This window comes from Abrus precatorius, unplaced genomic scaffold (genome assembly GCF_003935025.1).
Source record: "Abrus precatorius isolate BTA unplaced genomic scaffold, Abrus_2018 Scaffold7, whole genome shotgun sequence".
NCBI lineage: Eukaryota > Viridiplantae > Streptophyta > Magnoliopsida > Fabales > Fabaceae > Abrus > Abrus precatorius.
Genome location: NW_020874417.1, coordinates 33,762,668 through 33,864,019, shown reverse-complemented (window position 1 = coordinate 33,864,019; position 101,352 = coordinate 33,762,668). Strand labels below are relative to the sequence as shown.

Below are 101,352 nucleotides of genomic sequence, written 5' to 3'. Positions count from 1 at the left end.
AATTATATTTTATAAATAATCTATTTTCTGAATTCAAATTACTTTTTTTTGTAATTGTGTTTCTTTACTTAAAAACAAATTTTCACTTTAAAGAAAATAAAATATCAAGTTGAATTTGTTATAAATTTATTTTATGTGAAAATGCAAAAAAAAAAGAATAATATTTTATAAATAATCCATTCTCTCAATTCAAATTAATTTTTAAATATATATATATATATATATAAATGAATTTTCACTTTAAAGAAAATAAAATATTAAGTTAAATTTTTTATAAATTTCTTTAATATGAAAATAAAAAAAATATTTGATAAATAATTCATTCCTTTAATTCAAATTAATTTTTTACTTGTTTCTCTTTATTATAAAATAAAAAAAATTATTATATTTTTTAATAAAGTATCAAGACAAGTTCCTTTTTTAAATATATTTCTTTAATACAAAAATATAAAAAAAAAGAAATAACATTTTCATAAATAATTCATTCTTTATTTAAAAAAATATAAAATTAAAACCATTTAAAAATTGTAAAAATCAGAAATAAAACTAAAAAGTAATGATAAATTTCAAAATAATAAAAAATATTATTTATTTTTTTAGAGTAAAATAAATATTTTTAAATTTAAAATAATTTTTACACAATTAAACAGAAGATAACTATTTTAATAAATAAACATTGTAAGATTATACGACTCCCAAATCTAAATTTAGTTTTAAAAAATATTTTTATTAAAAAAATTTATAATATATTTTTTAATAAATTTTAGTTGCCACTTTCTATCATCAGGTTTTTTTTTTAAACTGATTATAATTATTTTTTCTGCATTTTCTTTTTCTACAAGATCGTTGCTCCGTTGTGACTCCAATTGCAACAAATGTAATATTGCGGGATGTGCAAATAGTGTTATGAGTTATGTGCAAATGTATCATTTCACAGGAAAATTTAATTCGCTTGCCAACTATAAAATACTCTTTACGTTTGTCATTTATTTTGGTTGGATGAACTATTCTGGAGGTCGCGTAGCATATTATTAATAATTGTTTTAACAGCTGCAAGTCTTCTTTTAGGGGCAGGTTAAAAATATGGCACAGACTAGCACTTAATCATCTGATTTGACAAATTTTTACAAGTGTATTCTTTGCTTCTCTGTCATGATCAAACCTTTACAATGTGTTTAGATAAAGTAATTCAAAATTATTATATGATATATATTTGGATGGTTAAAAAAAAATTAAAATATTATAAAACTTTAACTAAATAATTCTTTTGTCAAATAAAAATAATTTTAAATGACGTGTTAAAAGATGATTTATAGATCTCTCTGTTATACTTAATTTTTTGTATTTATAGTTTATAAATCCTTTCATATATAACTTTCACTTCAAATTTTTTTATTGTTAATTTTATATTTTATAGTTTTTTTAAAATTCTTCGTTCCACACACAATATTACAGTCAACAAAGCATTTTTCAAATTCGGACTTCGAATGCAATTGAAGTCCCTGCATGTGCATCTCTATACACAAGTGGATGGTCCAAAGTGACATTCTTGTAATTCACATTAAAACCAATGATTTGGGGATAAAAAATCAATGAGACAGTAAAAAATCCCTGATCCTGCTCTTTGTTAAGCAGGGAAAGGGAGTGGAATGTAGAAACCTGGCACATAGTACCTTCAATTCACGTGTAAAACGCAAAGGAATGTGATTCCATTTAAAATCAAATTTGGACTAATTTGAATTCAATTAATTGAAGGCCTCATTAGCTCCAATATATGCTAACATGTGGAGTGTTTTTCAGGTCTCACAATTCAGTAAATCACATGGAAACACAAAAGAATAACTTCCCGAAACCTTAGAGTCGTTTCCATTCTTCCTGTAAGGACGAACAGAACGTGAGAATGTGCTTCCCACACCTTTGACTTTCATATATCTCCAACTTAGAAGAGATTGTATCTATTATGAAATGAATATTGTGTGGGTAACGAAGGAGCAAGAGGCTGTTTGACTTTAAATTGCATTATGTTACTTGTGGGTTGCCCTTGATTTGTCCATGTGCTTTCCAAATTAAGCACAATTTATGCTATTGGACCCTTCTTGCCTTGATTTTTCATGAAAAAACATCACAATAAGTTCTTTCTGTTCCCCTGAAATAATGGAGACAATCTTTTGAGATCTATAAATTCCTTTTCACGTTGGTTGCTGAGGTCAAAAAAATAACAAAAGATGCACCCCTTTTCTGATATTTTTTAATTATACTGTTTTAATCAAAGTTTTCAGCAGGATCCCCCAAACAAGGAAAGAATATTATTGAAAAGAAAGACTTCGGTAACGAGGGGCTGAATTTTGTGTTGTAAGAAAGAACCAAACCAAATGAAAAGATGTTTGTGCGGAATGATGCCAGGTGCGCATGTCTTTTTCTCTTAGGTACCATAAAGAAACCTCCTAACGTGAAAAACCTGGATTCTTGTTGGATCAACATGATTATGAAAAGATGCAGTATCGTTTCAAGATAGGGAGAGACAAATGAAGAGAATTATTTTACTTTTTACTTTTTAGGGAGTGATCATTCTTGTCGTTCTCCTCATTATTATTGCTCTTATATAACCAAAAATATTATTAATTTAATTAATAAAAAGGTATTTAAATTAAAATAATTTAAAATTAGAATAATAAATATTTTAAAGTGATAACAGATACAGACTTTTTCTGAGAAATTTATAGGAAAAAAAAAAAAAACTTTGGCCTGCTAATTGATTCTATCAAACTCACCCCTTTTGGGTGATTTTATTCACCCTTTTGTTAAATTTCAAAATGTTGAGAGATTCATGCATTTGTAGAAAGGGAATTTATTACATAAGAAAAACAGTCATGAAAGATTATTCTACATCGATTATCAAGTTCTTTTTTTTCATTAATTTAGGAATATATTTAGTATATGAAATATTTTAATACTCTTAGAAAAAAATGACATGAAAATAATTTTTTATATTTAGCAAAAGGAAATAAAAAATTAAATATTAAAGATACGTAAAAATGTTAAATTATAAATAAGTGATGATAAAACTCTTTCATGGTAATTAACTGAAGAGGTATTTAACTTTTTCATAGTAATTAACTACAAACATAATATTCCTAGAAAAGTTGAAGAATAACTATAATATTTTATAAAATTTTCCAAAATTCCTATTTCTAAAATTATCGTTCTTAAAAATGATGTAGCTAAGAATGAAATGTTTCTTTACCAAACATCGCATAATAGATAAAACTCAGATTGCTCAAGTTAAATTCAAAAGAAAATAAAGAAAAGAAAAACAGATCACATAACAAAATATCAAAATCTTTAGGATATGATCTAAAATATGCTATAGGCTTAATTAAGGTTTCAAATTTTGATCCGCATAATCAGCACTGTGCTGGAATACACCAACAAGCGTTATTCAAATTCTCAGGTATACCATTTTCAATAACATGTTTCTAAAGAAAATGAAGAATACTCATCGATTGTCAAAATCTTGGCTCCAAATTGTGAAATGAAGGTGCGTCATAATTCCCATGAATATACTTTTCTAGATATAGGACACGTTACTGGGTATCTATCTGCCTAGCTCTAGCCTCCTTTCAAGGCAAAAAACAACATCTTTTTTGCTTTATATGACTTGATTTCACTCTATATGATCTTCTTGCATGCATTATTGTTCTATGAAGGCAAGCTAAGCTATAGAATCCCAAAAGAAGTGCCTATATATAAACGTGGTATTCTTGTATTGATCCCAGTGATGGTTATGTCTGAAAGTTGTCAGATCCTTGTTTTGGTCCTCTCTTTAATTTTATCACATTGCAAGTTTTTCAGCTTTGTTTCTTTCTTGTGGAAAACATATTTGGGCTATATTCTCCAACTCTCCAAGTCACTAATGAAATCTGAAAGCAAGAAAAGGGACATATTTGGGGTGGTCCAATTGCTTGTACGTGGAAGGACCAAAATCACTCAGATAAATCAAAGATTTGTGAGTACAATACTATATATCCACAATAGAAAGAAAGGATTTGTATTAGTAGTAAGTCATGTGTGTATATAATGCATGCGTGTATCTTTCTACTAAAGAGAATAAGTATTGTAAGTGCACCGTCACACTCACAGCTGCGAGCTTATCCCCTTTGTTAGTGAAAGATAGAGACCTTATGCATTTATGCCAGACAAACTTAAAAAGGATCCTTTTCTTTTGGAGCAAAACCTTTTTTTGGTTCTTTGAAATAAAGATGAACACTAATAATAATGAATTTATGATACTCGTATTCTTGTTGGGTGTTTTTATCAAGTTATACAGACTAATCCTTGCATTAATATACCGTTAAGGAAAATATTGTAAATTAGCAACTTAAATTTTAAAGGATAAAAATTACACATTGTTCTTTAAGTTTTATTGTTCTTGTTTATTAATTAAATTTTAATTTTAATAAACTTTTTTATTTAGTTTTATCACATATGATTGAGATAAAACTTAAATTTTAATTAGTATATAACAACAATTGCTATTAAGTTTTGTCCAAATTTAAACTACAAGTGATTTAGTGTTTTAACTTTTTAAAAAAAGTATATTTTAATTTTAAAATTTTTAATATTGATAAAATATTTTTTGTTAAACTTTTCATTAAATTTTGACCGACATGATCACGTGATTAATTTATTTTTAAAATTGTAATTAAAAATGTAAATTAGCACTTTAAAATTCGAGTCATGTGCAATTTAGTCTTTAATCTTTAAAAATTATGTATTTTAATTCTTAATATTTCAAAAGTGTACAAGATAATTTATTCATTAATTTTTTCTATTAAAAATTTATAAATTCCATGATAAGGATCTATATTATTTTATTTTAAAACTGTCCATATTATTCAGACTTTTATTTTTTCTTTTTATTCATTCTTTTTCTATTTATTTTCATCCAAAATCTCTTATATATTCCAATACTTTTTTTTATCACACATTAATATCTTTCTTTTTATGCTCTAATAAAATCCCATGTCAACTATAAATGTAATTAAATGAAAATTTATAAAAGTTAAAGTAATATATATTTAACAAGTTAGTTTTTATAATTGAGTTAGACTTAAGTTTAAATTTTTAAAAATATTAAAGTTTATTATATATACGACATTAAGCCACCTATAATTAAAAACAAAATGACTCTTTGTATCAAAAAAACAAAATGACTCTAAGAATTTTTTTTTCGGTGTAATTAACTTGACCCTTTAGATTTTTTAGCCTAATCTATTTCACCCTGCAACTTTTTACCTTTTTAGCCTAATCTATCTCAAAATTTAAGAAACTCAGTCAGCTTTCTTGTTACTTTTACGAGAGAAACCTACCCCTTTTCCTCAAGAATTTTTTTAATTAGGCATATAAATTTTATTTTTATATAAAATGTCTAATCTTAAAATTTCTTTAAAAAACGATACTTTTGCTTGTCTTATTCATTAAAAGACAATGACATGAAAAATAAAAGTACTGTAATTTGTAATATTTTATAAGATTACAAAAAATCCACATTGAATAAATTATGATATATATATATATATAAATTCACACAAGAAATCATGTGCGGATAAAAACATAGATCATGCATTCTCAAATAATACAGGTCGCATGTGATTTTTCACTTTCTTAAGTGGATATATTAATTCGGGAGGAACATGATGTTATACATAGCCAATTAACGACTGATCATTAGTTCTCTTCTCCATTTATGTCCCCTTTGAGTGGGTGCACTGTGCTTGTGGGTGGATGTGGCGGTCTAAACTAAGAATGCTTATGTAACAAAGGTTGTTCCTTTTGTTGGGTGACGCCATGACAGGTTAGACCCACCAAGAATGGGGAAAGGATATAGTTTCCAAACTCCAATCTTTCTTCTCCTTTCCATGAAATTAATCAAAGCGCCACCCATTCCTTTTGTTGATTCATTAATCTTTGTGTTGTTCAACTACATAACACATTTTTGTTTCATTTAAATATAGAGAATGGAAGTGCATTTTCCATTCAAAAGTTGCATAATATAAACTCACTGAATTGTCCATTTGTGGCAAAGCTCATCCATGCTTGCTAGAACAAACCAATAAATGGAAAAAAAAAAATAAGACAAAAAAATGTGGAAAAGTTTGAATTAGTTGCCTACATGAATTTTTTTAACTTTTTAATCATCTTTTCGTTTAGTGCCCAATTAGGTGTTATTTCACAATTGGCTTTCTAGGAAGTGTTTCTTTTGCTCACAAATGAAAGCGAAAGGCTTTTCATATGCTTAACAAACAAGAAAACCCTGTTTCTTTTGCAAAGAGGTCATGAACTCCACTTCCACTCCGATGTGCATTCAGTTGGCGAATAACAATGTTTTTAAATCTCATTTTCTATATCTTTCTCTTTTATATGTATATATATATCACATCATTTATCACATATTATAGTATATTTCTCTTTTCTTCTTGATGCTCTTTCTTACATCCATATAATGCTCTTTTAGGAGGTGTCAAAATATCATCATCTCTTGTCACACGGGACAATATTAATAGTTGATATTTCACGTTGAGGATTAGATCAAATTCGATGACTTCGTGGATTGCATAGACTTCGATACTTTTTTGGGAAAAAAGAAACAATTTGAATCCAAGCTAACAGATTCTGAAGCCCACAAATTATCTTTATTTTGCGTTTGGTTTTAATCAATGGCATCAGCAGTTTTAGAGCTTTACCTGATATCAAAGTACGTTTAAGATTGCTAAAAATTCAAAGTTAATGTGACATGTTGTTAGATTTCGTAATGTATATTTATGATATAAAGAGAGATTTCGACGTGTGTGTGATCTGAGCCATATATAATAACTTTCGTTAAAATAAAATTTATAGTTTAATAAAAATCTACCATTGGATTAGAATTGCTGTGGACTTTAATATGTTTTATAATAAAAAACAAACACTTAATTTATATTTCTATCGGGTTCACAAGTATGACTTATTCCTATAATAGCTCCCTTAATTTTATACTCAATTCCTTCTATGAAGGTCCTCTTTATATAAAATTATCAAATTGACAATTTCTCCACTATTTTTAGGAAATTAATTAATTAAAACATATTAAATCCTCTTATTTTCAAAATACATTAATCAAAATATTAAATTTTATCATAAATTAAAAAATCTAAAGTTTTACCTCTCTTCAAGACATTGATATCATGTTTTACAACTTTTTTAAAAAAGTGATTGCTAAATTTAAGAGTGTATTGAATATTTTCTATAAATTATACTAAAATATTAAAAAATATTTATATATTTTTTAAATACATTACAAATTATATCACTAAAATCAACAGTTATAATTATTTTATATATATAAGAGCATAGAATGCTCTCTTATTTTTTAGAGTACTGTAAAATTTATCTTTTTAAAATTAACCTTTGAATGTTTTTAATGATTTCTTATTTCAATTTTTCCTAAACTCTGTATTCATTTAAGCAAAAATTAAATACTTGGAAGTTTTATATGGAGAAAAATAAATAAAATTATATATTATTTCTAATAAAAAATTACAATTATCCAAAAAAAAAAAAGCGAGTATACTAATTCAGTAATTCTAGACGTGCAGCTGGCTTTAATTGAATAGGCATATATGCATTAAAAAGTTTAAATAAGACGAAAAAAATATTAATAATGCACTTTTATTATAACATTAATTTAAATTTTATTACATAAAAATTTGATTTGTAAAAATAAAAAAGTGAAATCTATATGATTTAATTTAATAAAACTTATATAAATTTATGCTGTTAACATTTTTTAAAAAAAGTTATTTATGCTTAAGTATAATTATAAATAGTTTTTTATTGTAAAAAAAATTAAGAAAAATAAATGGTGTCCCATTCTAAAAGGAGAAAAGTCAATAAATTTTGAAAACATTTGCAGAAAATGTATATTTATTTTAAGACTTACATTTATTTTTTATTCTAAAAAGATGAATAAAAATTTAAACATACGACCTATGATTAGATACCCACTTATTAGTAGTTGGAAAGCTGTAATGCATTGCCGACACATTTAGTAACATTTGGTTTGGGTCATGAACTGCATCATATATTTTGATGAAAATAAAAAACATACTTTTATGATGGAGAGACAATATAGCAGTACCTTGGGACCTTTGTTGGGTTTAACATGTTACTGCTCTTCATGTAATGGGGCTAACATGTTACTTTGCACATGAAAGGAGAGTACGGAGGTTTGAGCATTGCCTAAACTACAGTTTACAGGTACAAGACAAGAGGTCTCTGCATAATGTGAGTAAATGGGAGCATGCGACCCACCTCCAAGACACTGTCACCCCCACATCATCAATCACATTTTTACTTTTCGGGAAAAGGCATCAAGTTTGAGTTTTAACTTGGAAATTTGAGTCTATATATTTAAAGAGATATATGGTCCTTTGATTTATAAATAAATAAAATTGACTTTAAGTTGTCAAATATGATTAAGATATGATATCTAATTCATAAAAAAAAAGTGAGAATTTTTAAATTTTAAACTAAACAAACCAATAAAAAACAAAGAGAAAAAAAGTAATAAATGTATATGATATGATATTACAGAAAAAAATAAAAAGAGATAAAAAATATTAACAATATTTAGATATTTATAAATCAAATTTGTTTGACTTTTGAAATATTTAAAATTTCATAGTTTTTTATTAGTTCTTAAATTATGGTTGGGTTGATGTATGCAAAACTTTTTTGGTTTATTATTATAGCACGTAGTTTGCTCCTTTGACTTTTTATTATTTTTATTATTTCATCATTGTACCAAAGAAAACTATGGTTGATTTTTTTAATCATTTTTTCGTTTAGTTATTCTTTATTTATTGATACACTCACAGTGTTAGTGTACCATCATTTTAATTTTTCATTTGTGCAATACCTATATTGTTTATTAAAATATTAATTTCATGTATAGTTTAAATTTTGAGAAAATAAATAAATGATATAATAATGATAAAATATTGGATTAATACTTTAATTTCAGTTTAATTTTAAAATATTAAATATGATTTTAATATTATTAATCACTTATAATGTTTCATTTTTATTATTGATTTAACTTATCATTTATGCTATCTATTAATTAGAATTAATATCATAATTGTTAACATTTATAAAAAGTATATATTAACTAATACTGAGTAAGACCAAGTGAGTGAAATAAAGATTTTACTGATAATTGATACATTATATGCATGAAAAGCAATATTAGCCCATCTTAATTTATTAGTTCGAAAGAGAAGAATCAATTAGTCAAATAGTCATAGTCTGAATAATGATTAAAAAAAAAGGTGCTTATCTATTATGTGCCCATTTTCCATTATTTTTCGTTTACGTGGATACAAGAAAATAGAAAACTCCACTTAGTGCACAGAACATATTAGTAATTTACACAGGATAATTTTTTATACCAACCATGAATTTGGGATTAAAATACAAACATGTCTTAACTGTGTAATTGAATTATTTGTTAGAGATAAATTATCTTAACAATGAATTATACTTATAATTTACTGCATTACAATTGAGTATATGGAATTAATTTTATGTTTAGATATGTTAGGTACAAATTGATTTTAAAATGATATATTTTAGTCGGATTATATAAAATAAATATTTTTTAAAGTTAAATCATAAAGATTTAAATTATTTAAAATTGTTGATTTTGTATTTAATTATCAGAGATATAATAGAAAAATTAAAATAAACTAAATTCAAGTTGATTATTTTTAATCATAAATTTAAAATTTTTATTTATGTTAAGAAAATATTTTTTTGTAAGAAAGACATTTAAAAATTATAAGCTGACTTTTTATGGCTTTTGTTATATGAAATATCAAAATATGAAATTTTGAAAAAATATTACAAGAATATAAAAAATCTTAAAAAATTAATAATGTTTTAGGTAAAAAACTATTATTATTAATTTTTGGTGTTTTATTATTTTTTTAAAATTATCATTTACAATTTAAAATTTTTAATATTTTTTAAAAAAATCGTCATTTGACCTTTTCTGTATTTTATAATTTTTGATTATTTTATCTGTATTCTCTGTGTCTGTATTATTGACGATTTTTAAATCTTATATTTAATAATTTTTTAAAAATTTCATATTTTTACATATATTATTTATAAATACCATATAAAATTTTAAAAACCTTTGAAAACATTACCAAATATACATTGAATTCAGGTATTGGCATACATAATGTCACAGTACAAGTGGGCAACAGAGGACAACTAGCCCAAAGATGAAACAGAGGATTGGTTTAGATTGTGTTTCAGAGTAACATATTTGGTGGTCCCTCAGATTGGTACGTCACAGATATACGAATCCTTTTTGCGGGTATGTCACAGTGTACAGTGTGTTGGATTCCCCATTTCTGGATAGTTTATGGTTTACTTTTGTGTTATATCTCAAAAGGGATAAGATCTAGTTCAGCACACACACACCCTTGACCAATTCCTTTTTGGTGTAAAAAGGTTTAATACCAAGAAGCCGTACTAACTGCACAAGTGCACTCTGCACTGCGTCATGTATCGATTTTTGTTAGATCAGTGCCATCGACTTAACCAACCCTGCCCAAAACCGATTACCCTTACCCTGTGAGCGTTTTCATGTTCAACTATTCAACCTTTTTTTTAACCAAAGGCTTCATGCATTTGCTTAATAGATGTACGTTGTGACCACCAAAATCTTCAATGTTAGAAGTTCAAAACAAGAAAAGGGAAAAGTGTACACACACAAATGAGCAAAGAAAAAAGTTTTTTGTTTCAGTGTGCACTTATTATTCTCTCAAAAGTGCCATGTATTATTGCATTTTCCCAAAAAGATTTGATTGGATTATAGTGTGAGTTCAATTATGTCGATTTTGAAATTAAAAAAAATCTTATTTTTCTTCAAAACGGAAAGCCATGCGTTACTTAAGTGGTAAGAAACTAAGAAATTGCTATATAAAATGGATAACCCGATGGAAACAGTTTAGTTAGTTGAGTTAGTTGCTTGAGAGTTTATGAACTAACCCATACTAAGTTTGGATTAAGTTAGATATTATTATGGTTATTATTTTAAAATTATATGCCTATTTTCTTTAAAATATTAAGTTTATAGACAAACGAATAAGTTTAAACTTAATAACTTATTTAAAGATGCGTTTGTTGATATATATATAAAAAGATCTATTATAAGGTACAGTTTTAAATAGTTTGTAAATCATATCAGACTCTTAATAAGATGGATAAGTTAGAAAATAAAGATAGACAATCTCAAGTTCAGCAATTAAGTCAAACACAAGTCTATCATTCCCTAAATTAATTATGAAATGTTCTTAAAATAAATTGAATGAAATATTAACAAGGAATTCCAAGTTTAGGTCCTTTTATATCTAATTACGTTAAAACTTGGAAAGAGTTTTGTTGCCTTTATTTTCTCCTATTTGATTTGATCTAAATTAATCAAACACCGACGGTTCTGAAAAGAATGAATTGAAGTATAATTATCTTACTACCAAATGCTTGGGAAAAGTTGCTTGTTTGGCAATTATTTGATAGCACTTGTCGATTAATGTTAATTAATATATGTACACAACCACACCCTAAACAAGTATGTCATTATTCCTTAGTCAAGTTTTTCTTCATTTAGTTGAATGAGTGTAATAAAAGAGAATTATATATATATATATATATTTGCTGTTATTACAATCATCTAAGTATCAAAGAAAAGGATTTTTTTTAAATATAATCTAGTAGTTTTTTTAGAGTACTATTATTACTTGATCGCATGTGTCCTTTTTTAAAATTTCTTTTATTTTTTCGTTTTCTATTGGATTGGATTTTGTATCTTCATAAATCATTTAGATCTTCCAATAAATTTGTGAAAAATATAACAATCTTTCACTCATATAAAAACATATAAAGTTACAATATCATTAATTTGTGTAGTATTTAGAATGGTTTTAGTAATTAAGAACTAAAAAAAGTCATTTACTTATTATCATAATTCAAACATGTTGCCTCTGTTAAAATGTCCAACCACTGCGGCCGGTCAGCATCTCTGTAGTTTTGACTCAACAGAAGATTACATTATGGCAACAAAATATTAGTCACACATTTTAACACTTTTGGTATATTTTTGTAAGAAATTTAGATTTGACTAACTTTCAGAAGCTAATTCAAAAGAAGAGAATTATTTTAACTCAATAAATTGATTCTATTCTTAACTAATATGGAATCTTTTAATACACTTTTTTACATTTAAAATTAAACATTTAGTATGTAAAATTTGCAGAAATAAATATCAACATAGGTAAAATCTTTGTAGAACTGAATATTTGCATCGATAGAACTTAATAAAAATAAATATTTATGGATAGTCTAATATTTAAATTGTACACACTTTAATATTATGTTAAAAAATTTAGGTCTAACTTGTTAAAAATTATTTATGTAAATTTTAGAATTTTTTAAAATATATTTTACTGTTGAATAAATTCAGGTATAAAATCTCACATATTTAACAAATACCATACATACATACATATATATATATATATATATATATATATATATATATATATATAATAACTTTTTTAAATGCTTTGAAAAGTAAAAACAAAACTAAATTACAGAAATCGAGAGCAAGAAAGCTAGTCCATTGAAGTATATTTGGTTCAAAGGGTCTAGCCTCAGTACGATGGTAACTTTGGGTCTATTTTTTTTTTTTTTCTCTATTTGGCATTTTGTCTCTTTTAATAAGATTCCCTGATACATTGACATTCAAACCCACCCTGCACCAACTTCTATCATTTTCACCGTCTTGTTTTTCTACTACCTATGACAAGTTAACCACCCTTGTCTTATCTCCTTGCATATAGGCTTATGTCAAATTCTTAGAATCAACTCAATATATGAAAAAATTAACCTGGGTTAACCAAGGGCATTCAAAACGTGCCTTATCAAATCAATTAAAATCCAAGACTATTACACATCCGAGTTTCAGCGTGTTACTGTGTCTCTGCGCGTGTTAGAGTGTGCGTGTCTCAGAAACAGAGTAACGATAATAACTACCGACCAGAGCCATAGTTTATGGAAAAACACAAGGAATTCATTATGCAACATAAAATACGAAAAAAAAAAAACATAAAAGGAAGGAACAAAAAGGGAAATTGAGAAAAGGACAAATGTAAAAAATTTATTAATAGAGATGCAAAAATCTCATGGTCGTAGTTAACTTTAGGAAGTAGCCACCCAACGTGGCTCACTCCAATTTAACAACAATTCATTATTTTCATGCTTACCACCTTCTTTGCACCTTCTTAGCCTCTCGTACTTTTCCTTAATAACGTCACTCACCTCACACTCACATCCGCATGCAACATCTCCTTCTTCCTCTGTTTCCTGCTCTGTTTTCTCCTCTGTTTCTTGCAATATGTCATTTTCTTGTTCGTCGCCTTCTTCTTCCTCTTCTTCAAAATATTGTGCTTGTCCATTCATTTCATTTTCAAATTCTTCTTCTAACCCGTCATTGGTTGTTGGTTCGTTTTCTCTTGCGTCATCATCTTCTTGCTGGTCAAAACTTGGAGCGTGATTTGTCAAAAAGCAGAGGCGGAGGCGGCCATGGCTCCTCTCAGCTTGAAAGCACGAGGAAGTGAGTGGGACCTTGGTGACCTGAATCACTAGCCGTCCATCTTCACGGTGGGGCCTTACACGGAGAGATTCTGATCCTCTTATCGTTGTCAAAGGAGGTGGAAAATTCTGGGTTTTCGCTTTCTTAGCTGCGAAAGGTTGACGAAATTGGCTCTGTTCCCTTGTCTCCGAATTTCCGCCAGCACAGTTCGGTGAAGAGAGCATGTCAATGCCGTTTTCAGCAATGTGAGTGCCACTCTCGTTCCCTAGATTCTCCGTGCACAGTTCAAGGCTCTCTGAACTGAGGAGCAACGAGGAACGCTTCTGTTGAGGGTGCACGTAGGTGGTTTCTTTGTGCGATGGTTCTTTGGTGCTTTGTGAGACGTTGGAAAGTGCTTCCAAAAAGATCCCACAACCCATGTTGGGGTTGGAGGGTATGGACTTTTCCTTGTCTTGGAACTCGTTTTCTTCATCATGGGGTTTAATATTTGAATCCCAAAAGTAAGACTTTAAGGCCAAATCAATGGATTGAGAAGGAGATGGTTTTGAGGAAGGTAACCTTAGCCTAAGTGTTCTTGACTCGACGAGTTGAGACGCAAGGTGTGACTGCAATTCGTGACACACAATTGCAGCCATAATTAAAGAAAGTTGAAACGGAAACAAACTTGGAGGCTGGGGAAAGGGTGTTATGTTTGTGTTTGTAAGGAGTGAAGAGAAGCACCACGAAAAGATACGAGTAACAAAGAGAGGGAGAGAATGAAAGAGTTGGTAGTGGACAATGGCATGAGAAGAAGTGAGGGAGGTGGGAATGAATTTGTAGTACCCCAAAAGTGCTGAGTAGGGAAGGGGGGGAGGAGTGCTTTTGTACCACTTGAAAATATTCAATTCTTTCCCACCACACAACACAAAAAAAGGTGAACTAAATTAAATTAAAAATAAACTGAATTTTCAAAAATAAGAAAAACGAGGTGTACGGCAAGTAAAAGCTAGAAGATCTCCTCTCCCTGTTGGTAGTAGAGTATTTTTGTTTCTCATTTGATGTCACAAGATATATAATAATTTTCTATGGAAATTCCCATATTTCCTTTTTCATAATCTTTAGGATGCACAAATTTGGAGTTGTAAGCATGTCCTCAAGGGACCTGATCACTTCAGCAACACCTCTGTAGAAAATCCAAGTGGAAATCAACGAAAAATGGGAGAGACATGACGGTTTTATTTGGCTGCAAAACAACCTGCTTTTACCATTCCTTTCCAAAAGAAAGCCAGCAAAAGGCCAAGCACAATTGGATTCTCACATATATTTGCTTGAAAGTGATATCTTGTGAACAGTTGTTTTTTATGGCAATCCATAGAGTTTTGTCTAGGGTTGTAATACCATGTAGGGTCAATATTAAGGCTGATTTGTATTTTATTCAAAGAAAGTAAAAAATAAAAAAATAAAAAAAATAAAAAAAATAAAAAAAATAAAAAAAATAAAAAATAAAGTGAAACACCAGCATACACACAGCCTTTGAAAACAAAAAAAAAAAAAAACCAGTAACTGATTAATTATTTTTATTCTTTATAAACTAAAAATAAAATTTTAGACATATGTGATTTTCAGACATTTAAATGAAAGGAGAATAATTTATATGAACACTCATGATCCTAAATTTTAAGTTTTATTGATTCTGAAGTTTATATTAACTCTTCTTCCTCGTTTCCTTTCTTTTTACTTATCTTTCAAATTTCTTTTTTTTTTCTCTCTTTTCAAACTTTCAAAACGAAAAAAATAAAAATCTTACCGATTTACAGTAAAAAATTTACATTTCACTAAAATGGGGTGTTTGGTACATGGTGGGAAGACTGCCTGCTACGTGCACCAATGATTGTGTTTTGGGAAAATCTGGAGCCATAAAAACAGGATCCCATGGCTTTATTTTCTGCCTAAGGTTTGAAAATCTGGGATGTACACAACACATAGTCCTACGCGGCATGACATGTTCTGTCTATGATGGTGAAAATAATTCAAACCCCTTCATCATAGCTCTCCCCCAACATGCTTTGAATGCAAGTTTAGTGCCATTCACATCGATTTGTTTTTCAATTTTCATCGTTTATGATCAATATTAATATTTTCTAAAATGCATGTATTTTAGAAGAGTTGTATTTTAAAAAATAAAAAAAGAGTCAAACTTTAATTCGAAATTCAACTTTCAAAAGATAAGGGAGTTGCAGTTGTCAACCTTTAAAATATATATATATAATAGTTTGGTGCTTGTATAATCCGAAAATTTTCAAAACAAGTCCAGGTTCTGTCTTTGAAAATTGTTTGAGCATATGGATGAATAAATAATCTCTGCATTTTTGTTATGTTTAAGGTGATCTGCTTTTTTCTTCAAATAAAATAATAAAAGATTACGTCGTGTTATTGTTATTTTTTTAGTTAATTTAGATGCATTTAGTTTTAAGATTCTACCCGCAATACTAAGTTTTACGTAATCTAAAATAAATTTATTCAGTTTCTACCACTTAGTAATTATTGAACAATTAATCATTTATTAGCTTGTTAAGCTTTCTTTTTACTGAGTTAGCATTCCTCTGTGTATATATATACACAGGTGATCATCCCAGAACTCTTTAAAAAACTGTAATACTGAATTATTGGATAATGTATTAATATTTTATTTGAGATTGAATATCAAATCTAAGACTGAGCGTAAATTGTAATTTTATTATTCAATATTATAAATATAATAAATATAAATTATTTTTTATTATCTCATATCTATAATTTTTTTTGTTTGTGTTTAATTTAGGATTGAATCATGATAAAATCGTTTTATATACGTCTTGAGTACAATATTCTTTTCTCAGAATTATTATTATTAGTATTATTATGATGATGATTGTGTGTCTTTGTGACTGCAAGAAAAAGATTGTGTAAGGCCAGCTTTAATCAAGCAACGATATAGTTTTTATGTGTAAAATATGAAAAATGATTCAATTTTTTTTGGTTTAAATTATATCTGTTTTGAATGTATTCAAAATAGGAAAGTGAAGGGCAGAAAAATAATGTCATTAATTTTTTTTTAAATGGAGAAATATTTACGTGAAACGTAGTCAAAGCTTTCTCTCATTATGTAAACAGAAAATTAAAAAGGAAAAGAAATTTTTGTGTAAAAAATAAATTTACCGATCTACTTACTAATTATAATATTAAAAATATAAAATTAGTTAATATATTACATATTCTTTAAATTTATTTATTTATTTTCATTCATTATGACATAATAGTGAAATAAAGTTTCATCTTTATTTATTTTTATGATGATTTAAAATACATTTCCTGTAAATTATTATAACATACAATAAAGTTATATTATCTTCATTTACAACATACGATAAAGTTAAAATATCTGGAGATATTTATTAATAAATCATAATTAACTATATAAATAAATTTGGATATAGTATTCAATATAAAAATTTAAAAATTACTGAATTGTGAGTTGTTATTATTTATATATTGTTTTATTTTTATTTTTATTTAGTGTAAAATCTATTCATTTGTATAAATTAAAAGTTTAATACACCTTTAATCTATTTATTATAATTAATGTATGATTTTTATTTTTCAATAAATTTAATTTATGATTTTTTTATTGTTACAAATAAGTTTTTTTTTAGTTAAAACTATTAAATTCTTAGTTTTTACTCAAAAAATTTTCGTAAATTAAATTTATCAAATAATTTTAAACTTTCTTTTGCATAAAAATCACTAAATAATATTAAATTTCACCTAAAATAAAAATCTCAAAACTTTCTCGATATTAAACTCCAACATCATATCCTTCAAGCTACACTTTAAAATTTTAACAATTTTTTAAACTAAAATTGACTTCTAAATTTTTAAATAATATATAAAAACATAAAATCTATCATAAATTTCCTAATTATTTAAATAAAATATTAATCAAAATGTTAAATTTATTAGTTTTATAAAAATAAGTTTAACTTGCTTAAATAAACTTAAGAGGATAAATCACATACAGTCTATATCATTATAATTCAACCTAAAATAATTCCTTTTCTGTGTGTATATTTATAACTGCCATGCATTATGTGGGTGTAGAGGGAGAGCTAATGGACTAATTTGGCTCGAATATGAAAAGGCAAAAGAAAAACAGAAGAAGAAGATGAAAAAGCTCAGTATTACTGTTGCCAATCCATAAAGAATAGGCAGAAAAATTGAAGAGTGATGGTGTCGTGGGGAAGATATGGGTCAAAAACTGACAACCATAATAGGACATTAGAATAATCTAAATAAGAATTAAGAATTGAGTTTAATTATTGAGTCCATGACAGCTCTAACCTTTGCATCCTATTCCCAGAAAGAAAACGCAATTATAGTTTTTTTTTTTAGCTTTCCATTTAGAGTTAGTACTTGGGTTTCCCTATGAAACGGTGATGGGTTTGCATGTTACCATAATATGGTCGCATTTGGTATCAAACACCTAGTCACAACTAAGCAATATGTACGATTTCAGAGAAAATTAAATAACAAAAGGTGTGTACTGAATTAACATAAGTTATTTGGAAAGGCAAAATTACTATTTGAAGTTGTGTGGATTTTTAAATGAAAAGTCTTCCTGAAGACCGAAAAAGAAAAATAAAGAGTCTTCCTAATTTTGAGTTAAAGTATATATGAGGTTAGCTCAAGTACACTTCCTTGCTACAAGACTATCTTTATCGAGGGACTACATAACTTATTTTTCAACTTAAGGAACGGTTTCTTGTAGAATTTTATCAATAGAATATGAGTTGGTAAAATACACAGGCAATCAGAAAATTTATTATAAAAATATAATTTATATTATTAATTAACTTTAAAAAATATATTTAATTAATAAATTATAATTTAAGTAAAATTTACTAGGATGATAACATGTTTTTATACTATTATCTAATTACAGATGATTATATTAGTGAAAATAATTAATTTTTATAATAATCATTTTAAAGTTATATTTGTTATATATTCTAATTAATTGATAATGTAAAAAAAATTGATAATAAGTCAAAATTATATTAGTAAATTATTTAATATTTAATATTTAATTCTTAAAATAATCATCAAGTTAACTTTATGATATAAAAACATATTACTTATATATATATATATATATATATATATATAAAGGTATTTAAAATATTTAAAAAATTATCTTTCCCTTGTATAAAATTTTAAATAAAAATCAATTTATATTATGTTTAAATAAATGTATAATACTTTTTTATATCATAGTAAAAATTGTAATTATTATATTATAAATAAATAACTTATTATTTTATATTTATATGTATGATACTTGCATAATATATATTATAATTAAAGAAGAAAGAAGTAGAGGACAAAATTAAGTCAAAATTAATATTCAACTTTGCAATTGAAAGTTGGAGATAAAAACTTGCTTTTATATATACTGTATATATATACATGAACCTTTTAAGTTTCGAAAGTTGAGTTTACACCAGTTAAATCTAACTAAAGTGACAGATATTCCACCAGAACGTTTTTAATTCTACTACTTCCCAGTATGTATTGAAAGAACGTTATATAAACTGAACTAACATACGTTGATTCGTTACTGGAGAATCTCTAAATACAAGCATCAGCATCTTTATATACCAGCACCCCAATTTGATTTGCTTACAGTGCACTAATTGTCAGCTTTATTGCCATGCATAGTATGAAACACCGCGAATCATAAACGCGTAAACCAACCTAAAAGCTCACTAACCATTTGTATTCTGACCATGATGTTTTGATACCAAAACTTATAATTAAATTATTTTAATTTGTACAATTTTTTTTACAAATTAAAGAGAGAAAAAAGAAAAAATAAGATAAATGAATGATAGAATAGAGAGAGATTGAATAAAAATAGTTATAAAAAGTGTTAATTATAAGAATTTGTTACAAAATATTATAGTTAAAAAACAAAAAGGAAAAAGAGGGTTAAATTTCGTATCTCAGTGCAATTTGGGTCTCTTTGTTTTTCCTGTTAAAGGCTCAAACCATAGACAGGCAGCTAGGTATGACAACTTGATTAGAGAGAGAAAGTATGATATTTGCATCAGAATCCATATGTAAATGCATGTTCTTTAATCTTGTTTTTTGTAATGGAGAATCTTTAACAAAGTACGTCATGTCCTTTTGGACTTAATTAAGATTTAAGTGAAGCCTAAGGTTGGCTATACTTTCAAATTGTTTCACCATAAATCTATCATCTTTAATAATAGGAGCTTTATTGGGAATGCAAGAGAATCCATGAGTACATCGCTTCACTTAAACAAGCAAGGAAACAAAGGCCAAAATTTTTCCCCTACCTACCTTTTTGACCATGTGTGAGTGTCACCTTTACAATAATTATAGTTTGTTTAAGTCTACACCTTTTCAACTTAACAAGATAGTGAGATTGCTACGTAAACCATGCAAACATGTCAACCAACTAATGGCCATTGATCAAATTGCTAATTGCATGTGTACATCGAGCCCTTGAAACAGGTTTATAAATATCATAATTAAAGATCATGTATCTTTACAGAGTGACTAAGCACTGCACAACAGCTAGTATTCAGTTTTAATTAGCTTTGTGTCAACTAGCACACATGTATCATTAATTAGTACATGTTACTTCTACTATAGTGTTAAATATATTTATTAGAATCTTGGTATATATATGTTCAATCGTTAGGAGTTCCTGCATTTGAGCTTACAAGTGGGGCACAAAACGACGGTAATAAAGAAGAGAAGCATATATAAATATCAGCCAAATATTCTATTTTGCAAGAGTTCATCTAGTTTGCCACACCCGTGCAACAGTAACTGTTTGTTTTATTAATTCTTGGGATTAGTTGGAATTGATGTTTATATATTGAAGGAAATTCTAGTGATTACACAATGTGAAGTCTCCTCTCTCTTTCTCTCATGAATATTTGTCCAATAAATCTTGTATGAAAGATAAACCATTCCCAATACTGCCATGCGTATATACAAGTTAAGAAGAACACGGGAAATTGCAATGACAACAATCATCAGCATCTGCAAATTAAAATTTTAAGCTATAATATTGAGTAGTATGATATCACATTACACATTTTTTTTAAAAAGGCACTCAACGAGTTAAACTTAGGAGTTAAGTACGAGCCAAACACTTTGCCACGAGTTCAGATCACCTAGTAACGTCTTAAAAGTTGGTGCGATATAGGACGGTTCTCTAGTTCAATGTACGTATGGAATACTAAGGTGTAGTTACGTTGAAAAGCTTATCTCCCAATTTCCAAGGAATATTTGTGCTATGTTGCAAGTTGGCTATATAGCAGCTTTACATGCATTTTTGATGACACAACACAATTCACATACCTGCCTTGCCTTTCATCCTTAGACATTAGCATAATTCGAATAACCATTACTTTTTTTTTTGTCACAAAAGCAGCTATTTGCTTTGATCAATACAGCATCTTTCCTGAAGTTTCGCATCTGGTCGCTAAGAGGAGATTTATATATGTTTATATTTTGAATTTACGTGGGTGATGATATATTGGCACTTTTTAAAGGGTGTTGTTGTTTGGGTGCAAGTAAAAGAGAGATAAAAATAATATATATATGATACGTGATGCGATACAGAAATTTTTTTTAAAAAATGGTAAGAAAAAAAAAGCTATGAAAATTATATCATTGAACTTATAAATTATTAAATTATATTTCAATTGTTTAAAATTAAAAAATACATATAATTTTTTAAAATAATTATATTACCACCAATCAGGATGAATTTATATTGTCCCTTATAGAAATAGCTGTCTCATAAGGTTTTTCATTTTTTATAATGTGTATTATTTATATAAATTATTCCCAAAAGTTTGATAATATTATTTTAATGTCACTCAATTAATTCAATATTTGCTCCTAGTATTTATTTTGTAAAATTATTATAATCATCCAAATTGCTTCAATGTTTGACTTTAAATGTTTGTTCCCCAGTAATTTAAATTTTTTAATTTTTCCCTATTATTAATTAATTTTTAACTATTCATGAATAATTATATAATTTATTTTTATAAAATATACACTTCGATGCAAACACATACATGTATAAATATAGGAAATAATTCAGACGAAAACACTTAAATATTGTGAGATCGAATAAAATTAATAAGAGAAAAAGTTTAAATTTTATTTAAATAATTAAGATTAAAAACAATAAACGTAACTTTTTTAAGCGTGACTACAACTTTAACGTTGATAATTTATATTTATAGTCTAAATTTAATGTTTTTTCAATTTATAAAGTTGTTGATACAATATATATATATATATATATATATATATATATATATATATTTCAACGTGCTGATACAGTTGCCTTGCCGCGAAACCAATGGTTTGGATTTTGGATCTATTCTGAAAAAGCCACGGAAGGAGAGAAAAGGAAAAGTTGAACTATTTGAGTGAATCTAATTCGGTGGGTCTTTCTTTAGGTAGAGGGAGAACCCTAAGTCGCCCTTCATTTTGTATCAGTGGATGACATACAGTTATATCAATACCGCACTTGTGCCAATATTGTTCTGAAATATTTTTACACTTTTCTCTCTTTTCTTGTCATGTTTCTTTTTATTACATAAAATATTGTAAGAACAAAATTCATATCAATACCAAATTGAATAGGATTACGTATCCATACCTAATTTGGGCACTCGAAACCTATACTGCTTTTTATATCGTTAAGTTATTTTCAAAGCTTTCATGTCATCAAGTAATTACATTTACATTATGGAAGTCAAATCTCACATTTTTGGTGCATCTAGAGAAGAATTTTCAAAAAGTTAGTGAAAATAGTCTATGATTTATATATATATATATATATATATATATATATATATATATATATATATATTTTAATAATCTACTTTATATTATTTATCAAAATAAACTATTTTTATGTTAATAAATTTTACGAACAAATTTATGATATAAATTTCTTGTGCTGAGTTAAATTGCTACCTAAATGCACGTATACATATACAATCGTAAATAATATTTTCAAAGGTCTGGCGTAATATTCTTAGATGCTTACTATTGAACTTAAACAATATTATGTATAATAATCAAAGGTTGAAGTTTTCTTATATATTTTCTTTTTTTTAAATTATCTGCATTTTAAAATAATTAAAAAAAGTTAATAACACTGATTAGTATGACGAAATAATTTTTGAATAAGGGAATAAAAGGTATACTCTAACCAATTTATAAAGGTTCCAGAAAAAGAATGAATCAAAATTGACTTGAACAATACAAAAGACTCGTATAACAGTTAAAAAGGGAAATACAAGTCTCCTTGTTTTGACTAAGAATCAATTCCTAGATTTCCCCTTAATCAAGTCAAGAAAATGTAGAAAATCACAATATTCCACACCACCCAAACACATCATACAGAACTCAAATAGAAAAAGGATAAGTGTAAACTTTAAATTAAATTTATTTTATAAAAGCAATTTCAAATCATGTAAATTATATTTAAAGATTAAATACTTAAAGAATTTCACTTAAATTTTGTTAAATTACTTGTCGGTATGAAGATGATATTAATGAGGCATCTTGATTTGTGTCCTTCACACTTATATTTCCTTTTTTTTTTATATATTTTCTTAGTTTAACAGTGACCACATCAATTCCTTTAGAGTCTAAAAAGAAAAGGAAAACACTAAAAAGCAAATGCTCATCAATATAATGCTCAAGGGAATTGATGAAGTCATGAAGTACTTAATTCATATATTGTTGATGAAAATGACTATGCAAACTATCTTCAAGAATATGTAGTTTGATGTAAGCGCTATTCTGAATCCAATAAGTCACAATCTCATAAGCAACAAAATCAGCCGACTCACACATAGATATATACTTGTGAACATTGCTTATATTAATACATCATCCATGCTGCTACTTTTTTCAATTAGGAAAATAAAGTTAGAAAGTGAAAAATACGTTACATTATGTGTTTTCCTTACTTATTAATAAAAAAGATGGTGTAAAAATTTAGATGGATGCTTATGTATCCAATAAAATAAAATAAGAAACTTTCAAAAAAGAAAAAAATAATGTTAATCTACTTCGTGTGTGACGTGAATTAACGTAGCAATCAACCTTAATTAGGAACTGGGCTGACTAGGACAACAATTTAACAACTGTCACAATGAATCAATAAATACTTAATGTTCTGCACAAGTATGTGCAAGCATTGGACATAGCTAAGCATTCATTTTTCTGATATTTAATGTTGATGGAAGTATAAAAAATTAGTAAACATGTTGATGGATTACGTATGTTTACATTTTTTGTAGACATTTAGATTGTTTATATGTTGATGGATTGCTAATCTGAATGCTTTGAATTCAAAGCGTATAATAATATTGGTTATATTGGATTGTTGAGGCAACACCAGACTTAATGATGAATAGTAAAAACGATTAGGATAGCAATAAAAGTGGTGGTGTTGATAATAGTACAAGGTGATGGGTGATGGCAGCAACTAAATGTTTTCTCGAACGTAAAAGTAACTTTAAAGTAATGCGAGTTATATGTGTTTAAAAAAGCATAAATTTTTAACTAAAACACATAAATTATAATTTATTATATTAATTCAAATGTAATATTAAAAAAATACATTATAAAATTGTCAAACATGTTTACTTAAATTTTAAATTACATTTACATGCATTCTTAAATTTGAGTTTAAAAACTTTTAACATCCTTTAAACATGCCCTATGATAATGTGGGAGTTTAACTTATGTTGACTTGTGAGTGTCCAAAAATTTGCAGTTTGGTTAGTTAATTTCTATACAAATTAATTTTCAATGCAAACATGGCCTATAGAAATTTAGATTAATAAAAAGACATTAAAATTATTATAATTTTACTTAATTTATTTTATTAATTTTGAAAATGTAAAGGGAAGAGCAATGGCGTCTACCAATGAAGAAAATAAAGATATATAAGACTTTTTTATACAAGAAGAGACCAAATCATAAAAAGCTAAGGGGTTTTTTTTTTTTTTCTAAAATATATTTATAAATTACTCCCGAGATGCTAATTTAATTAAAAACAAGCAATTAATAAATAATGTCAATACAACTTGTGTACGTGCTTGGAATTAAGTTAATGCTATAAAATAACAATGTACTTATAACATTTTGGTTTAATTTTTTTCAACTATTAATTTTATTTTTCAATATTAAATTTTGTTTACTGAATATGACTAGGCCTATTTAGTATTTGGGTTTAAGATTTGTTTGGTTTGAGAGAAGACAAGTCCCACCAAACAATAAATACATGTCCAAAAGCCCAGAAACTTTTGACCCAATAAAAAGCCCGTAACTAAACAACCAGTTTACTATAAGTTGACCCAAAAAAAAAAAATCAGGTACATGACACTAATTAAGAAATAAAAAAAATTATAAAAATATCATTAAATATACATCTACCATACTTTTTTTTATGTATTTTTAATTAACTGTTAATTCATTACCTAGTCCTTAATAACTAAGACAAATAAAATAAAATAAAATATGAAATGGAACATCTAAAAAAATAATATCTCAAATATCGGCAATGGCATCCGCAGTGATTCTTGGATCTCACATGCACACACATGCTTGCTGGCATTAGTTTGGTACAGAAACTAACTTTATGTAAAATGGATTTTTATCAATAACTCGTTATAAAATTTGTCATCTTAAATTTGAAAGTAATTGAACTTTTAATCATTATTATTTGTCGAAGAAACTTTATCCATACAACTTGCTATTGTACATCTATATTGTTATCTGAATAGGAAACAATGTTATCAAGAAAATAAATATATTCACATAAAAATTCTCCAGAATAATTATAATTTTACAACCAACCAATAACCGTAATCCTAAAATCAGATATTTTTTAAAATATAAACTGTAGAGTGCAATGTTGTCCGTACAAAAGATATTATTGTAAAGTTCCTCAAAGTTAAATCATCAATTCAAATGAAAAGAAAGATATTTATGTTATTAGTATGATTTATTCAATAATCATTTGTATTTTTATAACAAATAGATTAAAATAAATTAAAGAATTTATTTTAATATTTTCATAAAACTTATTAATTATAAATTAAAAGAACACATAAAAATTAAACATTATTTTTATAAATTTAAATAAACTCTATGTTCCAAATACAATTAATAATGCATTTGCACTGCATGGTAATAAGATAAAAAAAAATTAGAGTGTAAACGAATAGTAAATTTCGATGTAATAATAATAATATCAGTATCAGAGGAAAAATGAAAAGAAAACAAAATGAAGGAACAAAGAAAAACTAAAAAACAGAGACCGAGGCCATTTCAAAACGAGGTTGGCGAAAAGGGAAACTCAATCAGTGTAGAGAGAGAGAGAGAGAGAGAGAGAACGAAGAAGAAGATGGCGATGGAAGAGAGCATGCTGACTCTCTTTCTTCTCCTTATGCTTCTTCTTGTCATCATTCTTATCTTCTTTGCCTGCAAACCATGGCGCTTCTTTTTCGCTTCCCCTTCCCACTCCTCCATCAAGGTTCTCTTCTAACCCCATTGAATTTTTTCAATCAATTTTCATTTTTTTCCATTCCCTTCGATAACTGAGTATTCATTCCTTACACTTTATGGGCAATCAATAATGCTCTCTTAGTTATCACTAACTTATCGAAGTAATCTTTGTCACCACCGCAATGGCGTAGGGAAACAAAACATTTTAAAATTATTTATTTAAAAATAGAATCAGTACCAATTTTATTAAAACTGGAAACAGATTAAAAATTTCTTTTAAAAAAGAAGCGATTTGTCTCCGGTTGTGATCTTGGTGACAATCATTCTAAACGTGTTTTGTTCTAGGGTCTAGAATTAGGAGCCAATTGTTGATTTCAATTTTGGTTTCTGTGAAGTATTGTCAAGATTTTGTTGTGTTGTCATTTGTCAGTGACTTGCACGTGTTCTTGTAGTTATGTATTTGAAGGAACCAAATTATCTCTGTTCTGGTATATGATCAATGTAAGATGGTTCGATTCGCTTCTCTGTTTAAAGATTGTCTTAAACAGCTAAATTCATGTCCTTAACCTGTTACAGTTTTTCAAATCTTGTGCTTTTCCTTTCAAGAATTTGACATACGTCTCACCTACATGCATTGTGTGGGCTAAACATTGCTGGCCATTGGAGTACTCCTTTACATCATTTAAGTAGTCCAAAGATTTTTGTGTTACTTTCAAGAATAGTATTCTATGCCTGCTGAATTTGTTATGAATTATGATATGTCAACTGAGATTAGGTTCTTGACCCTCATGAATCCTGCTTTTGTAGGATGGTGAGCTGGAGAGGCCCCTTGTTGCGGAAGATATAAATGTGTCACATAATCAGAGTGCTGAATTGCCTCGACATTATGATATTGAGGGTGCCAGCTACCCGAATGAAAGTAATCTGCACTTGCCTCCAACCCATGGACTTGTTAATAAGCAAAGGCTTCCTGCTGTGCCTTTTTCTTCTAATGTGTCTCAAGGTACTCTGATCCTCTTTCAACATTGCTGTTTCCTCCTATTAGAATATGCTGCCTGGCAAATTTGTAATATTGTTTTGTAACTATTTCCCGGTGATATTTTGGTTTCAGATGTAATTTGTGATCCTTCAGAAGATGTTTCTGTTGGTCAAACACTTAAGCTGTCCCCAGCCCAGTTAGCAGAAATTCAAAAGCATACTAGAGAAAGCATTGAAAATGATAGACTGCAAGACATTGTGCAAAGTGATATCTTAGATCAAAGTACTTTCTTAACTCTTTTCATTAAGTGTTTTTTACTCTGTATGTGCATTGGCTAAATGTATGAAACATGTCATCATATCCTCCTGTTAGAAGTACAGGATGTTGCCTCACCCTGGAAGTTATCGATGGTCCTTCTCGGGGACTTCATTGTTCTGTACAGTCAACAAATCCTTCTGATCTACCATTGACCTTGGGAAGAGTTCCTCCAAGTGATTTGTTGATAAAAGATTCAGAAGTGTCAGGAAAGCATGCTCAAATAAAGTGGAATTTGGACGTAAACCTCTTTCTATTCTTAGAGACTTCCATTTGGAGTTTTCAAGATAAGTGCTATACAATAATTATTTTTAAATTGAATTTTCAGAAAATGAAATGGGAGTTGGTAGATATGGGTAGCCTAAATGGAACACTTTTGAATTCTCGGCCAATCAACCATGAAGACACTGAAAGCAGGCATTGGGGTGATCCAATGGATCTTACTAATGGGGATATCATAACACTTGGAACAACATCAAGAGTAATTGTAAGTATTATGCTTAAATGTCTTTGAAAATTGATTCCTTATTTTAATGTTTTGATTATTGTTGATGCAAAGCTTATCTCTGAATGCATGGTTTGGCTGTTTGACTATCTGTAGGTTGAATTGTCATTGGTAATAATAACTAATTTGTTTTCTGCTCTTCTCCACTATCTAAAGAATATTTTTCTATTTGTTATGTCATTTTAACTTAGAAAGATTTTGTTTAGAAATGTATTTGAATGCCAATAAATACCTGTCCTTTGTCCTGAAATCAGATGTGGGAGGACAACTTACTTTTACAAAACAGAATCTCTGTTTACATTTAGATATATTGATTAGAAGTCTTACTTTCATGTTTAGAAAATGATTTCAACTATGTTGATTTGAAAATGTAGCTTTTATCCTTTCAATTTCCTACCCTGATCTAGAAATGATTTGTTTGGTCAAAAAATTGTTCTCTATGAGTTTTCACGGAAGTCTCTGTTGTTGGTGTAAATTTTAATTGTCCATTTATTTTATGTGTTTGGCTCTATATTGTTAACATCTGCTCAGGGATGCTTGGAATGAAAATGCTACTGTGGTAAACAAAATTTATTGCAATGATTAAATTTTGTCATGCTTCTTTTTAAACATACCTATATAATCTTCTGTAATTATAATCTATGGCAGGTTCATATTACTCCACAAAATCAGCAGCACATTCCCTTTGGAGTGGGTATGGCATCAGATCCCATGGCTTTGCATCGAGGCCGAAAAAAATTGACTATGGAAGATGTTTGCTATTATCAATGGCCTCTACCTGCGCTGAATCAGGTTTGGGACTCATTCCTAGTGCTTTTTCAATCAAGATTTCTTGTATTGTTTTATTTTGCACTTTTCAGAGGGACCTGATGTAACCCACCTATGTTCCTGATTTTCATGCAGTTTGGACTGTTTGGCATTTGTGATGGGCATGGTGGAGATGGGGCTGCCAAGGCTGCTAGCAAGTTAGTATTTTCTGCCTGAGGTCTGCAATGTTTGTTGTCTGCTGTTTTTCTAGAAAAATTTATATTTTGATTCATGTCAAGTGTATTGCTACTTGCAAAGAAAAACATGGGCCTGTAAAAGGAAAAATTTCTGAAAATTATTTCTATTCTAAATTCTGTTATTGTTGCACTTTTTCGGGCAAAAGCTAGCCTCGGCTACTTTATTTACTTATCCATGATCATTGCAGTTTTTAACCTGTGAAACATTGCTATATTTTTAAATCCTTTTTTCAGACTTTTTCCAGATATAATTGCCAGTATATTATCAAATTCATTAATGCAAGAGAAGGTTTTATCACTCCGTGATGCTTCAGATATTCTTCGAGATGCATTTTCTCAAACAGAAGCATCCATGAATCACCATTATGAGGTATTATTTGTTCCCCGTTGACTGTGTTTACACTATTTTTGCCTTTGTGGATTGCTTTACCGCTTACCTTTTGGTTTAAAAATTTAACGATAAGGACTTTACAGGGATGCACAGCAACAGTGCTTCTGGTGTGGGCTGATGATGATGGAAATTTTTTTGCACAATGTGCAAATGTTGGAGATTCCACCTGTATTATAAGGTTTGTTTTTTTAATCAACTATAATGCTTGAGAATTGCCATGGCATGTTTGAGTTTTGGATCTGGCCATCAGATAAAAAATAATGTGGTTAATAATGGCTTATGGTATTTAACTTTTCTCATTGTGTTTAGATTCATGAATTATAGTTATGGATAATATTTTTGAAGAATGGTTCTGGAATTGTCGAGGTGGATGGCTGAGAAATTTGGTGAATGAAGACAGTGTTAGACTCTTCTAGTGGCATGGTGTTCTGTAATTTTGTCTAGTTTTTGCAGCATTTTGCAGATCAACTTGTATGCTTCAATTATACTAATACTTGTCTCGTACTCTAGTTATACATGGGTGATTATTATTGTAGCTATTGACTTCAATGTGGTTTATGGGGTTTTATTTGCTAGTGGACTGGAATTCTTCTGACTATACTTTAATGCCCTTTTGAAACTCATAAAAATTGATTTTTGGTAGTGTTGATGAGAAGCAAATCATGATGACAGAAGATCATAAATTAACAAATGATTCAGAAAGACTCAGAATTGAAAAGACAGGTGAACCGTTGAAAGATGGGGAAACACGTCTATATGGTATGAAGGATAAAAAACTTCCTGTCATTCAACAAAAGAATAACCACTTTCGGATTTACAACATTGACTTGGCAATTGCCAATTCTGATTCTCACACTGATGATGCAGGTATAAATCTTGCAAGGATGCTTGGGGACAAATTCCTGAAACAGCAGGATCCACGGTTCAGTTCAGAGCCTTTTATCAGTGAAGTTGTGCATATTGATCAAGCAAGCAGGGCCTTTGCCATTCTAGCTAGGTAATTTTGTTTACATTGTGTGCTTTTATAGTTTTTCGTAGCAAAATATACCTTCTGGATACCATTGTACTGTCTTGGGATACTTCTCCTTCTACAATACTTGATCAATTAACCGACTTTGTGTTGCCAAATTCAAACCACGGTGCTTTATTCCCCAAATAATTCAGTCTCCGGCATATATATATATATTAGAATTTTATGGTGATCATTTTCATTTTGCTTTGGACCATGTTGAATATTGCTGAGTTTAACATCTGCTGCTAATTCACAGTGACGGATTATGGGATGTTGTCTGTGTGAAGAAGGCAATTCAGCTTGTGCTTCAGGTCTTGTTCAAAATGATTGTTTCTAGTTTAATTTTCTTTGTTCTGTTTATCACCAACTTATTCTAACACTTGGCTTTCTGAACTGCGTAGATGAGAGAGGGATACTCCAATGATAGAGAGAATTTGGCAGAAAAGATTGCCAATTGCTTATTGAATGAGGCTAAAACACTCAGAACGAAAGACAATACCTCTGTAATCTTCTTGGATTTCGATTCCTTGGCCAGATAGATTCTCTAGTGAAGTTGAATCTTAGTATGACTAAGGAATAGGCTTACAGCAATGTTAATACAGAAATTTTGTTCCCTGAAAGGTTTTACTATTTCTTATGTACTGCTATTAGTTAATTGCTACACTGGAATACATTGATATGGGTGCAGGTATAAGAAACATTGGACTCAAAAGATAAATATAATTTTCATAATCATTTTCAATGAAATTCCATGAAGAGTACACAGGATTTGAAGGGGTGAAGTAGCTGTTTCATTTGGTTATATTAACAAAACTAAATTTTGCATGGATTAGGTTATGCTTTTATTTTGGGTCCATAAAATTAGTGTACTTGAATGATATCGGTTTATTACTATATCCAAAGAGTATTTGAATTTTGATAGCATAATTCGAGAAATATATTCGGCACAAATCCATGAAGCGTCAACAATGGTACTCATTCGTGAAAGGAATTGTCCTTGTTTAACCATTTTTTAATTGTAAAAAAGCCAAAAGGGTAATTAATGTATATTTATAACAGAAAATGAGTAATTGATAACAATTAATAAACATTTTAAATAACCATCCTAATATGAAATAATGATGATAAATTATATACCTCTGTATTTAAACATTATATATATATATATATATATATATATAGGCAAAAATTAAGCTAATTTCAAGAATATTTTTTTTACGATAATTGATTTGCTTAATAAATATTTTTTTATAAATATTGAATTTTGTTAATATAATATAGAATTAAATTATTTTTAAACAAATTAAATTTGAAAAAAATCATATAAATATAAAATTAATGAACAATTTACCGGACAACTTTACTTTTAACGTATATGTGCTTTTAAAACATTTAATTTTTCTAAAATTTGATAAGTATAATTAACACGAATATATAATTTTATTCAAGTATATAAAAAAATATAAGTATTAAAATTATTCTGTTTAATAATTTTTATAAGTATTAAAATTTATTAATTTAATTATTAAATTAAATTTTATTCTTCATAGATCAAAACTATTAAAATTATGTAAATTAAAAATTAATCAACGAATCATTGAATATTTTTAACATGTATGAAGATATATTTATTTTACTATTTGATAAAAATTTGTTTAAAATAATATAATTTCTGGATTTTTATATCTTTTATAGAGTTTGATAATAAGAATACCTAATCAAAATAGCAGTTAAGTTCCCGAATTATACAATAAATATGATAAAATTTTGATTTATAAATACTAAAATAGTGTCAATTTTTATTTAATATTTTTTATTTTTCTATTATTGTATCACATAATTTTTTTAATATACATTTTTATCTCACTCTAAGTGTAAACAGCCTTTGAGTGTTTAAATAATAATTTTTATATAATTACTTTCAAATATATATATTTTTATATTTTTGTGAAATTTTTGTTGTAGTTCATAATTTTTTTCAAATTCAATATTTTTTGTACTTAGCGATGATGTGGTCTAATAAACAAAATAACACATGACAACTTTCTAATTAACATGCTATTATTAAGGATAAAAATATTAACATTAAAAAAAAATGAGAGATTGAAATAAAAAATTACATAAATCATATAATATTTTAAATTCAATAAAGATAACGTTTTTGAGATATTACTTTATATATAAAATTCTTTTTAATGTCTTTTTAAATTATAAAAACATGAAGACTAAAAATATATTTAAATATAATTATTAAATAAAGATTTAGAGCAGTCATGACAAAAAGTAAAAAATTAAGCAAAAGAAAAAAAGTGCCAACTTGTGATGTAAAAAGTGAACAGAGGCTTAGGAGCTCCGAAAACCCTCCAACACCATCGAAGGCAAGGGAAGGCCCAGCCATAGAAATGGCGAAGAAGAATAAGAAGCAGACAGCAGATGCAGAGGCCGAACCACATCTGAACGTCGACAATGGCCACAGTGATGATTCTCACAGTAAGAAGAAGCTTAAGAAGAAGAAGAAGAAGAAAAAGAAGATACCCACAGTCACCATAGCGGTGCCTGCTTCTATCATTGACAACGTTCCAACTCTCGAGCTCGCTACACGGGTACCTTTCCCTTCTTCTTTATCATAACTGGGAATCACCAAAGTTTCGATCACCCTAAACACTTTTTATTATTATTAAAAAAGAGAACTTTGTTCAATTCAAGAGGTCATTCATTTTTCCATTTTCTCATTGCCTTCTCATTCTGAATGTTCTTTTTTGTTTTGGTTATTTTCCATTTTCAGTTGGCTGGTCAAATTGCTCGTGCTGCAACTATTTTTCGAATCAACGAGGTTGCTAATGTTCTGTGCTGTTTACAGTTTCACATGTTGCTTTTATTATTATTATTATTATTATTATTGCTGTTAACTTTTTGCTGATATAGGATGATTGTTATTTGTTTACATAGGTGGTTGTGTTTGACAATAAAAGTGACCCTGATAAAGATTCCATGCTGGATAATTCAGATGATGAAAGTGGTGGTGCTTTTCTCATGCGAATCTTGCAGTATCTTGAGACACCTCAGTATTTGAGGAAAGCTCTCTTCCCAATGCATAACAGCCTAAGATTTGTGGTTGGACCAATTCGCTAACATGCTTCTTTCCTTGCATTTCTGAAGTGTATTAGTTTTGTTGACCGTTAATCCATGCTTAACTTTAGTTATTTATGTTGTACTTTGCAGGGCCTGTTGCCACCCCTTGATGCTCCCCACCATTTGCGCAAACATGAGTGGGGTCCGTATCGAGAAGGTATGTCTTTGCATGCCGGTATGATTTCTAACTGCGTTTTATTTTCTCATGGATATCGGTAATAATTCTGTAACCTACTGTTCTCCATTCTTAACTTGAAATTATGCTTTTCATGAGAGTAATTGGAAGATATTGAAGGGTTTGAAATATATGGTTCCTGCAGGGATTGGTTGTGCTTCTTTAATTTGAGCCACACATAGCGTTCAAGCTATGTTGTAATTTTGGGATTGCAAAGTACATATTAAACTTATAGGAAATTTGTATACTGAACAGCCATACGGTTATGTATGCTTAATGCACTGAATGCCAGGCAATGAAGGACTAATGGGGAAAAAAATAAAACGCAATAGAGACAAGAATACTGAGGTAAATGAGCAGACTTTCAAGAAAGAAAAGATTAGCCATGAATTTACTTGGAAGATAGTTGTAATAGGATGCCTAATAAAGGAGAATATGAAAGAACTTATCTAGAAGGTGGTTTGCTTGTGTGAGAAGTGAGGCTCGGGTTGAGAAAGTTTAGTTGGAAGGGATAGACAAAGACCTAAGAAAACTTTAGAAGAAATCATTAAAAAAGACCTTACTCTAAACAATTTTACTGAATGTTTGGTTATTGATGGAGTCCAATGTTGTCAATTAATCCATTACTTGACCCCTTGGGGTGGGATAATGCTTGGTTATTGTTGGTTCTCCCTAATAGATATTTTGATGGTTGGTGATCTTTTTTGTATTGGTTGCCTTTTGTAAGACTTTAAGAAGACATCTTATCCACTTTATTGAATTTCTTTTTTTTCTTTTTTTAAATAATAAAAAAAGAATTTTTAAAGTGGAAACATTTTTAACATTAATCTTGTTGTTTATGCTCCATTGTTACTCTGGCAAGGTTTTGATATATTGCAATAACTGCATAGGTGTCACAATAAAAGAAAGAGACACGAACTCTGGGCCAACATTGGTTGATGTTGGTTTAGCTAAGGTATGCATTCACATGTCATAGATTTCTTTATATATATAATGCATTTCATTCATGTTTGCCATGAAGTTGTTTAGATATGGGAATCTGACAGCATTTTCCTGTTTACCATCACATCATTTCCTGTTTCTTTTGCATTTTCCTTTCCTTTTCTTCCATTTTATTTTGCAAGTTGTAATGTTTGTTGATTGTTAATTACATTTTATAGATTAAATCACTTGTGACTAGTTTCTATCGAATTAATATATGGCTATTAAGTAGGATTCAGTTTGTTTGTTTATGATCTGATTCAGTAAACAACATATGCAGCATGTTATAGTTGACCAAATGCTTGAACCTGGAATAAGAGTCACTGTGGCAATGGGTGCCAACCGCAATTTGGATTCTGGTAATTAATTGATCTTTGCTTGTCTGTTTTAGTTAGTTCTGCTTAAGATGCTTCATGGTCTTTGCTTGATGTAAATTGTACCATACAATATTAGCTATTAACAGTATAATAGTTGATTGTGTGAACTTTCCTGTTGTCCTGATTGTCATAATGTCGTTCCCTAGCCTCCGCAAGATATTGCCCCTCTCATGTGAGTGAACTTACCACTGTTCTTATCAATTCTTTTTCATCCCTTGTGCTAACACACTGGTAGAGTTTGATAGATGTGTTAGAATGAGAAGGAACAGAAATCTGGGTCCAAATTTACAGTTGGTATGTCTAAAATACTTCATGTGCATGCTGTACATAGTTTCCCTGCATTGCTAAGATAAGTTATTTAATTATTGTGATTTATTAATCGAAAAGGAACATTGCTCATTGATTAAATATCAAGCTATTAATCAAGACATTACATATAGGAAAAGAAAATACTAAGGAAGTGTGACCATGCATTATTAAAAGATTAGTGCCAAATACATTCATTCAACATCTTGGATATATGAATTAAGCTGATTTGCGGCTCTGTACTTCATCTAGATTTACCACGCCAGGTTGTCTCATCATCTAAGCCTAGGGAAGAAGGAGCATATTGGGGATATCAAGTGCGTTATGCACATAATATGAGCTCAGTATTTAAGGATTGTGCATACAAGGTATCTTCCCACCTCCCAATCACACAAATCTGCCTTGCGATATCCATATTCTAATATTCCTTGTTCCACCCTAACTATACTGATGAGCCCTTTTTTCCATTTATGACAGGGTGGCTATGATTTTATAATCGGTACCTCTGAGCACGGTCAGAATATTAAGTCATCTGATCTTGAAATACCTTCTTTCAGGTACTCTTGTTATAACATCAGGTGCAAAACAATTAATGTTAAATTGCTTGGGTCCTGCTTTAAATCTTTCTTTAGGTTGCTGCTCTAAGTGAAGAGTTTATTCTTCTAATTTGTTTTCTTTTTAGTTATTTATATATTTCTAAAACAATTAATGTCTACATGGGGAAGGATTACAGACTTTGGCTTGCTCCTCAATAGTACACATGACAATAAAGGTATTGCAAGTCAATGTCTCAATGGCAGTGGTCAACCACTTTGTTTCTTCTGTAAAATTTCCTTGAAACAGGAATCTGGAGTCTGGACCAATATGGACCAGGAAATGCAATTCAGTGTGTATTGGGAATGGGTTCTTTGCTATGTTATGAAAATGGTTTCTTATTATCATAAATGTGGTTGATGTATGAAGGATTTCCATGTTTAGGCTTTCTTTTCTCTTTTCTCTGTAACTTCTTACTTATGTTGAGCTTCACTGGTTGGCTAAATTTGAAATATGGTTTAAAATAATTATGTTGTGATGATGCAAGATATTTTCACTTGACTTGATTTATTAATTGTTTGTTTCACTAAATTGATAGACATCTATTAATTGCCTTTGGTGGACTGGCTGGGTTGGAAGAGAGCATTGAAGAAGATGATAACTTGAAGGTATTGCATTGTTCAATTAATTATTCATATATGTGATTGTTATTGTGACACTAATGCCAATCAGAGATTCCATAAATTTGCCAGAAACTCTCGGTACACGTCTTTTCCTGTTACGTTTCTGTTTGATTTACTAATTATTTAGAAGATATTGACTATTGAATAATGTTGGATATCCTCATAATGTATGTACTCTTTTAGAGCTTACATAAGACAAAGGAAGAACTATGATGTACTGAACATAAATTTTCTTGCTGCTTCACTCCCTAAAAAAATGCAGGGAAAAAATGCACAGGATGTATTTAATTTATATTTAAATACATGTCCACACCAGGGGAGCCGAACAATTCGAACAGAGGTAATATCTGCTTAATCTTTTCTAGTCAATTTATGTATATTAAGTCACTACTAATTTTTCATCTTTTTGAATAGGAAGCTATTTTTATCTCTCTTCAGTACTTCCAAGAACCAATCAGCCGAGCAATGCAGGGTTGAACATTGTTGAAGTCTTTAAAATTCTATTGTTAGGACATTGATTCTCCAAATGATGGCTGAAACTGTGACACAGGCTGAATCAGATACTGTCCCTCTGCCTCATCCCAAACTGGGCATTTTGTGGCAGGATTTTTCTCCCAGACTCTTTGAAATTGTAATACCTTGGGTGTAAAACGTTATAAAACTTGCAAATAGAGTAGTGTTCCATCTATACATGTAATTGAGAAATGGAAATTGCTATTGAATCAGATGGAATAGATGTTAACGTTATGACGATTGTGTCAAGCTTAACGATCACTCTGAGCGATTAGTTTCAACTGAACATCGAGTAGTGTCATTGTGACATTAGGCTAACAAGTCTAGTATTATAAGCATTTTTGGCCCAAAAACTGGGGTCCACCTGTTTATTTTTCTAAAAGAACAAATATTTTAATTAAAAATGTTTAAAAATTTTAATGATTAAATAAGCTATAAAACTGCAAGTGCAGTGTAATTTTAAAAAATAAATAAAAAGTACCTAGCAAAGTTGTTTCCTCTTAAAATAACTTGATTAAATAAGCTATATCCCCATTTCTATTTGTTATGTGCTTAGAAAGGCTGGCTCACCTAATCTAAGATCAAGTTAATTTGAATAATTGCACCTGTTCATTTTTAGCAATGCTGAACCTAAAATTTTTCATCTATTCTTTGCGAATGACATAATTTTAATTGCCAAAGCTGATGTTCAAAATATTTAGATTATAAATTGTGTCCTACATAACTTTTGTTCTGCCTCTAGGCCTGCTATTAATAGAAACAAGTCTTCTGTTTATTTTTCAAAAAATTGTAACTTTGTAGTTAAACAACACATTGATCTCATTCTTGGAATTAAGTCCTCTCTCTACTTTGATAAGTACCTAAGTATCCCTGTTAGTCATGTTAAGCTTTTTAGAGAAGAATTTTCCTTTATAATTAATAAAATTAGAAAAAAAAACTTTCAATCTAGAAAATGAATTCTTTATTCATGGTTGGAAAGATTACTCTTGCCCACACCTCTATTATAAATATTCCTAAGTATTTCATGCAAACAATAAGAATCCCTAAATCTATATATGCAGAAATTAATACTATTTGTAAGAGATTCATTTGGGGATCTTTGAATAATAAAAAAATGCTATCTTATAGGTTGGGAACAAATCTATAAACCTAAGAGTGATGGGGTCTAGGGTTTATAGACATTAATATGGTAAATCAAGCATTCACAATGAAACTTTGCTGGCAATTAATTACATTCCCAAATGATCTTTAGGCTAAAACCTTGAGTAGTAAATACAAATTCTCATTAGAGAAAAGTCCTCATCTTTAGCCTAATAAAAAAGCTTCCCCTCTTTTAGAAGGGTATAGGTTAAGTCTGAGATTGTTTTTCCAAAGGTTTGGGATGGGTTCTATGGGATTAGGGATGACAATGGGTAGGTATGGGTAGGGTACTATAGTACATATCTTCATACTCCGCGTTTTAAAAAAATACCCGTACCCGACCCCATACCCGCGTGGGTATGAACATTAATCCTTGTATCCGTATCCTCTGGGTACCCACATACCCATCTTATACTCGTTACCTGCGCTTGTTTGAGAAAAAAATATTTATAAAGAAAAATATGTTTATATAACTTCACATAAGTAGCATAATAATACAAAAATTTAATATGTAGTTGCCGAACAAGGTACAAACATAGATAAAAAAATAAATATTCAAAGATCATAAATGTTAAATGTATCTTAATATAATAATTTTCTAAACAATAATTTTTAGAAACAATAAGCGAAATTAAATACACAAGTTATTTGTCAGTGATAACCCTATCTTGTGTGAGATTTGATCGATTGGCAATGTCAGAGCGACAACGAAATAAATCTGTACGATCGTTGTTCCTTCGTGTGGGATTACTTGGTGACTGCATTGATAACTAACTCTAATGAATAACATTTAATAGTTGTTTGGTTTTAATGAGACAGACATTGAGAATGAGAATAGAGTTAGAATAGAAAAATTCAATAGTAACAATAAAAAATGGATATATAAAATATCATTTTTAACTTTTAAATTTGAAATTGTAAGAAAAATAATAGATTTAATTAAAATAATATAATATAATATAAATATATATATATACTAGTATTTTTAACTCATATACTATACGAACGTAATTTATCAAAAATATAAATTTTTGAAAAATTATTTTAATAAATTAAATATTTATAATGTATATAAATTTTAAAAGAAAGATTTTGAATAAAAGATAAATGGTCGCAATAAAATTTTATAATAAAGAAATATACATGTATATTAAAAAAATTATACTTTTTTATTTGAAAAAAAATTAACAAATAAAAATTAACAATAATTTTTTATATTTATATCTTTTCAAAAACTTTTTTGAACGTGAATAAATAGTAAGAATAATATTATTTAGATTCAATAAATTATAGTTGTGTTTGTAATACATATGTTGCATAGAAAAATATTATTTTAAATTAAAATATAAAAAATAAAATTTAAATATTATTAATAAATAATAAATTTACGGTAACAGTAGGTGATTGTAAAATTTATAAAATATTTATAATATATTTATTATTTATCATTCACTTTATGATTTAAACATCAATATGATTTTATTAACAAAAATATTAGTGTGAAAAATATTTTATGTGTGTCATATATAAATAATATTTTTAAAAAGTCAATCTCATATTAACTATATAATAATTAAATTGTATTAGCCTAATTAAATGATATAAAATAGTAAATAAGTTTTTCTATTAAAGATATAAACCAAAATAAATTTTTTGATTTACTTTATTATTAAATATATTTTTATATTAATTTTATATAACTTCACATAAGTAATATAATAATACAAAAGTTCAATGCGTAATTGTAGAATAAAGTTCAAGCATATATATATATATATATATATATATGTGTGTGTGTGTGTGGGGGGGGGTATGGGGCGAGGTGGGTACTTAGATACCCATACCTACACCTGTCTCCATTAAAATTTGCGAGTTTTACCCACACTCATACCCATACTTATATAGCGGGTAAATACTCTACCTATTGTGGATAAATTTTGCGGGTGCCCATCGAGTATTTTACCCATTGCCATCCCTATAGGGGATGACTAGACAGTTAGATTTTGGAAAGATAGTTGGTTGTCTAATAGCCTTTATCCAGCTTTACTACTCAATCTATTCCTATGGAAGAGGTCAATGATCAAGTGGCCCTTTTTATCAGAATTTGGGATTGGAACAAGATTAGAATCCTACTTCCAAGACATATTTGTGATCTCATTGATCATATTCACCCTCTTGCCTTTGATAGTGGTCATGATCAGGTTTATTGAAAATTAGCCAGTAATAAAACATTTTCAGTTAAATTTGCGTGTAGCTTAGTTTCTAATATCTATCATAACAATGTTGTGCATACCAAGATTTTTAATTAGGTTTGGGATTGAAAAAGTCCCATTAGGATTTCTACCTTTTTATGGAATTTGCTTATGAAAGGCTCCTAACTAATGAGAAAAAGTCCCACGTAAAATGACTACTTCCCCTTTATGCTCTAGATGCATGGAGACTCCTAAAATTCTAATTTATGTTCTTAGAGATTGCTAGGTAGCTAACAATATTTGGAACCAGATTCTGATCCTGACAAGTGGTTTCAATTTTTCAACCTTGATTTATCTAGTTGGCTGAGTTTTAATCTATCCAAACAAAATTTTCCTTTGTATCCTAATTGGGATTTAGTTTTTTGGGTGGTGACCTAGAACCTTTGAAAAAATAGGAATTGTTGTATTTTTCAAAATAACTCTTTTAATAATGAGGAGCTGTCACATAAAATCTTTTTGATGTTGATTACTTTTTTTTTTATTGTTGCAGGAGTACTAAGAAAAGTCTGCATTTTGGTTGGAAATTGTAGCACATGGTGAATTGGCAACCTCCTCCTGAAAATCAACTCAAACTTAACACTGACAGATCTGTCTCTTCTTCCCTAAACCTGGCCAATTGTGGTTGGTTGATCCGGGATAGGGTTGGAGGGTTTGTTGCTGGGTTCTATAGAGCTTTGGAACACTGTCACCCTACTGTAGCTGAGTTATGGGAGATCTATTGGGGTCTTCGATTAGTCATTGATTGTAGCATCCAGCTTATTTAAATTGAATGTCATTCTAAGGATACTATTTCTCTTGTTATTAATGTTTAAAACTGTAATCATCCTTTCTATTTTGTCATTAGCAAGATTAGAAAACTTCTGAGATGTGTAAAGTTTGTTAGATTTCATCATGTTTTGAGAGAGGTAAACTAGAGTATCTATTGTTTGGATAAAATAGGTTTTGATTTTGGATTACCTTCCATTATTTTTAGTAAAGCTTCTTTTTCTTTGAAGCCTTTCCTTATACTAAATTCTTTAGGGTCTTTGTAACCTAAGCGTATAGCTTAGTTTTGTTTTATGGACGTTTTGCCCCTTTTAATATATATAAAAAAAAAAGCTTAATTAATGTATTTTATTATTTTAATAATTTTTTATTTTCAAAATGTCTTGTTTTGAAAAAGTCAAATTCGATAAAATGTTATATATTTCTAATTACATAATCTATATGCTGAAAATCAGGTTTTAGATATAGATTTGAACTTTTATTCTCTTAATGGAAATATACATTTTTAAATAAATATGATAAAAAATATTTATATTTAAACATACAAGTTATGTGATCAATCTTTTGAATTTGAATTTAATCACAAGTGTTCTTCTTATCAATTTTGTTAGTAGATATTAAACATGTACTAATAGAAATCTAGAATCTCCATTAATTTGAGGGCCTAAATTTGCTATTAGATATTTATTTTGCTACAAATTGAAAGATACTTAAAAAAATAAGTATGTTTGATTTTAATTTTAAAAATAGTTTCCTATTTTAAAAAAAACATTCTCTAACTTTTTAAATTTTCTTTGAATTTTTAAGATGTACGTAACAAGTCAAGTCAAACATAATTTTACGTGGATAAATATTTCTAATAGTATTTTATTTATTAAATAAAATAGAAAAATTTTGATTAAATTATTTTCATTAAAAATAATTTTTTAGTTTAATTGTTTAACCTTTTGAAAAATAAAATAAACTAAAAAAATTCATATTTTTTATTTATTTTGAGCAGTTTTTGAAAAAATATATAATTATAATAATATTTTAAAATAATAAAATGTTTCTTATGATTATGACTAAATAAAAATAACTTTAGAGTTATGCCTTACATAAAATCACTAAAAATTAAATCATTTTTAGATATTCTTAAAATTCTTGTAGAAAAAACTTAAACGGGTGCTTTTATTTTTTTATTTCTGTTTTTTACTATAAGAAAAAGAATGAAAAATTACCAAAACATAGAATTTTGAAAAAAGTACCAGAATATGAAAAATTTTTAAAGTGATTTTTGAAATGTACTGATTAGTTTGAAGTTAGTACTTCAAAGTTTTTTAATAATTTTTTAAAAATTGTCATAATGGACGATTTTTTATATTTTAATTTTTAAAAAATTACTGTAAAATTTTATGCACTTAAAATAATGATAATGTCTGTATTTTTATATTTTTATAATTTTTAAAAAAAATATCATGTTTCATTATATTATTTTTAAAATTTATATAACAATAAAAAAAAGCAGGAAAAGAAGCTTAAGTTTCCAAAATAGGAGGAGGGCGTGCCGGCGTTCAACATAAAAAGGAGAGGGCAAAAAGGTCTTTGAAGATAAATATAGAGGCGTGTTTGGCGTGAAGTAAAAAAAGAGTGGCCCTTTGGTAGTATAAAACATAATTCATCCCCAAATACGCTGATACCCAAAGAAGGCGAAGAGAGGGTTTTTGGATTGCGAAGTAAACACAACACAAGACAAAGCGTTAGAGAGTGCGTTTGTTTTGTGAGTGAGAGTCACAGATTAATTGGGATTTCAAATATTGGTTAAGAAAAAGAAAAAGGGACCGTTGGTCTCGCTCCCGCCATGGCCACGGTGATGGATCAAGAAAACCAGAATGAGAAGCAGAAGAACCACACCAAGACACTCTTCTGTGCTCTCAACCTTCTCTCACGTGACCTCCCTCTCCCTTCTCACCTCCTCAACTCCGTTTCTTCCATCTACCACAACCATGTACCTCTTCTCTCTCTCTTTCCGATTCCAATTTCTATTACCTATTTTCATTTCACGTTTTGGATTCATATATCATTTTTATCTCATGCACTCGCGAGCTATGTCGCAATTCATTTACTCACTCGCTGTGTTATTCTTTTCGCTTTCCTCTTTCGCGTTTTCGACTCCGGTTAGTCTTGTTTTGACATAACTGTTTTGTTCTAGATTGTTCGAATCAGTCACTTGTATGTCGCAACTTTTTATGCAGTTTCGAAGTTCTGATTGAAATTGTATGATGACGTTTCTGTTGTTTGGTAATTGTTCTGCAGGACGGTGTAGGAAATTCTGAAGATGGTTTAATGGCAGATCTTGAAGATGCGCTGTTGAGTCAGCGCCCAAATTGTGTGTCGGGTTTCAAATTGGAAGGAGCAAGGAAAGATCGTTATCGGAGTCAGATTCAGCATCGTTTAAATGAGCTGGAAGGTTAATAATTTTAGTTAAAGGGGAAATACTTTTGTTGTGAATTTACGCTTGATTCTATGTTCACTTGGTGTACATTTTGGATTTAATTTGTATATGATTCCATCATTTTCATTACCGTTGATTGATAAGCTTGCATAGCTAATGATGATCTTTAGAGGTATAGCTTGTGCAAGCCCATATACTTATATATTTCAAAAGGATTATGTGGTTACGACGATTGTTTAGTTATATTAGTGTTGTCATGAGGAGAAAAGTGGGTTGAGGCGGCAAGCCCTCAAATCATTCAAGACCATTAAGCAGCCATTTATTACAGTCATCATCACCATCTCTATCATTTGCAGAGGTAAATGGGTTTTTCCACTGGGCGTCATTTCTATGCTCTCCCTCTTCCTCCAAATGGTTTCACCCACCCATTCTCCACTTCTTTTGTCTTCATTGAACCCAAGCTCCACCCATTACCAATCCCATCTGTACCTTTGCTGCCCTACCTCATACACCTCATCTCCTGCTCCATACTTGATTTGTCCTTTTTTGTGAATTGGAACACAAATGGAAGCGAATTACAAATTGGTTTCCAAAAACCAATTTGCCATTCTTTGGACAAACCAACAAATTATGTTTCATGGAGCTTCAGTTGCCTCATTGCCTAGAAAGACACATCAAGCTCAAGCACTTCATGGAAATGCTTATTTTCCCCTTATTTTGATCGTCTTTGTTAGAGAGGATTAGTAGGATGAGGTATCATTCTGAAACCATCTTATCATCCTTGAAACTTAATTAAAGTGGCAAACAGTCTAAGCAGCTCTAAGATATTTTTAAACATGTCCTCCTTATGACCATGTCCATTAAGTAGGATTGATCTCTAAGCAAGATTCTTGACAATTTTACTGAAGAACTGTTCTACTGTTTTGATACAGAATTGCCTTCAAGCAGGGGAGAGGACCTGCAGACAAAGTGCTTGCTTGAACTTTTTGGACTAAAGGTAAAATTGATTCTGGAATCTTTCTTCAATGCGTAGTGTTGTGAGCATGTCTAACTTTAATGCTTAGTATGTAGTAATATCAACAGCCTTATCTAACTTTCACAAATCGATCACTGAATTGTTTATGTGGCACACAATTGTACTTCACTTTTGTTAATCATGTCACATCTACCTTTTTAAATAGCTTTCTTTTTTTATTATTATTACAAGTTAGACAAAATTGCTATCTGTTTATGACATATATAAGATAGAAAATAGTTGTCATTCTTTTATTCCCCTGTTGCCCCTGAAGTGTGACCAAGTTTGACTTCTATAATAAGTCAAATATTTTACTGATAAAAAAAACCTTTGTAGCTTACTCATTATTATATTGAAAAGAACAGCTGAAAATAATTTCTAGTGAGGAAATTAGTTGAATTTTATATTTGTTTTTTATCAACTGCAACTGAGAAATGACAAGAATTGTGTCCTTGTTGGCAAGGACTTCCTTTCCGGCAGCTAGCAGAGTTGCAGTCAAAGGTTAGGTCTGATGTGAGTTCTGAATACTGGCTCAATGTTAAGTGTGCATATCCTGACAGGCAATTGTTTGATTGGAGCATGATGAGGTTGCGCCGTCCTCTGTACGGTGTTGGAGATTCATTTGCCATGGATGCTGATGATCAATTAAGGAAGAAACGGGACGCTGAGGTGATTTAATTTATTTTTTTCTCTATCAATAGTTATTTCCCCTTTTGTGAATTTGAATTTGCTTTCCGTATCATGAATATCATAGGTAAGGCTTCATTGATGCAGTGAGTTTATATTCACTAATTCATCGACTCCTTCAATTGTTTTAAGGCTCCCACATGGTTTTCTCTTATACCTTGGCTAGTAAAATCCATTATTATTTGATTGTAAATATAAGATCATATACGTTATCACCTGGAACAGGCAAAGAAATAATGCAGCTGTCTTTCTTCTATTAAACATTTTGTACTGTTAAAGTTACTTATCAATTCTTTCTCCAAATAAACAAGAACAGTGTAATGTGTTGACAAGACAGGCAGACAGATCAACACATGTGAACACATTCACACATGCATGCATATGGAGGGACAAGGAAATACAAAAATATCTGGAATTTCAACTGTTATACGTGAACTGCCATATATATCCTAGTTAAACATACAAGGCATGTAGTGTAGTGATCCAGTTTCTTTTTTCTGCACACATGCATGATTTTCCAGTATCTGAACATGAATTAAATTACTCTGCACTGCTCATCTCTAATGGATCCCTGAATGCAGAGATTATCAAGAATAGAAGAAGTGGAGAAAAATCATATAGAGACTAGAAAAAGAAAATTTTTTGCAGAAATACTCAATACTGTTCGTGAGTTTCAATTACAAATTCAAGCTTCTTTGAAGAGGAGAAAACAAAGGAATGATGGTGTCCAGGTATACTATTTCTTCTCTTATTTTTCATTTATGATAAATAATATATATTTGTGGGAAATAGATATATAAATTTAGGTGTAATGTAACATTTGGTGTGTTAAAGTTAGAAGTTCTTGTGAAGTATGAACTCTTCTTCCTATGAGAATTAGGTATTTTGGGGCATGTGTTTAAAACTTAGGTTGAAATTATAGGGTTATAGATATAGAAAAAAGGAAATAGAAGATAAAAGAGACTAAATACACTGAGATTGATATTGACTTGATTTGATATAATACAAAATAATATAAAAATGAAGCATTAACCCATATTTATACTAATACTTGTCATAATCCTTACTAAATAACAAAAACAAACATGAGATAATAAGGAAATATGAAAACCAATCCTAAGAGATAAGTTAAGCTATGATTGGATATTTTTCATATATTCTAATTCTCCCTTTTAAGCTAAAGCTTGCTAAGCTTATTACAACTAAGCCTTTTAAATATACTGTGAGGTCCACCAAACGGCCATAATAATTATCATCTTAAGATTGATTGTTGGCAGAGCTAGTGTGTTTGGCATTGGAGACCAGTGGGCTAGTTCATGTCTCGGTCAAAAACCAGGAACAAATCATATCTGCCTGGGACAGACAACACTGTATTGGTTTAGCTGGTGGCTAGTGGTGGACTAGCCACAAACAATGGGAGAAACTACTGAACAAGGTTCCAAAAGAACGATGTGGCAATGGGTGTGACTGGAAATAATGTAAAAGCTCCAGGATTTAGGAAGTTTGGCAGTGGAGTAATGATGGGAGAAACCATGGAGGATGGTACCCATTTGATACCATGTAAAAGAAAGGTGGGCCAAACTGCATTTCCAATTACAGTCAAGAATAGAACCAATCAGCAGAATGACAAGCCAAAATGGAGCCAATCTACAAGATAGACTGAAACAAAGCCAATCTATGAAAACTTATATGTGTGTGTGTGTATTCCTCATCCTAAATTTTAGAAGGATCATGATAATAACATGTATCTTTTGGTGTATTTTAAGAAAATAAAGTTTATAACTTGTTAACACAAATTCATATGCGCAATAATCATTTGTTTTTTTCTCTTCATTATGGGTCAAAATATAACTTGTCAATAATTAAATATGGGTTATTTATTTTCATAAATATTTTTGCAGGCATGGCATGGAAGGCAACGACAACGGGCAACCCGGGCAGAGAAATTGAGATTCCAAGCCTTGAAGGCCGATGATCAAGAAGCTTACATGAGAATGGTGAAAGAGAGTAAGAATGAAAGATTAACTTTGCTTCTTGAGGAAACAAATAAACTACTAGTAAATTTGGGAGCTGCTGTTCAACGTCAAAAGGACTCCAAAAATCCCGATGGTATTGAACCCTTGGAAGATACCGAAGCTGATTTACCTGAGTCAGATGCTTCAAAGAATGGAATTTCTAAGGAATCACCTCTTGATGAAGATATAGATATGATAGATTCTGATCATAATGGTGATTCTAGTGATTTACTTGAAGGTCAGCGGCAATACAACTCTGCAATACACTCAATTCAAGAAAAGGTAAGTATTTGTGAATCACTTTATTACGCCTCTTGGAGAAAAAGGCAATGAAGTTTTTCTACCCAATTTGTTGGCTCTGTTATTAAAGTTATTCCTTACTAGACATTTACTATAATAGCTTGTTTGGGATATTTGATGTTTGGCTTCTATTTGGTGTAAAGCACATTGTCTTTTTTAAGGGGATTTCCTTGACATGTATTTTGAGGGATTGGTATTCTTGCTCCGATGATATTTTGTGCTTTCTGAGTTGTTTTGCTCTTATGTTTAGGTGGATGCCTATTGAGGAAAAGAAAATAAAAAAGTTGGTTGTTTCTGAATATTGTAGCACACTGGAAATTTAACCTAGTTGTTTACAGGTAACTGAGCAACCGTCTATACTTCAAGGGGGTGAATTAAGAACATACCAGATAGAGGGGCTCCAGTGGATGCTTTCTTTGTTTAACAACAACTTAAATGGAATTTTGGCTGATGAAATGGGGCTTGGGAAGACAATACAAACAATATCACTGATAGCGTATCTTATTGAACACAAGGGTGTGACTGGTCCCCACTTGATTGTTGCTCCAAAAGCTGTTCTGCCAAATTGGATCAACGAATTCACAACATGGGTTCCTAGGTATGCCCAGGCTGATGTTGTTAATTATTTCCTCCCTTGCTTATCTTGTGAGGAGAGGGGATATAATTATTTTTCTAAATTCTACACATCATATTCACTTTCAAATCACGAGTGCCTTTTCTTTCTGATTCAGCATCACAGCTATTCTTTATGATGGAAGGCTGGATGAGAGGAAAGCAATGAAGGAAGAATTGTCAGGGGAGGGGAAATTTAATGTTCTGTTAACACACTATGATCTTATAATGAGAGATAAAGCATTTCTAAAGAAAATTCCATGGTACTACTTGATTGTAGATGAAGGGCATCGGTTGAAGAATCATGAGTCTGCTCTAGCTAGAACCTTGGACAATGGGTATGATTCTACATGACATCTATTGCTGAACTGATTAATATTTTTATCTTCCCTAAAATATTGGTTATGATAGCCTTTTATTTTATTTAGCTAAACTCTAAACAGCCTGACAGCTGTTCTGAACTGGAGAAAAAAGATATAATGGCAGTCAAAGCATTCCACAGTTAACACAATTCATTATCTGATAGTGTGGTGCCACCCTTCAGGTGGTTTAGCTCCTCACTTCTCTAATTTTTAAATTTTATTTGTGTGCAGCTATCACATCAAACGAAGGCTTCTGTTGACCGGTACCCCAATTCAGAACAGTTTGCAGGAGTTGTGGTCTCTGCTTAATTTTCTCCTTCCAAACATTTTCAACTCAGTTCAGAATTTTGAGGACTGGTTTAATGCTCCCTTTGCAGACCGAGTCGATGTCTCTCTGACAGATGAGGAACAGCTATTGATCATTCGGCGTCTGCATCAAGTGTGTTTCTCACTTCTAGCTTCTAATTCTCTTACTCTTTTTCACTTGTTTCTGATGTGTTTCATTCCGTCTTAGGTAATAAGGCCCTTCATATTAAGAAGGAAAAAGGATGAGGTGGAAAAATATCTTCCTGGGAAATCTCAGGTCATACTCAAATGTGATATGTCAGCCTGGCAGAAAGTGTATTATCAACAAGTTACTGATGTAGGCAGAGTTGGCTTGGACAATGGTTTGTATCCATTTCTTGTTTTCATTTATCCCCTAACCCACTTCTCCTTTTAAGTTTTAACAACTTAAATGTATCTTTTTTCTCAAATACTTGGTTTTGAATATTGATATGCTAAGGTTTTCACTTATTCCCATCACTTGCTGTTGTTTCCTTGTCAGTTGGTTCTCAGCACTCATGAATTTAGTTTATTTTGAATATGCTTGTGAATAAGTTTAGCTCATCTTTTAAGAAGTAAGTCATAGGCCTATATGTTTTACCAGTTGCAACTTTGTTATGAAATCAATTGGTGAAATTTGACTATTTGTTACTTCATCATAAATTTGGCTTGCAATTTCTTCTTGTTGGTGTCTTGCTGTCTTTTATTCAAAAGAGCAACCACCCCTGTAACATTAATTGTGTTTTAGATCCCTGTATGTCCACCTGATTTCTTAGAACTTCCTCGCAAACTTTTTACCAAATATGGATCATTTTACAGGTTCTGGAAAATCAAAAAGTTTACAGAACTTAACAATGCAACTCAGGAAGTGTTGTAACCATCCCTATCTCTTTGTGGGAGAATATGATATGTATAGACGTAAGGAGGAGATTGTCAGAGCATCAGGAAAGTTTGAACTTCTTGACCGTTTGCTCCCAAAACTTCGGAGAGCTGGTCACAGAGTCCTCCTTTTCTCACAAATGACTCGACTCATGGACATTCTGGAAATCTATTTGCGACTTCATGATTTTAAGTATCTTAGACTTGATGGCTCAACAAAAACTGAGGAAAGAGGCTGTCTACTACGGAAATTTAATGCCCCTGACTCCCCATACTTTATGTTTCTTTTGAGCACCCGTGCTGGAGGTCTTGGTTTGAACTTACAAACTGCAGATACTGTTATAATCTTTGACAGTGATTGGAATCCACAAATGGATCAACAAGCCGAGGACCGAGCACATCGCATTGGACAAAAAAAGGAAGTCAGGGTTTTTGTGTTGGTTAGTGTAGGATCAATTGAAGAGGTGATTTTAGAGCGTGCGAAACAAAAGATGGGCATTGATGCCAAAGTCATCCAGGCAGGACTTTTCAACACAACATCAACAGGTTTGTAGTCATTGATACTTTTGCCACATCCGGGGGAATATATCAATAGTTAATTTTTTTGGCTAAAGGCGGAAATAATTTCTTTGCATGTTGAAATAGAAAGGGGAGGGGATGTTTATGTTTTTCACCACTTCAGAACTTGCTTTATGCTAGCAAATTGCTTCCTTTTCATAATAGCTTTTGTCTAACAATTCTTTGCATATACATAGTATGCTTTTATGTGCCAAATTGCTGCTAAAGCTGTAACAGGCTAATGCCAAACTCAAACTGCCACTGGAGCTATATGCTAAATATAGAAGTGGCATCTCAGGTATTATTATCCATGATATGTTGGTGCTTGAGACAGACTCTTAACTATATGGATAAGTAGCCTTTATATTCTATTTATTTGAAAATCCCATCCATTCCAAGCCAAAAGTTGGAATATTTAAAATTTTAATTGGCTAGTTAAATTTTTCCTTGCCATCTTTTTTTTTTATGAACTGCATCCTTGCCCCTTGGGTCATATTGATTATTTGAACTTGTATTTTTATTTCTGCAGCCCAGGACAGGAGAGAAATGTTGGAAGAGATTATGCGTAGAGGTACAAGCTCACTTGGGACTGATGTGCCTAGTGAGAGAGAAATTAACCGCCTTGCTGCTCGATCAGATGAGGAATTTTGGCTGTTTGAGAAAATGGATGAAGAGAGAAGACAAAAGGAAAATTATAGATCTCGACTTATGGAAGAGCATGAATTGCCAGATTGGGTGTATTCTCCAATTAATAAGGATGACAAAGTCAAAGATTTCAACGGTAATGTTACTGGAAAGCGGAAAAGAAAAGAAGTGGTATATGCTGATACATTAAGTGATCGGCAATGGATGAAGGCTGTGGAGAATGGGGAAGACATATCAAAGTTTTCAGTTAAAGGGAAAAGAAGAGACCACCTCTTATCCGACAGCATTGCACAAGCCAGTGATAATGCAGAGGCAGAAGAAAGTTTAGAGTTAAGGACTGATAGTGTCCCCATGGCAAATGAGGGAACATATGAAGAAGATAGTTTCCATGTGACCCCTGCCTCAAAGAGATTAAAGCCTGAAGGAACAAATTTCTTGAGACATACATACAGGGATGTTGGAAGTGGATTGAACCATGTGTTATCATGGAATACTCACAAAAAGAAGAGATCAAGCTATCTTGGCCAGGGTTCATTGTCTGAAACTAGAGGGCAGACTTCAAATGGAAGAGCAAATTGGAATTGATCCGAGTTTAATTAGGCATGGCCTCATGGATGCCAGAATTTTGCACAACTATTGAATGTGATTCGGCTTGAAGCTCTTATAACAAGAAATGATAAGCAACTTTGAGCTAAGCTAGAGTTTGTTCAAGTATGCAACGTCCATATTAACCTCAAAATGTCAATGAAAGAAAATATTTAAAGATAAATTATACTCTTATTCCTTGATAAATGCTTAAATTACATTATTTTTTTATTTTAAAAATTATATTTCTTGTGCTAAATTTTATTTTAGTTTATTTTTCTTAAATTTGGGTTAGACTTAATCTAATTCTAAAAGTTAACTCATATGATAGGAATTGTCTAAATTTTGTAAGTTTAACTTTAGATATATCTATAATCAATGTGGAATTTTAACACTTCTCACACTTAGAATATATTACATTGAGAAAAATGTAAAATTAGGTAGATTGTATTGAAAAAGTTGGGAGATCATATAAATTGCACTAAAAAATTTACAATAAGTTCGAATATCACTTTAAATTTGAGCTGTTTATAGTTCTACTTTAAAGATATTCCACGAGATGATGATTGCACAAGTCTATAAATTTTACACTAATCATATTTATGGTCAATGTGAAATTTAATAATTTTAATACGATTGACCATCTTCAAAATTATTTCTCTTCATGACTCAAGCATTAGCATTGCTAGTTAATGATTTTTAATGTCTACAATCAACTTTGGGACCTGAAAAAATGGAATGAAAATTTTTATTGAAATTTATAATAGAAGAATTTGAAAGATTTTATTTTTAAAATTAATAATAAGGTATTTAAAATTAAGTGTCACTAACGTTAGAAGTTGCATAAAAAAGGGGGAAAATACTCATTTATAATTAAGTCACCATCATTGAGAGATTTATATATATTTAAATAAATTGAAGTGCAACATATTTCATTTCTGGAAAGAAAAAGTGCATAATGCTTAAAAATAAGGAGGAAAGCATTATAATATACCCAATATGTAATTATAAATTTTATATAAATGAAGATAATGATTTTAGTTTAGTTTTAAATCTGTTACTATATATTTAAAAAATCGCATTATTGTATAATTATTTATCATAACTATAAACTTATAATTATTAAAAAACGCTCCTTAATTGGCCTAAGTTTGATTTTAAAATTTTTTTATCCAACAGATATGCTTTATCATTTTGGTTGTTCTCAAGTAGGGTTCAAAAATCTTTTTTCTAAAATAACTAATTTAGACCAAAAAAGAAATATTAACTTTTTTTCGTTCATGATCTCGCTCTTTTTTAACGATCGATTCTTTTATCCTATACACAAAGTACGTAGGTTAAGGGTTTAGAAATTTTTAACAGAAGACAATTTTTATATCAAAATCACAAAATCATTTAATGCATACTTTTAAGTAATTGCAAGTATTTAAGAAAATGTATTTAATATCCTTTAATCTACATACTTGGTGAATAGGATAGGAAAATCGTTTTACAACATTATTGTGTTGAATAATCAATAAAAAAAATCCAATAGATGAATTTAACTAAAGAAAAAAAAATAGATAGGTGTAATTAAATAATTGGTCAACTCATGAGCACACTCACTTGGTTTTGTGGGTGGAACCAGATTAGCTTATTTTAATGAGTAAGGTTTGTTTGAAGTATTTAAAACCTAACCAATGGTGAGCCAATTTAGACAGTCGAATTGACTCCATTTTACAGTTTCAACAATAAATTATTTATTTTCAACCAACGTTACCAATTACGAGTAACAACAAATTGTTAACGATAGCAGTAAAAAAGGAAGAAGATATGTGAGGCTGTAGTGATGACTAAAAGAATACTTTGTTTTTAAAGAAATAAATGTTTATTAACAAGAAGATGACCGTTATCCAACATCTTGGTTTTTCTGGACATATTCAATAAGTTGTCGCGTCGCGTGAAGAACAAGTAAATTATTTTCATAATTGCGGGTTAATTATTTCTGTTGATACCTTTCATATTAATCAGTTCCAAAAGATAAAGATCTATTAGCTCTAGTAAATATATATTTAGAATATCTCTTCAAAAGCAGAATCATATGTTAAACTAAATGACACAGCATCGATTACAAGGTGTTATTAAACTAATTACTAACCTACATAGATGCAAATGCAAATAACATAACTTTACTACATGAAATGAAACACTGAAAACAAGATTACAATAGCTACTCCAGACATTTTATGCCCTCAACGAGTTAAATTTTACGGTCTAAAAACCCTCCTCTGCTACAGTCATGAGAGTTACTTGTGCTGCAGAACATGAAAGTGTCTACAAACAACTGCTCCACTTTCAATTAACTCCAAGGTTCTTCATTTTGGATTCCAGTTCATCTGCACTACCTTCTTCATCAGCTCCTTCATCATTGTCTGTTCCATCAGGATCATTCTCATCGAACGGGCCAAGCATGTTAGGAGATTTTTTAAATATATCCTTCAACTCAACAATGCCTTCATTGGAAATGAAGTTTCCATTGATGTTCAGAAGTTTGAAATCAGCCTTTTTCACCACTGTCAGAGCCAATTGTTGAGCCCCAGACCTGGTTATTTGGTTGCAACTTAGATCAATTTCCTTTAACTGGACATGGCTTTCTAGAGCCTTATTTATCAGCATGGCACCTTCATCCTTTAGTTCATTGTCAGATAGGTTCAACTTGACAAGAGACTGCTTTGCTGCTAAGCAGGCTGCTATTGCAGAAGCAGCATGAGCAGTAATGTCATTTCCACTCATCTCTAAAACTTCAAGGTGAGGAGCTGATTCCTTAAGAGCATCAACTATAGCAATAGCACCATCATCTTCCAAGTTTAGGTAGCTCATGTAAATTTCTCTTAGCCCTGCATGCTTGGTAACCGCTTTACTCAGGGAAACCCCACCCTCTGCACCAAACATGTTGTCACGTAAATCGAGCTTCTTCAAATGGGTACAATTCCCTAAAGCATCACACAAGGCAACTCCACCTTCAGTGCCTATTCTTGTGGAGGAGCAGCGAAAATCCTCCAATGAAGGAGAACGCTTCACAATCTCAGCTATGGCCAGTGCCCCTTCATCTCCAGTCATATTATTATGAAAATAAAGAACTTTGAGCTTCTCTGTGAAAGGAATCAATTCACAGACTGCTCGAGCAGCATCCTCTGAGATTCCATCATTCATCAGATAAAGCTCCTCCAAGCAGTTCTGTGATTTCAAGAGTGCTCCAAACGCTCGAACTCCTTTTTCACCTAAAGCATTGTCAGACAGGTTTAAAGACTTCAAGACAGTGCCCTCTAGAGCAGTTGAGAATATCTTCATGACATCAAGAGCTTCTGCTTCTGATCTTCCAGCAATAAAATCTGATATATCTACTTCTTTCAATTGATCCTTTATGGAAATGAGAATGGGCTGGGCAACTTGTGCTGCTCCTAATCCAAAGCTTCTGTTGCTCAAGCATATTTTGGTGAAAGAATTCCCTGGCTCATTTAATGGCTTTAAAAGTTCCTGTGCCTCTTCTGCTTCAATGAAGGCCCTTTGGCCTTTAGATATATCAAAAACAGATTCATGAGGTGCACTGGTGTTAGTGGATGTCCCCACTTCTTCATTATACTTTTTACTGGGTCCACTTTTAAGAACATCTAGGAGGAGCTTACTACATTCCTTGGCATAAAGCTGGACTGCAGAACCTCCATCGCCATCCGGCTCATTCTCATAATGTAGATTTGCTGTTGCAAAAGCTACATCCTCAATCCTTTTTGCATTCTCCTCAGCCTCTTCTTGGTCTAAAGTCCCATACTTCTGTGTGAAAAGAGAATTAGTAGTCAGATTCTTGGTCATCCTCTCCACAAGGGTCTGTCTAGTATTCTGACTAGGAGGCCATAATTTGATCGATAATGGCCTGTGCTCCGAATTCAGCTCCATGGCAATGAAACCTACCAGATCTGCAAGTAAAAGAGCAAAAAATCAGTTCATGTTGATTTATTAGAGAAAAAAATTGTAAAGCAATGGCATTCACAGGTGCATATCCCCAATCACGGTATAAGCTGTTGTCAGAGAGGATATAACATTTTCCAAGCCCTTGCACACTGAAGATGTCAAAGTGACAATGCAGGTGAAGAGATACCAATTAATGTCATCATCATTAAAGGTCCCACACTCCGAGTGTTAAGAACTTGATACAGATTTAAGTTTTGAATGGGTAAAAGAATCATATTTTGCAAAGTAGAGTAAATAGAAACAGAAGCAACAGAAATCCCATCCCAGAAATAATTGCTATGACAGATATCATATATAGGCTAAATTGATTGCAATAATGAAGTAGGGTCTAAATAAAACTAAGCAAAACTTCAAAGCATGATGAGAAAAAAAGGTGATTAAGGAGTTTATAAAGGGAACGTGGCGGCAAAACATGTCATGAATGTACGAGGTTGTTTCCTCGGAAAAGAGAACACCCAGAAAACCGTCGACAATAAATAACTGACAAACGATTGGTTCACCCACAAATCAAAACCCATCGTAAAAAAATATTAGCTTTAAGTTCATAATGCAACAGATCTGAGACTACACAAAGCCACAAACTTTAAACACAAAATTGAAAGGCATTAGAGAATGCAAGGAAGTGGGAACAAGAAAAACTGAAAATAGAGGGAGAGACGACTCTAACAAAGTGATAAACAAGAAACCCTAAAAAGGAGAAAGGAGAGGAACTACCTCTTTTGTTGATCTGAGAATGAGTTAGTCTTCTACGCAGTTCGCACAATCTTTAATTTAAATGGTACAGAGTAGTAGTGATTAGAGAGAGATGGAGAGAGTGGAGGGAAAACCTTAAAATGTGAATAGAGAGAGATACAATACAAGAGTGCTTGTTGTGTAAAGTGGCTTCAGATTGCTGATTTGATGGTCACTACCCCAAAATCACCCTTTTTATATCCATTAATCTTTATGTAACGTTACATAAGAAAAATTATATATATACCAAATTTTTTATTAAAAAGTAGTATTAATATGTAGAACTTTATTAATCTTTTTAATTTTTAATAAAAATTTAGTATATATAAATTTTTAAATTTTACTTTTTTCCATATTATACACTTTTATGTATTTTATTTTTTTTATTGAATTATTACTAAATCTTTTGTCTCATACTTTTAAATTTATTCTAATTTTTAATTCATCATAAATCTCCAACTATTTGAATTAAGCAAAATTTTAGAAATTTTATTTATAAAAAATATAATTATTTAATTTAAAAAATACTTTATTTGCTAAAAAATTAATAGGTCAAAACCATATATAATTTAAAACTTAAGAAATTAATAATATAATTAAATATGATTAAAAATAAGTACAAATTTAAAAAAATTATATATAAAAAAATAAATTAATAATAAATTTTCTAACATAATATTATGTAAAATAAAAAGTTATATATAATATTTTTATTACAAATTTGACTCTCAAAGTATCCAGACTATTGAATATTATAATTTTTAATAAAATTTTATCTATATATATATATATATATATATATATATTGAATACATAAATTTGAATATGATATATATTTTAATTAAATCTATATTTTAATACAATTTTCAGTGTGTTAAGACTATTAAAAATGTGACAATTATTATTACATGTTAAAAAGTTCGAATTATAAATATATAAGTTAAAATAAAGATGACGTATATATTTGAATTAACTCCATAATTATTAATATTTTATATTTTAAAATAATTATATATATAAAAAAATTATTTTAAATAATTTTTAAAAATATTTTAATTTAACTCTATAATTATAAATATTATGTATTAAAATTATGAACATTTAATAATTATATAATTTTTATTTTTATTACCCTAAAATACAAGTGTTTAACCTTTAATTAATTGAATATGTATTTAAAAATTTTGTTAAAGTTTTGAAAAAAGAGTTATTCTCAAAAGAAATATCATTAAAAAATAACTTTATTTTTGTCCGTTTAAGCAATTTCATCTACAAATCAAAGAAAATAATTAAATATTTTGTTTGTTATTAAAATTTAAAAAAATAAATTAAGATTGATTAACAATATAAAGGTTTTAAAATTCAAATTATATAAAAAATTATATATATCTTTATTTTGACAGTGTATTAAGAAATCAAATTTAAATTTAAGTATTAGTGTTTGAAAAAATAAAAGCATAAACCTAAGTTTTAGATGTAGAAAATATTGTTGGCGTACAAAAAGATTCAACCCTTCAATAATTATGTTGTCAGCACTTTCCCGGAAGAAGGGCGATTCAAATAATTTTGTTCCGATGGACATAATTTCTAGGCATAAAAAATGATTACAATCTTGTACATTTAAAATTAGTTAGATCGTTATTAAAGAATATTAATTATATTAGAATTAATTTTTTTTAAGAAAAACTAACCAAAATGTTGATAGATTAACTTAGGACTTGTTTAGAGTACTTTTTATCCTTTTTTTTTTGTAAGGCTTCTCTTTTTTGTGATTTGTTGTCAGTAATAATATTTTGGGTTTCTGATTCTCTAGAGGAGCTGGTTAATTTTATCCTTGCTATTTAAATTTGTTGACTCCTGTCTATCATAAAAAAAAATTAATAAAGTTTTATTCTTAAACAAAAAAAAGTTTTACTCATAAAAATAGATTCAGTTAAATTATCACATAAAGTAAATATAATTTCATCTTAAATAAATTAATAAAGTTCAACTGTTAAAAAATTGTATTTCTTTTTTTATTATTTATAGACAATTTTATTGATCTATCTAAGATGAAGTTGTATGTCATATAAGTTAATTTAAATAAATTTTAAAATAAACAAAATAAAACGAATACAATTTTTTTTTGTTAATAAAATTAATATAATCTTTAATACAACATCTTGACTTTGTTAATATGTATAGAATGTAGTTATTTAATCCATGAAATAACCTCAACAATTTATCTTCTCATGTATTTATTTATTATTATAACTTCAACATATTTTTTTATTTTTCTTTATTTATTATTATAAGTTATTTTTTTTAAAAATATATGAAAACAACGTATCGCCAACTTTGTCAACTTTAAATTGTAGTTTTGCATTATAGTGACGGTGAATACATATACATATTTATTTTTATTCCACATCATCTTAGAATATAAAAGACAAATGTCAATCGTAAGTATAAAAGGGAAAAATAAAAGTGGGCACCACACCCACCTCTCTTCTTCAATTTATTCCCACCGGCAATTCCTAATCCATCAATTTCTCACAGACATAAGAAAAAAGTACAGAAACAACACGAATCACATATTCAAACAAGGAAAGAAGCCATACGAGCAATCATGTTTTTAGAATTCTGAGTTTCAGGATGGTAAATCTGAAAGCAATGTTCCTCTCCTTCCACATGAACAAGTTCAACCTCCCCTTGCCACCCACTTTGCTTCACAGCATCATAGTACCAAATCCCTCTATCTCTAAGATCATCCTTACCCGCAACAAAAATCAGAATCCTGGGGCAACCAAAGGTAGCCAAACTAGGAGCCCCAGAAGCCAAAGGATTAATCAAAGGGTTATCTATGCCACCAGGTGCATCAGGGTACACAAAGTTCCACACTTGCATGGGTGAACTCTCTTCATGCCCCTCCACAGGTTCTGACAAAATTGGCTTCGAACCCCAAAACAAAGGAAAAGCAAGAAGTGCACCCGCTATTTTCACACCCCCAGGTAAGGTTTCAACCCCTCCACCAACACGAAGTGCAGCATAGTGTGCAATATTTGCACCTGCAGTGTCACCCCCTATGTAAAACCTGTTGAAATCACCATGGTTTATCAACCATGCCTCACTGTTGTTGACGTTGTTGGTTGAATGAGAGGTTACCCATTTGAGAGCATCCCAACCATCTTCATATGCTGCAGGAAGAGGGTGTTCTGGTGCCAACCTATACTCCACAGAAACCACTAGAACGTTCGCTTGTGAAGCTACGATGTTGAGGTAGCGTTGGTGGAGGAAGGAGAAGGCAGATTCAAGGCAAAACGCGCCACCATGGTAATAGACCAAGATTGGAAGCTTTTTGTTTTCTGGGGTGCTTAGTTTTGGGAGGTATACGCGTGCAGAGATGGAGGGGTTTTGGGAGATGACTATGTCTTTTGATGAGACACCTGTTTCAGGGTCTTGAGGGGTGGGTGGCACGAAGGAAGAGCCAAGGAAGCGTTCAACGGTTCCGTCTTTGTAGACACGGAGAAGAGGGGGAAGCTCTCTGTCTATCTCTTTAGAGGTAGTTGTAGAAGCCATTGAAGGAAGGGAAGAGAACAGAACAGAACAGAACAGTGAAGGTGAAGAAAGAACAGAGTGTGTAGTGAGTTTAATAATGTGATGGCTATGACTTAAAATATGGTCAAATGTGTCAGCTGTATATGCAAGAAACTTGGTGCTTCCTCGTGCCAACCCAGTGACCCACCTACCCACCATTTTTTTCTCAAAATTATTAGGAATTTCTGAGGCTCTGTTTCTTTCTCTGTTTTCAACGTCCATTTGTTGAAAAGAGGATTTATTTTTACAAGACATCATATTTTCAAACTCAAATTTTTATATTTATTTTTATCTTTTTTTTATTATATCATTCATCATATTTTAATTTTTTTTTCTCTTTTTTCTATTCACTTTTCACTCACATTGAATAAGAGGTTGTGAAATATTTTTTTTTACTTTAATAACTTTCCTAATATTTGTCTTAAAAAATCAATTTTTGATTTTAATTCTATTATTTGAAAAATAAAAAATAGTATTATAATATTATTTATATGGGACATAATTTTTTATACTAATATAAGTCTAAAATTTTTTATATTTAATTTATATTAGATATAAATTAAATAAAAATCTTAGATTTAATATAAAATTTTTTAGATTTATAGTAATTTTAGAAGATTTCTTTTTATTTATTTATATATATATATATATATATATATATATAATAAAAGAGACAATTTTTAGTTGACTTACTTGAAATTTATTTTCCTTCCTTTTTACGTTGATCACACACACTAGTTGACTTACATAAACACTTTTACATTGTATTGAGCCATAAAAAACAATGATCATCGTCCCACTTAGAACTGAAAAACGGGTCCAAGTATCTCAGAAAAATGAAAAGTGTATAGTTCAACTTTTGCGTATAAGAGGTGGGAAAAAGAACAATAATAGAATAAATAAATAAATTTAATATAAAAAAATATTATTATGTAAGAGTATCAAAGCTAATCAATCGTCTTACCTCTTTCAAAAATCTGTCTAAAAATGGATTTTAAGTTAGCCTATATTTTAAAGTATTGGAAAAAATATATAAAATAACTAAAATAATATTTAAATATGATTAAAATAAAAATAAGTAGATTTTAAATATGTTCTTTCCAATATATAGATCCAATGGACAACTCACTCCCAACCTGCATATTAGCATGATAAAATGGGTTAGGTTAAAAAAATTAGCATGAATATCTCAACCAATACTTTAGATGGGTTAACCAATTGGGTCGCTCACTTCGTAAGTATCTTGAATTTAACAAGGAGGGATTTTGCATATAGTGTATTTTTCAGAGTACACTACAATATTTTTTATAAATTGATTTTTTTTATTGAAAATAACATAATATCACGTAATTTAATATATTGATAACATTCAATTCTAAGGTATTGAATGTAGAAATATTTGCTAACTTGATAACCAACTAAAGTTGAGTGTAGTTCGATTGTTTAACATTATTCTTGACTTAATTTGCTTCATAGATTTGATAATTAATCATAGACAATCATTAATTAATCAATTAGCTACATGCATTCAAGAACGACTAATTCTCAAATGCCAAAATTAGATAGAGCCTATGTTTGGATACGCGTTGCCTTGAACATAAACTTGTGTTTACTTCCAATGCTCTGAAGATTTGTGTTGGATGAAACGTGTATGAGCATATGATATGTTACAATGCAACCCAAGTACACTAAAAGGAACACAAAATTATATTAAAAGTTGGAGAAAATTTCATAATCAAATTACAATATCCTCTATAATCTTAATTATATTTTCTTATTTTTATCGTTAGAAATTTTTAAAAAATTACTGTCTCTTTTAATTTTAAACTAATTATTTTTAACTATTACACAATTTATACAAATTAGAATGCATCGCATTAAACAATTTAACCGAAGCTCTGGAATGTAGGCTGCATCACATTCCTATGGTTTTGAGATTCTCAGGTGAAATCGAAGCACGTCTTAGCATGTTGTGAATCGTAGAAAAAGTGATAAAACTAGGAACCAAGAAGGATGTCAAACGGATTGTACGCGATTTAGCATTGTCAAGGTACCAAATGTAATTTTCAGTTTTCTTCGATTTCAGTTAAAAATATTGTTATCGAAATTTAAAACAAAAGTAAAAAGATTTAGCATTTTATGATCAAATTTCCCTCTACTTAAGTATCCAGCCATCACCCTATATATTCTCCAATAGATAAATAAAATTCAGATAAATGAGTAATGCATTCAAACTCGAGAGACAACCCTTCACCTCTAAATTTTTATGTAGCAAAAAAATTGCTTTTGCTGGGTCCTCATATTCTGGTTGTTCCACATCGACTTGTTCAGATTCTAATGCAGAATTTTTACTTTGCGAAAGCAAATTGGAGAACATGGTAAACCCCCCATTCATCTTGAAAAGTTGAGCCTGCAGAAGAAATCATCAAGGGGGAGACTACGAGTTATAAAAATAGTTGGTGAAAAAAATATTGCCCGAGACCTAAAGCTTACAAGAAAATATTCCATGTACTACAAATGAAAGTTACCCACATTGAATTCTTGCTCGTGTCAGAGAAGTGGATAGTAGGAATAGAGTTGTACTTTTTAATTTCATACAATTAAATTCAAAACCAGAACAAAAGAACCAAAGAGCCTGCACAATTCAGAACAACTGAAGGACTTCTACACAGGATTGTGATCAAACCAGTTATTGTTCACGATTGTTGAGTGTCAAAGATTAAGCCAAAATTATCTAAGAATCAAATGTTATATACCCCAAGTTTCCAAGTTTTTTCACATAAAGAAAGCATTTGCATAACACGACCAAGCCAGCAACTGGTATCCAAGTGTATGTAGTAAACCTTGGGAAACTATTAGATCAATGTTGTGTTGGGCATTTGCATCATGTTCTTTTCCCACGATATGAGAAAGGGAAAATAAACACGTGAGTAAATTTATAAGCAGAGAAAAGTACAATCCAAACAGCTAAAAATAAAATTGGAACAAAGCAGTAACTATTTGTGCAAGATAAAGAAGAAAAGAGAAATTTCAGAACAAGAGACACAAAAACACAACATGCTTAACTTAGCAACTCTGACTAGTAAGTGCATCCTAACAAAGCAATTTTTTTTTTTCAATATTCAGATATAAAAGAACCGAGTCCACAAGTTTAATGTCTTCAATCAGAAGCAAAAGAAGTGTAGCATCTTATTATTGTTATTTGGACACTTCAGCAGCACAAATCAGGCAAAGAAATCCCATTCTTCTACTCATGGAGAAACGAGGCCAATCGCTTGATCAATTTCGTGGCATTTGCAGACTCTGGATGGAAGATATGATAAACATGATCCTCTTCAGTCTCTTCAAACAGTTCCAGTTTCCCTTGCCACCCACTCTTCTTGACAATCTCATAGTACCAAACCCCTCTATCTCTTACGTTATCCTTGCCAGCAACACAGACAATGATCTTGGAACACCCAAGTAAAGCCAAGCTTGGAGCCCCAGGTGCCACGGGGTTAACCATGGGGTTATCAATGCCACCAGGTGCAGAAGGGTACACAAAGTTCCAAATCAAATAACTTAAGTTCTCTTCAGGCCTTGTAACAAGTTCTGGTCCAATTGGGTCTGAGCTACAGAAATAAGGGTGGGACAAAATAGCTCCTAATATTTTGACACCACAAGGTAAAGCCTCAGTCCCAGCACGCATGGCAATGTTATGCACAATATTACCACCTGCACTGTCACCCCCTATAAAAATTCTGTTGAAATCACCATGTTGAATCAACCATGGCTCTGCATTGGTGTGGTTCTTTGCAGAATTGGATGCTACCCATTGAAGTGCAGCCCAGCAATCATGGTAACATGCTGGGAGAGGGTGTTCTGGAGCAAGCCTGTACTCCACAGAAACCACAATAACGTTTGTTTGGGAAACAAAGGTGTTGAAATGGTCATGGTAGAGCTGAGAGAAAGCAGATTCAAAGAAGAACCCACCACCGTGAAAGTAGACCAAGATGGGAACCTTCTGAACTTGATCTTGGTCACTGAAAGTAGTGAATTTTGGAAGGAAAAGACGAGCAGAGATTGAGGGGTCGTGTGAGATGACTATGTCTTTGGATGAGATTCCTGTTCGTGGGTCATCAAGCAAGGCTGGAACAAATGGTGCTTGTCGTGGGCGTTCCACTGTGCCATCACTGAAGACTCGGATATAGGTTGGTATCTCTGCAACAATCTCTTTAGTATTGATGGGTTTTGTGGAAGCCATTTGCATTCAAGCACACAGAAAGACTTGTTAAAATGGATGAGTTTGCTTTCTTCGAGAGAAAGAGGTGCAATAATTTTCTTGAGACTTTAGCTAATGATTGATTGGGGAACGTAATAATTGATAAATGCGACCCCAAGACAACTCGATGCCCGGAGGGGATTCGATTAACGTCAAAGACGACAACGGAATCATTGAAAAAAACAATACAATTCTTGACTTTTACGATTTGTATGGACATGTGGGTGTGGAAAAGGATTTTGTAGGTCCTGCCGCGATTCTGACCAAACATTACTTATATAAATTTTATAATTTATAAAAAAAGTTTGACAGAAAATAAAACGTGATAAGATATAAGTGACATGGACCCATGATTTCAGATTACCTAATAATTGCTCGTGAAATATATATAAAAAAATAACAATAAATGGAATAAAAATAAAATAAAGAAAAATATGATGCTTAAATGAATAAAAATAAATTAAGTCTTCCTCACGAAATCCTTCGAAACAAGCAAAGCTAAACAGTGTATCAATCGAGAATCATGCTCCGTCGGAATTTCTCAATTTTTTTTTTCTTTTTTAAAAAGGATATAAGGTTTTAATCAAGAAAAGGCATTGTTTATTTTTGTGTTTGCAGAATCACTAAAACTGTAAATTAATGAGTGGGGATGGTAGGGCAAAAGGCGCATTCATATGATTCCTTTGGCTTTTTTTAGTGGTCGCACTTTGGTAAGTGCAATATTATATATAGCCTTTCATTTTAATCCAATTGGGTTTGCACAAAATTGAGATTTATAGCTTTGAGCCAATGATATTTTAGTGGATGGTTGGATCCAAAATCACAAGGCTAAATTTTAGCAATTAAAGGAAATGAGTTAGAGGAGCTCTTTGAGCTCCATCCTTTTCCTCTTCTTCTATTTTCATGATTTCTCTATAAATGGGCTTTTCTTATTTTTGATTTATTTTTTTGGAATTTGTTGCCTACTTCTATTCAGTCCGTTTGACGTTGAATTTGTGCATTTTGAAAATAGTTGGACTTCATTTGGTTTTGAATAATTGTGTGGCCAAGTAAAATTTGTTGGATATAGAATTTTACCACAGAAAGACGTGTCAGGTTGTGGATTACATATTGAGACTAACTTTAATGCGGTTGCATCCCTGTTTCTTACTTCAAATTTGTAAAAAAAAAATGCTTTTTGTGTTGCCACGAATCGATGCTTATAAAAGCAATTAAAATTTCATCTATTCTTTTTGTTTTACACAATTTGATAGTGAAAAAAGAGAGAGAAAGGAACGGTAATGTTATTGAATATGCTTCGATTACTGATCAACAGCTAGCCGTGTCAAGATACCTTTTTTCTGATTAAAAAATTAAAATGTCTACAAGATATAAATTGACTCCATTTTTGTCCTGTTGGTTTTTATTTATGTATTGATAATCTATAGGATTACAACTAACAATGACAAATTGACATACGTAATATTTGTTCTGCTATGTAGCTTTTCTGGTAAGAGAAAAGCTATGCCCCAGAGTAACTTTACAGTTTTGTTTAAGGTCTTAAATTTCTTCCTGTTAAATAACAGTTGAATGATTGCTGTCTTTGTGAACCAAAACCTTAATATAAGTAATTTGCTACATAAATTGATTCAAATCTTGGTAGATTGAGCATGTTCATGTGAAGATCAATTGATCAAGAATGAATTTCTCTACCTTTAGGTTCAATAAAATTTTAATCTCCTCAGAATGCAGCTTTCATGTGTTTGCTGTTTATTTTATGAGAAAATAAATTGGGTCTTTGAGCTTCTGAAGACTAACATTGCGGTCAAACCGGAAAGATTGAATCTTCATGTACTCAATCTGGCTTAACATTTTAATATTTCTATTGACACAAAAATTGCAATAAACTAGATAGAGTCACAAACTTACAATGCAAAAGTGTATATGTGAAAAATATGAACCTCAATTCCATCAAAAACATTATTTTGACAGCTTTGTAGTATCAAACCCGTCAACTTTGTAAAACATATGAGTAAATTTAAAAGAAGAGAAAAGTATAGCCCAAACGGTTAAATAATAATAATAAGAATAAGCCATAATGCAATAATGCGATATGCGTCAACAAGAAGAAATGAGAAAGCCGAGAACAAGGGACACGACACGAGTACATGAAAGCATTTAAATTTAAAATTTTCAGATGTTGAAGAAGAGCTGGGTCATCTGGTTAGTCTTCAATTATTCGCAAAACAAAGAAAGCATCTTTTGATTGTCACAATAATTCGCAAAACAAGAACAGGACAAATCAAGCGAACACAGTTTCTTTCACTGGAGGAGAAACGAAGCCAAACGCTTGATCAATTTCGTGGTATTCTCAGACTCTGGATGGTAGATATGATAAACATGTTGCTCTTCAACCTCTTCAAACAGCTCAAGTTCCCCTTGCCACCCACTCTTCTTCACAGCTTCGTAGTACCAAACCCCTCTATCCCTCAGCATGTCCTTCCCAGCAACACACACAATAATCTTGGAACACCCAAGTAGAGCCAAGCTTGGTGCTCCAGGAGCCACAGGGTTGATCATGGGGTTATCAATGCCACCAGGTGCAGATGGGTACACAAGGTTCCAAACCGCATTGAGGGTGTTCACCTCAGGCTCTGAACCAACTGGGTATGAGCTACCAAAATAAGGGTGGGACAAAAAAGCTCCTATTATTTTAGCATCACAAGGCAAAGCCTCTGTCCCAGCACGCATAGCAATGTTGTGCACAATATTACCACCTGCACTATCACCCCCTATGAAAATTCTGTTGAAATCACCATGTTGAATCAACCATGGCTCTGCATTGGTGAGGTTCTTTGCAGAATGGGATGCAACCCATTGAAGTGCAGCCCAACAATCATGGTAACATGCTGGGAGAGGGTGCTCTGGAGCAAGCCTGTAGTCCACAGAAACCACAATAACGTTTGTTTGGGAAACAAAGGTGTTGAAATGGTTATGGTAGAGCTGAGAGAAAGCAGATTCATAAAAGAATCGACCACCATGGCAGTAGACCAAGATGGGAATTTTCTGACGCTGATCTTGGTGACTGAATTTGGTGAGTTTTGGTAGGTAAAGGCGAGCAGAGACAGTGGGATTGAGTGAGAAGACTACGTCTTTGGATGAGATTCCTGTTTGAGGATCATCGAGTGAGGGTGGAGCAAATGGTGCTTGTCGTGGGCGTTCCACTGTGCCATCACTGAAGACTCGAATATAGGTTGGCATCTCTGTCACAATATCTTTGGCCATGGCTGTTGTTGAGAGAGAATGGTTTGCAATGTTTCAAATGCGGGGGCATTTTGCCTTTGATTATTTGGGACAGTTTTATAAGCATAACTCTACAATGTTGATGGGATTGGATTAAGAAGTTTAATTGATATGTTAATTTCTAGAAACTATATCGGCGGCTTTTCTTGTGTAATCGTTGAAATACGGTCACTACGTAATTTATATACAAATTATAATTAGGGATAAAATATGTTACGTCAGTAAAGACGTAAGCCATCATCTGTATTACTGGTGCTTGCTGATGCCTAAGACTTTACCAGTTAAATTAATATATATAATTAAAATGATAATTTTTTTAGTAGCATATTTAAAGATGATAATAATAATGTAAAATTGTAAAATTATGTTTTTAATTTAAAAAATTAAGTTTTTAATTTATATTTATATTTAAATTTATTAGCATGTTTAAAGATAATTTTTTTATCTATTAAAAATACTTTATTATAAAGTAAATTTAATGAATTTAGAGTCACATAGATATTTTAATTTAATTAATAGTCTTAAATTCAAGTGCTAAAAATATAATTTTGATATAGATTTGAAGAAATAACTTCATTTTTATTATTATCATGATACAAACAATATTGTGTTTATAAGTGTAGGATTAAAAAAAAATTCAAGTATGTAAGGCCTCACGAAATGCCCATATCTAATATTAATAGATTAGACTTGGACCTTGGACCTTGATTTTAATAATTAGAATAGGTTCAAGCCCCGGCAAATTCAACCAATTTCCATGCTTACTTTGAATAAAATTAAAATAATATTTAATTAAATATGCATTTTCTAAAATATATTTTAGATTCATTAACACTTATAATAATAATAATGTGATGTTATATTATTATATGCATACTTAATTCAATGACTTAAGTTTACTAATTAATTTTCAGATAAATTTATATATGTGTGGGTAAAAGGAAATGCTTGAAAACAGAAAATACAGAAAGGATATAGTTGTTCTACTCCTGAAGAAAAGAAGCCAAGCGTTTGATGAACTTGTAGGCATTCTGAGATTCAGGACGGAACAAATGATAAACATGGCCAGCCTCTTTCTCTTCAAACAATTCAAGCTTCCCTTGCCATCCACTCGTCTCCACAGCTTCATAGTACCAAACCCCTCTATCCCTCAGCGTATCCTTTCCAGCAACACACACAATAATCTTGGAACACCCAAGTTCAGCCAAGCTAGGTGCCCCTGGACCCACAGGGTTAAACAGTGGGTTATCAACCCCACCAGGTGCAAAAGGGTACACAAGGTTCCAAACTACATGGCTTAAGTGCTCTTCCCCTGTAACGGTTTCTGATCCAACAGGACTTGAACTGTGAAAAAATGGATGAACTATAATAGCACCTGATATTTTAACCCCATTTGGCAAAGCCTCAGATCCAGCACGCATGGCCATGTTATGAGCGATATTAGCACCTGCACTGTCACCCCCTATGAAAATCTTGTTGAAATCACCATGTTGGATCAACCATGACTCTTTTTCTGTTTTGGTAGAGTGTGATGCTACCCATTTGAGAACATCCCAACAATCATGGTAACATGCAGGGAGAGGGTGTTCCGGGGCGAGCCTGTACTCCACCGAAACGATTATAGCGTTTGTTTGGGAAGCAAAGGATTTGCAATGGGCATGGTAGAGTTGGGAGAAAGCAGATTCAAAGAAGAACCCACCACCGTGAAAGTAAACCAAGATTGGAACTTTGCTTTGGTGCTTCAGTTTTGGAAGGTAAATGCGTGCAGCAATTGTAGGGTTGTGTGAGATGATAACGTCCTTTGACGAGACTCCGCTTTGTGGGTAATCGAGTGTTGGTGGCACTATTGGTGAGCTAAGTGGTCGTTCTATGGTGCCATCGCTGAAAATCCTCATCATGGTACCAAACTCACGACTTGCTAGCTCTGTGATCAGAGTGTTGTTTGCACCCATTTCCATTAATTAAGGACAAACCTTGTTGCTCTTCACAAAGTGTTTCGTGTTTCGTTTGGCTCGCACTTGCTAGAACTCACAAAGTTTTACGTATAAAGATAAAAAAAAATCATATTAAATATGCTTTAAATGTTTAAACAAAATATGTGAGTCTAAAATTTAGTTTATTTGCGAAGGGGTCTGCATCCCTTACGTGTGGTCGGAATGAAATCCACTTACGTGTGAACCCAATCCACTTACGTGTTTCAATTGCTTGCTCTATTTAAGGAATTTTTTTACGAAAAAAAAAAATCAATTATATAAAAAAATAATAAAATTATTTTTTGTCAAGATCTTATATAAAAATAAAAAAGAACTTTAAAATTTTAAAATTAAATTAGCTCTCAAATTCATTTAATAAGCATATTTTAAATATTTTTTTTAAAATAATATATATATATATATATAAATAATCTTCTCATTCTAATATAAATTTAAAAAATTTTATATTTGATTTAAATTTTTTATTTAATTTATATCTAACTAAAATAATAAATTATAATTCATTAAATATAAGTTAAATAAAAAATTTAAATCAAAATATAAAATTTTTTAAACTTTTATTTATATATATATATATATATATTAAAAATTATATTATCGGTACTTTTTTTATATTTTAAACTTAATATAAAAGAATAGTATGATTCTTTTGAATAATTTTTTAAAATTAAAAATTGTTTGAAATAATTATAACTTTAATTAATTTAAATTATTGCAGCAAATACTAATTTGTTTATTCAAATTATTTTAGTAGATATTATATACTAATTAAATAATTATACCTCCATAAATAATCTAATTAAACATCTATTATCATAAATTTAAGTATAAAATTTATACAAAATAATTTAAAAATTTATATAACTATAAGTTATTTGTATAAAATCCGAAAAAGTTGTTCTAAACTCCCCGTATACCAATATATATATAAAAAAATACCATTACAGTAATATTATTACATAAATTGTATACACTAAGAAAAACAAAACCACACAGAAAATTGATAACAATCCCTTTTGAGTCTCGCGTAAGCTTTAATAACAGCTTAATAAGAGAAAAAGACTATCGGGGGTAGACCTGAGTGATGGATGATTCATCAACAGATGCTGTGACTGACTTGTTTGTAGAGTTATCTGATTTCTCAACTTCAATTGTTGGGAAGCTCTCTTCATTTTTGGTATGAATATAACCTGCAGGCCTTTCAGGTGCTTCAATAGTAACAGAATGACTACTAAGCATTAAAACTACTGTCTGCATTGTTGGCCTTCGAGCTGGATCTTCCTGAACACAACATAACCCAATATGAATGCATCTATTCACTTCAGCCATTGAATATGAATCTCCCAAAGTCCTGTCCACTAATTCCAATGGCATCCCATCCCTCCATTTTTTCCAGGCCTGCAAATAAAATACACATTAGGCATAAATCAAGAAACAAGAAATTTAATTTGGTCCCTTCTAATTTATGTTCCTTTATAATATGGTGTCAGGGACAATTGGTTCTACCAAAGAAGAAACCAAACTCACAAAGTTCAAGAGGTCCTCAGCATAGCCTGATTCATGGAAGGTTGTGATCTTCTTTCCACTTATTATCTCTAGAACAAGGACACCAAAGCTATACACATCCGTTTTCACAGAAAAGAATCCTTGCATTGCATATTCTGGTGACATGTAACCACTGCAAGCACAACAAATTAGTGGAGGATAGACATTTGGAATTTCAAGTAATAAAAAAATTTCCCAATTTAATTCAGCATTTTTCATTTATTTTTGAGAAGCGACATTGAAAACACAAATAGGCGGTTCAGGTCACTCAGATTATGAATTTTGCTTTTAGATTGATCCCTTGTTTTGAAGCCTAATTATGAGTATTAGATGACAAAATTAAGCTTACAAGGTTCCAACAACTCTGTTTGTGTTTCCTTGAGTTTGATCAGCACCAAAAATTCTTGCCATCCCAAAGTCTGAAATCTTTGGATTTAAATCCTCATCCAGTAATATATTACCAGCTTTAAGATCACGATGTATAATCCTGAGTCGAGAATCTTCATGAAGATAAACCATCCCACGAGCAATTCCATTTATTATCTTGTATCGTCTTGCCCAATTCAACAGCAGTTGTTTTTCAGGGTCTGTGTTACAAAATAAAATTAGGTTGGAGTTAAGAATAAGAGAAAATGGTATCTAAATTTGATTACACACCACAATCAGCAAATAGAAGATCGTCAAGCATATGTTGATGGACATACCAAATAAAAAATAGTCAAGGCTTTTGTTAGGAACAAATTCATAAATGAGCATCTTTTCTTCTCCATCCAAGCAAAATCCTAGCAGCCTAACAAGATTTCTGTGTTGTAATTTGGCTACCAAAACCACCTCATTCTTGAATTCTTCTGTGCCTTGCCTTGAGCTTCTTGATAGCCTCTTCACAGCGATATCTTGCCCATTAAGTAATGCACCCTGAAAATTCATATTTCTCCACACTTTAGAAGCTCTAAAGTCTAAATTTAAGCAGAAGAATCCAAATTTTTTTATAGAATCACTCATTATTCTCAAATTTATAGTACCTTGTAAACTGCACCAAATCCTCCTTCCCCTAATTTGTTGTCATCACTGAAGTTGTTTGTGGCCGCAATTATTGTGTCAACATCGAATTGCAAGTACTCTACACTGGAAATTTGAACTGCAGAGGCTGGAAAAAAAAATCGCACACCGAGAGAGAAAAGAGCTAAAAAAAATTTCATTTCACGATCAAAGATAACATTTTATACATGGACTTCAATATCGTCCGTTGGCCATAGCAACAAATCATAAGCTTGGATGCTAAAAGAATTCAATGAAAATAGCTTTTAATATATTTTTTATTAATTTATATAAATTAATAATATGTCATACCTTATATTTTGTCAATCGGGATAAAAAATTTAATTCAAACTAGAGAGTTACATAGACTAATTATAAATAATTAAAATTAAACAGATTAAAATTATGTATAAATTAATGTATTGAGGTCAAAGTGTAATTAAACTTTATTATTTTTATCGCTCATTTACTTTTTTATATATAAATATTCTAAAAATATATCTCATTTACAAAATAAACACTCTTTAGTATCTTATCTTATTGATTGAAAAATATTTTTCAGCAAAGATAGACCTTTTATTGGTCTAAAAATTGGAAATAAAATAGCATTCGTATAATTATTTATAAAACAATCCAAAGTAAAGATAAAGAGTAATCAAACCTTACCATTTTGTTCTGCCACGGGAGAGTATTTGTCTCTTCTTGCCATTATGATCGAGCAGCCAACGAAGAAAAGCAACAAAAAAAGCAGAATTGGAGCTACAATTGCGATTATTATCCCTCGCGATATCCTTTTTCCTGCATCAACCAATCATCTTCCACTAAATTACCATTTAATCATCATTTTTTATACATGCAAGTGATATCACTCAATGAAAAAGGGTTAATATATTAATTTTTTAAAATTAATTATAAAATTATACATTTATATTTATTTAAAGTCAAATTCTATTATCATATTAATTATTAAAAAACAAAAATTTAGTATTTATAAAAGATAAATTGTTAAAAATAAATAAACAAAAAGAGATAAAAAAAAAAGGGCTCAATTTTAAATATTTTTAATAAATTAAGGAAAAAAACATAAATTCATATAATAAACTATATTAAATATATTTCTGTTACACTGTCCCTGCAAAGTGGGAATTACATAACTAAAGAAAACGCCTTGAATCTGTTATAAAGAAAAGAAGTAATACTCGGACATAGAAACAGAGCAGGGTACCTTTGGGGATGGGCTTGGGTTGTTGTGGGCTGGGCCAGGGGGAACCTTGAGAGTGTCTCTCGGTAGAATGGGTAAAGCTCGTACCTGATATTACAACTCGAAAACAGCACCCTTGCCCCGGGCCTCCCATCACAACACGACGGTAGCTCCGAAACTCCTTCTTTCAGACATTTTTCGCAGTCTAACTCCGACAAATCCGGGCTGCACTGTGCCAACGTGTACAACGTTTGGAAGCTCGAAAAATTTGCTTCTTCGGTCGCAAACTTCTTCTCTCCTCCACCCTTCGCCGCTTCCTCTGCCGCCGCGTTCATTGTGTCACTCAGCACTTCCCGGAACCGATCCTGCTCCGCCCCTGACACACTCCCTGTGTTGTAAAGAAGTTGCTCAGCTTTATCATCGTTTCTCGAGAAGAACGACTCGTCTGAGTAACGTATCATGCATTCTGCGAGCCAAATCACTGATTCCTTCTCGACGGGACACGTTTCAAGAAGCAGTTTCGCCGCGGTGGAAACGCAGTCTTGGCACTCGTTGGCGGTGCGATCTCCGCGGCAGAGAAAGGCGCCGTACACGGTGCTGTTGGCACCGACTGTGGTGTTGTAGTAACCGTTTTTGCGTGTGGAGTTTGATGAAAGAAAAGATAGGAGTTCCTTTAGATTGGTTTCGTAGGTACTGTTGGGAGCGAAAGTAGTTGTGTTTGGACAGACAAAGGAGACGTAAGACTTGTCAGTGGCTGCTTTCGTTGTGGTTATCACAGTAACGCTGGCAGTGAAGCAAAACAAAACATAGGCGTAGGTAACAACGGAAAAAGTAGGCATGTTTTGTTCTTGCTGTAAGGGATACGGTTCTTGTGTAATTGGATTTCACTTCTTTATGGTTTTTCTTTACGTGTGAGTTGTGGAAGTGGTTGTATAATCCGTGGACTCACTGTGCTCCCAAGGTCCATTGCTTTGATAATTATTCACGGGAAATTAATTAACTTAATCATGGTTAACTTTAGGTGTGAAAAAGATATCCCATGAACTGCAAAACACACATTGTTCGGCGTTGACGCAGGGTCAAGTCTTTGGAGTGAGACACAAGTGAAAGAGGACAAAAAATAAAAAGAAGAAATCACAAGACATTTTAGGAAGGAAGAAGTTCATTGCGGTGAAAGGGACTGATATCTCCTTAGTACGTAACATGCATTCAATATCAACAGAAAATAAATCTCTCATTTGTCGATTGAATGGATATTTTAAGAAAGAGAGAGAGAGAGAGCTAACCCAATGCATAAGTACGTGGAAAAAATGCTTGTTCTATTGTAAACGCAATAATAATTAGTATAAATAATAAAAAATTATTTGACCAATGTTAAAAGTTCCTATTAGTTACGTGTTAATGAAGTATTGGTAATTTACGTTTTGTTTGGATGATAAAAAAAATACATATCCATTAAATGAATAAAAATAGAAAATATATTTTTTAATTTATTTGAATTAGTAAAAAAATATAAAAATTGAATATAATAACCTTTCCACCCGTCATCTACCGCCAACCATGTTATTATTTATTACAGACTCTGACCAACTGATTAGGTGACAGATATTTCTTTGAACCAAGCCATTCAGGAGACCCCTTTTCACAAAGGGTTAGAGGTCAATAGTAGAATGACCGCAAACTACAGTCGGTTGTTATGATATGTAAGCGCTTTGAAAAGTAATTGCGAATTCTGGTATCATACACTGAATCAGTATTCAGAAGAGAGACAGTTGGTTTACAATTAGACACAAAACGATGCTATGATATGTGAATTTCAATCATGATCGTGTTATTCATAATTTAACTATACAGATTATTTCAAATCAAACGTTGTTTTCTACTATCACATATCTAAATAAAGTTTATTAATAGTTTCTGTCCATCATTTTTGTCAAAAGCTAGCAGCAGAACTAAGAGCACAACAACAATAACGCAAAAAGTAATAATAATCCCAGCTATATATATATATATATTAAACACAAGTCACAAGCCCTCATATATGAGCACTGTGCAATAAAAATAACCACGTGAAATTACCTTTGCTAGTTGCTGCTTAATCTTTAAAATGAGAAAGGAAACATTGGAAACAAATTCATTTCAATTAAGGAACTAAAAGCTTCTGTATTGTGTAAGTGTAACCCATCCATACTCATCCACATCTCAAATATGACTGGACAACCTCACCCGCCCAAAACAAAAAAAGCTTCATCTATCACAAATCAGGATGCATAATAACTATTCCTTATTAATTTTTATAAGGACACGACTGCATAATTTATTAGACCGCATCATGAACTCAAAAATTTCCCATCAAATATTCGGAATCTCTATGTTCCTGTCCCCGTCATCCTTCCCTTGCCCTTATTATGCCTCTAAAATAGATCAGGCAAGATGTGTTACGGCTCCAACCACTGTCAACAAATGAGCTGTTGATGTTGTGGCTTAAAAAAACATTTCAAGTAAAATAGTAGCTCAGCAATTATATATATATTTTTAACTGATAAAGAAATGTGTTAGAAAGAAAAATACGAAATTACAACTAAATCTAAAATTTTACACGACAATTATGATATATGCCATATACACACACAATACAGAGCTCAGTCCAACGGGAGAGTCCTAGTCATGGGACATGTTAGCATCTGAAGTTACAGAGAAGAAAATGCGTCATGCACAAAACTAAGGGGCCTGTGAGGATGAGCATTCTTAAACCTTGATTCTTTAACTAGTCTTGTAAAACACTTGTTAGTCACGCCCAAAATTTATATAACAAATAAATAACAATAGAGGAGTTAAAAAAAGGAGTGGTAACAAAATACTGAGTACCCTCTTTTTAAAATAATCTCTACTATAGGTTAAAAATTCATTTAAAATTATAAAATTAAATATTCGCTAACAATGTGTTTAAAGAAATACAGATATATGTGTTGAATATCTTATTAGCATTTTAGTAATAACAATATTTATTTTTAACCCACGTACTCATTGTGGAGATCAATTTGGATTATGGTGTTTGGAACTCGGGATACTATAACTAAACGACAAAGATTGGACAAGTCAACAATAGGAAAAACATAAAATTGCACCGGAAAACGAGGTCTTATCCATCCCCGTAACAAGGAAGATAATAGAGCTTAACATTATAAAGGATAAACCGTACACCAACCAAAGGATCATGATAACTCCATCTAACAAAATCTAATTGCGGATGAAAGAAGCCATGAGGTTGATCAATTTATGGGCAGTCTCAGAATCTTGATCAAGTGCAGGTTTGAGCAAATGATAAACATGGTCCTCATCTTTCTCTTCAAAGAATTGTATTTCCCCTTCCCAGCCACTCTTCTTCACAGCCTCATAGTACCACACACCTCTCTCCCTCAAACCATCTTTGCCAGCAACACAAACGAAGATTCTAGAACACGCAAGTTGAGCCAAGCTGGGTGCCCCAGGAGCCAAAGGGTTAATGCAAGGGTTATCGATGCCACCCGGAGCCGATGGGTACACGAACTTCCAAACCAAATTGAAAAAGTTATCGTCGAGCCCAATAACAGGTTCTGACCCAACAGGGTTTGAGGAATAGAAGTAGGGGTGGGCCATAATGGCGCCCATTATTTTAACATTACCAGGTAAGGCCTCAGGCCCAATACGAAAGGCGAGAATGTTATGCACGATGTTTGCGCCTGCACTGTCACCTCCTATGAAAACGCTGTTGAAGTCGGCGTGCTCAATCAACCACGGCTCCGCGTGGGTGGGCTTTTGGTTAGAATGGGCCAAGACCCATTTGAGAGCGGCCCAACAATCATCGTAGGCGGCGGGAAGAGGGTGTTCTGGAGCGAGCCTGTACTCGACGGAAACGACAATGGCGTTTGCTTGAGGGACGAAGTTAAGGAAAAAAGTATGGAAGAGTTTGGAGAAAGAGGATTCGCAGAAGAATCCACCTCCGTGAAAGTAAACGTAGACGGGAAGTTTGAGAGGTTTGGATTGGGTGAGTTTTGGAAGGTAAACCCGTGCTGAAATTGGAGGGTCTTGTGAGATGAGAATGTCTTTGGAGGAGAGTGAGGCATTATACGACGGTGGGACGATCGGAAAATTGCGAGGGCGTTGGACGGTGCCGTCGCTGAAGACGCGGATCCAGGTGGGGATCTCTGTAACCATTTCTTTGCTATTTAGGGAAGCCATAGGGATAGGGTTACTGAGTGAGAACGGAGAAGGCTCTATCAAATACAAATATCAATATATCGTTTATAATTGGAATACTCACACTTATAAAATGAATTTCACAGTTGACTTTCAATGGAGTCTATAAGAAAGTTAAGTAGGCGCGTCGTTCGAGCTGACAGCTCTTATCAAAACATGGAATATGGATCATGGATGGACGTTTTTGTCCAATAATATTATTTTATTATTTTTTTTTATCTTCTAGGTGTGTAGAATTTTTAATCATATCAAACACAGGAAACTGTAGAAAGATTGTTCTAATCGACTTTAAAATTACTTGAGACAATAAATGTAGGACCGGAATACTCTTGCGCAAACATGAAGGTGATGTTATCGTATTTTTATATTTTTGTTTAAACAAAAAATAATTCATTTAAACAGGTGGGATCTTTTCCCAATAAATGTGAAGGAAGGCACAGAAATTACAGGCCACGTGATTCATGAAAGTTTTGTGCACTGAATTTCGTACTAAACAGTAAACTCCTTAAATAATGACGATGATTTTTAAGTTTAGAAATACTTACAAGTTAAAGACCGTACAAGACAAGAGAAAGAATTAGAATCCGAAAATAAAAAATTACGAGTAATTATAGTTGAAAGAATTTTTGCCTGTAACCTTATTTTCGTTGTCATTGCTTTCTCTTGGGAGCTGTTGTTCCAAGTGCTGTAAGCTTTGCTGCATCATCATCTACTTTTTATTGCCGTTGGAGAACGAATAATAAGGATACTCATGCCCTATCCTTGTGCAGTTGTGGTTATTAATGCAACATTAAGGGTGTTCTGGGTTTGGAATTGGTCAAAGGTGCGTTCCCGATTAGGGAAGGTGTTTGTGGTTATAGGTTTCGGTTTTAGTGTTGGGTTATGTACACAGGGTTCGTGGTGGGTGCAAGTGAAACTGCACCACCAAATGCTGCTGAAGAAGATGATGCTCCTCAGCGCTTGGACGTTGCTGGCGTTCATATCGTACTGTGTTTCATCAAAAGGTTTTTCGATGGAGATTTAAATTGGAGAATTTTGTTTGTTAACGGTAAGCATAATAAAAGAAAAGTGAATTGATGCTGAAAAATATATTGAATTATTGTGATAAGCATTAAATATAGAGAATGATTTAAGGGTCTTATATGGATAATAAGTAAGAGAATGAATAAAAAAATGAGTCTAATAGAACTCTATCTAAAATAACTAATCACAATATTAGGTTGCAGATATTTTGATGGCAGATGAAAGACCCGAATAGCTCCAGTAAGCATTTTATCTTTGACAAAGTATAGATCAAGTTCAAAATATTTAGTTCAAGAGTGCATGATAGGGTTAGCAGCCAACAACACAGCACTAAGATTGTCAAAGTAGATTGTTGGAGCAGCAGTATTCACTTGAAGTTCACTAAGAAGTGATTTGATCCATACAATGTCAGCAGTAACAGCAGCTAAACCCCGATACTCGGCTTCGATATCGCTTCTAGAGACGGCACATTGTTTCTATGATGACCAAGACACAAGATTGTTCCCAAAGTACACACAATAGCCAGTTGTAGACTTTCAATCATCCAAGTTAGAACTCCAATCCGAATCTGAGAAGGCCATTAAGTTCAAAATAGTTGGTCTTCTGAAGTGTAGACCAAGTAAAAGATAGATCCAAGAATATTTTGAAAAGGCATCAAGGAAAACTATATAATATCTACCACTAGTAGAAGTTGCAACGGGAGAAAGGCCCCAAATGTCTGAGAAAACTAACTGAAGAGGAGTATGATATTCTGAATTTGAATTTATAAAAGGGAGCTGATGAGCTTTGCCCATGCAACATGACTCACACAATACAAAATTTAGAAAATGATGATAAGGAATGTGACTATTTCTTAAAGCTTCTTTAAGAACTCTAGAAGAGGGAGGACCTAGCCTTGAGTGCCAAAGAGTAAAGTTGTGGTGAGATGAACTCCTCTGAGCAGAAAAAGCTAAAGCAAGTTGAACCTTGTGCATGGGTGGGAAAACATATAAACCTCCTCCAAATTTTCCTTGAAAAAATGTCTCCGAAGTACCCTGAGTTTTAACAGTATAAAAATCAGGATAAAATTAAAAAAAGACACCATTATCCGGAGCAAATTGTGACACGCTAAGAAATTTTTTGTTATGGAAAAAACATGAAGAAGATTATTAAGAATGACAGTTTTAGAGAATTTAGGGCAATGCAAATATGAATGACCAACATAATGTATATCTAAGCCTGTACCATTACCAATATTAACTTTTTCAACCGGTGTAAGGACTCTTAACAAACAGGGTGGAATCATCATGAGTGATGTGGTGAGAGACACCTAAATCTGGATACCAAAGAGGATCCACTACTATAAACGGTGTGGCCAGCATTGTAGCATCACCTAATGCATTGTTGTGATGATAAATTTGAGAGATATGGGCCTATGGTTGAGTCTGATACTCCTAATTATACCTGTTCCAGCAACCAAGAGCAATATGGCTATTTTTCCCACAAAGTTGGCAAGAAATTTTCACCTGATCCCATGCATTGTGACTATTCTAATTCTATTTTGTCCTTCCACTGCCTATGCTACCATAGCTTCTACCAAAACTGTTCCGTAATCCACCTCTTTGGTTGAACCTGCCGCCAGGAAAACACCTCGGTAGTTATTGTTGCCTCTACCATAATTGCTGCCATTGTTTTTCCATTGTGCAGGTACTGAGGCAGTGTTAGCATGAACAAGACTTATTGAGTTTTCTCTTGTCAAACTTCTCTTCTTATGCAAGGAGAGCCTCGATCTTATCTACTGTGTATGGATCAATTCAAGATGTGATGGAAGTCACAAAACTATCGAAATCATCAAACAAACCATTAAGAATCACATCAATGTGATCTTCTTCTGAAATTTTGACTTCTACTGCAGCAAGTGAATCAATGATTTTCTTAATTTCTAATAGGTAATCGTTAATACCTTTTTCCTTCTTAATCATACACAACTGAAGCTTCAATTTCTTGATCTTGCTACACATGATGCTCGTAATCTTGACTTATGGTTTTGCTCGTCGCATCCTCCTTTGTCACAAATTTTTCCGGAGTATTCTTATTAGTGATGAACTTCTCAGGCTTTAATTCACGAATACTTGCAAGGACTTGTTGCTACCACACCAAAAGATTTTCATCGTCTAATTTGATTGCAATTGGATTATGAAAAGTTTACAGTTTAAACGATGTTTGTGTAGCGAAAGACATGTCTGATGGATCTGTGCTTTGATACCATGTTAACGATAAGCATAAACAAAGAAAAGGGAATTGATGCTGAAAACTATATTCAATTATTGTAATAAGCATAAAATACGAAGAATAATTTAAGGGCCTTATACAGGCAAAGTAATAGAATGAGTAACAGAATGAGTCTAATAGACCTCTATCTTATCATAACTAATGACAGCTAAAGTAACTAATCACATCTAAGCAAATGATCTCATCATAAAAGAATTAGTTTAATCTAACTAACTTTACTATCTTTGACATTGTTTAAAACTTGAATTTCGAATGATTCATTTGTTGTTATGAACATCTAAGCAAATGATCTCATCATAACAGAATTAGTTTAATCTAACTAACTTTACTATTTCTGACATTGTTTAAAACTTGAATTTCGAATATTCATTTGTTGTTATGAACATCAGAACATATATCTGCGTATAAGTGTTATATTGACAGCAACTGACAAAATCTATTGAGAGTTAACCTTTCCACCCTAAAAATATCCTAAAATTAAGAGTCACTTTAATGCCTCCTTTTATAAATAATTATAGTTAATATTATATTAAATATATGAGTTAATGGTATGTTATGTAATATATATATATATATTAATTTTTAAAATATTAAAAAAACCATTAACCGTAAATTTAATCAAAATATATAATATTGTTTTTAATTCATAAACATGCATGTTTATTTTATCTACAATGATTAAAAGCTTGCTTGAAATTAAATTATGTGCATTTTATGACTAATAAATTTATTGTTTAATTAATAATTACTTGAATAACCATTTTATTAGATGAGTATATACTTAAATTTTATGGATTTTAATTTAATTTTTAATTTTTAAAAAACTATTACTTTTTTCACATTTTTAGTAATATTTTTAACTAATAATTATATAATTATGTTTTAAAATTAAACTCTTATATTAATACCTTAATTATTCTAGTTATTGTTAACGTATAATATGTTAGTATAAATACTAAGTTGATGCATACTTGATATTGACAAAAAAATATAATTATCTTATTTTATAAAATACATCAAGTACTTAATCAATTATATATAAGCTTAATTTTATATTTGACTTATTCATTGTAAAATTTTTGCCAGATTATAAATCAAAATATTTTTTTTCATTACAATTGATTTGTAATAATAATTAACATTTATTAAAACATAGTAATGTAACTTGATTTAAAGATAATACTTATTTTGATTAATTCGTCAAAATGTTAGAATCATGATTTCCAAAAAATTATAAAAATAAAATAAAATTCCTTCAGAAAAGAACATTGACATGACACTATCTATATTTACATAAGATTATATTATATAACATAATATATAAATATATAAAAGATGACAAATAATAATTATAGATTATTTAAGATATAAAAACAATGATTCTAAAAAGTTAGATGATTCAGTTATTAATTATTGAGAAAAACTTTGATCACTCACTATTATTCGGCTGAAATATATTAAAATTTTATTTTTTTAAAAATACGCGTTCATCTTAATTTTAATTTAATAAATCTCTTATGTTTTATAGTTCAAATAAATTTTAATTATTAAATAAAAATATGTTAAAAATATTTTCCCAACACTTTTATTTATTTGTTAAATTTAAAACCCAATGAAGTCCCAATCTATTTTACTCCATAAATTGAGCTTGGTTAATACATCTCCAGAAGCAAGGTATTAGAGAACTTATCATGTTTTGAGCATGCAACCACTTAGCAGTCTCTGTTGGCCTTTGTCCTGCGTAGATGTTTATGCACGTGCTTGTATAGTTTAGCAAGAAGTCATGATTCGCAGTTTAATCACTGAATAGCTACCATAATTAGATCAAGCTAACTGTACATATAACTAAGATATACTGTTTCTGCCATTAATGAATTATTTCTTTTCATCACAAACCAAGAACTACTTTTGCTGGATTGCATGCATACATAAATATTGAAATTTTCAGCAGTTTCACCAGCATGCTTGGGATATGCGAGTATTTAAATTATTTGCAACAGCAATTTACAACACATTTCCTTGTCGGATGACAGGTTTTTAATGGCCAGGCATAAGTTACTCCAGCCTCACAATTTTCTTGCGGAAAACTGTCATATATACATTGGGGAAGCAATATTTACACCTACAATAATAAAACTCAACCACTGTAATTCCCCGAATGTAGAATCATCCGAGAAAAGAACTATCATGTCATATAACCATCACTTGAATGAGGAAAAAACAATGTTCGTGAAGGTCATAATTGCTATTCTATGATAATGACGCTAAAGACAGAAAGGGGCTTACACCTCATTTGAAAAACAAAGAAGAAGATGCATGACTCAGGTGTCAGATATTTCTTTTAGCCAAGCTGTTAGTGTATACCATACAGGAGACCCCTTCCTGGTTCAACAAAAGGAATAACATCTACAATATTCTGTTCTGTACAGCACAATCGGTTAGAGGTCAAGAATAGAATGACCGCAAACTACAGTCGGTTGTTATGAAAGTTGGCCTTTGTAAGAGCTTTAACAAAATAATTGCGGATCTCTGGTGTTATGCGCTGAATCAGAAGTGAGTGCCTGCAAACAGTTGGTACACACAAAAATATAAAGGGGTGTCGAATTATACAGAGAAACGATGACATGATAAATGAGAATTTCAATCATCATATTCAATTTAAGCATGACAACAACTAAATTATCCATCACAGTATTTCAAACCAAAGGTTGGTTTCGACTCACACAACCTATCTACCATGAAGTTTAATATCCCTGTCCATTTTTGTCGAAAGCAAGCAGAACTAAAAACATAATATGCAAAAAGAGCTAAACAGCCAAGTACCCAACTATATATTGAACACAAGCCACAACATACCTCTCCTCATTAAATTCAATAAATAAATAAAATCATTTCATGGTTCTCGATATAATACAAATATCAAACCCTTTACATCTAATATGAGCACTGTACAATTAAAAAAAAAAAAACCACGTGAAACTATCATTGCTGGTTGCTGCTTAATCTTTAAAGAAAAAAGTACTTTAACTAAAATGAGAAGGGTAACATTGGAAACAAATTCACTACACTGTTCAATATTAACAAGTTTCAAATAAAGGAACCCAAAACTTTTGTATTTTGTGAACCATTGATACTCATCCACATCCCAGATATCACTGGACCCCACTACCCCCTCTTCCAACAATAAATAATCTAATCACTCACAAATTAGACAAGATTCTGAAGAATTAGCAAGGCTGTATATTTTTTTATTGACAACCCATGACAGATGTTCAAGTTTCAATATCTGAATTCCTTTTAAGTCAATAACATGTTTCACCAAACAAACACACAGCACTATTAAACCAGATGACCAAGTTTATTATAACCATCCCACAAAAAGAAATCACATGATTAAAGGTATAGATCAATACCCAGGTCTTGCACTCAATTTATCAAATTGCTCCAAGATAAAAAGAATGCACGCATGCCTCAATGATATAGCATTGAAGGCTTCTGAAAGTTCATACATACTTGACACGTTCTCAAGGGATATATCCTGCAACAAAACCAGGGGGTTGTGAGGAGCCCGCTTCCCAGTCTAATATTTAGTACAGGAACACAGACACAACATTTTTTCCCCAACTCACCTGTGCAATTGTGTACTCACAAAGTCTCTTAAGTCCTTCTAAAAGATATTGATCAGCTGCTCGAAGAAGATCCTGAGCAATATCCAGAGTGACATCAACTGATCCACAATATATAAATCTGGATAAAGATCAAATAAACAATTAAGTATTAGGTTGTACACAAATTATTACAAGTTTTCACAAAACAACTTTTATAAAGCACGAGCCATCACTGCAGAATTTATTAGACCTCATCATCAACTCAAAAACTTCCCATCTAATATTTGGAATCTCAATGTCCCTTGCATCCTTCTCCTGCCATGCAATAGAACAGATTTTTACATCACTGACATAAACAATCACTCTCAGCTTCAAATTAATATTAGAACACAAGTCTTGGTTGTTATATACTTAAGATTTAAATTCACCCTCCAAATCAAAAGCCAAAACCATGAGTGATAAATAATACTTCATGAAACCAAGTGGGTCAATAATGGAGTTTTTCTTTTTCTAGCCATTTTTATTTTGTAATAATATAAAGAAATTAGAAAAATTGCTTATTGTGGTATACTTTTTTATTTGAGGGGCTTTGGGGATGGGAAGGAAGGGGAAAGATGATTCATTGGTGGATCTCAATGTAAACTCACCCTATAACCACCATCAAACATTGCCCGAAACGCATCTGATGATGCAAGTAGACAAATTCTATGTGCATAAAATCGTTTACCTGCAACAATGAACAAAGATAGCTCAGTTAATTACCAATACCCACTGAAGCTACGATGCCGCAATTCAGGGAAGGTAGTTTTCAAGCGACAGTTTGAAGAATGAAACAATGTGGACAAAGTGCATCAACCTTCGACCAAAAATGTAACGTCAGATAATGTAGCATTGTTTACATACTGCTCTCCTAAATAAACCTGCAAGAAAAATCGTCTGTGAATATACAGGACCATCTCCTAAATATACTTTCCTTTATAATTAAAGTCTAGGCAGTGAAAATGTGAAAACCATTGACAAGCCAATTAGATTTAGGCCTACCTGTGGTGTTGGAGAAGGAGGAGCAGCATCCACAGGAGACAGGGTCAAGGCTTTATTGGCCAACTTGCATAAAGCTACAGCACCATCAAGTTGCTGCTTAGAACCAGACGAGCCAAGAAGTCCAATGAGCAAGTCAAGACCTGCATGGACAGATGATCAACTTCAAAATAGAGCAAGCACAAAAGGGAGTTCATAAAACAAGATGAATCAAACTCATGAAAAATATTTTACTAAGAAGATGCATACCATAGTGATCAATAAAAAAATTTCTCTGATCATCTGCAGAACAAAGATGCGCAAGAGCTAATGCAACTCGTCTTTGAACACCCTTTTCGGAAACTCGCATAAGATATAACAGATGATTCAGCACCTACAAAAGCAAAATTAACATGAGCATATAGAACTGATAATCAATATAGTACTGTCAGTAGCACTCCCATCGTTTCCCATGCAATTACAACAAAATGCAGAAAGAAACATGAATATGACATCTTACACGGCCGTGAATCTTCTCCTCTAATCTTTTCAATGTCTTGGCAACACAATCTTTTGTTGCCTGCAATAAAAACCAATTTCATATTGGTCACTGGTCAGTATAGGTCCAAGAAGAATATATTTTCCTTCAGTTCTTAAATTTATAAATATTCACATGTAACCATAAGTATTTTAATTCCCTTCAATATAGCATCCAAGGTTAAAAGGAAAAAACTCTGAAATCAAAGCTAAAGTAGGTATTAAAAACAAAACTTACTTGAACAATAAATTCTCCATCCTGCAGTTTCTGAACTCCACCTACCCTGATGAAATCGGACACATTATCCTATGGGACAAAAATAAATAACCAAAAAACAGAGAATAATTAACTTAGTCTCAAAGTAACAATTTTTTTAAGCAATTAAGACAAGATCATACCTCATTATCTGCAAGGCCATAAAGAGCAAAAGCAGCATTATGTTGCAAAGATCCATTTTTTGAGTCAAGAAGCTTGAGTAATGGAACTAAGCCACCATTGTGTGCAATACCAGCCTGGTTATGAGAGTCCTGAAATTGAGATATGGCCAAAAGAAATGGATATGATGTTAAAAAGAACGTAAAAAACAACCTGTAAATGGAAATAGTGCATAGCACTTGTATATTAAGAACTGCAATATATTTCTAAGCGGACTTCCATCAGTAATAAGCCTAATAAATATAAGGCACAAAGATGGAAATGAATCAAATGCATTACAGATCCAAAAACTATCATATAAAGAATGAAAATACTAACTTATTTACATGAATATAATGACAATTTTAGATTCCTAACTAATGCAAGTGAACTACAAACACAACACAGAAAAGTAGATATAACCTGGGCCAATCTCCCTAATGCAAAGGCAGACATTTCTCTGAGTTGAACATCAGGAGACTGAAGCATCTCTATCAAAGGTTGGACAGCACCTCTCTGTACAATGTGAACCTTAAAAAGACCAAGCAGAAAAGATGGTAAGAACTAAGGGCAACAAAACAGAATATAAAATACATAATCACAAGATCAGCACCTATAGTCCTATAATATCCAGTACTCTATGAAAATCAGAATCTTTATTTGGCAAGAAATAAATAATACAAAACAATCAAACTTGGACATGGATATGTCATGAAACAATCATTCCCAACTAAAGTTCAGTTGTTGATTGCTGTCCACTTGTCCTTTCCACACTTCTTCATTATTCAAGCAACAATCATAAAAGTGGACATGGATTTCTTCCCTGGCAACCCCCCTCCCCTCCTTCATTCCCCTTCCAGTCCAAGTCAAATATATGCAATAAAATGAAGTAAACAATAGCTCCCAATTAAAAATTCGTTGTTGTCCTTTCCAGCCTGAAGCTTATGCTTTACCTTGCAGTCTGAATCAGTTGCTGCAAATTGTCCAAGTAACAAGGCTGCTTCCCTCTGGCTTTCAGAGCAGCAGGAACTGTTAAATAAAACATTATTAGAATACATTAATTCAAAGATACCTTTTGTGGAATATATCTTATAGATTATTACTTCCAGGAAAATAAAATGGACATATAATAATAACAATTCAAATCCAGGATAGGTGTGTTTTGGAAACAGACTTGAATTTAACTCACTCTCAAAAGTTAGCTCAAGAAAAGAGAATCATCCAAGTCCTATAAGGAGTATTCTAGACATATTTTTAATAAATGCAGAACATCTTAACAGGGTGGAAAGGAATTGAAGTTTATCAGGGTCCAAAATTGAGAATATACCTAAGTAATCCAATAACTGGTTGTAAAGCTCCAGCAAGAAGAACCTCCTTCTTTATATTAGGTGAAGAATGGACTAGATTTCCAATCACACCAACCTGTAATACAATCCAATTCATTGCATATGCCAAGTAAGAGACATGCAAAGACAGAGCTCAATAATATGGTAAAACCTTGCATTTTTAATTAAAGGTTCACTAGACATACCGCTTCATAATGAATAGCAGCATCTTCAGAACGTAACATTAAAATCAAAGTTGGAAGAGCATTGCATTCAACAATCTGGCAAGTCATGACATTGTGTGAGTTACTTGAATCATATTCAAACCCCAACTTTCAGCAACAACCACTTACCTGATTTTTATTTTCATCATTTTTAAAAGCCAGGGTCCGCAGTGCACCAGCAGCTGCTCTTTGCACCTTTGCATCAGCAAATTCAAGCAAATGAACAAGTGGTGGAATGCCACCTTCCATCCTACATATTAAGCCTAGATAATATTAAAAGCAAGATTCAAACTAAGTTTTAATGTATGGTGGGCCTTGAAGAAGCAAAAACCTGACACGAGTTTTAATGCTGCTGTTCTCATGAGCAAGATTAGTAATAGCATCTGCAGCCCTACGAATGAGACTATTAATGGCACGAGAAGTTAAGCCATTCTTATGTCTCTTTAAAAGTTCAACAAGATGTGTTAAGGCACCACTGTCAACAATGAGTTGTTGATGTTCTGGCTGTAGAAAGCATTTCAAATAAAATTGTAGTTTAGAATTTATACTTTATTTAACAGATAAAGAAATTTGTTAGAAAGAAAAGAAGGAAAATACAACTAAGTTTAAAAGTTACATGACAATTATATGATATCCGCCATATATACACAATATAAAGTCCGGTCAAAAGTGTGGCACGTGTTGGCATGTAAATTACAAAGAAGGAAATGAGCTATGCTACTCTATTCACTTCCCATAACCAAGACTAAAATTAATCCTGCAATTGACACAACAGGATACATTAATTCGTGTTTAGTACCGAGAAATCAAAAGTAGTTAACTCACTCCCCATAATTCCAAACCAAAATGGGGGACCTTGTAGAGCAGACTGGTTTCCAATGCTGGATCTTCATCAGGACCAAGGAAGACAGCACCCCCCCCCCCAAAAAAAAAAAAATTTATATATATACACATACATATGTACTATAACTATAAGTAAGCATTTCAAAAGAATTCACCATCCCCCAACTGATCCTGTATTCAATCAAGTGGGGTTTTGCATTAGGTTGAATGCTAAAGGATGTCTCCTTTTTACTTCTACTCTTCATTTGTTATATTAAGATTTGACTCAATTTGAGATCATTTAAAATTTTAAACAAGTTATTTTCATCAAATACTCATTTACAACATCCATGGTATTTTAATCTTGCTAGAAGTAATATTGTAAAATAGCATACTCCATTAGGAGTGCGTCTCAGAGAGTGCTTCGCAAAAGAATTGTGTGGCACAGTGAAAGGTTTCCATTGGGGTTTCCTGTCCCTGGTCTTCAACCTAATTGTGGAAGAGGGGAGGTGCATGGAGTATAACTCCTCTCGCGCCTCTCTTCAGCTTGTTCCTGTTCGTCTATTTGGTAGAGGGCAGGCAGCCCACATGCATACATGAAGAGAAGAAGAGAGGAGAGGGGTTCCCTGAGATTAAGTTGCCAAGGCGGTTTGGAATTTGGACTATATAACTAATAACTGTCATCTTTTTTAAGAATTGTCCCATCATTTTTTTTTCCCTAACTTATCCCCCTAGACCTATAATTTTTTCCCTCTCAAAATCTTGAGTCAGTTCCACCAGTGATGACTACCATCAAAACTATAGAAAAGGGTAAAGTTAAGGAAGACTACATGCCTCATCCAGCTTTGAGACAAAAAGAATGCATTCAGACAAACTCTCAATCTCATCCATAAATTATTATTAGCAACCAGCAGGTGCTTGATTCAATTGGAATTGATAAACGAGGGCAAACAATATGCACTATTTTCATTAAAAATATTTGTATATTCTCAATCAATTCTAAACCCTCATATTTCACCTCAAATCCTCAGATCTTCTCTTCTCTCTGTTTTAATTGATCCCCATATTTGGAATGGGATAGCAGGAAGCAACGGAGCTGTCAAAACAGAACAGAACTGAAACTGACACTGGATGATGGTATGAACCAACACTTCCATTCTCCACCTTGAAACACATACATTACTCTGAATTCACAGAATAACTCCTTTAAATTCACGCCCAAAATTCGACATAACACAGCATTTAGCAGAGGGATCTACAAATTAAATCCTCGGGCATGATCTTCAAAGCCTCCCTTCACTATTATTAAATAACTCGCACCATTTAGTCAAAATACACCGATAACAAATAAAGAATGGAATAATATTTTAAATTAAAATGCATAATTACGTAAATAACGCTCACCAGGCGAATTTGACATAAATAAACCTTCCACCAATACATCACAAATACTTGGATTCAAACTACAACCGTAAACTCATTTATACTTCAGAACTTACAGAACGCTAAGGAACGTATAAAAGATTTAAAAAAAAATAGAGTGTGAGACAAAGTACGGGGTATAAACAACTAAATATGAATTAATTCCAAAATAACAGTTACAGGAAAATCAAATTACCTTGACGGCAAGAAGTCCTAGAGCGAAAGCGCTCCCTTTCTCAACCTCATGCTCAAACGGCAATGGCTTCTGAACACGATCACTCAGAGGCGGCGCCTGAAGATGCTTAACCAAAGCCGGAACCGCGCCTCCTTCAACAATCACGTTCACCACTTCCTCTGCAAACACAACCACCAATCGGTTCATAGACGCACATGCAACCGACAGACAGAAACACATAAGAAGAAACACCACACCGCGACCGCAATCCAAACGAACGCAGCAACACGCGGCGAGATCGGAGGCATCGATTTACCATTCTTCGCTAGATCGGCGAGCGCGTGAGTGGCGCGCTTGGCCGCTGCTCGATCGGCTTCGTTCCACGTGTAAGTAGACTCGAGGACGCTCACCTGTTCGGCGACGTCGGCGAGAAGCGCCTCACGCTCGCCGGCGGTTGGCGGCGCAGCCAAGATCTGCCGCTCCTCGTGTAGTTCCTCGTCCAGCTTCCGCTTCTGCCCCTTCCTCTGTGAGAGGCTCTGATCTTGGCGCCTCTGAAGCTCCATGAACGAGAAGAAGAGGAAGGTTCTTCACAGTGTGGTTGCTCTGGTTAACAGAAAAGAGAGAGAAGGAGAAGAAGAGTGGTAGGAGATGGAATTTGAGATTTGAATGGGTGACAGATGGAAGGGGTATTTTGGGAGTTTCAGTGTAAATGTAAACCATGATAAAGAAAATAACTACACGCACACTCACTTTGAGGAGCGACGTGTCGGGCTTTGAACCGGCCACATCATTCACAGTTCTGAATTGTGGCGAAGGCGCAGTGATAACACTACACAGTTTCGCGCCCCCTATTTTGTTTTTTAGAACAAAAATTTTGGTTAGACATTTTTCATATTAAATATTACTCCTAGAGTGAAGTTCCATTTGGTTAGTGATTTTTGTGTCAAATTTTTATTTATATTAATAATTTTAAAGATCTGTCTATGTTTCTATTTATTAATTTTTTTAAAAATTAATATATTTAAATAAATTTTACGATAATATTAGTTATTATTCTTATATTAATAATTTTTTATTAAAATATCAAAACATTAATATATATCAATGGCACATAATAAAAATTAATCAACAGTAAATTAATTTTTTAACGTGTTAAGAAAAGATATTTTTTTTTACTAAAAATATGTAATATTTATTATTTTTAATAAAAAATAGCTAAATTATAATTTTTATTATATATTGTTTGATTTATGTTAGAAAATGTGATAAAAATATTCAAAAAATTAAAATAAACTTCAATAAAATCATTAGATTATTTGATATATGTAATTTTTTTCTTTAATAAATAAATAAATAGTCATATAAATATTTAAAGTGAAAAAAATATGATGTTTATAATCATTAATAAAAAAACATTTTGACATGCCGAGAGTATTTTTTTAATTAAGCAAAGTATAGTAAGTTAACACAATTAAGGTTATTAGCTCGTAAATGTCGTCGTTGATTTACCCATGGGTATACCAGCATGGGCTTGGGCTTGTTAGGAAGCTCGTTAATCCGAACACGAACCAGATGATGCTAAAGCTAAACATGCAGAAGGCAGTAACACTTCCATTTGCTAACCACAATGCCAATTCTACGCCTAGTTATCGGATGCAATAATGCACACAATAGTGACTAAGTAAATATAACGTTGAATCTGATAATACACACAATACCAATTCTATGATGAAATATTTAATATTAATAATCATAATATTTTTAAATTTATAAAAAATGTTAATTTTATAAGTAGTAATACATTTTTTTATTTCATATTTTAATTTAATAATATTTATGTACTACGTTACCTCTAAAATAAATATAACTACATTCAATAATAAATATCGAAATCTCAAAATAGTAGACAGTTAAAAAATAAAAATAAAAAAATCTCAAAGCAAACCGGCCAAAAAATGTATAGCTTTATATATTTTATCTTTCTATTGGTGCTATGCGATCATTCACTATAATGCCACTTTCAGCATAATTTTTAACGTTATTACTAAATACTAACACAACACACATCAACATCTAAAGGTACAAAACAACGAACGTCCATCATTTCTTAATAATAGAAGAATATCTTTGTCACCAACAACAGAAATTCTTAATTGTTCCATGTATTAATTTTTACTTATACTATTTATTATAAGAGTTAGTGTTATTTTAATTGAATATATTTTGTATAAGCCCATTATCTTAATCATGAATAGTCGTAATATTATCACATTATTTTTATTTCTCTATTTAAATACACTAAATATTTTTCATTATCACTATTGAGGAGATACACAATACTATAAAAATATTCAAAGATTCACCAAATTTTGTTATTATAAAAAATAAATAAAAACTATTTAAAAAATATGAAAGTATAAATTATTTATAATTTATAAAGAAAATATTATTTTTATACTATCTTTTTTTTATAAAGATCTACGTTACCAAAAGTATGTTGCTTTTGTGTGTGTAAAACATTGGGGTCCCGAATTCAGAAAACTTAGTCTGTTGAAATGTCGAAGCTATTAACCAGACGTCAAACCTACCAATGATTTTGGTGAAATTGCTAAAGAGCGAGTTGAAATGGGCAAACTCTTAACCAGACATCAAACCTACCAATCATTTTCGACCAATTGTTAACGAGCCAGAAAGAAAGATGCAATGTATTTAATAAAGAAAAAAAAACTACTTGTAATCAAACAGCATTAAAATGTTTTAAAAAATTACATCGACGTTTTGTTTTTTATTATTCTGTATGGATAAAGAACAAAATAAAAGAGAAAAATTATATATGAAACTTGTTATTATTATTAAAAATTATCAACTTATTCTTCACTTGGTTTTTATTTTAAATATGAGACTGGTTATTACAAACAATTCTATTTTTTTATAATTTTACCCTAAAAAATTACTTATACAGATTTAAATTTACTCATAATTAGGGATGGCAATGGATAAAGTACCCGATGGGCACCCGCAAAATTTACCCACAATGGGTAGGGTATTTACCCACTATACGGGTACGGGTATGAGTGTGGGTAAAAATCTGCAAATTTTAATGGAGATGGGTGCGAGTATGGGTATCTAAGTACCCACCCCGCCCCATACCCGCATATATATATATATATATATATATATATATATATATATATATATATATATATATATATATATGCTTAAACTTTATTCTACAATTATGCATTGAATTTTTGTATTATTATATTACTTATGTGAAGTTATATAAGATTAATATAAAAATATATTTAATAATAAAGTAAACCAAAAAATTTATTTTAGTTTATACTTTTAATAGAAAAATTTATTTACTATTTTATATCATTTAATTAGGCTAACACAATTTAATTATTACATAGTTAATATAAGATTGACTTTTTTTAAAATATTATTTATATATGACACACATAAAATATTTTTTACACAAATATTTTTGTTAATAAAATCATATTGATGTTTAAATCATAAAGTGAATGATGAATAATAAATATATTATAAATATTTTATAAATTTTACAATCACCTACTATTACTGTAAACTTATTATTTATTAATAATATTTAAATTTTATTTTTATATTTTAATTTAAAATAATATTTTTTTATGTAACATATGTATTACAAGCACAACTATAATCTATTGAATCTAAATAATATTATTCTTACTATTTATTCACATTCAAATAAGTTTTTGAAAAGATATAAATATAAAAAATTATTATTAATTTTTATTTGTTAATTTTTTTAAGATAAAAAAGTATAATTTTTTTAATATACACGTATATTTCTTTATTATAAAATTTTATTGTAACTATTTATCTTTTATTCAAATTCTTTTTTTTTTAATTTATATACATTATAAATATTTTATTCACTAAAATAATTTTTCAAAAATTTATATTTATGATAAAATATTTTCGTATAGTATATGAGTTAAAAAATACCAGTATTAATATATATATATATATATATATATATTAATTATATTGTATTATTTTAATTAAATCTATTATTTTTCTTACAATTTCAAATTCAAAAGTTTAAAAAAATATTTTATGTATCAACTTTCTGTTGTTAGTATTAAACTTCTCTACTCTAACTCTATTATCATTCTCAATGTCTGTCTCGCTAAAACTTAATAAAACTATGAAATGTTATTTATTAGAGTTAGTTGTTAATGTCGTCACAAGAGGTTACTAAGTGATCCCACACGAAGGGACAACCATTGTACAAATCTATTTCGTTGTCGTTCTGACATTACCAACAATCAAATCTCACACAAGATAGGATTATCACTGACAAATAACTTGTGTGTTTAGTTTTGCTTATTGTTTCTAAGAATTTTAGTTTAGAAAATTATTATATTAAAATACATTTAACATTTATGATCTTTGAATATTTATTTTTTTATTTATATTTGTATCTTGTTCGGCAACTACATATTGAATTTTTGTATTATTATGCTACTTATGTGAAGTTATATAAACATATTTTTCTTTATAAATATTTTTTTCTCAAACAAGCGCGGGTAATTGGTACAAAACGGGTATGCGGGTACCGAGAGAATACGGGTACGAGGATTAATGTTCATACCCATGCGGATATGAGGCCGAGTACGGGTATTTTTTAAAAACTCAGGTATGGGGATGGGTACTGTAGTACCCTACCCATTGTCATCCCTACTCATAATCCTAATAAATCTCCCATTATGTTAGAAAATAAATTTTAAATTACAAATACATATATTTATCAACTTAAAATCAATAAAAATTTATTATTTATTTAGTAATTACAGAATTTTATAAGAATGAACGTTAAAATATTTAAAGTCATTCTACATGATATTTGTTATATATTTTTAAAAAATATAATTATTTTATAAAACATTCAATAAAATATACATTTGTTTATTGTGAAAATATCAAAAAATATTTTTGTATCTAATGATTCATTTTTTCTTAAATTAAAATTATTCCACATATAAATTATTAGTTAACTAACCTACCACCGTCACTCTCTTTACCTCCATACAACATCATTAAATTAAGAGTTTAAACAATTCAAATAATGTTTTTAAATTTAAATTTTTATTTAAAAATTATTAAAATTTAATATATTTTTTTTTATAAAAACTGTTACTATCAGTTTAAATTAAAAATTACATTTTTCTTAAGTTAAATTTGTAATAATCCATGCAGAAGAAATAATGTTTTACGATATTTGATCTTGTCAAATACATGGATAAAAACATCCAATCCTTTTTTATTTGTAAAATATAAATTATTTTTTCAAATGAAAATACATTTAAGAATATATTGAATAGAAATATTTAAATTTTTTATCGTTATATAATAAAAGTTCTTTCTGTATTTAATATGAATTTGATTTCAATTTTTTATTAATAATAAAAATTAAATATTATAAAATTTAAATCAACTATCTAACTTCGTATTTAATAATATTTTTAATTGAAAAATAGTGGATGAGTAACTTTCTAGTTTAAGAATCTTTTTAGATTCGATGCTAAAATACACTTTACTCTTACCCACTAGATTGTTAAATTAAATAATTAAATTGTACATACACTTATTTTAAAATAAAACAGCCGTCTATGGCAGAGGCTACGCACTAATTACAGTTTACACTTAACGACTAAAAATCCGGCCAAAATCTTAACAACTTGCGTGCAGTCCCATTCACATTCTTTTAAGAAAACAATATTGAGCAATGTTAATTATTGGTTACAAATGGAAGATAGTAACAAATTTCACTTTATTGGTAAATAACCACGTCTCATATTTATGCTGATAAAGACTCAATCAATGCATGATTACACATACAAAGAAATCTATTAAAAAAATGGAAGTTCAAATAAGCGATTAAAAAAGCCAAGTCATTAACTATTAATTAAAGATATTTATTGAAAAAGAAAATAGTTTTATCGACATTAATTTGTTATTAATTTTAAGTATCTAAAGTTATTTAAAAATTACTACATAAAAAATACGAAAACGTTATAAATTAAAGTTAAAATTAAAATTAATAAAGGCTAATAATCTTATAATTGTCTGAAAAAAGTGTCAATGAATGTTTAAAAATGGTTAGAAACGGAAGTTGGGAACCTAATCAAACAGAAAAAGTCAAAGGGAGACACGACGCCCGTCCCACTAAGACTCTAATTAATTAGTTTACTGAAACCAAACAAGAGCATTGTGGTGTCTGACCGGTAAACTCTGTTTCCCGCGTTACTCTCATTATTCTTTTCTTCTTCGTTCCCCTTTTCTTCCCTACCACTCCAACCAAGACCCCTTCAATCCATAATCACAACCACTTCAACTCATTCATTCCAACCACCATGTCTCTTCTCTTCTTCTTCTTATTCTTCTTACCCTTCTCCCTCTCCCAAACACCCCCTAAAGGCTTACTCATTAACTGCGGAGCCCAATCGGGGGCCCAAATCGATGGCCGCACGTGGCTTCCCGATTTCGCCTTCGTGTCTTCGGGCTCACCCAAAAACGTCACTTCCCCCGTTCTCTTTCCCACTCTTCAAACCCTTCGCTCCTTCCCTCGCCAAGTCAAGAAGCACTGCTACTATATTCCCGTGTATCGCGGCGCAAAGTACCTCGTGCGGACCACTTATTTCTATGGAGGGGTCAACGGTGCTGATCACCCTTCGCCGCCGGTGTTTGACCAGATCATCGATGGAACATCCTGGAGCGTTGTCAATACCACCGCGGATTATGCTAGCGGCAACTCTACGTTCTACGAAGGGGTTTTCTTGGCTCAGGGGAAGATCATGAGTTTCTGTATCGGCTCGAATAATTATACGGATTCAGACCCGTTTATATCTGCTCTGGAGTTCCTCGTTCTTGGTGGCTCCCTCTACAACACCACTGATTTCACCAGCTTTGGTCTTGCCTTGGTTTCAAGGAGCAGTTTTGGATACTCTGGACCACCCATTCGGTCAGTGCTACCTTGTTTTCACTTTAGTTTTCATTAACCATTGGTGTTCAGTTAATGTCTTGTGTTTCATTAATGATTAATTGAAATTTACCCTCTGTAAAGTGCAAGTTCGTCTCCCCCATGTTTGTTTCAAGTACATGTTTAAGCAAAGTCTCGACCTTGAGTTTGTCATTTGAAAAATGTTTCTGTTCGAGAGCTAGTGCCATTATAATGTACATGTTCTTAACTCCAATATGATTGCCTTCTATTGAGCATATACTAATTAATATACACGGTCTAGATAAGAAAAAGTGCAGGCGTGTAAATAGTTGTGTATGAGTAATGATTAGGTTGCGTTGTGGAGTTCAAGGAATTTTTCTACTTTTTTCATTTTTTGCCATCTGCTTTTGTTTTGGGGTGCTTTGCCATGAAATTCAGATCAAGTACTTAGCAAGAGAATTTTTTTCATTCAATATTTAGCGAGAAAATATACTAACCCTTAGAAGAGAGAAATTTGGGAATGATAGTGTCAAAGGTTACAAGTTACAACTTATAAGGTGCTTGAAGAAGTTATAATTTGGGTATACATGGTGTCACCAATAATATATTGGATTTACCTAGTTTTTTTAACACTAAGAATTCATTTCATTCTTCTTCCTTTTTTGTCCTTCAACTCTAATGCTGGATGTGTTTTTTTTTATTTTTTTTTATCAGATATCCCGATGATCAGTTTGATCGTATCTGGGAGCCTTTTGGACAGAGTAATTCTACCAAAGCAAGCACTGACAATGTTTCTGTTTCTGGTTTCTGGAATCTTCCACCTTTGAAAATATTCGAGACTCATCTAGGATCTGATCAATTGGAAGCATTGGAACTGAGATGGCCTACAGCATCTCTTCCGAGCTCCAAATACTACATTGCTCTATACTTTGCTGGAAATTCTGATGGATCAAGAACTTTTAACATAAGTGTAAATGATATAACTTATTACCACAATTTGAATGTGATCTCTCCAGGTGTTGTGGTCTTTGCCAACCAGTGGCCTCTTTCTGGTCCTACAACAATAACTTTGACTCCCGATGCTAGTTCATCTTTGGGTCCTTTAATCAATGCTGGAGAAATTTTTGATGTGCTGCCACTTGGAGGAAGAACTTCGACTAGAGATGGTATATCTTTTGATTTCATGTTTCTGTGCTTAACTTTGGGTTATTCCTAAAATAATCTTAAGGCCAAAAAACTAAGTTAATGAGCAACCAGAAATTAAGTTATTTTAAGTGACTGAAATTGGACACATTTCTAGTGAGAAGTGCAAGGAATAGAATACTACTGCAAGTCAACACAACATTTTGAACCAAGCTATGTTTTCCTTCCCACATGTCAAAGATAAATTATCAAAATGATAGTATTTACTCTTGGTTGACTAGTGATTCTCTATTTCAAGTCACAACGCATTCCATCATAGTTGTAGCGCACTTGTATGTTAATCATGAACATTCAAGGTTTTTAAAAGGGGAATTTTCTCCACAGTTATTGCTTTGGAAAAGGTAAAGGAGAGCTTCCGAAATCCTCCACTTGATTGGAATGGTGATCCTTGTGTGCCTCGGCTGTATTCATGGACTGGCATCACATGCTCTGAAGGACCCCGTATCCGTGTAGTGACTTTGTAAGCTCGGACTAGAGATGTTAAAGCATAATACTTCGTCATTTCAATTCTATTGTGCTGTGTAATGAATAGCTTATTTTTTATTTCCTGTTGTTTTCAGAAACTTGACAAGTATGGATCTTTCAGGATCTTTATCACCTTTTGTTGCCAATATGACTGCTCTGACCAACATGTAGGTTTAAGTATAAAACATATTTGTTTATGAAATTTAGTATTTGAAATTTTATAACCAGCTAACTGTAGCCCTCTTGCAGCTGGCTTGGGAATAATAGTTTGTCAGGACAGATTCCTAACCTCAGTTCATTAAAGATATTAGAGACACTGTAAGTTTTTGTGTGTTTAAAGTCTGATAATGTTTTTTTTAGCATATGACTAATCACATCAGTGGCTGTACCTGTAACTAGTCTACTTTTTTTTATCCAGTGGAAAGAGATATTTTGAAATATTTCTTTTTGTTCTGAAGTAACTCGTGTAGTCATGTTCTATAGCAATTTCCATCATCCAAATGCTTGAAATCTAAGAGAACTTTAATGTATTCATGGAGCTCAGTATTTGCAAATTGTTGTTGTATTTTAAGGCACTTGGAAGACAATCAATTCAATGGAGAGGTTCCCTCATCCCTGGGGAACATCAGCGGCTTGCGAGAAGTGTAAGTTCTCCCCTATTAGGATATGTTAGACGTTACAAGCAAATTACTTTTTTTTGGGTATTCAATGTGTTAAAATTTTCCCTCTGACCCCCCTTTTATCCCATGTAAGTTCTGATAGTGCAAATTATGCATGGAAAACTGAGTTTACACAACTATCTTTTCTACATGATTGTGGCCCAAAACTACTGATACATTATGATCATTGTAAGTTATATGAGTAATATCTGCTTACTATCTTGTCATATTAGAGATAATCAAAACAAAGATTTGTTGATAGCTAAACGAGTTTTGACTTTGGGCTGATTAATAAGTATTCTGAGGAAACTTAGTGGATTAGATGTACATTTAAGAAATATGAGACTTGATTAATCAGCTGTTGCATATTTTGGTTCCAATCAATCTAAGAAATTTGTCCATCTGACAACAAAAAAACAAGTTTGTAGATTAGAGAAACCAACTATTAGTAGAACTCATACTTGACCCTGTATTTTATGTACTTTTTCATTTGTATTATCGCTCATGTATGTCTTTCGTTTGTAAATTATGTATCTTTGAATCCGCCATCCCCTCGTAGGGAAGATCTGCCATTTGCTCTTCATTTCTATTACAATTTTCTTACTTTCCTTTCTTATTTCATGTTGCCTGATGATTGCCCCCATTTGTTGATGCAGATTTTTGCAAAACAACAATTTGACTGGTCAAATTCCAGCAAATCTCATTGGAAAACCAGGACTGGATCTCAGGTAAATAAGAACACCTATCATCTTGTCACCATGCGTTTTGCAGTTGTTGTTTTGCTGACTTGTGCATGTTCATCAACAGAACTTCTGGAAATAATTTCTTATCACCTCCTGCACCTTGATGAATTTGCTTAGTGCCTTCCTGGTAAAGATGAAGATTTTCCTTTTATCAAGAAATTTTTACTCTTTTTGTGCTTAAATTTTTCTGATTTTGGTGGAAGTTCTTCGTCATCAACTCAACTGAAGATCAAACTTCATTTCAGCCTTCTCTTGCGGGAGGACATACAGATTTCTTAACTTGGAGTATACTTTCAGATTGGTTGATCATATTCTTTCATGTTTGATTTTCAGTTCCTTGACAATTAGAATGTTATTTGAAATTGTATCTTACATATCCTTGTATAGGCATTGTTTAACATTATTTTATTGAAATTTTTGCTTTGTTTATTTTTCATACCTTTGTAATTTGCATCGTTTTTTGATTTTAGTGTAATCATTGTATCTTATTGTTTTTCATACCTCATGTAGCGTCGACTGTTCATGTTTACTGTGGATCAATTTATAACTTCCTCTGGTAATTGAAAATCCTGAGATATAAAAGGATGTAAAAATTATGTGCCCATTTTTTCAATCACTTTTATATTTTTGTGGTTACGGGCACAGTCTTTCTTAAGGTGTTTGTTCAGGAATATGAAAAATAAAAAAGATGATACTTGAGATTGGTGCGAAAACAAGTGATGGGAATACTTTGTTTCCACTTGCATGATAACGGGTGAAAAATCACTAGAACTTATCTGCACATT

General features: G+C 31.2%; 9 protein-coding genes and 1 pseudogene across 15 annotated transcripts; 4 read left to right on the top strand and 6 right to left on the bottom strand.

Moving 5' to 3' along the window:
- Positions 1-12,846: 12,846 nt before the first annotated feature.
- LOC113873534 (protein FANTASTIC FOUR 3) lies at positions 12,847-15,116 on the bottom strand. Its single transcript, XM_027511689.1, has one exon. The coding sequence runs from the start codon at positions 14,335-14,337 to the stop codon at positions 13,309-13,311; it is 1,029 nt and encodes a 342-aa protein (XP_027367490.1). The 5' UTR covers positions 14,338-15,116; the 3' UTR covers positions 12,847-13,308.
- Positions 15,117-26,152: 11,036 nt separating this feature from the next.
- LOC113872353 (protein phosphatase 2C 70) lies at positions 26,153-31,251 on the top strand. The gene is made up of 13 exons (XM_027509849.1): positions 26,153-26,333; positions 27,113-27,308; positions 27,417-27,566; positions 27,665-27,840; positions 27,928-28,086; positions 28,753-28,896; positions 29,008-29,069; positions 29,343-29,478; positions 29,583-29,677; positions 30,143-30,258; positions 30,367-30,496; positions 30,768-30,822; positions 30,913-31,251. Exons 1-13 carry the CDS (start codon positions 26,205-26,207, stop codon positions 31,048-31,050), a joined length of 1,686 nt encoding a protein of 561 aa, XP_027365650.1. The 5' UTR covers positions 26,153-26,204; the 3' UTR covers positions 31,051-31,251.
- A 1,567-nt stretch (positions 31,252-32,818) lies between these two features.
- LOC113871467 (putative methyltransferase C9orf114) lies at positions 32,819-37,458 on the top strand. The gene is made up of 11 exons (XM_027508566.1): positions 32,819-33,114; positions 33,297-33,344; positions 33,461-33,625; positions 33,734-33,800; positions 34,709-34,773; positions 35,080-35,158; positions 35,735-35,850; positions 35,960-36,039; positions 36,615-36,684; positions 36,962-37,039; positions 37,114-37,458. Exons 1-11 carry the CDS (start codon positions 32,914-32,916, stop codon positions 37,174-37,176), a joined length of 1,032 nt encoding a protein of 343 aa, XP_027364367.1. The 5' UTR covers positions 32,819-32,913; the 3' UTR covers positions 37,177-37,458.
- A 5,570-nt stretch (positions 37,459-43,028) lies between these two features.
- LOC113871466 (probable ATP-dependent DNA helicase CHR12) lies at positions 43,029-52,039 on the top strand. Of its 6 annotated transcripts, XM_027508565.1 has the most exons (13): positions 43,045-43,525; positions 43,665-43,818; positions 44,736-44,800; positions 45,282-45,487; positions 46,087-46,236; positions 46,783-47,076; positions 47,407-47,802; positions 48,159-48,418; positions 48,552-48,770; positions 49,026-49,233; positions 49,309-49,462; positions 49,938-50,543; positions 51,085-51,986. In XM_027508565.1, the coding sequence occupies exons 6-13, from the start codon at positions 46,963-46,965 to the stop codon at positions 51,783-51,785; spliced, it is 2,658 nt and encodes an 885-aa protein (XP_027364366.1). In that variant the 5' UTR covers positions 43,045-43,525; positions 43,665-43,818; positions 44,736-44,800; positions 45,282-45,487; positions 46,087-46,236; positions 46,783-46,962; the 3' UTR covers positions 51,786-51,986. The 6 variants fall into 6 exon arrangements, with proteins under 6 accessions (XP_027364362.1, XP_027364366.1, XP_027364364.1 ...); XM_027508561.1 differs by lacking the exon at positions 46,783-47,076 and having other exon boundaries at positions 43,029-43,356; positions 45,299-45,487; positions 51,085-52,039; XM_027508563.1 differs by lacking the exon at positions 46,783-47,076 and having other exon boundaries at positions 43,047-43,356; positions 43,665-44,161; positions 45,299-45,487; positions 51,085-52,038.
- Positions 52,040-53,789: 1,750 nt separating this feature from the next.
- On the bottom strand, positions 53,790-56,695 carry LOC113872657 (RAN GTPase-activating protein 2). Its single transcript, XM_027510364.1, has 2 exons — positions 56,508-56,695; positions 53,790-55,738 (listed from the first exon to the last, which is right to left on the bottom strand). The coding sequence occupies exon 2, from the start codon at positions 55,716-55,718 to the stop codon at positions 54,120-54,122; it is 1,599 nt and encodes a 532-aa protein (XP_027366165.1). The 5' UTR covers positions 55,719-55,738; positions 56,508-56,695; the 3' UTR covers positions 53,790-54,119.
- A 2,330-nt stretch (positions 56,696-59,025) lies between these two features.
- Positions 59,026-64,479, bottom strand: LOC113871120. Its single transcript, XM_027507917.1, has 2 exons — positions 63,353-64,479; positions 59,026-60,096 (listed from the first exon to the last, which is right to left on the bottom strand). Exons 1-2 carry the CDS (start codon positions 64,348-64,350, stop codon positions 59,103-59,105), a joined length of 1,992 nt encoding a protein of 663 aa, XP_027363718.1. The 5' UTR covers positions 64,351-64,479; the 3' UTR covers positions 59,026-59,102.
- A 1,898-nt stretch (positions 64,480-66,377) lies between these two features.
- On the bottom strand, positions 66,378-77,643 carry LOC113873855. The gene is made up of 3 exons (XM_027512205.1): positions 77,537-77,643; positions 68,632-69,498; positions 66,378-67,654 (listed from the first exon to the last, which is right to left on the bottom strand). The coding sequence occupies exons 1-3, from the start codon at positions 77,641-77,643 to the stop codon at positions 66,664-66,666; spliced, it is 1,965 nt and encodes a 654-aa protein (XP_027368006.1). The 3' UTR covers positions 66,378-66,663.
- Positions 70,701-74,356, bottom strand: LOC113873854 (annotated as a pseudogene).
- A 4,973-nt stretch (positions 77,644-82,616) lies between the features above and the next one.
- On the bottom strand, positions 82,617-91,159 carry LOC113873776 (ARM REPEAT PROTEIN INTERACTING WITH ABF2-like). 2 transcript variants are annotated; one of them, XR_003505961.1, is made up of 20 exons: positions 90,817-91,159; positions 90,522-90,679; positions 88,413-88,585; positions 88,211-88,331; positions 88,064-88,138; positions 87,860-87,954; positions 87,486-87,561; positions 86,956-87,063; positions 86,517-86,645; positions 86,356-86,424; positions 86,101-86,160; positions 85,851-85,974; positions 85,605-85,744; positions 85,420-85,483; positions 85,211-85,290; positions 84,814-84,878; positions 84,585-84,702; positions 84,369-84,493; positions 83,244-83,516; positions 82,619-83,077 (listed from the first exon to the last, which is right to left on the bottom strand). XR_003505961.1 is itself a non-coding variant. In XM_027512087.1 (19 exons), exons 1-19 carry the CDS (start codon positions 91,061-91,063, stop codon positions 83,423-83,425), a joined length of 2,121 nt encoding a protein of 706 aa, XP_027367888.1. In that variant the 5' UTR covers positions 91,064-91,154; the 3' UTR covers positions 82,617-83,422. The 2 variants fall into 2 exon arrangements, 1 of the variants encoding a protein (XP_027367888.1); XM_027512087.1 differs by having other exon boundaries at positions 82,617-83,516; positions 90,817-91,154.
- A 5,526-nt stretch (positions 91,160-96,685) lies between these two features.
- LOC113873777 (probable LRR receptor-like serine/threonine-protein kinase At1g67720) lies at positions 96,686-101,016 on the top strand. The gene is made up of 8 exons (XM_027512088.1): positions 96,686-97,518; positions 98,212-98,663; positions 99,025-99,160; positions 99,261-99,332; positions 99,415-99,483; positions 99,738-99,809; positions 100,481-100,552; positions 100,632-101,016. Exons 1-8 carry the CDS (start codon positions 96,911-96,913, stop codon positions 100,669-100,671), a joined length of 1,521 nt encoding a protein of 506 aa, XP_027367889.1. The 5' UTR covers positions 96,686-96,910; the 3' UTR covers positions 100,672-101,016.
- Positions 101,017-101,352: the final 336 nt, after the last annotated feature.

Coding starts and splice junctions, on each gene's coding strand:
- LOC113873777 (XM_027512088.1), top strand. CDS start 96,911: ATGTCTCTTCTCTTCTTCTTCTTATTCTTCTTACCCTTCTCCCTCTCC. Junction 99,161..99,260: donor CGTATCCGTGTAGTGACTTT/GTAAGCTCGGAC, acceptor TGTTGTTTTCAG/AAACTTGACAAGTATGGATC. Junction 99,810..100,480: donor ATCAGCGGCTTGCGAGAAGT/GTAAGTTCTCCC, acceptor TTGTTGATGCAG/ATTTTTGCAAAACAACAATT.
- LOC113871120 (XM_027507917.1), bottom strand. CDS start 64,350: ATGCAAATGGCTTCCACAAAACCCATCAATACTAAAGAGATTGTTGCA. Junction 60,097..63,352: donor TTGGCCTCGTTTCTCCATGA/GTAGAAGAATGG, acceptor TGTTCTGTTCTC/TTCCCTTCCTTCAATGGCTT.
- LOC113872353 (XM_027509849.1), top strand. CDS start 26,205: ATGGCGATGGAAGAGAGCATGCTGACTCTCTTTCTTCTCCTTATGCTT. Junction 27,309..27,416: donor TTCTTCTAATGTGTCTCAAG/GTACTCTGATCC, acceptor TTTTGGTTTCAG/ATGTAATTTGTGATCCTTCA. Junction 29,678..30,142: donor GATTCCACCTGTATTATAAG/GTTTGTTTTTTT, acceptor GATTTTTGGTAG/TGTTGATGAGAAGCAAATCA.
- LOC113873534 (XM_027511689.1), bottom strand. CDS start 14,337: ATGGCTGCAATTGTGTGTCACGAATTGCAGTCACACCTTGCGTCTCAA.
- LOC113873776 (XM_027512087.1), bottom strand. CDS start 91,063: ATGGAGCTTCAGAGGCGCCAAGATCAGAGCCTCTCACAGAGGAAGGGG. Junction 87,562..87,859: donor CCAGTTATTGGATTACTTAG/GTATATTCTCAA, acceptor TTTATTTAACAG/TTCCTGCTGCTCTGAAAGCC. Junction 87,064..87,485: donor CAACTGATTCAGACTGCAAG/GTAAAGCATAAG, acceptor GGTCTTTTTAAG/GTTCACATTGTACAGAGAGG.
- LOC113873855 (XM_027512205.1), bottom strand. CDS start 77,643: ATGGCTTCCCTAAATAGCAAAGAAATGGTTACAGAGATCCCCACCTGG. Junction 69,499..77,536: donor AATTTTCCGATCGTCCCACC/GTCGTATAATGC, acceptor ACGACCACTTAG/CTCACCAATAGTGCCACCAA. Junction 67,655..68,631: donor TTGGCTTCTTTTCTTCAGGA/GTAGAACAACTA, acceptor CATTTGAAACAT/TGCAAACCATTCTCTCTCAA.
- LOC113871466 (XM_027508560.1), top strand. CDS start 43,210: ATGGCCACGGTGATGGATCAAGAAAACCAGAATGAGAAGCAGAAGAAC. Junction 44,801..45,298: donor TTGAACTTTTTGGACTAAAG/GTAAAATTGATT, acceptor CCTTTCCGGCAG/CTAGCAGAGTTGCAGTCAAA. Junction 50,544..51,084: donor TTTCAACACAACATCAACAG/GTTTGTAGTCAT, acceptor TTATTTCTGCAG/CCCAGGACAGGAGAGAAATG.
- LOC113872657 (XM_027510364.1), bottom strand. CDS start 55,718: ATGGAGCTGAATTCGGAGCACAGGCCATTATCGATCAAATTATGGCCT.
- LOC113871467 (XM_027508566.1), top strand. CDS start 32,914: ATGGCGAAGAAGAATAAGAAGCAGACAGCAGATGCAGAGGCCGAACCA. Junction 35,159..35,734: donor CAACCGCAATTTGGATTCTG/GTAATTAATTGA, acceptor TACTTCATCTAG/ATTTACCACGCCAGGTTGTC. Junction 36,685..36,961: donor AAGAAGATGATAACTTGAAG/GTATTGCATTGT, acceptor AAAAAAATGCAG/GGAAAAAATGCACAGGATGT.